We start from the raw sequence: 144,179 nt of genomic DNA on the forward strand, positions 1-144,179 counted from the left end.
TGAGGGAACCGCCAGAAGGCCCTCTGCACTGGACCTCAGTGTCCGGGTAGAACTCCTTTTCCTTTGTTCTGCTTATCTACTGCCATGGGGGAGTAAGCTGATACCCTGAAGCCTGACACTGAGGGTCTCATGCTTCCTCTCCCCATCTTTTCTAGTCATTATGTAATGCCCAGAGCCACTCAGAGAGATTTCGAACATTGAAAGCAATGGAAATGGAAATAGAGAATCATCTCTGTACTAGACTGTACTAGACTGCAGCAAGAGGATAGCAAGGTTTCAGGTGCCTCTTCCAGCCCTACCTGAAGATGCAGGGGAATGAACCTGGGAGCTTCTGCATCCACAGGCAGGTGCTGTAACCACTGAGCTACAGCCCCACACTAATCCAGTGTAGCTATAGCCATTATTGACCACAACCCAAACCTAAGAACCAGATGCTCAACCCCTTCATCCTGCACAGCAAAGCAAACTTCATTAAAAAAAACCACACACCCTGCAAATTACCAAGCCTACTCTGAATGAGTTAAATGTATCTGCTGGATGACATTAAGAGGCACTCTTTATAAAAAAGAATTTGAACCATTTCCCAGGTACTACGGGCAAGACAAAGCATGTGGGACATTGTTTCAGGTAGAATGGGGGGGGGGAGAAGAGAGATCAGTGGCAGGGATTAAGCTATCCATCTGTTGAGTTTGCACTGATGATGGAGCACATGCTCTCCATTGCAATGAGATGCGTTCAGAGAGCATTTTTCATTTCCACTGCCTAGCAACAAAGTCATTCAGCACCTGCAATAGTTTAAGCATTAAGCATAATTGGCTTTGCTTGACATAAATCTGTAGTTTTGTAAATAAGAACAGGGTAGTCTCGTCGTCATACCAATTAGCGGAAAGGAATGCTTTCTTGGTGTCTGCTGTTTTTGGAGAGGGTAGATGGGTCTCTTTATTGAAAGGATTGCTCGCGGACAGCGCCTGGTGTTGCTGAAAGTTTGCCAAGGAAGCTCGGAGAGGTGACCCAAGGCTTCCTGAATGACCTTAGGCCAAAAGGAGAGGATCCTTTGTCCCTCTCCACCAACGCTATGGCTATATTCATGTCAGCAAAGCCTCTCTGCTTCGTGAGCGTCCGTCCCAATTCGTTCGCACAAAATTTCTGCAGAGGTTATGCAATGCCAGTTTCAAATCTTGGTTACTTCACATGTCTCCCACTTGGATATGCCATCACTTTTCTTGCAGCAAAATATCCTCTTCCTTTTTAGAAAGCAGATTTGTTGCACTACAAAGGCTGTAGTGCCTTTGCTATTTCATTATGAAGGCACACGCTGGCACATGAAGGTCAGTCTGAATGGGTGACAGCAGTGGTGTAGCATGGGGGGGCACAGGGGCAGTTGCACAAAATCGTTAGGGGCGGTTTTGCACAAAATTGTTAGGGGTGCAAAATTTCAACACCCTGTGCTGCCTCAATACAGCTGCATGCTTCCGTTGCTGGACGTCGTTGAAAATGGCTTTTCCATGAAAACCAGAAACTGACCTCTGGACAACAGAATGACTTCTCTGATCTCTGTGACTGTGATCTGCTGGGTGACACAGATGCAGTTGAATGTGTCTATTTCCTTCCCTCCCATCCACCACCCTCTGCGTGGCCCAGGGCATTGGCACCCCATGTTTCACCACTGGGTGGCAATTGGAAAATAACTGTCGCAAGATACTACTGAGAAGAATGTTGCTGTGTACTCTTACCTGATGCAGCTTCTATTCTGTACCTAGGGTGCTTTGGAGACTTAAGTATTTTGGCCTTTTCTTAAACCAAAAAGCTTTTCAGAAGAATGTAAGAGCAGCACAATCTCCATAGCTGCGTACGTCTTCAGAGCTCCTCTTCCAACTTCGTAAAATGACAAGGTCTTGATATGAGGGACATTACGGCCCTGCTGGATCAGACCAAAGGCCCATCTAGTCCAGCATCCTGTTCTCACAGTGTCCAATCAAATAATAATAATAATAATAATAATAATAATAATAATAATAATAATAATAATTTATTTATACCCCACCCATCTGACTGGGTTTCTCCAGCCACTCTGGGCGGCTTCCAACAGAATATTAAAATATAATAACCTATTAAACATTAAAAGCTTCCCTAAACTGGGCTGCCTTCAGATGTCTTCTGAAAGTCTGGTAGTTGTTGTTCTCTTTGACATCTGGTGGGAGGGTGTTCCACAGGGCGGGTGCCACTACCAAGAAGGCCCTCTGCCTGGCTCCCTGTAATTTCGCTTCTCGCAGGGAGGGAACCGCCAGAAGGCCCTCGGAGCTGGACCTCAGTGTCCGGGCAGAATGATGGGGTGGAGATGCTCCTTCAGGTATACTGGACCGAGGTCGTTTAGGACTTTAAAGGTCAGCACCAACACTTTGAATTGTGCTAGGAAATGTACTGGGAGCCAGTGTAGGTCTTTCAAGACCGGTGTTATGTCTCCAGGAAGCCCAAAGTCAAGACCTGAGGGCAACAGCCTCCAACAGTGGAGGAAGAACATAGCCGTCAAGGCTGGTAGCCACTGGCAGCCCAATCATTCAGCGCTCAGAGCTCCATAATTCCATAGCTGAGGGCCATAGCTCAGCACTAGAGCATCTGCTTTGCATGCAGAAGGTTCTGGGTTCTATTCCCAACGTATCTAAGTAGAACTGGGAGAAATCTCTTCCTGAAATCCTGGAAAGCCATTGCCGCTGCAGACAATATTGAGACAATATAAGGCAACTTTCTATGTGCCTGTTGTGTAGGCAGTGACGAATCCCCAGCAACTGAGCACATATTCATTATAATTTGGGGTTAGCACCATTTTATGACCCCATTACTGTTCCTTAACCAATCTGCTCATTATCTTTTAATTAATTATTTTTAATCTGGCATTGAATTAATTATCAATCCTTTAATTCCCCAGTTATAATTTTCTTTAATGGAAGAGAGGTTCAGCATTATAACAACATAACGCTACAGCATTATTGCAGGGTGGCGTTGTAGCAATGTGGTGCCATAATACAGGGACATTAAAGCAGCATAGTGCTGTAGCAGTGCATCTCTTTAATTTTTTTAAAAAAAGCAAGCTGGAAAACTGTTTTAGAAATAATTAAAAGGTTCATTTCTTAAATGATATAAAATAAAGGGGTCATAATATTGTCAGCCATCACAAGGGTTATAGTAGGAAGTTATGCCATGCCCACTGGTGTGAACAGAACATTGCAGAAGGTACACAGGGAGGCATGGCGATGCTCCTGATAGCATGGGTGGAAAATTACAAGTCCTTTTGTAGCTAACAATGGAAGTGCAATGACTGGGTAGTTCAGGGCTGTTGCTCATTGGCAGAGCAGTTGCTTTGCATACAGAAGGTTCCTGGTTCAAACCCTGGCATCTCCACATTAGGTCCCTGCCTGGCACCCAGGAGAGCCATTGCTTGACCACGTTGACAACTGAATGGGCCAATAGTCTATCACATGGCAGGACAGAATTCCAAACAAAGATGGGCCCAGGACTGACCTGCTGGGAGCCTGAAGGCTTGAAGCGGGGCCTGACAGGCTCCATAAAGGACTGCTGCTGCTGTTGAGGGGCAGAGAGGGCTCCATTTTTGGTTTTGGCTTTTAAATTGCTTTTATTTTTTACCTATGTCATTTTAAACTGTGATATTAATGCTGTACAGTGGTATCTTGGGTTAAGAACGTAACTCGTTCCGGAGGTCCGTTCTTAACCTGAAACTGTTCTTAACCTGAGGTACCACTTTAGCTAATGGGGCCTGCCGCTGCGCCACCAGCATGCAATTTCTGTTGTCATCCTGAGGTAAAGTTCTTAACCTGAGGTACTATTTCTGGGTTAGCGGAGTCTGTAACCTGTAGCGTCTGTAACCTGAAGCGTCTATAACCTGAGGTACCACTGTATTCTTAGTTTTAGATTTTATGATTTATGTGGAAATGGTTTTCCACTTGGCTGTGCCCTTTTTGACGTGTTTTATTTATTGCTTATGGCTTTTGTTACGTTGGTGATTATGTAAATCTTGTCATGTTGTATGCTGCCTTGAGCATTGTTTTAACTATGGAAAGCCGGCATACAAATAAAGTGATGATGATGACGATGATGTGCTCTCCCAAGCCCATGTTGCCAGCATGTTTGCACTCCTGTCTCTTTTTTGTTTTTGTTTTTCATTAACATATAAAACACATACATATACATTTACACAATACACATACACAACACACTACCTAATTTTCATAACATAAAACATACCTACATTACTCTATATAGTACCTACCTATACTATACATATCAACATGTTTGCACTCCTGTCTCAGTGACATCCATGCTGGTTTGGCCATGTCTGCAGAATGGAATGTGGCAGGACTCCCAAGGATGTGTTCTGTGGGGAGCTAGCTTCAGGCACCAGGCCCATTGACAGGCCAATTCTGCCTTACAAAAATGTCTGCAAACATGACGTGAAGGCTGGCACCATCAACCCCACCACATGAGAACCCCTTGTGGACGACCACCATGCCTGGAGACAGACAGTCAGGTTGTGCTTCCACAGTTTATGATATTTTAAAATCCTCATGAAAATTTGTCAGCAGATTTCTCCTCATATACACGTGCTTGTATGCAATTTTGCCTAATATGTACATTTTGCAAAGCAATTTCCCCCTAGTTTTGTTATTTCCACTAATATTTACATTTTTATACGCTAGTATATGCATTTATGTGCAAACTACTTGACTGGAGAACCGTGCTGCCGATTTTGAAGGGTGGCAGCATAAAAAGAAATCGGCCCATGCGTTATTTTGGAAATTATGTAGGTTCGCCTTTAAATCTTAATGGAATCAAATTTCTCCCCTTTCCCTTCTCTCCCAACTGTGAATTGGGCGTGTGTGCATGTGTGCTTTTAAAGAGACACTTCAAGAGTGAGTCCCAATTTAAATTCTGCGTCGAACTTGAAGACACACAAATTGGGAGCTAAATCTCAAAGCTTCTGGTGAGGGTCTCTGGCAGGTCACCCAAATCCAGTCACTCAAACATTTTGCGATTGCTTCCCCTGCACTTACGTAAGTGATGCTGTTTGACACCTCGGAGACAATTTCTCATGTTAGATGGGTTGTAAACGAGCACATGGTCCAGAATAATTAACGGTAACACTTCAGTCCTTTCCTGACAGAGTTGTGTTTCTCATATGCTTTGCGCTGGTCTGTCTCCTTAACTGCATGCAGCCATGCCTGAAAGACGAGAAAGAACGAGATGGACAAGTGTGTCACTGATCGAACCTCCTTTGCTGTAATTAGAAGTGTACAGGGAATAAATTATCCTCACGTTCAAGCTGTCCAGCCTGCACTAATAATAACACAACCCAAAATGCAATCTGTTTATGCCGAGGCAGGGCTGAATTTGCAACCAAATGTTTTCCACTGCCCGATTGAGTTGATTAGGTAAAAACAGCTCTGTCAATACATTTCAGGTGCAGAGGGCTCCCCTCTTTTTTTCTTTTTCTCCTGCAAAGCAGGCAATCTATTTCCTGTAGATCGCTAATCTAATCTTCCGTAAATTTTTAGCACCAAACTCCCTGTTGACTTAACTTGGTTGAATTTAATAGCCATCAGATGGGTAAATCAAAGCAGCTGATGTGAGACAGCAGAAGGACTTGGGTCCTAATATTCTTCTAGACACCATGCCGTTGAATTCAAAAGCTTGCTGTGGACAAATGCTGGCTCCCTTGGCCTGAAGAGAGATGAGCGTCACACCCCATAGTCGCCTTTGACTGAACTTAACTGTCATGGGGTCCTTTAACTTTACCTTTTACCTAGACATGGGGAAAAGAGTTCAGACGAACAAGATGGAGTTGTTTGTTTCTGAAAAACTATTCAGGTCTCAGCGTGAAACATACATTTTTCTTCTATCATCATCATTTTCATTATTAATACATTTATTTTATTTATTTTATGAATAAAAGCAATGTTTTAGCACTGAATTTTAATTCTTCTCTATTTATAATTTTAACATTTACACACCATGTTTCCATCAGCATCAAACATACAATTGTCTTCTTTATCAGCCTTTAAAAGGTTTTTGGTGTTTTTTTTTGGATGTCTTTAAAAGTTTCTAAATGGTTTTTAAAAATTGCTTTTAGATGCCTGAATATGTTTTCATTTTTTATCATTCTAATTCAGTTTTTAACACTTTAACAATGTTATACATTCTCAATCTAGATAATATAGAAACAAATAAGGAACATTTCTGATTGAGATATTATAATATTGTAGCTATTTAATTATCAACAAGAAAAGAAAACCTAAAGAGAGAGAGAGGAGGAGGAGAAAGAAAAGAATAGAAAACAATTGGGGGAGTTAGAGTGGTCCTGGAGAGAGATAAAGAATATACTGTATTTGTTGAAAACCATACAATATTTCTTAGATATATTAAGATTATTTGAGTAGCAGGTTTCTCACTATAAAAACTTGGAGATTCCAATGAGTCTGGATCCAGAATGATTATTAATAGATTAAATACTTCCTTATAAATATGTATATAAAAGTGGTTATAAATATGGGTTTGAGTACTGTTAGGAATGTGGTGGGAAAGGGAGAACCAAGGGAATGGAGAACCTGAATATTTTAATTTTAATTTTTGCTTTAAATTGTGTTGTTTTCGCATCTTGTTGTTTGCCGACCTGGACTACTTTTGGAGGAAAGGTGGGGTGAGCTGGCAAGGGCTGATGGGCGCTGTGGTCCAAAACATCTGGAATGCATCAGGTGGACAGAGGTTGGCTTGAAAGACAGAGAGGAGTGAGGTGCATATTCTGGGGGAGGCACTTCCTCTACTCCAATACCGCTGCTAAGAAGGTCCTATCAATGTAGCCACTCACCATGTTTGAGGCAGGGAGGTCATATGGAGTTGGACCTCTGAGGAAGGGAAGGAATGGCCATTGCTTCATGGCAAGAGTTGATGCTTTACATGTGGAAGGCCTCCAGTTTCAATTCCTTGCATCTCCACTATTCCTGTAGCTGTGATTTGTATTTCGTTCTGAATTTTAAATTGTTGCAACTTGCCCTAGCGCCTGCCAGTGAAGGGTAAATCATAAACTTAATCATTGTCATAATTAATAATATGAAGAAGTGATTTCCTATGACACCAGTATCGAGTAACGTCAGCTCGCCTTTTTGCTTCCGGCAGCATTGTGTGCTAGCACCCACATAAATTTTTGTTGTTGTTTAGTCGTTTAGTCGAGTCCGACTCTTCGTGACCCCATGGACCAGAGCTCACCAGGCACTCTTATCTTCCACTGTCTCCTGCAGTTTGGTCAAACTCATGTTAGTAGCTTCAAGAACACTGTCCAACCATCTCGTCCTCTGTCGTCCCCTTCTCCTTGTGCCAACATCAGGGTCTTTTCCAGGGGGGTCTTCTATTCTCAGGAGGTGGCCAAAGTCTTGGAGCCTCAGCTTCACGATCTGTCCTTCCAGTGAGCACTCAGGGCTGATTTCCTTCAGAATGGATAGGTTTGATCTTCTTGCAGTCCATGGGACTCTCAAGAGTCTCCTCCAGCACCATAATGCACACAAATACTGGCAACTCATTTTTTACCACCCACCCACCCCAAAAAAACCCCACCACTGGTCATGATCATCATTACTGAGAAGAAGCTCCCACTGTATAATATGAAGGAGACCTCAATTTAATTATAATCCCTGTGCATTAGTCTTTACCTTCAGTCTTTCTTCTAGGGAACCGTGCCTGAGATGCACAGATTGGAGGAGTCCACTGAATGTCTCCTTCATGACAGCTTAATCGATCCCTCCAGCCCAAATGCCAGAGCACTTCTGCTGTGCCAAGCATCCCAATATGGCTGCTTCTTTGTGGGTTTGTGTATATGCCGGGCTTCCTCATTCGTGGCTTCCCCTTGTGCTTCATTGACAGAAAGAGATACCTGCTGTGAGCCATTGGCCTTGACCAAATGAGGAAGCCCATGTGTGCAGGAGCTCCATAGTAAGCAACGGAGGTCACAAGGCGCTCCATATCAGCACCGGCATCTACCGATTACTGAAAATCCAGGGATATTCAGTCATCTGCCTCTCTACAGATTTTGAAAGAACGCGTTCGGTTTCCATCTGCCAAGACTACAAGGAGAGTTAAACTGCATTGGAGGAACTGTGGGGACATCCAGTGGTCACATGGTTTAATTAATTACAGCTGAGTTCCTCGGTGTCACAATACATCGTTTTCCAAGGGGTGTCTCTTTTATCCAGTCACACCGTGCCGTGAAGCATTGCTGGGCTTTCGGTGTGTCTGTCTGCCTAGACATATTTGCAACCACTAAATGAAACCTTGTATTTCCTCTCAATTTGTATTTTCACTGTAAATGCCGGGAACTGGGAGAGAGAGAGAGAGAGAGAGAGAGAGAGAGAGAGAGAGAGAGAGAGAGAGAGACTGTGGAGAAAACAATAGCCTACTACCCCTGCCCCCACCCCTCCGCCGGTGCTTTAAAAAAATTAAATCAAAAAATAGGGACATTTGGTAGGTACAAGTTTCTGCCTGCTGGCTATGTGACAGCTTATTTAGAATGAGTTTGTGGTGCTAAAAATCATCTTCCAAATTGGCACATGCTGTCATCTGTCTGATCAAATGACAAGCTTTGGAAGCTAACCTGTTTGGTTGACTCTGGTGAGGTTCTTTGCCCCCCAAGGTGGGGGGCAAAAGAGACTCAGTGCCATGTAAGTCTCGATGACTGATGCACAAGGCAAGACATATTTGGTAAGAATCTTCTCTGCCTTGCTGGGTCCAGGAACAGCAGAAATAAGCCAACCAGTTTAGATAGGGAACAAGAATTCGGTGCCTAAACAGGGTCCCAGAGATTGATAGTGTTGTGCCATGACCCACAACCATTTATAAGTTGTGAATCTTTGCTTCTCAATTTGATCCTTTTATGTGGTTTTGTCATGCCCTGTGGTGTTTTATGTGTTGTGACTTGCAGTTATTTTTATCGATCATAGTTTAGTAGTTATTTAATCTGTTAAGAGTGAATTTCTGTTTAATTATTATTTGCTGATGCTTTGAGAGTTAATTTTATTGTGTACTGCTATATTATTGAATATTACTTTATTTAAGTCGTTCCATTTTAAAGTTATGTTTTATTATGACTTTATGTATTGGGTCCGATTATTATAAGGTGTGTGTTCTTCGTTGCATATTTTGTTGCGGTAAACTGCCTTGCGCGCGGTAATTTAGAATGGAGGTATGCAAAGTAAAAGTGAAATGAAATGGTGCAAATCTTGTTCCATATAAGACAGCTTCCTGGGTCCCACATCTTATTTGAGAAAGTTCTAGTGATGGACAACTCTATCAATTTTTCTCCTTATTTTTCCAGAGTGTGAATATTCCGAGATCACGCACTGATTTCCTGAACACAGCTATTGGGTTTCCTTGACCTGAGAGTCCACGTTCTTTGTCTGAGGGTGGGAGCCAAGAGACGCAGGAACCCTGTCCACTTCTGTCATCTGGCCTCTCTGCTGCCACATAATACCACCCATCTCTTGAGTCTCAGGCTATAGGATGCTGGAGAGCTGATGAACAAAACCCTGGGGTCCAAGCATCCTTCAATGATACCATCAGTGATATGGCTACTTATTTCTTGCACCTTACTCCTCCTCTCCCCAAAATTGTGTTGTTGTTGTTTAGTTGTTTAGTCGTGTCCGACTCTTTGTGACCCCACAGACCAGAGTACACCAGGAACTTCTGTGTTCCACTGCCTCCCGCAGTTTGGTCAAACTCATGCTGGTAGCTTCGAGAACACTGTCCAACCATCTCGTCCTCTGTCGTCCCCTTCTCCTTGTGCCCTCCATCTTTCCCAACATCAGGGTCTTTTCCAGGGAGTCTTCTCATCTCATGAGGTGGCCAAAGTATTGGAGCCTCAGCTTCACGATCTGTCCTTCCAGTGAGCACTGGATTTCCTTCAGAATGGATAGGTATGATCTTCTTGCAGTCCATGGGACTCTCAAGAGTCTCTTCCAGCACCATAATTCAAAAGCATCAATTCTTCGGTGATCAGCCTTCTTTATGGACCAGCTTTCAGTTCCATACATCACTACTGGGAAAACCATAGCTTTTACTATAAGGACCTGCTCTTATTAGATCTTTCCAAATAACACACAACTCTGTGCTCTGATGTTCTTCTGTTTCCATCCTTCCTTCCTGTTTTCCAAGACAGTAGCAACAATCACCAGTAGCAGATACTCACTAAGGTATCGTTTCCACCCCCACCTCATCATTCCATTTCCTCCCTTTTGCTTCCCTTATTTTCCCCCCTTGAAGTATAACTTGATTATGCATTCATTATAAAGACAAGGGAAGGGAATGATTAAACAAAAACATCTTTAGAATGCAGAGTTCATTTCAACCCATTTGGTTTTGTTACACACAAATTGGATTTGCATTGCAACCTCCACAGCAGGTATTCCACTTGAAATCAAAGACAGATGCTTTTATGGGATTAGAAAGAAATATCTTGGGGAATGGAGAGAGCACCTTGTTTTTGTGTGTAATAATGGCACCCAAATGCATAGTGGTTGTTTCATTATTTTATCCACCTGGAGTATTAAAACTTTTTTATTCTTCCCCCCCCCCCCCCGCAATTAAAAGAAATTGAGGGTCTCTTTGGTTACCTGGCTTGTTGACAAAGCAAAAAAATATTTAATTTAAGATTCTTTTTTCCCCCGTAAGCAGCTAATGATTCCTGAACCTATTTGAATTTTAATTGTAAATGGGTTGGAGGGGAAATATTGGTGGAATCATTTCAAGTGCTGATGTTAAATTGTTTGTTTGAAAGCAGTCATTAGTTCAAACGGTCCCTGCAAAAGCGCTATTCTGTTCCTACAAGCCCTGATTTAGCTTGTGAGGACCCTCGTCATTTTTCAAATTCAGGCCCTCAATTACCTCCTTCTGAGAACGCACAGCAGGCGGGTGTGTGACAATGGAAACAGGATCAAAATTAATGCATGGATTCGAGAGCTACTAAACCCTTTGCATATTACTCAAGGAAAAGTGGGCTAGATTGGAAGCATGTGCAGCCATTCCTGGCTCCTCACCCAATACAGAATACAAGAAGCTGCCTTATCCAGAGCTATTCCACTGGCCCATCTAGCCCAATATGTTCTACACTGGCTGGTAGCAGCTTTCCAGGGTTTCAGACATGGGTTTTTCCCAGCCCTGCGTGGAGATGTTGGGACCTTCTGCAGGCAAAGCTTGTCTGCTTATCACACAGCTATGATACTTATCCATATCATACATGCTGGATAGCCCCATCTGCAATGTTGAAGCTTAAACAAGAAGATCTCATCGCATGCAAAACTTGTGTTAAGAATTTTTTTAATTTGTATTTTCTATCCTCCCTTCCTCCAAAAGGAGTCCAGGACAGCAAACAACAAAATAAATACAGTGGAACCTCGGTTTTCAAACGTAATCCGTTCTGGAAGTCCGTTCGACTTCTGAAACGTTTGGAAACCGAGGATCAAAGGGACGTCAGCAAGAAATGTGCCATAGAAGCCGTTTGATTTCTGAGGCACGTTCGAAAATGGAAGCATTCACTTCCAGGGTTTTGGCATTCGGCTTACGAAATGTTCAGTAGCTGAGAAGTCCGAAAACCGAGGTTTAACTGTACAAATTTCAATAAAATATTAAAGGTAAAGGGCCCCCTGACCATTAGGTCCAGTCATGGCCGACTCTGGGGTTGCGGTGCTCATCTCGCTTTACTGGACGAGGGAGCATGCATACAGCTTCCGGGTTCATGTGGCCAGCATGACTAAGCCGCTTCTGGCGAACCAGAGCAGCACACGGAAACGCTGTTTACCTTCGTGCTGGAGCAGAACCTATTTATCTACTTGCACTTTAATATGCTTTCAAACTGCTAGGTTGGCAGGAGCTGGGACCAAGCAACGGGAGCTCACCCCGTTGCAGGGATTCAAACTGCCGACCTTCTGATCAGCAAGTCCTAGGCTCTGTGGTTTAACCTACAGCGCCACCCGTGTCCCATTAAGCACATATAAATTCTCTCTATCTACTGTATGTATGTATGTACGCATGTATCATCTAGCTAGCTATCATCTATCTATCATCTATCTATCATCTATCAATCATTTCAGGAAACATTAAAGAACAGGCACATATCCTCACAGCTAATAATTTCAAGGATGCCAAACACAGTATATTTCAGCCATCATATGCCGGGGGCAAATAGGAACAATTTTAAATTACTCCTGCTGCCTTGCGGGACATCTTTGGGAGAGGAAAAGTTTAAGAAGTAAACCTGACACAAATCAGGAGTGGAGTCAAGCTGGTGCCAAACGTCATGTTCTGCCTTCCTTTGGACCACATCAGTGAAGCTAAGAGGGAGTTCTTGTCGTCTGGGCAGCCCAGGACTTCCATACACAATGCCCGGGCCTGTGACCCAGGGACGTCACTTTGATGCTGCTGATGCAGCAAAAGCAACACAGGAGGCAACAGGCAGCGGTTTACCAGTTTCTGCAGCCACAGCAAGTGCTGTGATTCTTCAGCAGTTTGATTTCACCCCCGGAGGCACACTCCATTGTAATAATTGTCTTTCAAGATGGACGGATGCCAGCAATATTTATTTCATTTCCATACCACTTAATTTTTTTTTTGGGGGGGGGATTCAAAGCATTTCACAACCTACGTTAAAACTAGAGAGGACATTCCAGAAATGAGGAGCCACCACTGAAAAGGCCCTGTCATGGGCCAGTGGTGCCAAACAACCTACAGCAAATAGCATCTTGAAGGGAGAAATTTAGGGAAGGTTTCTCCGATGCTGTGCTGCTTCCCCAGTCAACTTAGCCCTCACCCCATGCTTCATTTGGGTTTTGGAAAGGGCAAAAAGTCCACTAGCTCTCCTAATATATCATAAAACCATTATGGCCCATGTGGCAAGAGTAAAACCACATTGATCTCCTGGGACTTACAACTCGTGTAACTGATGTCATGAGGAACATGTTGCACAAAGGGGTAGGTGGTGATGTATAAGTTAACTGTATTGTTTTGTAGCACGGTAAATTTTTCATCGCTTCTCATCTATATTTTGGATCAGAAAAGAAGAAGAAGAGACATGGATCAGAAGGGCATAGAAGGTGATAAATATTTCACACATTCTCCTAAAAATAAAAGGAGTCGGGTGGACTGCTTCATGAATTTATGTGTTTATGTGGCTTAGGATGATTAGATGTATTCATGAATGTTGAAATACAAAGGAAAGAACAGCAACAAACAACAACTGTATAAAAGAGCCGGAGATGCCAGCATCGCTTATATTCATTGAAAAATGCACTTGTATTTTTGTGAGGCAAGAAGCATGTTTCTCAAACTGGGGCAGAGAGAGAGTCTCTGGAAGGAGATGAAAGGCAGGCAGTGAACAATTTTGCATATCTTATTGATAAAAGATTGGGAAGGTCCTCACAGCTGATCCCAAGGATGAGAGGGACCATGGCGGGGTGATATTTTCAGGGGGTGCTGGCAACTGCCTGAGGAGGCCTGCATATCAACCATTTCTTCCAGACCCAAAGCCAGGACACTTATCTTCCTGGATGTGCTCCACGGCGAGTCATCTGACCTGCACCTCACTCTTGCCCTGGAAAAGTGCTTTATTGGGGCCATATCGTGCATGGTGCTCAAAAAATCACACATTTTGGGGTGCCATGTGAGATTGCGGCCCAGAAAGAGTGCTTTTTTTCAGGGCGACAGCACACAAGATGGCGGCACCCAAAATAGCTGCTGAGATCTCATGTGAAAAAAATGGGATGTGACTATTTTCCGGGGCATTCAGCAGGTAAGTGCCAGCTGGTGACATAGGGCCTGTCCTTCCTGTGTGTAAGAAACAGACCTGCCAGAATCACTGAGTTGGAGCTATGGGTTTCAATCCCTTACTTTTACAGGCTCGGAGGGTTTACAAGCATCTGAAATCGCCTTTGAGCTTCTCCACTACCATTTATGTAATGGGTAGGTCTGGGGATCAAATGTGTGCCTCCAAACTTCTCTATCTGGCTTTTGGGACTCTTCCCTAGAACATGCATCTTCACCAGGCCTGCCTTACCGTCTCTGTGAATTCTGCAGAAAAAGCCATGACGGCTTAGATTGGCATGATCCTGCTTTAAATGTATACAGGCAGTGGCGAAGCTTCATGCTCCGGCACCGGGGGCGGAGAGCAGGTAGGGGCATGGCTGGCGCGCATCCCGGGGGTGTGGCGTGGCGCTCGCAGGGGCGTGGCACATGTTCTGGGGGTGTGGTGCGCCACCTGCGCACGTCCTGGGGGCATGATGTGCCACCTGCGGGGTGTGGCGCCCAGCACGGGGGGGGCAGCCGTGATGGTACCCCACCGGGATCGTGGTGCCGGGGGCGGTTTGCTCCCCCATTCCTCCACTAGTGTATACAGGTAGCAACCATTTTGGGCATGTCTGCCATGTGCGCGTCTGCACATGCACACCTCGTGCCAAACCCAGAGGTGACCCGAAGATGTCACCAAAAGGGGCAGAATGGGGTGGGGAGGTGGCCTGTGGTGTTTACAGACTTTTTTCAATGGTGTTTCAAATGCACACAATTTCATTTAAATGTGCGGTGCCTCAGAACGTAACCCCCAAGTAAATGGCGGGGGGAGTAGCTTGTAGTACAGCAGGGCCTGCAGGTCATTAAGTGGGGAGGGGGAGATGCTGCCTCAGGTGGCAGAAGCCCCTTTGGCGGTGTCCCCATGGGCTGACTCCCCACCCACCCCACTGTGTCCTTCACTGGCAGAGAAGCAGCACTGACATCTTGCAAGATCGTGCAAGATCATGAGGGCTCTCACCAGAAATCAGTGCCAATTCCAGTGCCACTCCACAGCTGGCAGCAGAGAGGGCACAGGCAGCAGCAGCAGAGCAGGGTGGCACTTTTTGTTTCGTTTCAAGTGGCAAAATGGGACACGCCGCCCCTGTAGTGCAGGCAGGGGCAGAAGTCCCTTGAACCCTGTTTCTGCATGGATCTGTATCCAGCTAAACTTTATCCAGAGTAGACCCATTGAAATTTACAGGCCCAACTTAGTCATATTCCTTCATTTCAGTGGGTCTACTTACTGAAATGAATGGAGTTGGGCCTATAAAATTTCAATGAGTCTACACGGGTGGCGCTGTGAGTTAAACCACAGAGTCTAGGACTTGCTGATCAGAAGGTTGGTGGTTCGAATCCCTGTGACAAGGTGAGCTCCCGTTGCTCGGTCCCTGCTCCTGCCAACCTAGCAGTTCAAAAACACATCAAAGTGCAAGTAGATAAATAGGTACCGCTCCGGCGAGAAGGTAAACGGCGTTTCCATACGCTGCTCTGGTTTGCCAGAAGCAGCTCAGTCATGCTGGCCACATGACCCGGAAACTGTACACCGGCTCCCTCGGCCAATAAAGCGAGATGAGCGCCACAACCCCAGAGTCATCCGTTACTGGACCTAATGGTCAAGGGTCCCTTTACCTTTACCTTTACTCACTGAAATGAATGAAGTTGGGCCTATAAAATTTCAATGGGTCTACTATCAGTCAGATTTAGTTGAATACCACCCCATGTCTCCCACTTACATTTTTTCTAAATAATACAGTGGTACCTCAGGTTAAGAACTTAATTCATTCTGGAGGTCTGTTCTTAACCTGAAACTGTTCTTAACCTGAAGCACCACTTTAGCTAATGGGGCCTCCTGCTGCCGGTGCGCCGCCACCACACAATTTCTGTTCTCATCCTGAAGCAAAATTCTTAACCCGAGGTTATTATTTCTGGGTTAGCGGAGTCTGTAACCTGAAGCGTATGTAACCTGAAGCATATGTAACCTGAGGTACCACTGTAATAATAATAATAAACCACCAAACACTGTAACTTTTCCTCATAGGAGGGTTGCTCCAGCCTTCACAAACATACAAAGATGCACAGACGCAGGCAGAGACACTTCTCTCCCAACCCACAATTCTATGCTTAGAGTTGCTTTGTTATTTTAATTTCCCTTGCTCTACGGACGGCATAATCTTTGAAACAGGCTGTAGGATTATATAAATATATAGCTAACTGTCTCCACAAGCCCATCGGAGAGACGCCGTTTCCACTGTAGCATTTCGTGACGGCGTTACCTGATGAGATGAAGCCATTTTATATTTTTTTGGTCTGAAAAGGGAAAAGGGAAGAGTTGGTGGTGTCAACATAAATCGCGTTACTCAGTTTCATGCTGAGATCAAGATTCCTAAAGGGAAATCCTTTGGGATCCTTCCTTACTCAACAGAAGAAGGGGGTGAGGAAAGCCAAAAGGAAGAGGGAGAAAAAGAGATACTTTTGAAGAAGAAGGTTGATCAATTTTGCAGCATCGCTTTGATTAATGCACACATTTTGGGCACCTATCATATTTTATTTTAAGAATTTTGCCAGTGATCTTTTTTTTAAGGCTTGAGGAAAAATGAAAAGGGGAAGAAGAAGAAGAAGAAGAAGAAGAAGAAGAAGAAGAAGAAGAAGAAGAAGAAGAAGAAGAAGAAGAAGAAGAAATAGTTCCCTTCTCACTAGCAAACAAAGCCAGGACTTTATAAAAGTGTTTTGATGCCCTTGAGCTGAGAGGGAAATTCTTTCCCATTCTTTGACCTTACCAACAAGACTTTTCCATCTGTTGTTATACACATAGAGCAGTCAATGGATGTGGGTCTTCTAGGACGAATGGATCAGTGCCCCCCAACCTCTGTTTGCCCCTCAACTAGCCCCACTTCTTACTTCCACCCAGTCCAAGGAGCAGTCTGTTTCCTCTTCCTTTGTCTCAGTATTACCCCCTGTAGACCTCAGCAAGGAGGAGGAGGAGGAGGATGGGGAGAAAACTGTTTTTCACTGGTTCTGATGCCACCTACCATTGCCTCCCTCCCAGCACCTTCCCAGAGGCATCACATGATCAGTGGTGAGTAGGGTTAGAGGCAACAGTGGACAGGGCCACAAAGGCGTGTGGCCTCAGGAAAGTCCTGCTACAGTGTCCCTGGATCAGGGGCTGTACCTAGCTGTCCGCAACTTTTGAGATTTGCAGAGCCGATCGACAGCTGCGTCAGAGTACTGCATGAAATGTTCCAAACAGGCCCTTTCTAGAACACAGTGCTTGTACTGCTAAGCTATTATTATTATTATTAAATTTTATTTATACCCCACCCTCCCCAGTCAAGACCGGGCTCAATAAACAATTGATTGAAATACAACTTAAAAACAAGATTAAAATACAACATTAAAATGCAGCCTCATTTCAGTAGGAACTCAAATCAAAAACTTTTGGGGGGATGAAAACGTCAAGTCTTCACCAAGGCCAACTATCCAGACTGGTCCTACATGGCCAGAAAAAAGCCAGGGAAGTCCCCAAATAGGAGTTCCATCACAGAAGGAGAAAGGAAAAAGAGGGGGGAGGAGGATCAATTTGATTCCAAGCCAAAGGCCAGGAGGAACAACTCTGTCTTACAGGTGCTGTGAAAAGAAATCAGATCCTGCAGGGCCCTGGTCTCATGAGACAGAATGTTCCACCATGTTGAAAAGGCCCTGGCTCTGGTTGAGGCTAATCTGACTTCCTTAGGGCCCGGGACCTTTAGGGTGTTGCTATTTATGGACCTTAAGGTCCTCCAACTGTGAAGGCAAAACAGAGCCACATTGGCTAGTTGTCAGGGACTGGGCAGAGGAATGGTGGAGACCATCTCCCCAGCCTGACCCTTCCAGAGAAGAAGGAGACAGTTCAGAATTACAACAGGGGTTTGAGGGAGGTCACAGCTCAGAGGCAGATGAAGGGGAAAGCTGGGAAATAATGAGAGGGGAGGAGGAGGAAGAATAAGCACCAATGTCTTTAGAAAGCATTCCAGACCCACCCACCCTCTCGCAGAACACGGCAGGCCTTGAAAGTAGGAGAGCAAAGAGCTCAAAGGCAGAAGGCACCCATATTGATGACTCATGTGGAAGTGGGAGAGACCAAGGGGGTGGAGATTCACTCGGAGCAACACCATTATTCCAAGAGGCCACATTCCCAAGCCTCTCTCTGTGAATATTGAATTAAAGCGGATGGTAAGGACTTTTCCTTGTCTTCCCGGCAAGCTGCCATGGGGTTAGCTCCTCTGCCGCCTGACATGAGTTGCCATTGATAGCCCTTTCCTCCATGAACTTGTTAAACCTCTTTTAATCCCATCCTGTGGGGGTGAGTGCCATAGTTCAACAATTATGCTGCATAAAGAAATACTTTATTTTAACTGTCCTAAGAGAGACTATGAGGCATATGCTTCCCTATGTGCCCAGAGTTCCTTGTGCACAGTCAGGAAGGCTGGGAGGTTTAAAGCATCATAATAACCAGCGACATTGATCCTAGAGTCAGTAGGAGTCAGTTCTTTTTGCCCAGACAGTGATCTGAAGGCAAAAGAGGCTGTTTTCCAGCTGATCTCTGATAACTGCCTAGGTGAGAGACCGCCTAGGCGCCATAAACAAGAGAGAGAAGCAGTATGGTATAGTGGTTAGAGGGCTGGAGCTAAGCCCAGTAACAGCTGGATTCAAATCCATTCAGGTTAGTGAGTGACCTCAGACCACTCACTCTCAGCCTAACCTACCTATCTCACAGGGTTTTTTTTGATGGTTTAATGGGAGTAAAGGACCATGCAGGCTTTCTTAATCTCCTTGGAGAGACGGTGGGATGCAAAGATGATAAATCGTAATGTAAATGAATCTGAACTCCTCCACAGGACAGTGAGCTATAAACTGGGATGAGTCAATAAAGTAATTTGCTCAAGTAGGCTGAAAACCCTCCTGATTCAACCAAAAGACCCACTTTTTCAAATTTCCACGGTGGCCTGAACCACATGCTACTAAATTCCTTCAGAAGCTCCTCATCTCTCTCTTTCTCTCTTTTTTAACCCCCTGGAAGACCCCACCTCAAAAGCAATAAACACTTTACAAAGGATAATCATAAGACTTGCCATTCCCACAATAGCAGATAATCACCTACAATTTCTAGATGCGTTTTCATCTGTTTCTCTCCTTCTCTTTCTTCTTTTCATCTCTCCCTCCCAGCGTCTTTCAGGTTTGTTGTTGTATGCTGTTTTATTTTCGTTTTTATTTGAGAACTCCCACCCCACCCCGCCGAAATGAATGAAAGATGGTGTTTTAAGTGAGCTGATTTCTTTCTTCTGGGTGGTCTCGCTGTCCTTTGATAAGCATCTCTCTCTCTCTCTCTCTCTCTCTCTCTCCTTCCAGTGTAGATAGAAAGATAGATAGATATCTAGATAAATAAATAGGCAGACCGGACAGGCTCCTACTCTGGGTGGAAGGGATCAAACAGCCCTACTCTTTCTCCTGTGTTGCAAAGGAATGTAATATTTATCACAGCTTACTCACAGGGAGGAAGGATCTGAGAATATTCCCTTCTGCTGTGCTTTGGTCTAGGGGCTGCATATACACATCCCGGCCCATTCTAGTGGGTGAACTCTGCGCTCATCTCTCCTGCTTAGCCACTGGCTATTGGGGAGACGGGAGCAACGCACACAGCACAAACCAGCTTGTTAGTGCTCATCTCCTCCACCAAAATGCTAAAGCAAACCTTCCCATCAGATAGCCCACCTCCCCAATTGTTTGCAACATCTTACAAACCAATGATGCTTTTGGCTGAAAAGATCTGAGTCTTGCCAAGCAGTGGGGCAACTTCTGAATGCAGCTGCCCTGCTGCCCCTTCCTCCCCCAGTGAACTGTTTATTGCATTAATAGAATTTGGGGTGGGGGTGGGGCAGCCATACAAAATGGCCTGGCAATGTGCTTCAGCATTTCCTGATCCCACTCACACCCAGTTTTCATTGCTATTGTGTTTACACGGTGCCTTCTCCCCAGTTGTTACAGTAAGTAGCCGAGCGACTCGGAGCAGCCCTGAACAGATGGCAGTTTGGTAACAGCCGTGTTTGTCTGCCCATGGAGGTGCTAAAAACTACAGCGAGCTGCCTTACTGGCTGGTTTGGGGTCGCCCCTGTTAGAATTCCTGCTCCATGATTGCAGTCATGGGATTGCTGTCTATCACATGATGGTATATGTTTTGACTCCACAGAGTGGGAAGTGACGGAGACAGGATGTTTGTGTGACTGTGTTCCGTGAAGTGGGACTATTGTCCTTTGTTCTTTTTCTTTTTTCTCTCTGATGCTTGAGAGAGAGGGAGCCATGTTGCAGTGCTCTGTGTGTGTTTATATGTAAATAAAGTAGATTAGCCAAAATGCTGAGTTGATGAGGTCTGTCACGCAAGCTGCGAAGACTCTGCGGATCCCTAAGTGTGCCGATGTCTGGTGGCATCGGTCGCTGTGATGTTCGGGCTGAAGAAAGCTTTTGAAGCTCCCAAACGATCGGCCAGGAGGGAGAGAACATGCCAGTCGGGCATGTATCTCTGCCAGGGTCCTACTGGAGTGTAGGACGAGCTCCTGGCAGCCCCTGGTTCTGGTGCAAGTCAAATAAATGCACCACCACCTCCCTCATTCTCTTGGATTCGGGTGGATCGCTAAGGCAGCTTGGAAGGGCCCTTGCACAAATGCACACACATGCAACAGTAGAGACCAGGTTGGAAAGCTTAAGGCCCACCGCCACTACTTGAGAAATGGATTGGGGGGAAAGGAAATATGAATTGCTCCTCCCCATAGCTTGACCAATCATGGCTGGGAGCAGCTAGGCGCTAGGTGGAGTCATCGATTTTAAAAGTGTAGACTCGCACACACTGGCCAGCTTCCATTTTGACTTGAAATGTTCGTTTTGGGCTTATCAGAAGTATATAAAGGCAAGAAGGGGGCAGGGGGAGTGCTGGCCAGCAATGGCGGGGGGGGGGGTTCTGGCAGAAACCTGATCATCAGGTTTTCCCCCATCTCTCCCTTGCCTTCTACCTCACATTCATCAAGTGATACAAAGGAAATAGTTACAAGTTCCTTGGTTTCCCGGTCAGGTAATCACACTTCTTTGTCCTGACCCAGAACCTAATCTCTTGCACAAGAGATAATCATTAATACAGAACAACAAATCCCTGTGTTGCAAACTTAGCACAAGAGATAATCACTGGCAGCCTGGCAAAAAATGGGTGCCAAACAGGTAGACAATAGCAGACCATCCAGGAATGAATTAAGTTCTCAGTCAGGACAAAGAAACCATAATCCCTGAAACCTGGGATCACTGTCTTTACCCATTTTCCAGGTCCTCCCTTCGGTAGCCATCTTTTCCCTGAGTAAAATGAAGTTGGAATGGTGTCGATCCAACGTAGGGCTGATTTTATATGAATATTTAAAGGTTTTGCTGCACGAGGGAAGGTGAATACTATGTAACCTTGAACAAGGTGGGTTTTTATGGGGATATTTACAAAACTGAATGGTGCTGTTTTTTGGGGGGGGGGTCTGTGGATGCAGTGTCCCATTTAACTGGAAACACCCTTTATAAAAATTCTGGTAACAGTTGCAATTATTATTAAATCAAAATCAGACAACGGGCCTAACCATGGACCACAGGAAGGGAATAGCATTTTTGAACAGCATTAACCTATCAGAAGGAATGATATTATTCTACCCTGTAGTAGTCCAAAGTAGTGCATTCTGGGCTCTACCACATCTACATCCGCATCATCGCCGCTTAATTCTGCCATTCGTTTTAATGTGAACCCGCATAATCAAGACTTCCCGACAGAATACGTGAAGTGAAACACAGCTGTCCTTTGCAAATTCACACTTCCCTGAATTTTGTGATGCAGTTCTCCAACCAAAAATGTGTACCAATTTATTTATTTTTTTTAAAAAAAAGTCTTAAGAGGAAGTGTGCAAAAAAAGGTGAGATATGAATTAAATGAATGAATGCATTGCTGAAACCAGCATACAAATATGCATTGTGTATGGGGAAATTGTTAGCAAGAAAGCATATACTGGTGAAAGATAAATTAAAATGCTGAGGTGTGTTGCTTTTAATAAGGGGTTCATAAGCTGTTGCAGAACTGTAGTGAACTGAATGTAATATTTGAAATATTAGGGTAGGCTTCCTCAAACTCGGCCCTCCAGATGTTTTGAGACTACAATTCCCATCATCCCTGACCACTGGTCCTGCTAGCTAGGGATCATGGGAGTTGTAGGCCAAAAACATCTGGAGGGCCAAGTTTGAGGAAGCCTGTATTAGAGACTCAAGTCACATTGAGCCACACAATACATCAAAAAGCACTGATATGCTGCTTTAACAGTCAAGGGGAATCCTGGGAACCATAGTTTGCTAATTATACCCCACCGATCTGGCTGGGTTTCCCCAGCCACTCTGGGCGGCTTCCAACAAAACACTAAAATACAATAACCTATTAAACATTAAAAGCTTCCCTAAACAGGGCTGCCTTCAGATGTCTTCTAAAAGTTTGGTAGTTCTTCTCTTTGACATCTGGTGGGAGGGCATTCCACAGGGCGGGCGCCACTACCGAGAAGGCCCTCTGCTGCCTGGTTCCCTGTAACTTGGCTTCTCGCAGTGAGGGAACTGCCAGAAGGCCCTCGGCGCTGGACCTCAGTGTCCGGGCAGAACGATGGAGGTGGAGACGCTCCTTCAGGTATACTGGACCGAGGCTGTTTAGGGCTTTAACTTGGCTTCTCGCAGCGAGGGAACCACCAAAAGGCCCTTGGCGCTGGACATCAGTGTCTGGGCAAAACGATGGAGGTGGAGATGCTCCTTCAGGTATAGCTAAGGGTGCTGGGAGGTGTAGATCTGTGAGGTTAGCACCCTCGGCAAACTACAGTTCCCAGGATTCTCCATCGCTGTTAAAGTGGAACCACAGTGTTGTATATGCATGCTGAAGGTGTGACCTGAGAGAAGCAGAGATTTAAAGAGAAATCCATCCCTACCTGTCTGCAGAGACCTGGGAGGCCCACTTTGACATTGCCACACCCCATCCAGCACCTGCAACCTTAGCTTCTAATGCAAATAAGTGGGAGGCATGTTTTACCTGCGTCCCTATCCCCCAAACTCCAGCGCAACTGGAGTCTGCATGCATCAGGGAAGAAGTGTGATTATCTAACTTGATCGTGGCAAGTTGCTAAATAAATTGGAGAGGCAGGGAAGCGGGGGTGCTATAAATAACAGCAGCATCTGCATCAAGGGTCCTCCAAGACATGGGGTGGGTGGGAATTGTCACAAACACCACCTGTGCTGTGTGCTGATGTGACTCTTCCTTACTCTGTGCAGCAGACGTTTGTAAAACCCAGCTGTGGGTTTAGTGCTAATTTAATAGGTGGTTTTTCTGTTGTGTGTGTGCGCACTCTGATACTCTATCGTACATTGTTATCCTCTCCCTTGCCTTAATTAGGTTTACAGATACAGTTTAGGAGTGGAACCAAAGGAATATGAACCCGTGAGATGTAAGTCTCAAAAATGCAGATGTTAAAGATAAAGAGGTTGGAATTGGGTGGGTTAAAGGTGGTCATGCAAGGTTCTTCAAGAACTCAGCCTAGCTCTGGTGCCAAGAATGGCTTCAGGAATCAACCAGGAGATGGAATATGTAGCAGAGTTTAATGGGCAACACAAACGCTGTAGGGAGTTTTTTAATGTCTGGGTGTGTGTGTTTTTTTGTTTTATTATTTTGTTGGAAGCCACCAACAATGACTGAGGCAGCTGAGTCAGATGGACAGCATATAAACAACAAGAACAACAACAGCAACAGTTTGAAGGGAAGACTTTAAAAAAAAATCCAAAGAACAAATAGCAACATGGTTAATTTTGAAAGTTTTAGGCAATGCAGTGTTGCACAGGAACAAAATGCAAATGACTTGCTAGGCTGGAGGTTTCCTTCCTGGTGGTTTTGCTCCACCACAGGCAGGAGGGGACAGTGGGATTAGCAAGGCAGGGTCTACAATCTCCTTCATGGCTGCAGGTTGATAAATACAGTGGTACCTCAGGTTAAGAACTTAATTCATTCTGGAGGTCTGTTCTTAACCTGAAACTGTTCTTAACCTTAACTGTTCTTAACTGTTCTAAACTTTAGCTAATGAGGCCTCCCGCTGCTGCCACACGATTTCTGTTCCCATCCTGAAGCAAAGTTCTTAATCTGAGGTACTATTCCTGGGTCAGTGGAGTCTGTAACCTGAAGTGTCTGTAACCCGAGGTACCACTGTATCTAGGAGGGTGTTTTCAGTTGCAATCTGGCAATGCCATGACCAAATTATCTCCCACCTGAAATTGCCACAAAGACAAGTCTTTCTAGGGACATCATTTGTCTCTTTACAGGTGTGGGGGGGTTGTCCTGTTGGCCAGTTTGGGCTCCTGATATAGATCTATCTGGCCATATTTTAATCAAGTTGTGGCAAAATATTTCACTCAGAAAGAAAAGATGTAGGAAGTCTTCACGGATATCCTATAATACCCATTTTTCCGATGTCAAAATGGCTCCACCATCACAGAAGAGGAAGATATATGTGGGCTTAAGAGAACCGTGAAGATTCACAGAAGCACAACAAATATATTTTTGGAGGGAAGGGGCTAAATGGACAGATAACATCCCAATGAAAGCTGGGCATGCTCAGTGAGCATGGAATGTTGACTGCTGGGGGATGCAGAAAAGTGTGTGTTGTTAAAGTGTTGGTGCTGACCTTTAAAGCCCTAAACAGCCTTGGTCCAGTATACCTGAAGGAGTGTCTCCACCTCCATCGTTCTGCCCGGACACTGAGGTCCAGTGCTGAGGGCCTTCTGGCGGTTCCCTAGCTGCGAGAAGCCAAGTTACAGGGAACCAGGCAGCAGAGGGCCTTCTCGGTAGTGGCACCCGCCCTGTGGAACGCCCTCCCACCAGATGTCAAAGAGAACAACAACTACCAGACTTTTAGAAGACATCTGAACGCAGCCCTGTTTAGGGAAGCTTTTAATGTTTAATAGATTATTGTATTTTAGTGTTCTGTTGGAAGCCACCCAGAGTGGCTGGGGAAACCCAGCCAGATGGGTGGGGTATAAATAAATTGTTATTGTTATTGTTATTGTTATTGTTATTGTTATTGTTATTGTTATTGTTATTGTTATTGTTATTGTTATTGTTATTGTTATTGTTATTGTTATTGTTATTGTTATTGTTACAGATAGGTAGCCGTGTTGGTCTGCCATAGTCAAAATAAAAAAATTCCTTCCAGTAGCCCTTAAAGACCAACTAAGTTAGTTCTTGGTATGAGCTTTCGTGTGCATGCACACTTCTTCAGATACAGTGTTATTGTTATTGTTATTGGAAAGGGAATGGAACTGAGCGACTGGCATGGAAAGGAGTGATTCAAATCCAGAGCAAAGAGCACTCCACACTGCAACATTAAGTTACAGGTCCCACTTGTATGCATATTCCTCAGGGGATCTTGGCACGAAAAAACTGGATAGAGATTTTTTCCCCCTCCCTCTTTCATAACACTAGACGTTGTAGACATCCAATTAAGCTGAATGTTGGAGGATTTAGGGCAGTTTTTTTAAAAAAGCAGTGCTCCATTCAGCACACTGTTAAACTACGGAACTCACTGTTGCTGGAAGACAGAGAGCAGAGGGAGACAGCTTGATCCCTGCCTGTGGGTTCCCCACAGATCAGCCAATGTGAGACTATGATGCTGGACCTGGTGGGCCATTGACCTGATCCTGCGCGTGTCTCTTAAGTTCTTACATTCAGGTCAGAGAAGCCAGTGTTTCATCTCTTTATTATTCTGGCCACCTGTGTTGGGGGCCCAGGTTGCTCTGCTCCTGCCCGAAACTCGTGTCTTGAATGGCCCCTGAAATCACAGATGTTAGCCATGCTTGCTCTGGGGTTAACACGTTGTTAGGTAAGCCCCTGGGGGAAACACTTTAGCGTTGGCGCGAAGCACAGATTAGATAAAGGAATAGCTTCCGCACTAATTGGTCTCTTAAGTGTTCCTCCTCGCCCCTCTTGTCACCAAAACCACTCGCACCTGTGGGAACAGGGAGAGAGAGGAAAAAGCTGCTTCTGCCAGCAGCCGCAGCCACACACACCCATTTATAGCTTTGTCGGGCCTCTTAGCAGGCTGTCAGAGTCTGGAGTGTTCGGTGACGGTGTTAACCTTTGGAGTACAAACTGTCTTTAATGCAACTACAAGGGAAAGAACAAAGATTTGAGCACACCGTCTATAGAAAGCTTGCGGGTGTTATTCCTGGGGGGACTTGGTAATCATCATTATCAGACAGTAAGCCTTTCCCATTTGCAAAAGGGCACCACTTTGCAAAAACTGGGAAAGGGACCCCCACAGGTAAACTAATTCAAGGGTCTTTGGTATTTCCAAACCCACAAACCATCTTTAACACCAAACTGCGACCCTGGAGACACATTTGGTTTTGCTTTATGCATTATTTTATCTTTACATAATGCTCCCACTTCCTTACTTTCCTGGCTAGATTCGCCAAATTTTCTCTTCTTCTCTTTTGCCCGACCCTTTTCTTCTCATCTTTTCTCTTCAAAAGTTGAGGTGCCATCCAGTTTAGGTACAGCCCAGTGTAACTAATCATCAGGCAGCAACCTTGTATTCAAGCAGTGCATCATTCATATGCCCCAAACGTCTGCTTAACCCTCTGTTTTGGTTTTCCTCAAATGGAAAATCTCCCTGGGAAGATTCCTTCAGAGAGAGAGAGATGAAGTTTTTTCCTAGGACAGGGATGCAGAACCAGTAGTATCTCTGGTTACTTTTGGTTTCCAGTTCCCAAAAGCTCCACAGCTGATGGTCACAGATTATGGGAGTTGTATTCTAACTGTCGGCATGCAGAGGGCAGGGAGGCCAGCTGACTAGCCCCGGCTGGGCCATTCCCTTCCAGCGGCCTGGTGCAAAGACCATCACTTCTGCACCAAAGTAAATCAGCGACCCAGGCTTCAAAGCCAGGGCACACTATCAGCAGATCGAACTGCGCACACAGAATAGGTGTGAGGCTTGTGGAAGCATACTACAACTACAGATTTATTAATCATAAATCAGGACAAAGAAACATGTTGTGTCTCTCTCATGTCGTCTCAGAGAGAACAGCTAAAAGCAAAAGCTATACACAAACGGAAGTTCCCAGCATACTGTGCTGGAATGTAAACAGACATGTGACATGTAACAATCCCATGTCTGTTTCTTAAGGTGGAACGGAATTCTCAACACTAACAACAACTGGAAGACCACAAAGTTCCGCATCCCTGTCTCAGGAAAGCATATATATCATCATGCAACATACAAACTCTCCTGAGTCTTTCTGTCTGTCTGTCTCTCATTCCACACAACATCCTAATCCCTATACAAACAAAGAAAAAGAAACACTGAATGCTTAGAAGGGGAGATCAGCTTTGTGGCTACAAGCCCAAACAGCAAAAGATCTGTACGGATGCTCATTACAAACAATGCAACAGAGTCCCCATTTGCGCGGTGAGAGCTGAATGCATTGCGGCTCTGTTTGGACGTTTCACCAGAAACACCAGAAGCTACCCTAGATCTTGGGAGCAGGTCAGCAATGAAGAAACACCAGGGTCAGGGAAGTTAACCCTTTGTTCAAAGAAACCAAAACAGCTCAGGCCTAGTGATCCCAGCAACACTTCTCAGTAGGACTTGCCCCAATGTGGCAGTTGCAAGGACCGCAGGTTCCTTCCTTCCCACAGCTGCCTAAAACCTCTCCAGGGTCCACACACACAGAGAGAGAGACAATCAGAGACTGTGTCTGCACCCAATCTATTGGAGATCGAAGCTGCTGAGGACGAGCTTGGAAAACAAGGCTGTCACTGGCTGCTAGCCAGGGTGGCTCTGCCCTGCTGTAATGCCTCTGAACCATAGCAGAGAGTGTGGGAAAGTGCTCTTGTTCTCAGTTCCCGTTTGCTGGCTGCCTTCTGCAAGGGCGGGCTTTGGTCTCTCAAATTCCAGCAGCGCCCAGTGCAAGGCCAAAAGTCGGCAACTCCCCACCTTTCACCTTCTGTTCTGTTCAACTCACTATGTCATGGTTGCAACGCCCTGCAGCGCCCCCTAGGCTTGGCACCAGATGCGATAGAGCCCATCACGCCGCTCTCAATCCACCTCTGGGCAAGAAGAGGATACAGGGCTAGAAGGGCCACTGGCCTGATCAAGCAGGCTTTTCTTCCGTTCTCATGAACTATGACAGGTGGAGCAAAGCTGCATCTTTCTGCCACCAATGGGTTAGTGCGTAGGCAGCCTTAATTGCCATGTAAGCTTCCCTGCTTTGCCTCTGTTCCTCTCACCTGCTCAGCAAACAACTGTTACAGCACCACCTAGTGTCCAAGATGATCATTTCATCCACTCATCAATGCAAGCGAGGTAATATTTAGGCAAAACTCATTGTAAATGCTCTGCTACTGAGCTATCACTATGGCCTGCCAGAGATATTCTTAATTTTTTTTTAGTCTACCCTATTGCAGTTTTAACTTTCTGTGTGTTTCAAATCATGGTTATAAGTCTTTCAGTAATAATTTTATTGTTTTACCTGATTTGTTAAACCGCTTTGAGGTTTCTTTTCCACCCTACAACCAAGCAAGTACATAAATCTTATGAAATGAAATTAATAAATAATTGGAATCAATGTACTTTATTTAATGACATGAGGGAAAGGGTTGGGCAGGACTCGGCACCACCCAGACTGCATTTTGGACAGCGGGATGATAACAGAAGGGCAATAGGGGCAGGCAAGTTAGTCTGTTTCTGTTGTGTGTTAAGTTTGCATTCATAGGCCCCCATCTGCACTGTACCTTTAAGGCAGAATCGTACCACTTTAAACAGCATGACTGCTTCCCACAAAGAGTCCTGGGAACTGCAGTTTGTGAAGGGTGTGGAGAGTTGTTGGGAGACCCCCGCACAGAACTGTGATTCCCAGAATGGTGTAACAATCATTTCTTCTTCCCGGGGAACTCTGGGAATTGTACCATCCCCCAACAGCCTGTCAAATAATATATCTCCTCCCACCCCCAATAAAAGATCAGGCTTCTTCATGCCTGCCAAGTTCTTTCACCCCAAAGTTCTCACTGGAGACATTTTGGCTCCACCGTACATACAACGGTCACCATTCATTCCTGTGGGAGAAAATCAATGGCTGCGCATGGCAACTTCTCATGAGCGGAAACAGACCTGCTCTCCCTGGCAGTGGGCAGTGGGCGGGTGTCTTCTACTCCTTTGAGGCCTTCTGCTTCCTTGCCTGCCCTAAATACTGTTTCCCAAGCACAAGGCAATTACAAATTGTCCCTAGAACTGGCTGGCAGCCAGTATAATGGACCACATTTTTCCGCCAGCTGTTCCAAAACAGTGGTGGCTACGGGTTCCTTCAAGAACCAAACCTCTTCAGGACCCACCCTGTCCCTCTCCATTCTAATTCTGCTCTAACTAGCATATCAAGATGGCAGCCTGTAAGGCTCAGATGTAGAACCTCAGGCATCCTTGAGGAGTGGCATTGCTTCTCACATTGCCTGGATAGAGAAGTATCTCTGTGCAGAAACCTCTGGCTGGAACATAGCCTGCTGTACTCAGGTGAGGATCGCTCCCTTTGCTCCTCCCACTTTTCCCTCTGGCCCCGCCCACCACCGGCACTCAGAAGGTTCCTCAGGGAAGAATGCGCCCCTCCGGCTCCAAAATCCCCCCAACCCTGCTGTCCTGTGGAGCGTGAGGTCTCTAGATTCCTTGTTCCCAACTGTGATGTTTCATGCGACGGGAGAAGCATGAATAATTGCGCTCCTTGAAAGAGCATAATGCGCTATGAAAAACTCCTCCTGCTTCAGTCACCAGAAGTACATGTGGCACATTATGCCTCGTGTGATGGATTGAATGAGAAAGCAGCAAGGGAAGGAATCCTTGCTCTACCCAAAGCATTGGGACTCGGAGTGTGTGATTATCCTAGCCCCTGGCAGCTGGCGAATCGGTCTGTGTCAGTTTTTATATATATATGCATCCCATTTGAAGTTTGTCACTTAACAAGTGTGATTTTAAAGCTTTCTGGCGGGGATCTGTACTTGCAGATGCTTTTTTTCTTTTCCCTCCCCTTCGCTTACCATTTGTTTTAATTATTCCTGATGTTTTTGCCTATCAAATTTCACATTGTAGGCTTCTTCAAAAGAGAAGGAGAGACTGTGCAATTGTCATAACAACAAAGCTCTTCATTACCATAAGAACTTTTTGACAGCTTTATTTTTTATTTTTGGGTGGGTTTTTTTATATATATAAAAAATAGGGCTTCGGTTTTTTTAAAAAAACAACAACAACAGCCAATTACTTTTTATCAGTCTGATTCATGTTCTTCTTAAACAGATTACAGTCTTTGCTCCAGAAGTTACAAAGTGATGGGGAGAATGCATTATGCATACTTATGGAAACACACTTCTGGAAAACACAACAACAAGGAATTAGCAAGTCTATTTTCACAACAAGGCGTTGCTGGCAACTTTATCATCATTGTGGCGGTTTGGGGTATTTGCAAAAGTGGGCCAGAACATAGCAGCTCATTTTGCACCCACCGACCGGCAGAGGCTTTCAATTTCTGTATCTGAAACACTGGGCTCTTTCTGCCACTTCCAATGCCACGTGCTAAGCAACCTTTGAAACTGGGGCAGAGAGAGCTTTGGCACAACACTGGGGCAGATGGTACAGTGGTGCCTCTGGTTAGGAACTTAATTCGTTCCGGAGGTCCGTTCTTAACCTGAACCTGTTCTTAACCTGAGGTACCACTTTAACTAATGGGGTCTCTACAGCTGCTGCCACATGATTTCTGTTCCTATCCTGAGGTAAAGTTCTTAACCTGAGGTACTACTTCCGGGTTAGCGGAGTCTATAACCTGAAGTGTTTGTAACCCGAGGTGTTTGTAACCCAAGGTACCACTGTACTGCGGGAAAAGGCAATAGCAGGTGCACAGGAAGTGCTCCAGGGCCCTCTGTTTTAACTGTTGGCAGTGCCATGGAGTTGCTGAGGACAGATGGGGTGGAAATGTTTGGGAAGGCCGTAGCTCATTGGAAGAGCATTGGGTTTGCATGCAGAAGGTCCCAGGGTCGATCCCTGGCATCTCCAGGTACGGCTGAGAACATCCTCTTCCTTATTCACTGGAGCATTGGTGCAGATAATATTGAATGAGATGGACCAAACGGTTTGACTTAGTATAAGGCAACTTCCTGTATCCCTGAATGATGATAGCTGTTGTTGACATTCATGTGTTTTTGGAGTCAAGGGAGGAGTGCAGCTTTGCGTTCAAGCTTTTGGAGAGTTACAGCACCCGCTGTGGCTGTAGAGAACAATACGGGAGAGACATGTTTTGTTGAAGGTATCCGGTTGTGCTAATGCGAGTGCGCAGTGATGTTCCTCCCAGTGTTCATTCCTCCTATGTTCACTGCTGTGGAGACACAACCTAATTTGATTGTCTCCAGGTGCTGTGGTCGTCTGCAAGGGATAATAATAATAATAATAATAATAATAATAATAATAATAATAATAATTTATTTATACCCCACCCATCTGGCTGGGCTTCCCCAGCCACTCTGGGCAGCGGGTTTAACGTCGCCAGCCTTTGTGTCACATTTGCAGATAGCTTTGTAACACAGAGATGGGGGGGCAATGGGCCTGATGCCTGAAGCCAGCTCCCCCTAGAGCACATCCTTGGGGGTCCAGCCATCTTCTATTCCATGGGCATGACCAAGCCAGCGTAGACATCACTGGCTTGGAGTGTGCAGGAGACAGGAGTGTGCAGACATGCTGGGAATATGGGCTTGGGAGAGCACATCTTTCTTTGAAACTCCGTCCTGCCATGTAATGCCTAAAATCTATCTGTGGAAGGCATTGAGCCATCACACACACACACACACATCCTTAGCTTATAAACTTGGTCTAATACCGCAAACTAGTACCTGTGCAGGAGATTGGACACCTGAGCTGCAGGTACTCAAAGGTCAAGAGCCAGATTGGACTGTAAAATGGGGAGGTGGGGAAAACAGAACCAAGGAGAAATAGAATTTCTCCATTCAGCACTCGTGAGACCCGAGCTGACGGAGTACTGTAGTCTGACCGCCACTGCCGAAGCCGAGTGTTGACAAATTGAAAAGGGCTCTCAAGGGGGGGAGAGATTAAGAATGACAAAAGATCCAGATTATTCTAAAGAATATAAGGGGGGAAAGGAAGTTAAATGAGTGTCAGAGTGTGCTCCATTCAAATAAGAGCTTCTCGTATGCCAGCTTGTCTCCTATTGTTTGGTAATTGCCCGATGGGACGAGAGACAATGATCAGTGACAAATGGCCCATGATAGCATTTTTTAAAACATCCTCGAGTTCTCCGCTAATAGCAGCAATTTACCACATGGGAAACAACCTTACTATGGAATGGAGTTGAGGGTTAGCCAACGAACCCAGGCAGAGGCTAGGATTTAGGCCAAACTGGGAAAATACTTGTTAAATAAACATGTGTACGCTGATTTGCCTATAGAGTGGGGTTGTGGGGGGTCACTTTAGAATCCACTACCCTGCTTTAGCTACCTGTGCTCTGGTCTTCCCTTGACTCAGCCTAGATTCAGCACCGACCTACAATAGGGGGGGTCACCTTTGTGTGCTGGTCCTGGGGGCCAACCGAGAGGCGAGGTCCGAGTCCAGTCCAAGGTCGATGGTGCAGTATGGAGGCTGTCCATCAAAGCTGTAGCTGGGTCCAATGCAGGGAGTCGGGTGGGGTCAGGAACTCTGGCAGAAGAGCAGGTCAGGGTGCAGGCAGGAACAGGCTACCAACAATGTTGCTCCCGCAACCTGGGAATGGGGCTGACTGGCTTTTATCTGCCCCGAAGCACAGGGCGGCCCTGGTCCACAGGTGACTCGCCTCTCCTGGCCTGGAGGCGAGCACTCCTCCTGTGGGAACTTAGTTCCCTGCCTCTCTGCCCCGAGCCTCTGTAGCTCAGGAGAGGCTGGAGGGTTACCGGACCCAGAGGCAACCTCCTCTTCCCCTGACGGGGCTGAGAGTGGAGCACCTACAGGCAATGGGTCCTCCATCACCTCAGGGGCCAGAGCAGACTCAGCTGGTGCCTGCACCTGAGGACCCAGCACAGGTGAGGACCCTTCAGGCTCAGGCCCCAGCCCCGGCTCAGCTGGTTCTGGAGGTGGGGGCTCCTGTGCAGGCTGGGATCCCTCAGGTTCAGCCTCTGAGTCGAATCCCACGCCATCACACCTTGGGTCCCAAGCTCTACAGCACAAGGTGTGCACTTCAGGTGTTGTTGGACTACAAATCCCATCAGCCCCTGCCGGTATGGTCAATGGTTGAGAATGATGAGAGTTGAAGTCCAACAACACCTGGAGAGCAGCATGTGTGCTCTACAGGGTTGCTCAAGAAGATAGCGATGGAGGGAATATCACTTCAGATCTGAGTTCAGCCCATGCACTTGTGACTACACCCTACAAAAGTTTGCACTGCCTCATGGATGCTCTTGAAACTCACAGGCATCCAGCTGAACGTTGGAAGATTCAGGGCGTATAACAGAAATGACTTCTTCACACGGCAGTTAAACTAGGGAACTCGCTTCTGCAGGAGGCAGTGAGGGCCACCAACTTGCAGGTCTTGAAAAGAGGATGGACAAATTCATGGAGGAAAAGGCTATCAATAGCTACTAGCCATGCTGACTATGCTGTGCCTCCATGGTCAGAGGAAATAATGCTTCCCAAATACCTGTTGCTGGAATCCACAGGAGGGGGAGAGCACTCTTTCGCTTGGCTCCTGCTTGCAGGTTTCCCCACAGGCATCTGGTTGGCTACTGAAAAGAGGGTGCTGGGCAAATAGGAGACCCACTTATGGAAGGAGGATTGTAGGCCACTATGACCCTCAAAGTGTCTCTATTTTCCAGGGACAGTCCCAGATTTTCAGAGGCTGTCCTGGTTTCTGATTTGATCCTGGAATGTTCCTTTTTCCTATTTTCACCAGAGAAATGTTGGAGGGTATGAGATGGGCCATTGACCTGATCTAGGTAAAGGTAAAGGGACCCCTGACCATTAGGTCCAGTCGTGAACGACTCTGGGGTTGCGGCGCTCATCTCGCTTTATTGGCCAAGGGATCCGGTGTACAGCTTCCGGGTCATGTGGCCAGCATGACTAAACCGCTTCTGGCAAACCAGAGCAGCGCACGGAAACACCGTTTACCTTCCCGCCGGAACGGTACCTATTTATCTACTTGCACTTTGACGTGCTTTCGAACTGCTAGGTTGGCAGGAGCAGGGACCGAGCAACGGGAGCTCACCCTGTTGCGGGGATTCGAACCGCCGACCTTCTGATCGGCAAGCCCTAGGCTCAGTGGTTTAGACCACAGCGCCCCCCGCGTCGCTTGACCTGATCTAGCAGGGTTCTATCTTATGTTCTTGTGCTCTCATAGTCTCACCATGATCTTTAGGTTCAGATTAAACAATAAAACCAACAGGGAGGCAGAAAACATGTTTTATTTATGGGACGATGCTTCCTTTGTGTGCGCAATTCCTGTGGCACATGTAAGAAGCGCCTGGCTCTTTCCCTTTGAGAGATATAGTTCTGGTTCAGTTGTTACATGAGATGGCGTGGGGGACAATTATTTAATTATGTCAACTACACACATACAAGACGTTGCATTAGGAAACACATATGCACCATCTGCTGGGTACCATGATTTAGCTGTAGGCGTACAGGAGTGGAGACTTGCGGGCATTGACTATTCTGGGAGGCTTATAAATGCAAAGTCTCACCTGCTGAGCATTAGCAAGGGGGGCATGGGGAGGCAGAGGCACATTTGGAGGGACAGTTACTATTACAGCTTTGGAAAGATGTTGATTTTGACAATCAATAAGCAGCATCCACTTAGCGCGAGCCGCTCTCAGAAATAAGCAGGTCATTTTTACGAGCTAGCGAGATGCAATTCGAAAAGAGAAGCATCCAAGATGGTATAAATAGCAAGGCAGTTTTCGCAGGCTAAGGTAAGGCTGGCCAACTTATTCAGTTCAGGGAAAGGCTTGGTGGAAAATACTATCAGGAGCTGGGAGGTCTGTTGGACTTGCAAGCCAGGATCTGTATGAATGGGATCCTGGCTCCCTACTGCATGGCCAGATGGACGGCAGGTCAGGACACTCCTATAGCAGCCCAAAGCCCTCCTCCCATAAGTGATATGGGAAGTAATAATAATAATAATAATTTATTATTCATACCCCACCCATCTGGCTGAGTTTCCCCAGCCACTCTGGGCGGCTTCCAATCGAGTGTTAACAACAATACAGCATTAAATATTAAAAACTTCCCTAAACAGGGCTGCCTTCAGATGCCTTTTAAAGATAAGATAGCTGCTTATTTCCTTCACATCTGAAGGGAGGGCATTCCACAGGGTGGGTGCCACTACCAAGAAGGCCCTCTGTCTGGTTCCCTGTAACCTCACTTCTCGCAATGAGGGAACCGCCAGAAGGCCCTCGGCGCTGGATCTCAGTGTCCAGGCTGAACGGTCTGGGTAATTTGTCACTGGAGGAGCATAGACCCTCCAAGCGTCCCTATTTTTCAGGGACAGTCCCAGATTTACAGAAGCAGTCCTGGTTTCTGGTTTGATCCTAGAATGTCCTACTTGTCCTCAGGATGTTCCTATTTTCATCAGAGAAATGTTGGAAGGCATGAATGAGCCAACTTGCAGTGGCAGACCTTGAGGTCTCAAATTTCAGTGGCACCCTGTGTGATGCCAAAATTTGCACGGGGCACCCCGTCCTCTCTCCTTCCTTTCTACATCATAGTTGTGGTGCCCCTTGCAACACTGTTTTGGCTTCACGCACCCCTAAATCAGCCTCTGCAAATTGCCCGCTCTCTGCGTTAGGATGAACCAGTCACCTACTTTTGGAACTGCTGTTGGAAACCTTTGAGTATGTGGGACATTATTGCAGTCAAGCCAACAATTCATGTTTTGCCAGATAGGCACGTGAAAGGGCTGAGACTCACAGAGCTTTCCCGTAAAATTTGCTAGACAGAACTCTGTGAGATCACTTTCTTTGTCTGCCTTTGCAGGAAGCTGTAACAGTACATACTTTCTCCTGCCTGGGCACCTCTCTTTTTCTATCATGCCTCCAAGCTGAGCACATGTGCATGTCTGAGCTCTGCAGCTCAGACACCATTCTGAACTTATATTTTGTAATTCAGCAACTTAGATGGTCGTTATAAACCTGCCTTCATTTTGCTGTTGCAACTGCTGCTTCAAGGCCTGGATTATGTAAGTAAACATTACTTTTACTTCTTGACAAAACAATGTGCTTGTGATGGTGTGTCAGGTGAAGGATAAAGAAGCTAATCAGCTGTGCCATACCCTGGACTGGATGCAGATAATGCCTGTTCCTTGACAGGATGGAGAAAGGTGTGTGAAGAAATCTCTGCTTTTTCAAGACTGCACCATGGTAAGAATCACACCTGTTGCTCCACCCACTTTTCCCTCTGGCCACACCCACCATTGACATGCGGCCCCTGGAAGACTGTCCCTTCACCACCACTGATTTATAGGATTGCAATCATGGTGTATTTAGGATTGCAGCCTGGGGTAGAATAGGATAGGGTGATCTGGCACTAAAACCAAGGATTTGGGGGTCCCCACTGGACCCCCAAATCCCTCACTGCCAGGTTGTGTGTGGGGGTTTTTTTTAAAGAATCACATCATTCAATTTACCCCAATTTATTTAAATCTGTTCTTTTATTTCAAGTGCTAATTGCCTTTCATAACAAACAGCCTCTTCAGCTACAATTACTGGCACTGCACTAGACAGGCATCCAGAAAGTGTGGCTCGAGGCGAAAAAGGTTGCCTTGGTTACCTAGACCCCCCCCCCCGCAAATGCTTAATGCTTGCATCTCGTGCCTGTATTCCCTGATACGTGTGATTCAATATCATAAGCATGTGAGGGGGTCTTCCTTTTCTCCAGTGTCCCTCCATGCCTCTGACACATGTGGACTCACACCTCAATCCATGGACGCCTCCAGACTAAGAAACACACACACCTGGCAGCAGATGCCGTTCCATGGTCCTGCTCCCACAAAACGCTGACCCCATCCTCAATACAATATTCATTTCAAGCACTCTCATGCCACTTCAACTGGCCTGGCCAAAGAATTTTGGGAACTGTAGTTTTGTTAAAGGTCCTGCGACTTATTAGAAGACCGCTCACAGAGCTACAGTTCTCAGCACCCTTCATCAACTACAAGGTAAGTTCGAAACAAACCCAAATGCCCTGAGAATGAGATTGTCAAAATGGAAGATACTTTCTGGGGGGGGGGGCTTTCAAGAGAAAGGGAAGGACAGAGTTCCAAAGAGTACTATTTTTTTTATTTAATGACAATTGTTGATAATTAAAGGATTGAAGAAATAGGACTGTCTTAGCCTTACGATTAGATGATCCAGCGCCAAGGGCCTTCTGGCGGTTCCCTTGCTGCGAGAAGTGAAGTTACAGGGAACCAGGCAGAGGGCCTTCTCAGTGGTGGCGCCTGCCCTGTGGAATGCCCTCCCAGCAGATGTCAACTATTTTATTTTTAAAAAACAACTGAAGGCGGCCCTGTTTAGGGAAGTTTTTAATGTTTGATGCTGCATTGTTTTTAATATTCAGTTGGAAGCCGCCCAGAGTGGCTGGGGAAACCCAGCCAGATGGGCGGGGTATAAATAATAAATTATTATTATTATTATTATTATTATTATTATTATTATTATTATTATTGCAGTAATGGCATCATGCAAACTTCTCTATGGGGGAAGTGTTCCAAAAGGAAGGTGCCACCACAGAAAAGGCCCTCTCTCTTCACTTCTTCACTTTGGGGAGTCTCCACAAGGAGACCATCCCCTTTCTTTTTTGTGTTTGTTTGGTTTCTTGCTCTGTTGCTCTCATGGAAAAGCAAGGTGGGTGTTCTGCCACACTGGGCACCAAGGTTAGGGGGCGCCACAACTATGACGTAGTAAATTGAGCAGGACAGAAGGCGAGAGGTGGGTGACACAGAATTCTGGTCTCGCATAGGGCGCTGTTGAAATTTGAAAGACCAAAGTCCACCCTTTGCTCCTACCACTGAGCCAACTCCTAGGGGCCAAGGTCCCTTTGTGTCAGGGACCATGCTGAGGAGGTCTACACTGAGGAACAATGGTGGGAGCCACACCCTTGATGTGTCAGAACAGAAAGCGCAGAGGGTACAAGCTCAGATTACAAAACATAGGAGTGACATGGATTAATAGGGATGGGGGGAAAACCTTAATTGGGAGCACCACCATTCTGGTTAGAGGCTTTCTTTTATCCTTCGCTGTGTTTATTAAAGAAACTAACTGGTAAGAATTCCGTTTCGTTTGGTCTGCTCATTTACGTCCAGGAGGAAGGAACCCGATTCCCCAAAGCCTGACACTTTGGGGGCCCCCATAAAATATTTGAGGGGGCCAGGGCCCCCCAAAGTTGATGGACATTGCCATTCAAATGGGATGTGTGCACCGTGACTTGTGATGGATTAGGTGGGACAGCACTTACCTGCTCCTCCCAATATTTTATTCAAGTTGGCACCCCGGCCCTTCACTATAGTAGAGAAGAAGAAAAAAAAACAAGGCTCCAGGTTTTGTGCACTGGACCTAGATCTCCTGCCCTACACCCTGTAATATTTTTTTTTAAAGAAAAAGAGAGAAAATAGTAATAATTACAGAGCAGGAGGGTGCGCTGCAAAGTGCAGTGCTAGCAAGACCTAACTAGCCGCCATCTTAACGGCACATTAATGTCACAGGTCTCTGCTCTGAGCCCTTTAAGTATCTAGCAATGCCCCTATGAAGAAGCCAGATGACTGCAGGCCTGAACGGTGGAAGACAGACCTCTTTGATACGCCATCAAGCAGAGCTCTTAAAGAACCAGACGCTCATGGCTGGTTGGGAGCTGACAAGCTTACCTTCCCGTAATTGCTGGAGCAGTAGTTGGAATCTCCTTGAATTACAATATCATTTCAATTAAGAAACATGCGGGGTGGGGAGGGGGGGTAAGAGAGGGAGAGGACCGTGCATCTGAAATAGCAGCTCCTTTGTAGACACAGCTGGCCTGTGTTAAAATTTTAACTGTTGCTTAAGATTCCATTTCTTAATTAGAGATAAAACTTTAAAACAGCCCAGCTGCCATCAAAGCTCAGCATCTGGTATGGAGGCGTGAAGGAGGTGAGAACTGATGGAAAGGGGTCCCTGGGGAGCAGAGAAGCAGGGAAGCGGGGGGGGGGGGGAGAGAGAGATATGGACATTTGAAAGTGGTTCCTGGAGTGGCTAGTTTCCTCAGCCGTTCCTAAGAGACATTGCAGATCTATTTTTGTTCAGGACACTGTGTGTGTGCTGGATCGAAGCCATCAGGAGGGGGCTATCAGTTAGGCATTACGGAGGTGGGGAGCAAGAGAGATTGCTCCATGCCTCAAAAAACAGCACCCACTGATATCTGCTAAGGGTGCAAGAACCAGGCGTTTAGGAATCCAAATCTAGAATGCCTGTGGTTTATCATGCCATACGAAATTTTATAGGTTTTCAGGCAAAGGTATTAGACTGGAAGACACATGAGCAGTGTGGGGTCTTAGCAAACTGGCTTTCTTCTGAGAAACAGATCTGAAGTTAAGCTCACAGTATAAAGACCACTTTGCAAGTTCTTGCCCATTTAGGTAAAATTGCAAACTGCTAATTTTTGAATTACCTTGAGTTATCAGTGACAAGCCACCCAAGCACTTAATGGCTGTCAAGCGTATGACTGACAAATCTGTGTGGCTTTCTCTTGAGAAACCAGCCATTGTTCCATATTAGTGGTAACTGAAAAGCCCTCCTCCTGAGTAGACTGGATTATGCACTTTTGTGTTGGGGATTAGCGATGATTTGATGTACTCTTTCAGTGCTATATATTAAATGGCACTTACGCATTCAGTACAAGTGGTTTCATTAGGATCAATTATTTTATTTGCTTGCCACTTTCCGTTGGGACCGAACTGAAGAATTCACTTTGCATAAGAATTGGCTATCAGTTTTAAATTAGCTTTAACAAAAAAACAGTGCAGCCAGCCTACTCAAAAACGCTTCCGTTCTCAAAGTCTCCGCTGCTTTCTTGAAGGCCCCAAAGGAATTCGCATGGGGAGCCTATCAGATAAAAATTCCTGCCACTCAGTTGTGGTGGTTATGATGTGCCACCTCTACTTAACTGGCAAGTAGCAATGGTGCAGTAGCGACTGACCTTGGGAAAGATTGCAAGTTCCCACTTCTGCTGCTCTTTCAGAGCTGCTGTGCTGTCCAGCATCTCAGAGCAATATAGAGGCAAGAAGAGGAAGGAAATGTCCTTGCTCCCACCTCCACAGATGCCAAGAAGTAAACGGAAGGGCTGGTTGGGTGCTTTGGGGCATGAGGAGGGCTTGCAGAGTCAGAGAGGAAGAAACAGGGAATTCTTCTACGGCTTGGATTTTGATCTGAGCCGGAAAATGATTTGGTGGGGAAAGAAGCTTCAGCTTAAAAGTTTGCTGTTCCTTCCGAAGTGGGCTTTAACACCAAGGTTGCAGGTTCAATAGCCATATGGGACAGCTGCATATTCCTGCATTGAACTAGTTGATCCTCAGGGTCCCTTCAAACTCCACAATTCTATGATTCTATGAAGTTCTGAAGTTTTCAAGCAAAGCTCTGGTGGATTTTCCAGTGTCACTAAAAAGGTGCTGCAGACAACCCAGGAGTCTCATGTCCCCATTTAGTAGAGGCATCCAATTACTGCTGGAAACTGACTGCTAGACTAAACAAACTGCTGGATTAAGGCTCCAATCCTACGCACACTTACCTGAGAGTAATTTCAATTGAACTCTTTGTTTTTCTTTCTTCTGAGGAGAAACATATAAGTTTGCATTGTTAATGAGTTTTTGTTTTGATCCTGCAAAACAATGCTTCTATTCTTACTCACATTTATTCTTGCATTTGAAACCTTCGGGCCTCTGAAGGAGGAAAGCAAAAGCAATACAGGGCAGTTGAGAATTACTGGATAAGAGCAGTTTTTCTGCAAACAGAAGGGAAAGTGTTGACTTGGACACCTGACAGAAAGACAATCTTTTCATTGTCCCGCAGAGCAACCTGGTCCAACCCCTGAGAGCCATCTTAAGCTGCTCTACATTTTATCCGCCAGTTGTTTGAATTTACTCGTCAACACACTGTGTCAACATGAGAAAGTGACCATATTTTTATTTTAACAATTTAGATGACTTTTTGCAGGGTGTCTCCCCCCCCTTTGCTAGGAGGGGAGAAGAAGGTGGGGGGAGCTCTCTAGATCTCTCTTCGCTTTGGAGTGTTGGCCTCATTTTTTCCCTTGTAAAGATGTCTCAATTTATAGATTTTATTTTGTACTCTTGTCTTGAAGACAGAATGTATGTGGTTGCTTTTTTTTGCATTTGCTTTTTTTTTTAGTCCCCCTTTCTCTGTTCTGTCACTTCTAATTCACAGTTGCTAAGCGTTCCAAGAGCTCACCAGAGGGACCCTCTCATAGTGTGATTTGAAAACTTTCAGATAACACCTACCAACAGAAGCACCATATGTTCTGAAGTTTCACGACGCACCAACAGGAGCATTCCATATAGCGTTTGAACAAAATTCCCAAAGATAGCATCCTTTGCTACCAACAAAGGCCTCTTTGCTTAGGGTTATATATCCCATGCTAGCCAAATGTTAGAGCATCTCCTTCTTCTGCTCCCACTCCATTTTATACTGCTCCTGGGCTGCACAATTGCACCACACAGGTGCCATTTAGGAGCGGGAGAAAGGTTTTAGAGGAGGGGGGTAAGATTGTGCAAGATCCAGTGGCCTGCTGTTCAGGTTAAGAGTGCCAAAAAATAATAATTATTTAAGAGCTATAGCTGTGAATATTGTGCATGTACGTGTGCATAAGCATTAGCTGTGAATTTTGTATATAAGTATTCCAGTAATTATAGCGGTGTTATCAGATAGTCACCCTTAAATAAAAAGTGGGGGGGGGAGGATTTATGCCTTTGGCATGCATCCCTAATACATAGGCCTGTTTTCTTATTTAGGATAAAGGATGGGAGCTTCTACAAAAATGTTTCAGGTGTGAAGTGCTCCCTGTTCAAGAACCAGCCTGATGAAGGATTTCAGGCAACTTGAAAGCTTGCAGATTATTCTGTAACAGGTTGCATGGTCTAATAAAAGATATTGCCCTCATATGGAGAGAGATAAATATTGTGGGGCAGCAAGGGCAGCCTTGAACTTTGAGGAATGTGAATGTTTGAAGGAACAACTCCTACGCATCATAGCCAGCGTTGAAAGTGGAAGAGTGATGAATGCAAGTATAGAATTTTGCTCCGGTTCCTTAAGCTTTGTTTTGGGGCTGCAAACCCAGGATCTCAAATGAGAGTAGAAGCCACAGGAAGTTAAAAGTCAACTCAATACTGGCTCTTTTTCTGATGAGTGCTGACTTGTACAGTGCCTGTTTTCTAAACCACTGTTGCTTTCTCATCCGTGCAGTGTATTTTTAGGTGCACACTGACAACAAAATCTCTTTCCAGATGTTCAGCCAACCTATAGAAGGGTAGAATTAGAACTGTGACCATGTCCCTGACCTCCATGTAGTCTCTAATCCCCCAAACACATACGATGAAAATGGGGGTGAGGACATTAACTCTACCCTCCCTCCATGCCTAGTTGCTCTATGTTTATTTATTACTACGTTTATATCTTGCCTTTCATCCAAGGAGCTCCAGGTAGCATACATGATACCCTCCCTCCCCATTTTGTGAGGTAGGTTAGGCTGGAAGATGGTGACTGGCCCAAGGTTACCCAGTGAGCATTTGAACCTGGATCTCCACGGTCCACTCTGACTCGCTAATCCAGAAGTGGGAAAGGTGTGGATGCTGCTGGACTACAGCTCCCATCAGCCACTGCCAGCATGGGCAATGATCAGGGTTGATGGGAATTGTAGTCCAACACCTGGAGGGCGAATGTTCCCACCCTTACTCTAACCACACTGGCTATAGGCCTCTATGAGATGGAGGCAGGGAAATCTAGAACCCTGGAAGATCAGGTTTCTAAATTGCATGGCGAATCCACTTGAGCCCAAAAGGCTCCCTGCTTCAGCAGCTAGTCCTCCTCTTCATGAAGGGTGATGGAAGTAGAAGAAGCTTGCTCATCCTCTCTCCCTCCACACATTTGGAACTTAAACACCTGGACAGGGTTAATGGTTTAGAACAATCAGAAGAACATGGAGTGATCAGGGCAGAAGATTGTCAGGAGAGAGCCGGCAGTAAATCAGACTGTGCAAGTTGGAGTTAACTCTTTATTAGCAAGAACATGGTCAGCACAGACTTGGCAGAGTGTCAGGCCTAATGAACACAGCAGTTCATCCCTGGTACGTCTTTCCCCGTGAATCAGTTGCTGAGAATGAAAGCTCCCACTTCCTCTGTACTGTCTAAGTCCCCTCCTGTCCGGGGGTTTTCTCAAGCAATTGGGGACTGTGCCTGCATGAAGCCAACCTCTCTTCCGCCCTTTTCTTTTTTTAAAATATATTTTTATTGCGGTTTTATAATTGCAAATTCCATATATCACATACCAATATCCAATCCCACCTTACCATTACATTTACAATCTTCTCCCTCCCCACCTGACTTCCCTCAACTTCCTCTTCTGGTTTGTTACATTACTTGTTATATTCTGCATGCATATATACTATTTTGTGTTGTTGCAATGTCGTCCTCCATGTTTAAACTCAATAAAATTGTGAAAGTTTATTCAAATCCTGCCAATGAGTCAATTTATTTTTGTTGTTTCTGCAAATAGGTTGTAAACAGTTTCTATTCCTTTTTGAAGTCACTGTTATCATTTTCATGTAATTTGTCTGTTAACTTTGCTAACTCTGCGTAGTTCATCAATTTTTCTTGCCATTGTTCTTTCTTTGGTATTTCTCCAGACTTCCAATTTTTAAAGTTCTTGCCACAGTTGTGGCATATAAAAATAGCTTGCATTTCCCCTTTGGTAATTCTTGACCTAGAATACCTATCAAAAAGGCGTCTGGCTTTTTTTTTTACAAATGTTATTTTAAACATTTTTTTCAATTCGTTGTATATCATTTCCCATTATTTTTTTTTATATGTCTACCACATATGGTAAAAGGTACCTTCCTTTTCTTTACATCTCCAACAGGTCTTTGATTCTGTTCTATACATTTTGGCCATTTTTACCAGTGTAATATACCATCCATACATCATTTTCATGTAATTCTCTTCCAACAATATGCAGTCCGTGAATTTCAAATTCACTTTCCACAGTTTTCCCCAATCTTCAATTTGTATGTTATGCCCTACACCAGGGATCAGCAACCTTTTTCAGCCATGGGCCGGTCCACCGTCCCTCAGACCTTGAGGGGGCCAGACTATATATTTGGGGGGGGGGGAGAGAAATGAACAAATTCCTATGCCCCACAAATAACCCAGAGATGCATTTTAAATAAAAGGACACATTCTACTCATGTAAAAACATGCTGATTCCTGGACCGTCCGTGGGCCGGACTGAGAAGGCGATTGGGCCGGATCTGGCCTCTGAGCCTTAGTTTGCCTACCCATGAGTTACGAGTGTAGAAGAATATGCAGTTGTAAGTGTGGGCCGGATTGAGAAGGCGATTAGGCTGGATCTGGCCCCCGGGCCTTAGGTTGCCTACCTCTGCCCTACCCCCTTTGCCCATTTAATCATTACTGATTTCACTTCTTCATCTTTAATTTCCCATTCTGCCCTTTTCATGCGTCTTCAGCTTCTGGGAGGCCAAGGTGGAGGGCAGCTTGTAGCAGTAGGAGAGGGAGACACCCGGGGCTCTTCACCAGCCTGAATCATCTCTGCCTCTTGGTTTCCCTCTTCCCACTCTCCTGCTTCAGCTTTTGCCTCTGATTCTGGACTTCCCTCTACCACTGACTCTCCCAGCTCACTAAGTCCTGTTACCTCTTTAGCTTCTGACACCTCCTCTTCCCAGTCTGATCCCTCTTCTACCTCTGGCCACTCATCATCGTCATCGTCCCACCACCATTCCTGGGCTCTGAGCCTTCATCTCTTGGTGGTTCCCCAGCTGGTTCCTCCCACCATTCCTCTGCGTCCAACCAGTCCATGACGCAGTTGCAATCTCACTGATGGCTTGGCTGGTGCCCATTGGGACTCTTAGGGCCGGAAGGTCAATAACAGGTGGAGTCAGAGCCAACTCGTTATAACTTTGTCCCCATCCTCTTCCACGATGAGCTCTGCAAAGGCATCCACAGAGACCAGAGGCAGTAAGAAGGCAGGCAGGCGGGAACTGGTTGAGGCTGGTGGGTCTAATCCCTGTTGGCCCTGCCTCTCCTGCACAATCCTCATTCTCCCCCCTCCACCTGTTCAAGGAACATCTGAGAAGAACTGCAGTGATTTGTGAAGACTTCAGACCCTCAGGATAGCCTGAAAATGGGATGAATGACCTCTTCACCCACCAAACTGACCACCTCCGTCGATGATAGTGGTGGCCACATTAAAATCTAATTGCCTCCACGTTGGAATTGTGACTGAATTCCAAGGTCAGCTGGTGAATTTTCTCGCTCCCACCCCCATCAGCTTCATCTGTTGTGACATGTGGATTTCTTTGCTCTCTCTAACACTGATAATTCCATGTACCCTTTTTTGATAATAAGATGGAGCATTGAGGAATATCTATTTGAATCAATCAAAAGCAAACTCCACATAAAACGCAAGCTGTTCCCTTTGTGGTTAATTTTCATCCAGCTGCACTTAACTACTGATGGAGCCAGCAGAGAAAACTACTTGGCAACATTTCCTAATTAGGGGACGTTAATTACTGCTAAATACTATACAATTTCAATGTTAGAAGAGTTCATCTCCATCAATGTTATTACAGCACTAAAGGAATTAATAATGATTTCAGACTTGGAAACTGTTGCCAAAGTACCCATTAGTTCAGAGTTTTAAAAGTGGTTCAACAATGCAGTTTCAATATATGCACTTCACAAAAGGCTCGGAGCCAGTCATTCTCTGTGCTTCCGTCAGACAGTGACAGAGGCCTGCAACCCTGGATTTGACAAGTTATTTCAAATAAATATGTGAACTTCAGCCTCTCTTGCCTCTGTAACCTCTCATGTACGCTATTGTCTCTTTCTTCCCCAATCAAAATCCTTCCTCCGATCTTTTCCTTACTTTGCTAGATCCAACTCTCCTTTCCCAGGACAAATGCTTTCTTTCAGCCAGTGCATCCCAGAATGCACCTCTCAGGTGGGTGCCATTGAAGGTCGGTGCTCCCAGTGGCGCAAGAAGCCTCTCCGGCACTTGGGGGGTCACTGAGGGGCGGGGCGAACTGCCCAGATTGCACATGCGTGGCACCCATACGGACTGTGCATGTGTAGCAGCCTGTAAGACGCTGTGTGTGCCCTCGGCCGCTCTACAGCTGGGGGGGAGGCAGAGGGCCATCTTGTCACACCCCCAGGGTGGCACCCAGGGTGGACCACCCCCTGCCCCCTTTGTACACCCCCTGGGCGCTCCAAGAAGCCCAAAACAAACATTTCAAGTCAAAATGGAAGCTGGCCAATGTGTGTGAGGCTTCACTTTGTTTTCAGATCTTGGACTCCACCTAGCTCCTAGCCACGATTGACCAAACTATGGGGCAGGACCTATTCATATTTCCATTTCTTCAATCCGTCTCCCATGTAGGAGTTTCGGCACCTATTTTTCTTGGGGGGAAAGCACTGCCTAGGACTTTTCCTCTGAGGCCAACTCCAGATTTAATGTGGCCTTCACAAAGTGCCCTCAGTGGACCATCTCTAGGTTCATGGACGTTCATGAGTTTACCTGGCAGCTGTAACGGGCTGCTACAAACTGCCATTTCAAATTTCCCACAATGCCCCACAGCAGTGCACCATAGGAAATTGTAAAAAGTGGAGTTGCTGATGACAGGGGTTTTGTTTTTTTAAAGCACATAACGCACACAACCTCCTATATAAAGCCTTGGAGAATCAGACAGAAGATCTGTCAAATCTAAGCATCTTGTTGTGAGCAGCAGCCGACCAGATGCCTCCACAAGGGCGGGGGAGATATTGGGGTTGGTTTGCAAATTCAGTTCTCCAAAGGCTGTGATGCAGCTCACCATCCAGACGTTGTGTACAAAAATGCATGTATTGAAGGGAAAGTGTGCATAAAAATGAATGCATCAGTGAAACAAACAGACACAATTGCATTATATTTTGGTAAGTTGCATACAAAAATGCTGAGGAATTTATGCGAGGATGTTCTTGAGGTTAAGACTGATCACAACCTGACGTGGAAATGTGGCAAGCTGAACTTTAGCTTGGGAAAACGCAGGGGTGCCAACTTGAATAAAAAATGGGGGGAGAGTAAGCCCCACCCTGCATAATCGATCACATGACACAGCACGGACACACTATTTAAATGGTGACACCCACCAAGTTTAGGGAGTCCCCCTCCACCCCTTTGGAGTTGGCTCCTATGTGCTGAGAGAAACAAAAAAATGACAGATTTGTCTATCCCTGGGCTCTATGAAGCTCCAAATCAACCCATGTAGGGAAAGGTTCCAACTAGTATACAGGATATGAATATGGAGGTTCAATATAGCTGTTATGGCCAGTTTTTGATAAGACGTCTTCTTGGGAAACAGGGCCCCTCCCGATGTTGCCGAACTACAATGCCCATGCTCCCTGACCATGAGCTATGGGGCAGGGATGGGGGCTGTAGTCTAACTTGTTCACTATGTGTGCAAGATGCCATGGGTTTTCTTATGGGGTGTGTGAAAAAGTTCTCCATTTTGTCGGCCCTGAATCTACTGTCTAATCAGCTTCTTCAGATGACCTCAAAGAGAGAGGAGAAATCTCTACCCATTTTCCCCATGCCATGAGAACTTCTATAAAACTCCATCCTGTGTCTCCCCCCACCCCAACCCCACAAACATCTCTGATGACCCTTTTCCCCACCACCTCTAAAGCCCAAAGTCCCAAATTCTGTGGCTGTCATTCAAAAGCTTTCTCCAAGCTCCCGATCATTTTCCTCGTCCTTTTCAAGCTTGACAACTACCATCTTTGAGGCGGAATGACCAGAACTGTGTATATGACAGTTTTATTTTCAATCCTCTCTCCTAATAATCCCTAGCAATGAATCTGCCTTTCTCCCAGCTAATGTACCAAACAGTAACAGCTAGCCTAAAATCTCATATAGGACACAAACAGAATAATTTTTCTTCTTCTATGCGAGTTTAGAGCAGCCAGGATATTAGCTCAAATAGCCATTAGGCATTTTAAACACGGTGTCCTTTTGTACAGTTAGAATCCTCTTGGTTGTCATCTGCCCTATTAAAGAATGGACCAGATGGAGATTTTCCTCCCCCCCCCCGACAAATCCTCATCTTTTTTTCTGCACAGGTTGTATTTAATTAAAAATGATTCTTCCTTTTAATCCTACCCCTGACATTTTATCTATCATCCAGATGTTACCACTGATCATTTCAGCACAGAATCAGCAGGATAAAACTTACTTCTATTCTCTGAAGGGGGGGGGGGCAGGAGGAAACCAAAGTTACAACTGAGCAAATTAAGTTAGGGAGGTAGCTTCTTCTGTTCCGGTCCTCCTCAAAGTTATGAAGAGCCAGGCTTTATGGATCAACTTGGCTGACATGAGTGGAGAAGCAATACTTGGGGAGAAGCAAAGTTATTACCCCCAAACTGAAATTTATTTACTAAGAACGTCAGAGCCCAACTGAAGCCCATGTGCCTGATATTAGGGGCTGCTGCTTCTCGATTTGTTGTTGTTTAGTCGTGTCCGACTCTTCGTGACCCCATGGACCAGAACACAAAAGGCACTTCTGTCTTCCACTGCCTCCTGCAGTTTAGTCAAACTCATGCTGGTAGCTTCGAGAACACTGTCCAACCATCTCGTCCTCTGTCGTCCCCTTCTCCTTGTGTCCTCCATCTATCCCAACATCAGGGTCTTTTCCAGGGAGTCTTCTCTTCTCATGACGTGGCCAAAGTATTGTAGTCTCAGCTTCAGGATCTGTCCTTCCAGTGAGTACTCAGGGCTAATTTCCTTAAAAATGGATAGGTTTGATCTTCTTGCAGTCCATGGGACTCTCAAGAGTCTCCTCCAGCACCATAATTCAAAAGCATCCATTCTTCGGCAATCAGCCTTCTTTATGGTGCAGCTTCTCGATTAGGATGGCAGATTTCCAGCTTTTCTGATCTACTTTGGTTTTCATTAGAACCCCAAGAACTACCATTCAGGGCCGGATACAAAAGGCAAATAGCTAAAATAATAATAAAACAAAGACCAGGATGCCTCCGAGTGCTTTCTGAGGCCTAGGAATTTGTTTTCCATACCAGCGCAAAACTGAGCTCACAAACCTTTCACACACGTGTGCTCCCAATTAGCTTTCTTTATGCCAGCAGAATTATTTAGAAGTCCTGTTACTGTTCCTGTTAAACTGGGAGTCAGAAATCCTTGTCAAACTACTACAGATCACTCAAGAGATTGACCCAGTCTACCCGTCTTCATCTCTAATTTGGGTCTCCAGCTGGACTACAACTCCCATCATCCTTGACCACTGGGGCTGCTAGCTGTTGGCGCATGAGCATCTACTCTTAGATTTTCTTTATATATATAAATTTTTATTAGTTTTTTTTAACATATCATTTTCAAATAATCAAACATACTTTTACATCTTATACAGTTCTTTTGACTTCCATCAATCACATCTGAAAATTTTCCAATCTAATCACTTAATATACATTTCTTACTTCCACTATTACCTTTAAATCTCATAACTAATTTCTCTTCTTTCTCTGTTTGCAATATTTCATATATTTGTCCTTACAAAACTTCTTGTAGTCCTACTAGCGTAATTTCTTGATTACAATTGCTCTTCAAATAGTTCGTATATTTCTTCCAATCTTCTGCAAATCTCTGGTCCCGCCAGTTTCGAATCCTTCCAGTAATTTTGTCTAATTCTGCGTAGTCCATTAATCTTGTCCTTTCGTCGGAGTTTCCTACTCTTAGATTTTCATTTCTGTCTGCAGCAGTTCTTTTTACAGACGTTTTCCTGCATCTTTTACTTCTTCGCAGCAGTAGCAGCAGCAGCATTCCAGCTATCTCTTAGTGAAATTCCCATTAGAGGAATAAACACCATTTTGTTCGGTTTCTCAGAGTCTTTATTATTTACAGAACTTTACATTGGTCATTAATAAAGGGAGGGCAAAGCAAATAAAGATACACCATCTTTTTCTCTTTTTAGCCATCCAGCCAGAGACTCATTCACATACAGTGGTACCTCGGGTTAAGTACTTAATTCGTTCCGGAGCTCCGTACTTAACCTGAAACTGTTATTAACCTGAAGCACCACTTTAGCTAATGGGGCCTCTTGCTGCTGCCGCACCACCGGAGCCCGATTTCTGTTCTCATCCTGAAGCAAAGTTCTTAACCTGAAGCACTATTTCTGAGTTAGCGGAGTCTGTAACCTGAAGCGTCTATAGCCTGAAGCATATGTAACCCGAGGTACCACTGTACTCATTTACACTGACCCAGACTTGGTTGACTGCATGCCCTGATAAGGACGCCTGTTGCTGGGGAAAATTTCTGTTGCCTAGCATCTTGTCCAAGGCCATTTACAAGTTTCTTCTAGAATATTCCAACACTAGCTAGGCTTGATGGGAGTTGTAGTCCAACAATACCTGGAGACCCAAGTTTTGAGAAACACTGTTCTAGGCAGTACTGAAATCCTGCACCCCTCTTTTTTAAAAAGCAAGCCAAACATTTCTTTTTGAGTTGGCAGTTCCATTCAATGGTGGCAGCGGGAACTGGAAGTCTAAGAGAGAAAATGGAAAAAATCTGAAGTCTGCCCAGTGCCTGAGCCTCACTTCCTTCCCCAGCAGAAGGCAGCAACAAAATAAGGCACAAAGCTCGTGGTGGCCTGATCTTTAGAAAGGTAGTGATTATTTTTAGTTAAATCGCGTGCGCACGGTAATTAATCTCAAGCGAAACGGGAGAACAATCCCTGCACAGAATATTTTTTTTTATTTAAGCATATGTTCTTAAAATGTCAAGCAATTTATTTCTGCAAAGTTAGAAGTTGAGACAAGATTTCATAAAGTATAATCCCATCCTTTTAAAAAAAACCCCCACCAGAGGCTCAGATTTAAGGCATGTGTAACGATTTTTTACAGTATTTGTACACGATTAAAAGGACTTTAAAAGCAAATGGGAAATTTGTGGACGGGTCTGTGTACTGCATTTCTGAGTTCTGTTGAGTTCCTGTATGTGCAATGCTCTCTGCGAAAGCAGGAGAGGTTTCCAGCGCAAGAGCAGGTTGTGTCACTTGAATGCCTGTCAGGATCGCTCATTCAGAAAAATCCCCCAAATATCTCAATGAATGGGGAAGCTGCAGTCCTTTACCTGTGCTCCAGAATCACTGGGCTCAGCTCCAAGGCATGTGCTTGTAGACTCTTGCATAAAGGTGCAGCTGAGGTTTAGTTATGGTTTTAGCAGGCTGCAAATGCCATGCACCCTGCTGGATCTCAAAAAAGTAGTGTATCCTGTACAATGTGCAGTACAGTAGGTTGCAATCCAGACAGACAGACACACACACACACACAGAGAGAGAGAGAGAGAGAGAGAGAGAGAGAGAGAGAGAGAGAGAGAGAGAGAGAGAAGGAAGGAAGGAAGGAAGGAAGGAAGGAAGGAAGGAAGGAAGGAAGGAAGGAAGGAAGGAAGGAAGGAAGGAAGGAAGGACACATTGCAAGATGCATGTCTGTGTCTGTGTAGGGGGGCGAGGCAAATTGTTGAAGCCCTAACAAGCTCAAGATGAGAATAATTCAACCATCCATGGCTCTTGTTTTTGAGCACATCATGGGATACAGCAGGCTTCCCCAACCCAGTGCTCTCCAGATGTTCTAAGACTCCAACTCCCATCATTCCCAGCATGCATGGCCAATGGTGAAGGATGATGGGAGTTGTAGTCCAAGGCACTTGGAGGACCTGAGACTGATTTAGATCCATATAAATGAATCTGCTTTTGTTCTTGTTTAGACTAACAACACCTCCCTGGTTCCCACTGAATACATCAAAAGTTGCTTCTGAGACTCTGGAGACTTTCAGATATCACTTGCAATTCAGTTGAGGTGGCAGGTGGGCGTAAATAAGAGCTTCTTCTTCTTAATGCCCGTTGTTTGCATTATTTTGTGAACAGACCTGAAGCCTGCAGCCCAGCTTTAGAGAAGGGGCAGGCAGTCTGAGACATCTGGCTCTCAAAAGAGCCTGCAACAGTGTCCATCCTGATACTGGAGGCCATGTTATAGTTTATTTCGGTGCCACCTTAAGGCAGCCTATGCCACGGAGAAGGGGGGTTGGGTGGGAAACACCAGTACAAAAAACAAACCCATTAATACAAAATTCGCACTAAATCAATCATTTGATCATCTCTTTGCACCTCTCCCCTCCCGCTGGTATTAATGTTGCAGTGAATGAGGCACAGCAAAATTGACCTGGAAAAACCTTCAAAATCCAGAATTTCTCTTATAATCATAAGCACTTGTCCAGCTTGGTGAATAAGTGAGTCAGAAGCCCCTTGCCCTTTAATCCTTTCCCAAGCACATCTTGGACTTGTTTGCAGGAAAGGATTCGAGGACGTCGCTTGCTTACGCCTCTTCTGTTTATCCCCTTTTCCTTCTTTTTCCTTCTCTCTCTTTTATATCATGAATCAGTCACTGGTCTAAGCCATAGGCAGGTCATAGGAAGCTGCGTATCTGCCGGTCACATGGTGGTAAATCTGCAGAGTGGGAGGAGAGCAGTTGGGGAGGAAACGAATTTACCGGAGCAGCAATGGAAAAGATGAAATTAAACAGGTGTAACAAAGCTGACAAATTAAGGGCAGGTTAACAAGAAAGCGGATACCATTTATAAACTTTTAATTACTCGCGCCGATAAAAATAGCACAAGTTTTCTGAAGACATCTCCTTTGAGCACCAAATACACAAGATGATCTCATTCTGTCCTGTTTTTTGCTCCGTATTTTATTTAGTTGGCAATTTTTGTGTGCCGCTCCTCTCCAAGAAACAGAAGCACACATGGGGTTCATTTAACATTGACCTGCAAGGCAGGCCAAGCCAAGAGTGTGTGGCTTACCTGAAACCACATAGGAGGGCTTTGTGGCCTAGTGGGTCCAGCCACTCCACCTCACTGGCTCTTTCCAGGGAGAAAGATGTGGAAAGTGCCTTTTGTGTTTGGGTCCTGCCAAATTGGGGGGTGAATCACCTTTCATTGGGCCCAATGCATTTTGGAATAAGCACAATTTTCCCAAGCTTCCTCTGAAACCACTGCTCCACCTTGATTTATTCCAAAAGCTGCATTGGGCCTAATACATCTGTGTCCCAAGAAATTCTCTCCTTTCCCCTTTATGTGACTGTTGCCTTCCTGTTTACATTTTTTGCACATCCGAATCCATCTCCCAGAGCACCAGAGCAACTCTCGTGAATGTGCCATCAATATGATAAGCCTCAGCGGTTGCAAAGTTACTTGGGGCTGATGCACTTACTCAAAACCGAAACCACGCAAAGCATGTGGGGTGTGAAGGATCAGCCATTGCAGTCTGTCCTGGGGCTTACCCCCCCTCAAAGTCTTCCGCTTTGCACATTACATGCTTCCAGTGGTGGTTGCAAAAAAAACACCTATTCCTCTCAGAGAGCTACAATCCCCAGAATGGTTTAGCAAATCAATCCTTCTCTTCCCAGGGAACACTGGGAATAGTAGCTTTGGGAGGGGAAATAGGGGTCTCCTAACAACACACTTAAGGGATGCGGGTGGCGCTGTGGGTTAAACCACAGAGCCTAGGGCTTGCTGATCAGAAGGTCGGCGGTTCGAATCCCCGTGACAGGGTGACCTCCCGTTGTTCGGTCCCAGTTCCTGCCAACCTAGCAGTTTGAAAGCCCATCAAAGTGCAAGTAGATAAATAGGTACCACTCCGGCGGGAAGGTAAACGGCGTTTCCGTGCGCTGCTCTGGTTCGCCAGAAGCAGCTTAGACATGCTGGCCACATGACCCGGAAGCTGTACGCCGGTTCCCTCGGCCAATAAAGCGAGATGAGCGCCGCAACCCCAGAGTCGGCCACGACTGGACCTAATGGTCAGGGGTCCCTTTACCTTCTAACAACACACTTAACAAAATAATACTTCCTGGGATTGTTTGGGGGAAATTGTGGCTGTTAAAAGTGGGACGATACTGCTTAAAATGTGTAGTGCAGATGGCGGCCCTAGTTGGGTAGAGTTTGGTGCTGATAGAGCCCAAGGTTGTAGTTTTGATCCCCATATGGATCAGCTGCATATTTCTGCATTCCAGGAAGGTGTCCTTGGGGTCTCTTCCAGCTCTACAATTCTATGATCCACACACACATTTGGCAACAGATTTTTATTTTTTGAAAAGGAAAATAGGAAAGGCTGCTTGTCCATCAAGCCTAGAGCTGTCAACTTTGACTGGCAGTGGCTCTACAGGATGCTGAGCAAGGGCCTTTCCCATTGCTCAGCTGGATAGTGTGTGGGGCTTTGTATGCAGAAAAGTTCAGGTTCCATCCCCCCTATCACCATTTAAAAAGATCAGGTGGTGGTTGGTGGGGAATAGACCTAATAATAATATTATAATAATTTATTATTTATACCCCGCCCATCTGGCTGGGTTTCCCCAGCCACTATGGGCAGCTTCCAACACAATATTAAAATACAGCCAGAGTCGACAATATTGGGTTTGACGGCTTCCGCTATTTCATCATCCGCTACCTGGTGTTTTTTAAATGGAGATGTCAGGGATTAAACCTGGGACCTTCTGCATGCAATCCAAGTGCTCTCCCTTCAAGCTCTCGGCCTTCTCCATTAAAAGCCTTCCAGCACTTGAAATAAATTAATAAAGCTGTGGATAGAGAAAGGGGGGGGGGTGGCAAGAAGAGCCAAGACTGATGCTGCTTGTCTGGGGTCTCTTGAAAAGCAGATGGTGGGAACTGAACCTGTGGCATCACAAATGCACAGCATAAGAGCTACCCATGGGTTATTCCTATACGGTGGGTAACATGGTACAAAATGGACATATTACTACTGTGCAGAACGACCTTGCCTCCCCAAATGAGGTGGATCAGAACTAATTGGTAAACACCGCCAATTAAAAAGCGAGGCTCCGTTATAAGCAGCAGTGTAAGAAAATGAAACCTCTCAAAAGGCAATTTTTAAAGTCTATACAGTCATACCTCTTGTTGCGTTTGCTTCAGGTTAAACCTTTTCAGACTGAATCCAGTGGCGACCCTGACGTACCGGAAAGGGTTACTTCCGGGTTTCGCCACTCGCACATGCGCTCAAAATGACGTCACGCGCATGGCCAGAAGTGGCAAATTGCGACCTGAGCACGCACAGACGCGGGTTGCGTTCTGCTCGTGTTGCGAACGGGGCTCTGGAATGGATCCCGTTCACAACTAGAGGTACCACTGTACTACAAAAGTCAAAACCACATGGTTTTTTATTGGAGGGGGGGGGAATACACCATTAGGAGGAATAACAACCTTAAAAATGTAGTATAAACACCAACAACTGGGAAACACTGGCCTGTGAGCTCTCCAATTGGAGAACAGCCTTTACCAAAGGTGTCATGGGCTTTGAAGAAGCTCAAACTCAGGACGCAAGGGAGAAACATGCTAAGAGGAAGACATGCTGGGCAAGCCCTCATCATGATCAACTCCCGCCCAGAAACCTATGTCCCCACTGTGGAAGGAATCCAGAATTGGCCTCCACAGTCACTTACAGACTTACTGTTAAAACTGTGCTCATGGAAGACAATCTTACTCAGCTACAAGTGATCGCCAAAGAAGAAGAAGTAGGAATACTAACCTGTCTCTCAATATCTCCCAGCAAAGTGCTGGCCCCCAGGCGAAAGAGTTCTGGCTTTAGCCACTCATCTCCTAGTTCTTCCTTCATCAGCGAGAGCCAGATCAGGGCATCTTTGGCTGTGCGAATGCCTCCCGCAGGCTTAAAGCCAACCTTGATTTAAGAAAGAAGAACGGGGAACAGGGAATTTAAAAATACAGAAAGTTGGCCTAGATAGGAATCTGCAAAGCTGTATACTATATCCGTATGATGCTATCCTGCCCCCATTGGAGACTCTGTCTACATGCGCCCCAGTAAGATTTAGAAGGCTGTCAAGCTCAAGAGAAGAGGCCTTATCTGTGGTGGCCTCTCATTTATGGAACTCGCTTCTATATGAATTCCCTACTTAGCCCTTTTGGTTCAGGCATTTATAGCCTATGATTTTTATTCAGCTCTGTAAAAGCGTAACACATACAGTCGTACCTTGGAAGTCGAACGGAAACCGTTCTGGAAGTCCGTTCGACTTCCAAAACGTTCAAGAACCAAGGCACGGCTTCCGATTGGCTGCAGGAAGCTCCAGCAGCCAATCGGAAGACGCAGCAGACGTTTGGGTTCCAAAGAACGTTTGCAAACCAGAACAATCACTTCCGGGTTTGCAGAGTTCGGGAGCCAAAACTTTTGTCATGCAAGGTGTTCGGGATCCAAGGTCCGACTGTATTTAAAAAGAAACAGAAAATGGATAGTACTGCGTTCATAATTTGGTATTTCAGCATCTGGGGGATCACACTCCCTGTCTCTGCTGTACACAGGGCCGCAACAGCTCTCTAGCTTGTCCGCCTTACTTTTCCCCAAACACAGCTCCTCTCTGTGACCTTTCCTCAAGGGGAGGGCCATAGGCTCAGTGGGCAAACATCTGTTTTACATGCACAAGGTTCCAGGTTCAATCCCCTACATGAAACCCCAGCGTTGCTGCAAATCAGTGTATGCACTGAGCTAGATGGACCAGTGGTCTGACTCTGTGTCAGGCAGTTTCATATAATGCACAGGAGGCTCCTCCTCATGTTCCCACAACTTTCAGTAATGCACCGAGAAGTGGGCCTCAGAAGCACCGATATACAAAGAGTAGCTCTGTCTGCCACCCTCTGGATTCTGGCTGCCATCTTGGGTTTGGTTTCTTTTAGTTAAAACATTCATGTTCCCCCCAAATAATTACATTTATTTTCACCCAAAGCTACCTATTACTATCCTGTCTCTCATTCTGTTTGCCGACTTTCTACAGAATCCATCTGACTGCCAGAATGCACCACACACACACACACATACATATCTATATATAATAAATGTTTCATTCAAGAGCTGAAAAAGTCGGGCTACTTTCCCCCTGCTGTTTCACAGCATTTCATTATTTTGTTTAATAAGTTCATCTCCTTGAGAATTTTTTCTCGTCACCTTATATTATTAAAAGTAATAAGTTTCTCTGGACTGGGGGATTTCCCAACAGAAAAACCAATTTGTGTGTGTCCTTCAATAATGACAGGAAAAGATTATTTCCCATTATGCTGCACACTTTTCATATCACCGCCGCAGCTTATCATTCAATAAATGTTACCCTGCAACCCGCTTCTGTCCTCGGAAGAAGTTTAATTTCTACATTAACCTGTTTTTATTGGCCAACGCCTTGTTGGAAAAGCATCTGTACGGCAGCCAAATTTGTTTGTTAAGGAAACCATTTAGAAATCTCTCGTCAGTGATAAAATTGTCTTCGTTTAATAAAAAGGATATAAACTCAGTTTACATCTAATTTTTTTATTATTATTTCCTGAGCAGGTGCACGCACCACACACTTTTGGTTAATAGAACTTTAAGCACACACACACATCATAAAGTCTGCTTAAATGAACGATAAATTAAACAGTTATTTTAATGACATGCAAAACCTCCACGGAGGCAAGGCGAAGGACCAAATTACATGTGCTACCACCACCAAGTTATCACAGAGCCTTGAGACAATACACAATAGTTGCCACAGCAGCACCAAAAAAGAGATGGCGCCTTCTATGAGGTGCCCAAGTATCTGTCAAAGGAGCCAGGTGCGTGTTTATATGCCAATGCTGGCAGCAGCAGGAGTTGGCATTATTGGCACGTGATGAGGTCCATCCCCAAGCGGAAGGGCTGGGTCATGACCCTGGGGTCACATTTCCCATCTTCAGGGGAGGAGACCAAGGATTTGACTGAGGCAGAGCTGCTCCTCTTATTTGAGGTTCGGTCGGACAGTGACTGCTGCTGAAACAACATTCCTGCTCTGCTCACTACTGAGCCCTGCATGGAGCTGTCCAGGGTACCAACGAAGCCTCACTTCTGCACTGCTGAGCTCATTGCTCAAGGAGGAAGGACAGCCCCAAAGCAGACATCTGGAGCCCCCTGCCCCTTCTGCTCCACCTCTTGGCTGCCCCAGCCTGTTCACCTGCTATTTCTCCAAGTAAGAGCACAGCAACAGGAGCAAAGAGGAGCCTGCCACACCCTCTCCCTCAGCAGCACTGAGGAGGACGCAGGCCTGTTCCAAGAGCAGGGCATACCGAGGACATCTTGCACAGAGATTCCCTCAAACCCAGTGCCAACATTGCCAGATATCAAGGCGGTGGTGCTCTCATCATGCTGACTGAAGAACTGAGCAGACATTTCTCCACCACCACCCCAAGACATGTTTCAAGTGAAATTCAGAGCAGTGACCATTGAATAAAAGGCTGAAGGAATGATGTGTGATGTCCCTAGTGAAGAGGTGGTTCTCTTGCCGGAATCAGAGAGGAAGTACAAGATGACACAGCCAGGTTATACCCACTGCCAAACTCTATGCCTTCCACATAAACATGACCAGAAAACAAGCCGCACCAGCAACAAAATGTTGCTGCATAGAATGCTTTTCTACAAACTCTGCAATCATGCTATTTCCCATTCTATCCCTGTTCCTGCCCCACTTTTCCACCCCATCAGTCAGTCAGCGTTCAGTGGCCACCAAGCACACGCAGTCCTCACTGCCGTGTTTTCAGGGTTCGCAACCTTCGTTGCTGTAGTATTTTTCCTCCAAATGTATTTGTACTTCTGCAAGCCTCTGGGTTCTCCCAAAGCTATTAATACCACCCCCTTGTGGCCAAATGGTGCTGCTTTGGCTACGTAAGTCAAGAGAATGAGTTTTCTATTAGAATACCAGATTGGAGATATTTGCTTCTCATTCTTCTGAGATAAAAAGTCTTCAAACAAACTAAGTTTCCTATTCCTTATGAACCCTCTGTCTGTCTCTGGGCTTCTGTTCAAAGACAAAGTACTACAGCTCTGTGTCACAGCCGGTCAGTGTGGTGTGGTGTATAACTTAGAGGAGCGTAGCTCAAACTTGGGTCCTGAGCTGTTGTTGGACTACAACTCTCATCATCCCTAGCTAGCACAACCAGTGGTCTGGGATGATGGGAGTTGTAGTACAACAACAGCTGGGGACCCAAGTTTGAGAAACACTGGGTTAGAGTATCAGGCTAGGAAGAGGAGGAGGAGGAGGAAGAAGAAGAAGAAGAAGAAGAAGAAGAAGAAGAAGAAGAAGAAGAAGAAGAGGAGTAGTAGTAGTAGTTTGGATTTGATATCCCACTTTATCACTACCTGAAGGAGTCTCAAAGCGACTAACAATCTCCTTTCCCTTCCTCCCCCACAACAAACACCCTGTGAGGTGAGTGAGGCTGAGAGACTTCAGAGAAGTGTGACTAGCCCAAGGTCACCCAGCAGCTGCACATGGAGGAGCGGGGAAGCGAACCTGGTTCACCAGATTACGAGTCCACCGCTCTTAACCACTACACCACACTGGCTCTGAGGAGACACCACTTCAAATCCCCCCCTCTTCCAGGAAGCTCACTTGGGTGACCTGGGTCTAGTCACCATCTTTCAGTCTAACCTTGCTTACAGGGTTGTCATGAGGAAAACAATGGGGGGAGAAATGGTTTATGCCGCCCATGGCAGCTTGGTGGAGCGGCAGGATAAAAATGTAGTTAATAAATAGGTCTGGCGGTTCAGCAACCCTAAAGCACGGATAGAGGAAACTGTAGCCTTCTAAATGTCGCTAGATCACAACTCTCATAATTCCCGACCGCTAGCCATGCTGGTTTGGGCTCATGGGACTTGGAGTCCAACAAAGTCTGGAGGGCCACAGGGAAGCTTTTAATGTTTGATGTTTTGCTGTGCTTATTGTTGGAAGCCACCCAGAGTGGCTGGGGCAACCCAGTCAGATGGGTGGCAACAATAATAATTATAATAATTAATTATAATAATTACAATAATTCCCCACCCATGGTCCAAAGCCTGTGCATCACACCAACATTGCTTTGGAGAACGCAGTATACAATGAAAAGATGGAGATGGTATGAAGTTACCTTATAGCCAGTTTTCCAGAAGAAGTCTCTAATAGCTCTCACCATGACGAGCCCAACGGGAAAGGTAGCATTAACGGTTTCTTTTCCTGTGGAAGTCTTGATAAAATCAGAACCTGCAAGGGTGAGAATAAAAAAAGAAGAAGTAATAAACAGATGTGTCAACAAAATTATCATTCTGGTTCTTAGTATGTGCAGATCCCGCTATTAGAATGTTCGTTAGCTGAAAATTCAGTTATCCAAACATAAAGAATTACGCCCAAACCTCGCTGCGCACACAGATGATTCGGGTATCTGAACAGCTGGAGTTTGCCCAGTTCCTTACTTGTTAGCTGGTTGAAAGCAGACATTTTCAGGCAGGAACCACGGAGAGAGGGAACAGGGAGATCAGACAAATCAGAGAGCAGGAGAGATTGGACAAATCCATTTTCTCTCTTTTGCTGGTTGGCTGCAGCCATTTTTCAGATGAAACCATGGAGGGAGACCACAGATTAGAAATGTCCCCATAGGAAATGGTGGAAATCGAGGGCTCTTTGTGCAAACGCTGACCTAACAAACGATTTTCTCGGGATGCACTGTGTTCAGAAAGCGAGAACTCTGTGTATAATAAGCTTTACATTTGTCATATGAATGTAACACCTTAACAAACTAGGAAAAGAAAGAAGTAGGAATTGGGAGGGGAGTATGTTCCTGTTTGTGGATTTCCCACAGGCGTCTAGTTGGCCAATGTGAGAACAGAATGCTGGACTAGATAGGCCATTGGTCTCATCCAGCAGACTTGTCTTATATCCTTAAATGTACACTGTGGAGTGCTCCTGTTCAGGCTCCCTGCCAGCCAGCCACACCTTTCCAGGATACTCCATGCCACCCAGGCACCTGACAAGCCAGGCACCCAGGACTGTTTTTGGGTTCCCAATCCCAATTTCAGTATATTTTCCTAAACACTTTTTTATTTTTAATTCTGAAAACCTTTGGGTTCCTTCAAATTTTTCCAGTATTTCCTTCTTGGGTAGCATAATGACACAGTGTCAGAAATGAGTTTCAAAAGAACATAGGAGGCTGCCTTATTACTAGGTCAACCTATTCCAAAGGTCCGGATGAGACTCTGGCTCAGTGGCAAAGGACACCTTCTGCATGCAGAAGGCCTGAGATTCAATATTTGGCGTCTCCACTTAAAACAAGCATTCCCCAAGCGGGGGCCCTCCAGATGTTTTGGGCTACCATCATCCCTGGCCACTGGCCATGCTGGCTGGAACTGAATGAAGGGAAGGTCAAACTAACAGCCTTCAGTTGGGCGCCGTCTACCACCAAACTACTGCCTCTCACTAAGCTCTCTCTTTAGTTGATGACCTCTTCTTCAGACAAGCAAGCCAAACTTCCTCACACCAACTCCTACTTTTCCCTGTATTTCATTTAATTGTGGCATTTAAGCCCTTTAGCACAATACTTCCACCACCACCACCACCCCTCCTCCTCTTTGCAGGGTAAGGTAAGTCAAAGCTTTTATAAGTCTGGTAATTAGAAACCTCTATGGTACAGTTTCATTAAAAACTTTCATTAAACAACATCTGCCCTTGTATAGGGTCCCCTAATCAATTTGGTCAAACAGAAGGCCTTCTAATCGGCTGTTGATAAAAATAGAAGATGAAATTTTAATTCTAATAGATTAACCACAAACTCAAAGATAGTCTTCAAAATCCATCTCGCTCCATTCTCCAGTGGATTTAACGACTATTCAGCAACTCATTACTAAATAGAACAAGATGAACATTTTCCAGTTCATTAAAGAAATGTACTATGTATTTTTGCATTGTCCTCATGATTCGTTACAGGGAGTCTTAATTACAAGATAATGGATAATGGTTATTAAACGGAGGCTCCAGTAATGAAGCTCTATTCATTTGCGAGCCTTGGAGACTGCAAAGAAGGGAAAATAAAATTACTAGCTTCAAAAGATTAACGGATCAAATTATTATTCAATTCTGAAAATCTCATTCAGACTTTGCAGAAACAAGAAGGGATTTTTTTTCAAAAAAAATAATAATACTAGTATTAGGACTATAGTGGTGCACTTATTTTTTATTTTTTTAAAAAAAATAATATCTTAAGGCTATTAGCAGAATAATCAGCTTGAGATGTGATTATCAAACATACAGCCAATTTAGCAGCATCTTCTAACAAAGAAAACAATACATTTTTTTATTTCGTGGAACAAATTCTATTTATGATACGAGTGAGAGCTTGCTAGCAGGATTCCATAAAGAACATGGAAGATAAATGTTGCTCCTGAGCACTACAGTATAAAGGTATTATTAACATTTTATATTCCACTAATGAAAACAGAGACTTTGGAAAAAGGCGGAGGGGGGAAGGAGGGAGAGAAGCAAATGGCTTGCTTTAAAATGGAGGCCATTAAACATAATTCACACTAGCTTTATAAATAACGTATTTCTGGTCATACTGTTCAGCTGTCAGTGCCTTTTCTTTTTTTTAAGAGTGGTAATATAAAGGGCAAAGTTTAGGAAAAGAGAAAAGGTTGAGAATCTGATTCCACGGCAGTATGGAAGGACCGTTCTTCTGTGATACAGCACCTTCTCCCTTGCATGCAGAAGGTCCCAAGTTGAATGCCTGGCATCTCCAAGTAGGGCTAGTGGAGAACCTTGCGTGAAATCCCAGACAGCCTCTGCTGGCCACTGTCATCTTCTTCTTCTTTGGCAATCACTCATAGCCAAGTAAGACTATCTTCCATAAACATGGCTTTAAAAGTGAGTCCATAAGTGACTGTGGAGGGAGGCCAATTCCGGATCCACACGTCCTTCCACAGTTGGGACATAAATTTCTGGGTAGGAGTTGATCCCGGTGAGGGTTTGCCAAATGTGCCTTCCTCTTAACGCATTTCTTCCTCTTGTCCTGAGTTTGAATGTCTTCAAAGCCCATGGCACCTTAGGGAAAGGCTGTTCTCCAACTGGAGCGCTTGCAGGCCAGTGTTTCCCAGTTGTCCATGTTTCAGAAGCATACAGCAAGGTTGGTAGTACAACAGCTTTGTAAACAAGCGTTTTGGTTTCCCCATGAATGTCCCGGTCCTGAAACACACTGCACTTCAATCAGGAGAGCCACTGTAGAGGTGGATGAACCAATGGATTTGACTCAGCATCAGGCAATTTCCAGTGTTCCACTCGATTCCCATCAAATGGTATTCAGAGGCATGTTGCATCCAACAGCTGGTTGAGAACATAGTCATCAGGGTTAGCAGCCATTACTAATCCTCTTCTGAAGACATCCAAGTTGGTGACCATCACTACCTCCTAGAGAAGATCCCATAGTTGAGTCACTCTGTCCTTCTGAACATTTTGGCTGCACATTTCTGAACCTTTCCCAACTCCACGATATCATTTCCGAGGTGAGGCATCCGGAACTGCACACAGTATTCCAAACATAGCCGCCCCATAGATTTGTATAATGCCATTACGGTTATCAGCAGTTTTCCTTTCGTAGTGATCCCAAGCATAGACTTTTATCTTTTTTGCAGCTGCCACACACACTGGGTCAACATGTGGGTGCACAAATTGGAGCAAGAAATGAAGGAGAAGCAGGCCAGGCCAAAGAATGTCAGGACCGCAGTTTAAGGATGACGTTTTGGAAGACTTTAAGTATTTAAGTTCCAGCTGGTGAATCCTACCACCTTGGGTGAGAAAATATAAATTCCCCCAGGGTGGGTTTGATATAAGAGAAATTGGGGAGCAAGCAGAAGGAAAATGCACACAACCTTTCGGAAAAGTCATTTTGGTCCACGTGTTTTTGTGGTTTCTTTTAAATCCTTCCTGGCCTACGTCTAGAAAGAGAAGGAAGACTACAATGTGAACTCACCACTATGCCACTCAGTTCAAACAATGGCCCCTTTTGCATTTGTAAAAACGGTAACCATTTACATGATTAAAACTGGGAGAGTGGTTTTCAGCTAGCTATATCCAAAAACAATATTATGGTCCCATTATTAAGCAGTAAAGAATAATAAGCAGCATAGCAATCACAGAGTAATCACAATCTTTACGTTTCAAAGTGCCATAAAGACCCTGGGGACGTGATTATCTCCTGATAACCTCAGACTGCTTAAAGTTACTTTACTCTTAATAAAGAATAAGGACACAGTCTGCAATTTAAAATAATGCAGAGCAATCTGGCTGATGCATAATCTTTTGTATCACAGTTTTCACTGCAATCCTTTCAACCGCACTAATGAAAGTCCAAATTGGATGGCCCCGCGACAGAGTGTTAACCAAAAGCAACACGCTCCTCCCTCCCCCCGTGAGTGTAAGGGGTGGGGATCCTGCTGGGGATCTTATATCCCCCAACCTATGTGAATCAAGTCTCGCAAGAAAGCCTGCAGAGGGACAAGGGCTGCTGCGCTTACATCCTGCTTGCAGACTTTCCGCAGGCATCTGGTTGGGGATGGTGGACTAAATGAATCCATCAGGGTCCTTCTTAGGTTCTTATGGCTGCTTGTGGTTTCAAAGCCCCTTGCACAGCACTTCGCACGGGGCTTTGCAGGCTCCGCTGACCAGCAGGGCCTGCAAACCTCCACCCTTTCAGCCCAACTGCATTTTAAACTGCCCCACACCTGAGATCATAGACGATGCCAAGTGTAGGGGCAGGCTGACCTGGCTTGGCTGAAATAGCCTCTTGGGTCCAGTGGGGTAGTCTGGCATGGCCCTGAGGTACGCAAGTTGGAGATTACTCAATGCTGTTTCAACCCAACCAAGGCCGGCCTGATACGTTTTGTTGGCTGACCTGGAACAGCAAACACCCCCCCCCCAATGCATAGACACACCCTCATGAGTCAATGTACACGGTACTCCTGAGCTTGCGCAGAACTAGCATTGACTATTTAAATTCGGATCATTTTTTTAAAAAAAAAAAATTAGTCACATTGCTGTCTGCCTTGTATTCCCAAAAGGCCAAAGATATGAGGCCTTTAAACCCAAGGAGCCAGTGGTAAGCATTTGCTATAAGGTGTTGATCCTACTGAGTTAATGCATTTTCCTCTCTCCCTTTCATTAAATTGATCCGGCGGGGAGGATGCATAAACATGTATATCACACACAGAAACACACACACACACACACACACACACACACACACACACACATTCTCCTAAAGGGAGCTCAGGGCAGCTAACTAAAATATAGTATATGCAACAACAGAGCAAGAAATTTGACTTAAAATATTAATAAAACGACACAAAACACCCATAACGAAACAGAATAACACAACAGCAGTATCAGCAGGGAGTGGCGGGCGGGAATCTTACACTGGGGGAAGAGACATTTTCATTTGTTGGCATCCGTCTGTCTCAAGAGACAATGGAAGAGTGTGGCATCAGGGGTGAAGTCATACAGTTGGAGAGTTTCAACGCCTGCTGTGGCTGTAGAGACAGATACGGGAGAGACATGTGTTGTTGCAGCTGGGGCAGATGAAGGCGTCTGGTTGCGCTGCTGCGGTTGCACCAGGGTATTTCTTCTCTCCGTGCTCCTCCCAGCCGTCATTCCTCCTCTGGTCACTGCTGTGGATACACAACCTTGACCGTCTGTCTCCAGGCAGTCTGAGGTCATCTGCAAGGGATTCCCACATGGCAGAGTTACTGTCGCCAGTCTTCATGTCACTTCTGAAGACATCTTTATTACGCAATTGGTCTGCCAATGGGCCTGGTGCCTGCTCCCCATAGAGCACATTCTTGCCCTCATCCATTCTGTGGACATGACAAAGCCAGCGTGGACGTCACTGAGACAGCATTGCGATCATGCTGGGAACATTCACTTTGGGAGAGCACATCTTTGTTTGAGACTCTGTCCTGCCATGTGGTGCCCAAAATCTTCCTGACATATAGCCAGGGTCAGATTACTTGTACAGTCTTACCCTAAGATGGACACCTTGCTTAACCTCATGAGAGGGCCAACACTGACTACCCACCATGGCAGGGGCAGTCGTGGAAAGGGCTGTAGCTCATTGACAGTGCATCTGCTTTGAACCCAAAAGGTTCTAGGTTCAATCCCTGGCATTTCCAGGTGGGACCAGGAATGTCCTGGCTGAAAATCCTAATTAGGAGCCACTCCTAATCCGCATAGGTGCCAACAATGCTAAACTAGATGGATCAGTGATCTGACAAGGTAGCTTGTTATGTTTCTGAGATTTGATGTATATGATACACTGCATTGCACAACTTTTTATTTTTAAGCCCATCTTCCAAATGTATTCATTTGCTTGTAACCTAGCCTTCCTTGAATAGCTCTGAGATATGGGGCTCTCTTGAAGTCTCTCCCAATCGAGTCCATACCAGCTCAGCCTCACCAAAGCAACAATGCCGGATGTTCCCAGACGATTCCCTTCAGCTTATTTTGCACGGAGCCACGGAACATTTCCAGCAACTCGATTTAACTTTGATGCTTTCCAGTGTCAGCAGTAAGTTGTTAACTAATTTTATTAATAAAAGCCTATTGTCTACCAAACTTGGAGGAAAGTTGCTGAAATGGAAAAATGAGCTGCTTGAAATGGATTTAGAAAAAATATATTACACTGAACAAAGCAAGCTGGGAAATTAGGCTCCTTTATCAGGCTCTGAAAGTGCTATGAATTTTAAACATAACTTTTTTTTTTAAAGGCAGATATATATTTTTTTAAAAAAACACACACACGCAACCAAGATCACCACACTTCAATGTCAACTTGAGTGTATTTTTCAATGGTTTCTGATAAAAGCACTCGACTTGCAATAAAAGTTCATGCCTAGAAGGAAGGCAGAAGTTATCTCTGCTTTGAAACCTTTAGGCTTTAAGTATAAATGCCTCGACTGTGTCAACCCTTCCTCCCACACACACACAAAGTCTGCACCAAAGACATTAAAAAAATTATCTGCAAGGGAGATAAGTGATGAAACTTACAAAAGCAAATGTTTGTCCTTGTTAGCTATCCATTTCCACAGCGCCACGAGCATACATGGCATTCTACAGAATCAGATATCGTAGGACAAGTGCCTGCTCCAAGGAGCTTACAGGCTGTCTTTCCATAATGAGGGAGGGGGAGCATGGAAAGGTGGGTGGGAGAGGCTGTGTCCATGCCACAGTTGTCAACTTTTCCCTTTTCTTGTGAGGAATCCTATTCGGAATAAGGGAATTTACCTGAAAAAAGGGAAACATTGACAGCTATGGTCCATGCACATTTCAGTATCTACCCCCAATATCTATAAGGAATAGATTTCAGTGGTTCTTAAGGAGATCTAATGCAATTAGCTCTTTATCAACAGAAAATAACAACACTCTGGTTCGCCATACTCCAGCTAAGATGCCGCTGAAAAGGTAAAAGGTAATGGACCTCTGGATGGTTAAGTTCAGTCAAAGGTGGCTATGGGGTTGTGGCGCTCATCTCGCGGGAGGAAGCCGGTGTTTGTCCACAGACAGCTTTCCGGGTCCTGTGGCCAGCAGGACTATACCACTTCTGGTGCAACGGAACACTGTGACGGAAACCAGAGTGCAAGGAAACGCCGTTTACCTTCCCGCCACAGTGGTACCTATTTATTTACTTGCACTGGTGTGCTTTCAAACTGCTAGGTTGGCAGGAGCTGGGACAGAGCAATGGGAGCTCACCCTGTTGCGGGGATTCGGACCTCCAACCTTCCGATCGGCAAGTCTCAGTGGTTTAGACCACAGCACCACCCGCATCCCTTTACCTTTTTTATGCTGCTGAAACTGACTACTAGCTCGACCCTCCTCTTCTAGCTTATCACTCTGGATTCCTCCCAAGCAGACGAAGGCTGAATCGAGCGGGCGAGCTCCTCCTCTGGGCCTGTCTGGCCTATTGCTCCACAATGTGCAGGACTCTCCTCGATTGAGGCGTCAGAGGGAGAGGTGAGCCAGCAGGACTGGGACTGCTTTGCTGCTGCTGCTGTGTAGCTGGGCCAATCTGACTTCTCTCTATATAAGTCTGCGCTCGCACTGCGACTCTCAGCCTTTGACCCTGTCCTGTAAGGTCCTCCTTCTCCTGACCCCCCTTGATCACTCAAACCCCCTGCTTCCAGCACCTCCCAGCTCCTTCCATCTACAGACTGCCCTTTGGTGTCCCACCACCAGGACCCAGAACCTAAGTCTCCTTCTTCTTCTGTGCCCTCCTTGGGGGGCTTTTGGGCAGGCGGCTCCCACCACTCTTCCTCATCCAGTCAGTCCCGGACACTCTGCACTAGAACTTCTACCGATTCCTCCTTCTGTGTCTGTGTTGCATATACAGGATACTACCATATGCAGTTCTGCTGAAGCACAATCGCCACACACAAAATCAGAGCACTGCTGAGTGATCGCTGTAAACACAGGAGGGAAGCTGCATTTGGCATTCCTGGCTGCAAGTTTATTTAAAATAATTTTATGCCAGCCCTTCGCTAAAACAACAGACAACTCCCAGGGTGGTTTACTACAAGGCAATAAAAACAAAGAAACATAAAAACCCAACAAATATGGACAAACAAACAATAAATCAAAATCGGGAAAACGGCAGCAGAGAAGACACAACCCAACAATTCAGTGTGAAAAACAGAACTTCACAGCCAGCTTGTATGAGATCAGGGATAGGGAGCCAGGAGCACTCCAGACATGGTTGGACTACAATTCCCATCATCCCAGACTCTTGGCCATGCTGGCTGGGGCTGGAGCCCCAGCAGTGTCAGGAAGGTCACAAGTCTCTCACTCCTGGATGACACAGTATTGAGACTAAGAGGTGAATGGTAAGTATAATTCTATGCTAGAAGACAGAGGGCCTGGAAAGGGGGGAAGCCAAAATGACTTCAGAGGGCAGTTTGCAGGCAGGGGGCCATGACCAAGAAGGCTCTGTCTTTGGGGAAAAGGGATGCAGCTCAGTGGAAGAGCATCTGGTTTGGTTCCAAATTCAACCCCACAGCATCTCCAGGGAGGGCTGAGGAGAGACTCCTTCCTGAAACCCTGGACAGCTGTTTTCGGCCAACTGTATACACTATTCAACTACATGGACCAATGGCCTAACAAGGCAAGTTCCTATGTTCTCTTCAATCACCACTTGCTTGCCTAACTTATCAATCTTATCATCAAAGTCATAGATGTTTCTAATGTGGCTTCTTTATGTCTTTTTTATTTTTTAAACAGCACCGTTTGGCTGCTTTGCTGTTTGCGAGCCTGGGCTCCTTTGGGAGGGAAGGCGTGGGGGAAATTCCCCTTGGGTTTTCGAGAACGGAGACTCACGCCAACTTCCCAGAAGGCCAGGCTTTATTCAGCAATGCGTTGCAGGACAGAGTCCAAGGAGCCTGAGAGAACCTTCCATCGTGACACAGGAAAAATAAACGTCATGTCGGCTGTTCGTCCTCACTATTGTCTTCATCCAACCGCAGTCCTTAAAAACATACACTCAGCCCATTTTCTTTCACTGAACATGCAGACACCTCCTCGTGCCTTATCTGGAGTTGTTCTTCACTCTAACAGTCAGCGTTCGATTCCTCCTAAACTGGTTCTTACTGGTTTTATATGGTCAGGCTGCCCTCTTGCGTACGTGACGGCGATAATGGGTTTTCCATTCCACGTCAGTGGCCAGCAAAGAAATCCAGCAAGCAAGATGGCGGCAAGGGCGTTCAGGTCACCAAAGATGATCCTAGCGTTCTGCCAGGTAGCTGACGTTTCAGGAGGAAACTTGGGTCCCAAGTTCTCAAAGTGTTTAAAAAGCAACTCTCTTCAAACCTGCCCACCCCCGCCAGCAGCTTTGTGGCATGAGGGAACTGAAGAAACAGCATTCGCTTGAGAACTTCAGAGAATCCACACCCTGCCTTTCTCAAGGCATTTGAAGTGCCCTGGGAGATCCTTGGCTCTTGCGCCTCACCTGCTTCCGCTTCTTCTTGCCCTTGTTCTTTGAAAGGCAGGAGCCGTTTGATCAACGAGTGGCCCAGATCAAGCCTTTTGCGACTTCAAAACACGGCTCTCATTTGTACCTTTTCCCGCCTCCTAACATCCAGCTGACTTCGTCCGGGAGAGTTTGGGCTCCGGAGGACAAATGAAACTTATTTAAATAGCTTTATATTAAAATAGTCCATCATAAGCATTAACATGCAACCCCTGTCCCTCAAAAGAAAGGAAAATAAAAAAGCCCACTCAAAAAAAAGAAAAAAGAAATTAGCACAAGGGAATTAAATATTTATATCAAACACAACTCTTATATATCTCTCTGGAGATAGGGGGCGGGCGGGAATCTTGTCGGAAAATAAAATTTAAAAGAATGGGTGGGAGTGATATTTTTTTTTCAAAAGGGGGGGGGAGGCTTGTTCTTCTCTCCTGCAACTGATTGCGGACTAAAATATCCATTTGGAAACGCCAAGCATCTGTTCGGTGGCAGCTGTAAGTAACATTACCCACACTCAAGACAATTTATATCTTTCCCTTTTATTAAAAAAAATAAGCAGGCCCCTTTAAATTATTCACCAGCAAATTAAAACAGACACAAGTGGAGCCGCAGCAGCAGCGAGGGGGGTGGCTCAGGAACCCAAGAAAGGAAGAGAACCCAAAACTACCTCTGGAGGGGAGACAAGCCAAGACCTCTTCCATTAGACTGAGCAGCCCGCAATTCATGCACTGACCCAACCAATTTTCAATACAAGAGAAGCTCTGAAAGCTCAGACACTAAATCAAAAGCTGCATCTATAAATAATTAAAAAAACACACACAGAGAGAGGTGCCAACTCTGCAAGTCTTTTCCTCCCTTCACAAAGCAGGCTGCGTGATCTCTGACTTTGGTTTTCATTGCACCTTTTCAAGGGTTTTGGACCTTCTTCTCCCCCTGCCCGTCTTGCTGGTTTCCCTATTCACCACAAGCATTGTCCGCTTGTTTTCTGAATGGGTTTCAAGTGTTTTATATAACTGAGCTTTAAATTCAGCTCCAGTGTCTAAATACAGAGATGTGTGAGTTTTCCTTCTAAAGAGAGTTGGACCTCAGTAGCAGCTGCTGCCAAAGCACTGTCCTTTTAATGCCCCTTTAAAATGTGGGGATTTTGGGGTGGGGAGGAGTTATTGGGTTGTTTTTATTTTGGTTATGTATTTTGTATATTTATATTCTGTTATTTCATCTTGTGAACTGCCCTGAAACCTGAAGGTATAGGGTGGCATACAAATACTAACAACAACAGACCTCCTTCCTGGAAATTGCACAGCAATCCAGGGCGAAACAGCCTTCCCAGCCCAACCTCAGTTACTTGGGAAGCCTGGCATGGGACTGTAGGCCTTATTCAAGGCTGAATAAAAATGAGGCATGGAATTGATTAAAGTGGATTGGGAGAGGTTTTCATCCTCTCTTGTGCTACTAGAACCTGGGGACTTCCAATGAAGCTGAATAGAGTGGTTCAGGACAGAGTTAAAATCTGTACCACACATCTAAAGCACTATTATACCACTTTAAACAGTTATGGCTTCCCCCCAAAGCATCCTGGGAACTGAAGTTTGTCAATGGAGCTGAGAGTTGTTACCTATTCCACACACAGAGCTACAACTCTCAGAGTTCCTGGGGCAACTCAGTCAGCAGAGCATGAGACTATTAACCTAAGGATCTTGGGTTCGAGCCCCATGTAAAAGATTCCTGCACTGCCGAGGGTTGGGCTAGATGACTCTTGTGGTCCCTTCCAACTCTACGATTCCCGGGAAGAGGGCTTGATAGTTAAACCACTCTGGGAATGCTACCCCTGTGAGAGAAATAAAGGTCTCCTGGCAACTCTCTCAGGGCCCTTAAAAAAAAAAACACAGTTCCCAGGATGCTTTGAGAGAAGCCATGAGGTGGTTTAACAGGGCTTTAAATTTATGGTGCAGATGTAGCCAGAAAAGAAAGAAGTAGTTATTCTTCTCACAGCACATGATTTATTGCATGGGTAGGCAAACTAAGGCCCGGGGACCGGATCCGGCCCAATCGCCTTCTAAATCCAGCCCGCGGACGGTCCAGGAATCAGCATGTTTTTACATGAGTAGAATGTGCCCTTTTATTTAAAATTGAATCTCTGGGTTATTTGTGGGGCCTGCTTGGTGTTTTTACATGAGTAGAATGTGTGCTTTTATTTAAAATGTATCTCTGGGTTATTTGTGAGGCCTAGGAATTTGTTCACTCCCCCCCCCAAAAAAATATAGTCCGGACCCCCACAAGGTCTGAGGGACAGTGGACTGGCCCCCAGCTGAAAAGGTTTGCTGACCCCTGATAGACTTCACCTCCACAAGAGGCTTTCCTTGTCCAGGGTGCTGGTTTAGCAGCCAGCCTCTTTTTAATGTCCTTCCATTAGTGCTGGCTTATTATTATTATTTATTGCATTTATACACTACTTTTATCTTCCAAGAACCTTGTGGTTGTGGTTCTCTTCCTCCCCATTCCATTCCAATCCTCGCAACAAGCCCATGTGGTAGGTTAAGGCTAAGACACGACGACAGGCCCAAGGTCACCCAGCGAGCTTCATGGCTGAGTGGGGATTCGAACCCTGGTCTCCCGGGTCCTATTCCAACACTCTAACCATTACGCCATACTGGCTTCCAATGGAGGGCTCGTTTCTCAGAATTTCTGAGGAGAAGGAAACACTCCGCTTTCACAGTGTGGTCTGATGCGTTTGGCCGCTGCACTCGATTCAAACGGAAACAAAAACACGCTTAGCCGCTAACAAAGCCACAGATCGATGAAAGGTATTGTGTATATTTAAAAATGGGAAGCTGCCACGATGCTGTTATAACAATAAGGGCCGAGGAGGGAGGGGGGATAGTGTTAACAGCAGAGCCATCTGCTGTACTGCAGTGAAACTGCATTTCAAAAAACACAGGGTGGAAAGGAGAGGTGAACTTCGGAACTTATTTTTATTTAAGGAAAAATCAAAACAAAGATTTTGAGAACCCCGCAGTGTTAAATTAACCAGCAGCCCCACTCAGTAGTTCTGTAGGAATGGGTGCTAATTCTGCAGGGCTAACTGCCCACTTAACGGTTATTTTCTGAATTTGTTCCCTACCCTTCACCGTAAGGTCCGAGTGTGGGTTACAACAATATAAAAATACATTAAAACTAGTTTCAAAAATTAGGAACCAGAATAATAGGGTTGGTCCTGAATATCTATGGGTAGTGTTTAACCAAGAGTTATTCAAAGTAAACCCACTGAAATTAATGAACATGATGAAGTTGGGCTCATAAATTGTAATACGTCTACTCTGAGTAAAGCTAAGCTGAATACCACCCTTTATTTTAGGAGTCAAAGGGGAGGGTGGAGAGGTACATCATTGGGTCTGCGTGGGAACTGGGCCATGGTACCGGGTATCATGGATGTTCAAGCTTTTTGGTTCAAGTATTCCTGCAGTCCCCTAGTCCTGCTATAGTAGATCTGACTGCTCTTCATGTGGCTTCTCTTTCACCTTGCCTTGGTGCACTCTGCTCCACACAAGGCCTCCCACAATCTGGGCTGCAGTGGGCCTTGTTGCCAAAAAACAGCCGGTCATAACAGCCATTTATTATATCATTCCCTCCAACATGGGACACGGGTGGCGCTGTGGGTTAAACCACAGAGCCTAGGACTTGCTGATCAGAAGGTTGGCGGTTCAAATCCCCGCAACGGGGTGAGCTCCTGTTGCCCGGTCCCAGCTCCTGCCAACCTAGCAGTTCGAAAGCATGTCAAAGTGCAAGTAGATAAATAGGTACTGCTCTGGTGGGAAGGTAAACAGTGCTTCCACGTGCTGCGCTGGTTCACCAGAAGCGGCTTAGTCATGCTGGCTACATGACCCGGAAGCTGCACGCCGGCTCCATTGGTCAATAAAGCAAGATGAGCACCGCAACCCCAGAGTCGGCCACGACTGGACCTAATGGTCAGAGGTCTATTTACCTTTACCCTCCAACATGTCCAGGCCAAAAACTGTGTGAGTCAAGTGACCTGCACGAGATCACAGTCCTGAGGAAAGTGCAGGTGATGCAGGGTGGGGGATAACAAGCAACTAGCAATTGTATTTATTAAATAATATAAATAAATAAATAAAGGAAGTTACCTGCCATCATGGCTACAAGACTTGCTTTGTAGACATTAGTAAGCGATCCCAGCTCTCCTGTCCCCAAAATAGTTTTCATATGAGCTTCTCCACAGGCCTGACGACACTGACGTATTTCTTCGTAGAGACCTAGCAGAAAGGAATTTTTTTTTGGGTTAATAATAATAACAATAATAATAATAATAATTTTAAACTTATATCCTGACCATCTTGCTGGGTTTCCCCAGTCACGCTGGGTGGCTTACAACATATATAAAAACACAACAAAGCATTGAATATTAAAAACCAAAATATCCTATACGAGCAACAAACCAACCAATAAATCAATAGAGACCAATAACAACAATAATAACAGGCTCTTCTTGTGTTCTTAACACAGAAGGACAGCAAGTAGCTGGATTCCCTCTTCTGCCAACCCCTAGCAAGACTAGCCCGTTTTTTTATTTATTTATTGGCTGGCTAGCAATTGGGGGGGGGGGGCTGGGTATTTACAATGCTGTGAGTGTGTTAATTGCCTCTTGCTCCTGCTATTAGACGGCACACTTGCTTTGAAATTCTATGACGCACTCTGTATTCGTAAAATTCGTAATGTGGTGAAAAACGTCCTTGATTCTCCCCAGCAGCAGCACCCTCAGTCTCTCCTTTCTTTCCTTTTCCCCTTTTTAGAGCTTTTTAAAAGCCCATGGCAAAGTTGAGGATCGTGCTTGATGGATGGCTGGTGGCCGTTCGGAACAAGTCTCCACGTTCTTAATACATTTCAAAAATTGCTGAAAATGTTAAGTACTTTAGTGTACGTCCAATTACGCCAAGCCTTAAGTTAAATCTGCTGTTACCTATTGTTGAGTATCTTCACGCCACTTGAACTATAATTTGTCTAAGCCTGGTCTTTTAACAATTATTTTAAGTGCTCTCTAATGGATTGGAATATAAAAGCAACTGCTTTGTGTCGGCTCCCTCTTTGAGTTTGGGAGCTGAGTCCTTGCACTGGAGTTACTGAACTCCTTTCTGATAGATGACTTTCCCTAACAATTTTCCATTAGTGCAAAGAAAATGTTAAAAACACACACGATTTTTCTCTCTTGCATTTACTTCCCCGCATCCCCACTACCACGACCAAGGGACAAAGAACGTGATGTAGCTCTGAACATGGGCTTCAGTCCTAAAATGTTAGCTTAAGGAGCAGCCACCATCGCTTCTGTAGAGTGGCTTGAATGATGTGGGATGTGTTATCAGGGGAGCAGGGGACGGGAAGTTTTCCTCTTCTGAATTTCCTGTTTACTTATTTATTGTGTCTGCACCCTACGTCAGGCACAGACAAACTCGGCCCTCCAGATGCTTTGGGACTACAACTCCCATCATCCCTAGCTAACAGGACCAGTGGTCAGGGATGATGGGAATTGTAGTCTCAAAACATCTGGAGGGCCGAGTTTGCCTGCCCTGTGTTTTCCTCAAGGAGCTCAAGGTCGTGTTTGCGATTCTTCCCCTCCTCATTTAATCTCCACAGTAGGTTAGGTGAGAGGCAGGAAGTGGCTCAAGGTCACTTGTAAATCTATCTCACCTGTTCTCCAAGGAGCTCAAGATGGCATGCATGGTTTGACCACCCCCCTCCTTTTTACCCTACTCCTGTGGAGTAGGTCTGCTGAGAGATGGTGACCGCCCCAAGGTCATCCCGTAAACATCGTGGCTGAGTGGGGATTTGAACTCTGACATCCAAGGTCCTAGCCCGACACTTTCACCACCACATCTTAGGATCCAAGCTTTGAACATCTAGCCTCTAGATATGGAAGAGTGCAGCCTCTCCCAAAATAACCTAACAGATTGGAGAACTGGGCCACAACCAACAAAAATAATTTCAACAGAGAGACATGTAAGGTTCTGCACTTAGGCAGGAAGAACTGGATGCACAAATACAAGTTGGGGGGCACCTGGCTTGCCAGTAGTTCATATGAAAAAGATCTAGGGGTCTACGTAGACCACAAGCTTCACATGAGTCAACAGTGAGTTGAATTCTGGGCAGCACATTTAAGAAGGATATTGACATCTTAAAAAGCAGAGACATCACCTTGCCAACAAAGGTCCGTATAGTGAAAGCTATGGTTTTCCCAGTAGTGATGTATGGAAGTGAGAGCTGGACCATAAAGAAGGCTGATCGCCGAAGAATGGATGCTTTTGAATTATGGTGCTGGAGGAGACTCTTGAGAGTCCCATGGACTGCAAGAAGATTAAGCCTCTCCATTCTGAAGGAAATCAGCCCTGAGTGCTCACAGGAAGGACAGATCGTGAAGCTGAGGCTCCAATACTTTGGCCACCTGATGAGAAGAGAAGACTCCCTGGAAAAGACCCTGATGTTGGGAAAGATGGAGGGCACAAGGAGAAGGGGACGACAGAGGACGAGATGGTTGGACAGTGTTCTCGAAGCTACCAACATGAGTCTGACCAAATTGTGGGAGGCAGTGGAAGACAGGAGTGCCTGGCGTGCTCTGGTCCATGGGGTCACGATGAGTCGGACACAACTAAACGACCAAACAACAACAACAAGACGCTCTGGGAGCCCTGAAGAACAGGATACAAATGCTCGAAATGAAATAAGTTTTAAAAAACTGTTCCGGCTTCACTCCTCAGCTGGGCGTAAGTGGGGCAAACAATCTATGAAACCACAAGTTAAGCTTGGTGTTCCATTACGTCAGCGGCCCAGGATCCTGGTAACAAGCCAGGATCATTTGCCAGCTTTAAAGCACAGCTTAGCGTCAGCCTCTGAAGATGAGCTTGTCAGGGAGAAACAGGCCACGATCCCGGGTTTGGGCACTATATGAAGCCAAGCTTAACAGCATCAGGGCTTTCTCACTTGTGCCAGAGAAGCAGCACACAGTGAGAGCAATGGGGGAGCTTGCACCATCACACCACTTGTGCAACGACACCAGAAGAGAAATCCTAGCTTATCATGATGTGCAACACACGGCCAATGTCAAATCTGCATGGTATAGTAGTTAGAGAATTGGACTAGGAGTTGCCAGGCCTTGAAGCTGACCGGGTGACTTCAGGTGAGCTGCTACCTCTCAGTCTAACCTACCCCACAGGGTTCTTGCAACAATAAAATAGTGTGGGTCAGGGAGATAACTCTGTGCGCTCGTCCCTTGAGCTCCCCAGAGGAAGGGAAGGTGGAAATAAATAAATAGCCTGTGTGAGTTCAGCAGAACATCGTCTACGACGAAGCTACTTGGTAAAAGAGGCCTTTAGCACCACATCCTCCAGCTAAAGAAATGTTGCATTGTAATGGAAGGATGCTAATTGTACAAGCACAGAGCTTAGTTACTGGAGCACTGTCAGCATTTAAAGGCAAACCATTCAAGGTACATTAAGAGAAAACCAATTACAGAGAAAAGCCTTCTCCTACTGTATTAAAAAGCTTGCTAATTAATAGCATTCCAGGGAGACAACTCGCAACAGCAATCTAAACGGTACTGAGGATGCACTGAGATTCTGCGAACACCAATTAGAAAACACAGAGATTTTGTTGTCAGGAACCAAACACACTTTCCTTCTTTCTTTTCTTTTTTTTTAAAGTAACGCTAGGCCAGCAACCCCTCGAGTTCTTTTTAACAATTCTGTTTGGAAATAATTAGAGCGCTGGCACCCATGTTAGTTTCCTTTCCCCTCCCCATTTCACATGAAGTTAAGACAAAAGCGGGAGAAAATTTATTTTTCACAATACTCCTTTGCGGAAGGAAAGCTTTGTGAAAAAGAAAAGGAAATCTTGCCGATACACGGGCCTGATCGTTGTAAGCGACAAATGCTTTGGGCAAAATAAAAAAATTCCTTCCAGTAGCACCTTAAAGACCAACTAAGTTAGTTCTTGGTATGAGCTTTCGTGTGCATGCACACTTCTTCAGATACACATGCTTTGGGGTAACGGGCTTTCCCCGCCATCACCAGGCAGGCGGCAGCAAACTGTGCAAAAAGAGAACAAAGACTTCCAGGTTCAAACCCCACATAGCCAGGGAAAAGAATCAGGAAAAAGACCTGTGCTGATTAGCTTCTGGGCTCAAATTGAAGTGCTGGCATGGTACAAATAATAAAATTATTATGATTGTTTTTATTTAATTATTTAATTTTATTATTGTTGTTGTTGTTGTTATCAATTGTGCTCAACTATAAAAGAGCTGAAATACAAATAGTTAAACAACATTGGGTAATTTTTGGCTCATAATATCCAGAGCCCGAGGTAACCCAAGGAAGCTGGAAGCAGTTTTTCATTTGGTGCATTGTTAAATTGTGGCATTTGCTACCTTAAGATGTAGTGATGGCTGCCATTTTGGATGGCTTTCAAAGGAGATCAGACAGATTCATGGAGGATATCCACGGGTCATGATGGCTATATTATCTCCAGTATCAGAGGCCTGCATATGCCTCTAAATAAATACCAGTTGCTGGGGGTCACCATGGGCACGTGCTGTTGTGTACATTTCCTGGGCAACCAGTTGGCCAACGTGAGATCAGGATCTTGGACCAGACAGGCCTTTTGGTCTCACCCAGCAGGGCTCTCCTGATGTTCCTGCGACCATTTTTCTGTCAGGACTCCCTTAATGCTCACCTTCCCACTGGCCTGTCAGGACTAAGGTTCTGTTAATGACGATGTCTATCTCTCTGGCGCCATCTTCCACGGCGAGGCGGATCTCCTCCAAGCGGGTTTTCAGAGGTGTCTGTCCTGCTGGAAATCCGGTTGCCACTAAGAGAAAAAATATACACAGTGCAAGTTATTACTCTTGGTGCGAGCAGAGAGATAGCAGGGGGGGCAACAGACATGAGCTTGCCAAATCTATAGAACTGGTTCACCACAGTCAGGTACTTCCCACAATCCAACCATCCACAATCCCTCCCAAATTTCCAGTCTCTCTTTTTCCTCAACAAAAGGGGGAAGTGTGAAAGTAAGCGGTTAAACTAGCACCACACACGAGACTCTAAAACAGAAGAGGCCAGCATCGTGCCCTTCAGGTCTGTTGGACTACAACTCCCATAATTCCTTGCTGTTGGGTTGCGCAGGCTGGGTTTGATGGGAGCTGGCAATCCCTGATTCACATATCGATGATTTTCAAGTGTTCTGCCCTCATGTAATTGCAATATAAACAGGAAAGGGAGAAAGCAGAGCTGCAACAAGCAAATTAACTTGCATCAGCAGTGTCATAGCTGTCAACATTTCCCTCTTTTAAAGGAAAATTACCTTATTCTGAATAGGATTCCTCGCAAGAAAAGGGAAAAGTTGACAGCACTGCGTCACATGCATACATAATCTTATTTGTATGCCACTTTTCCACAGCTCAAACCATGCTCAAGGTGGCTTACTAGATAAAAAAAACCCACATAACTACAACATAACAAAAGTAGTCATAAACAATAAACAAACTATTAAAAAATACAAACCCAAACTGAGCAATTTCCATGTAAACAACAAAACCCCCAAACAGTGGTACACATTGTTGCCGCAGCCCCTATACCAGGGGTGACTAATCTTTGGCTCGGGGGCCACATTTATCCCTCGTAATCCTCCAAGGGCCGCATAATGGGAATGCATGCGGTCAAGTCAGGCTCCACATGAAGAGACAGGGCCTATACAAGGGCATTCAGACTCCCCTCTCAAAACGCAGCAGGAAAGCTTACCTGAAGCTACTGGGATGTCACAGCCAGCAGCCTTCAGTGCTTTCACTGCATCAGCGACTCTTGCTGGGTAGACGCAAACGGCAGCAGTAGTAATGCCTGCAAACAGATCAAGAATATGGTCCACTTTCATTTCCGACTCACTTTCAAGGCCAGCCTTGCCACAAGGCAGGGCAAGGCCCTTCTCCACCATCAAAGGGCAGCAAATTGCCAAATGTGTAGATTATATATATATAATTTCCATGGTGGGGCATCATTTCGCTTTCCTGTTTCACAAACAGTGACCCCAAGGGCCCATCTCTCCCATTCCCCAAAGCAAGAATTCACTGCTGAGAACTTAAATATTGGCTCTATTAAGAACGCAAGAACTGTGTTCTGCTGGATCAGGCCAAAGGCCCGTCTAGTCCAGAATCCTATTCCCACAGTGGCCACCAGCCCTCTATCCACTTGTGAGTCCCAGAAACGGGCATCTGGGGGCACGAGGCCTCTGATAATGGATGCAGAACAAAGCCACATCTTATTATGTACTTCCCGCTTCTCTTGAGCATTGAGAAGTTCCAGAGTTTCATATCCCCGCAACACACCTGACAGCTACTGCGTTTTTGTGATACTAGCTTTATTTGCCAGTATGAAGTCAGGTCACAACTGGAGACGAAGATCCCCCTTTAGAACTTACAGAAGTTCTCTTTTGTGGGTTTTTGCTTTTTACTCTGATGCCGTATTTTCAAAAAAAGAGTGTCCCGAGCCAGATTTCGTGTGCCTTTGCTGCGAATCTGTAGACCTCCCAGAAAACCTTTTGCTTATGGGAAGGTATGAAAATGTTGTAAATAAAATAGAATTCTTCATTTTGTAGAAGAACCTTTATTTAACAAAAACAATAACTATACAGTGTGTGAATAGCCTTATTTGTAGCATGGCAGATACACACTGAAAAAGCGAGGCGACAGCGCTGAAGAACCAGCGTTATACTGCCACCTAGCTATTTTATTGTCTCTGACGGAGATTGTTTAGCAGGAGACTGAACGTGGGACCTTTTGCAGAAAAAGCAGGTGCCTCGAAAAGGCAGGCAGACACACGCCCCACCACTCACCGAAACCTTATAAATGGGTGATGATGGGAGGCAGGGAGGGTGTTTGAAGATTATTGGGCTTACTCATTCCATGATCTGGGCAACAGGAGATCTATGGGTCATACTTATGCCACTTTCCCATGAAAACAGTCACTCACAAAGCGGTTTACAACAAATAAAAAGCAGAATGCGTCTCAAAACCAACCACCACGAGGAAAATTTCATAACAAAATGTTAGCAAATATAACAATGCACCAAAAAGGGGGCAACGTTTCGGATGTTGACTGAATGTTGATTGCACAAAATTGGAAGACTGGAGAAATACCAGCTAAAGAACAATGGCAAGAGAAGTTGATGAACTATGCAGAACGGGCAAAAATGACAGACAGACTAAGAGAAAAAGAGAACAGAGACTCTGAAAAAGATTGGGAACCATTCATATTATATTTGCAGAAACAAAGAAAGTCAATAGACTTGATGGCAGGATTTAAATAAACATTCACATTATCAGCATCAGAAAATGTTTAGAAGATAGTGAAATATGATGGTGCATTTACTTTTACTTTTACTTTTAGGTTTGATGTTATGTTATTAATAACTTTTTTTGTTAAGAGATAGCAAAATGGGTGAAACTAGAAACAAACCAGAAGCAGAAGTTGGGGGAAGTCTTGGAGGGGAGGGAGGAATATATAGTAAATGTTAAGAATTTGAGGTGTATGTAATGAATGAAAAAGAAAAATGAATAAAAAAAGGACAGTCCAGGCCCTTACCTCCCAGCTTGATCAGAGAGATCATACCCGCCCCCCAGAATGGCTGGTGCAACCCAGTCAGATAGATAGGGAATAAGTAATAAATCATTATTATTACCAAACAAGAAAACCCTGCTAGTTCCCCCCCCCCCCCATGTCTCAGAAACATGACGGTCTTCAACCTGAAGTTGGGCCTTTAGTATAGCTCTTCCAGCAGAGATTTGCCAGGCGTCCTCACTGATAACTTTCAGGCGCCTCTCAAATATTTTTTTTATGCCAAAAAGCCTATTCCGTTCTTTAATTAACCCCCACCGCTAATCATTTTTATGACAGTTTGTTTCCATGCTTCATTGGATTTGTACGTACCGCCTTCATGATTTATACAAGTGGGCCATATATAAATATTTGTACAAATATAAATAAGAATGGTTAAGGCTATTGGGGCGGTGGGAGGGAAATGGAAAACCAGAAAGGGAGAGGATATGCAATGGAGTATTCTAAAAGAGGTTAGCACCCTCAACAGGAGTGCTCCACACTGCAACATTTCATTGCACTTCTCACTTCTTCAGCTGAAGCCCTGGAATCCAGAGTGTCCTTCTGAGCGGGACTAACCGTTCAGCAGAAACCATCATGCACCAGAGGATCGATCCGAGGGAGTTGGCACACAAACAGCCCATGTGTCTTTTTCCACATACACACGCCCTTAACAGAACCAAGGTTCCATTCCTGATTTGCACAGAAAGACCTACCTTTGCCGTCCACGCTCATAGCTTGCAACAGATCCCCTCGGATGGGATGCTTGGCTTTGTAGCACAACCTGCAGACGTTGGAAGGGGTGTCATCGCCCGAAAGGGTGGTGAGGTCAATGCAGGTGACGGCCCTCAGGTGCCAAGCTGCCTTTTATCATATAGAAATATACATATATATTAGGAAAAGGCCTTATCCTATAGCTGCATGCCTAGAGAACATCTGGGACTTCGGAGGCCAGGACAGACAAGAGCGCTGGTACATAAACAAGCTACAATGAACCACAGACTCTCACTTTCCCTCCTCTCATCTATTTTCTGTGCCAGGAGAAGATCAGAAGCTTCTGGCAATTTTTAAACAAACCAGTTTGCTGAAAATGCTCCCAAACCCTGCTTTCAACAAGGATCCTTCTCACCGGTCCAGATCCTATTCCCCCTGCTTCCTGTAGATTGTGGTTTAAGGGTGATTAAGTGGACAATATTTTGCCCACTGTATCTTTCAACTGGCTGGTGCTGTGGGTTAAACCACAGAGCCTAGGACTTGCCGATCAGAAGGTCGGCGGTTTGAATCCCCACGACGGGGTGAGCTCCTGTTGCTCGGTCCCTGCTCCTGCTCACCTAGCAGTTGGAAAGCACGTCAAAGTGCAAGTAGATAAATAGGTACCGCACTGGCGGGAAGGTAAACGGTGTTTCCGTGCGCTGCTCTGATTCGCCAGAAGCGGCTTAGTCATGCTGGCCACATGACCCGGAAGCTGTACGCAGGCTCCCTTGGCCAATAAAGCGAGATGAGCGCTGCAACCCCAGAGTCGGCCACAACTGGACCTAATGGTCGGGGGTCCCTTTACCTTTTTTATCTTTCAACTGGCACATTTCATGCATACTGCAGAGAGGAGGAAATAAATTTATTTCAAAGGAAACAAAAAACCAGGTACGATCCATCTAAAGTTAGGCAATTTAAAATCTCCCTGATTACAACGGAAAGGTCACTCACACACCCCTAATGCTGTTCCCTCTGATATGTATGGGAATTAGAAGGGCATAAATTTGTCCAGATTGCACTGGACCCATTGCCTTGCATTTGAAGTATTTAAAGTATTATAACCTAGAGAAAGGAATACTGAGAGGTAAAGTGATAGCCATCTTCAAAAATATGTTTATAAATGCTTCAGTTTCCGAACGTGCCTCGGAAGTCAAACATGCCACGCGGCTTCTGTATTGAGTTTTCTGTACGGAGGCTTCCGTACTTGAGTTTTCGGTTTTCGAACGTTTCAAAACTCGAACAGTCTTTTGGAACGGATTACGTTTAAAAACCGAGGTACCACTGTAATGCTAGAAGAAGAATTTGTTTCCATCCAAAATTCATCGGCCATCAAAATCAAATCTTGCTTTTGTTTGTTTGTTTTAAAAAATACTAGGAAATCAAGAAATCAGCTCACTTCAGGCAGACTTTACTAAGCTTCCCAAACTTCACGGAGGAATGCAGCCTGCCAAGCCTTACCCTGGGAACCCCAGTTCAGAGCCTTGGGGCTGTTGCTTCTGAAAAGCGCAATACCGAAACATTAGCTGCTTACTTAACAAAGTAATGGTTGTTGTTTTTTCCTATTTGGCTAGTGGAACCTCTGCTCCCCACAAACCCCTCTTGGCCTCCCCAGATCTGCTCCAGAGGTTTGTGGGGAAATCCAGAACAGATTTATGAGGCTCATAAAGAAGAAGAAGAAGAAGAAGAGGAGGAGGAAGAGTTTGGATTTGATATCACTACCCGAAGGAGTCTCAAAGCGGCTAACATTCTCCTTTCCCTTCCTCCCCCACAACAAACACTCTGTGAGGTGAGTGAGGCTGAGAGACTTCAAAGAAGCGTGACTAGCCCAAAGTCAGCCAGCAGCTGCATGTGGAGGAGCAGAGACGCGAACCCGGTTCCCCAGATTACGAGTCTACCGCTCTTAACCACTACACCACACTGGCTCCAGTGTAGAGGAGAAAGTTCCACTGCACAGCCATAAGTCCTCACGCTAATGGAACTGCATGGCTGACTATTGCTCTGGGTCTGAACCCAACTGTTTTGAAATGTGGCACTTAGCTGTTTTAGCATCCTTTGCTTCTCTTTCTAGACCCTCCTAAAACATCCCCAGACCTTTTCACACCCCAGTGTAAAGTACTGAAAAACAGACTGTGCTGTATTGAGAATGGATGTCATGAATCAAGCTCTCTTTGAGAATCATTTAGATTCCCTATCTCATGGAGAAAGCAGGGGTAGATACAAAGGATCTCTTCCCTTTTTGCTCTGAAGCACTTTGCTTTGCTTTTCGTAAGTGTAGAAATGAGACCAAGCGCACTTTTATTGTTGTTGGAATTCCTATTCCAGCTAAAATAAATGGAATTAAAATTGAATGTATAATCAGCTCCTAGGAAAGACATTCTGGCCTCCACAGTTGAAAAAAGAGTTGTGAAGACAGATGTAGCAAAAACGGTTCCAAGAATTGGTGTGAACTTGTAGGGGGGCTTTTTTTGTTGTTGTTGTTTAACCGAGAAGCTATTTTTACAGAAGAGGCTGAGCTATGATTTTCTTGAGTCAAAATGAGAGTACCCCGAAACATTTCTTAAATAAAAAAATACACTGATAATAATAAAAGAATTGTCCAAGAGGTGGCTTAGAAAATGCACACGCCTACCCACTCATGAATCAACATATTTAAAGCTTATTTGTGGTTTTGCCCCTCTCTGAGGTGCCTCAACACCCACCACACATGTACGCAAAAATGCACTGTTAGAAAAGAATATTTTTACCAGCCTCATTACCATGGTCCTCAAAAATGAATTATTACAAAAGGCAAGCACCATATTTTATGTCTATAGGCAACTTGAACAAAATTCAGTACCTTAGATCGCGAACGCCTTGGTACTCGGACGTTTTGGCTCCCGAACGACGCAAACCCGGAAGTGAGTGTTCCGGTTTGTGAACGTTCTTTGGAACCCGAACGTCCGACAGGGCTTCCATGGCTTCCGATTGGCTGCAGGAGCTTCCAATCAGAAGCCGCGCTTTGGTTTCCGAACGTTTTGAAAGTCGAACGGACTTCCGGAACGGATTCCGTTCGACTTCCAAGGTATTAAAGCCCATGGAGGTATAACAGGTGTCTGTGGAACACGAGAGCAGAATACTCAAGGAGCAAAAGGACGTTGCCTGATACAGAGTCAGATCACTGGCCCACTGCCTACACTGAACGGCAGCCAGAGTTTCAAGCAGGGGATTCTCCCAGCAGCTACCTGGAGATGCCAGGGTTCACCCTCGAGACCTATGACACACAAAGCATGTTCCCTACCCCCTCAGACACGACCCCCTCCTGGGAGCCACTTACCTGCCAATTCTTTTTCAAAGCCCGCTGTGTCTGAATTTGAGCTGCCCGCCTCAGGACCGCCGGCTGGTTCACCCGGACTCTCGCAAGCCAGCTGAGGTCTGTGAGGAAAAGTGCCTAGTTCTGTTTAGTACATTTATTATTATTATTATTTTGAATGTATTCTTATTGCATTGCATCTATGTAACCCAAATAATAAAGCAGAACAAAGTTGTAAAAACTAAACCAAACCAAATCAATAAGCAACATGGCACCCCCAGATATGCTGCTTGGTGCCTATTAAGGCCCTCTGCCCCACTCTTCCCCCCCCCCTTTATTCAATTACATTTAGGATTGCTTGGGGTCCTGTCCCCCCCGTTTTACCCTGGGCTGCAGCTGGCAGGGTGGGCAGATCCATGCAAGGGAACATTCCCCAAACTGTCAAGGATGAAAGGCTACACTTTGCGATGAAGATGATGATGATCATCATCATCATCATTTGTATGCTGCCCATCTAACTGAGTTGTCCCAGCCACTCTGGTCACTTTTGCACGCATCACCCAAATTCAGTAGCCTTTCTTATCCACACTCAAGTTTAATCAGAATTAAATTCCGCAAGGAAGAAAACCACGATTTCAATCCCTGAGCCGTTTTGCAGTGTGATGTCCATGCCAGTTTCTCAGATTTCAAAATGTGTCACCCGGGGACTGGAAAAGTTGGGGACCCAAGCCCTCTTTTGAGAACTGCTTCACAAATAAAGCCCCCCCCCCATAGTAAAAATGGTAAAGAGACCCCTGACCACTAGGTCCAGTCGTGACCAATTCTGGGGTTGCGGCACTCATCTCGCTTTCTTGGCCGAGGGAGCCGGCGTACAGCTTCTGGGTCATGTGGCCAGCATGACTAAGCTGCTTCTGGCGAACCAGAGCAGCGCACGGAAACACCATTTACCTTCCCGCCGGAGCGGTACCTGTTTATCTACTTGCACTTTGATGGGCTTTCGAACTGCTAGGTTGGCAGGAGCAGGGACTGAGCAACGGGAGCTCACCCCGTCGCGGGGATTCGAACCGCCGACCTTCTGATCAGCAAGTCCTAGGCTCTGTGGTTTAACTGACAGCGCCACCCGCATCCCCCCGTATACTATACACAGATTATTCCTACGTAAGCTGGAGAAGCACATATTATTATTAATTGGATTTTTTACTTGCCGTTCACCGTAAGGTCCCAGGGCAGCTAACAGCAATTTAAAAATAGAGTATTAAAACCTTTTTTAAAAAATCAAACAAAAAAACAGTCAAGAGAAAAGGGTGGCTCCTAAAAAAAATATGCATTTCAGGTATACAAGGCCTGGGAAAGATGTGCAACCCGCTGTTGGGAACTGCTGTTTCAGAGTTCAGCTTTCCAGGCAAATGCAGGTCAGAAATTGGGGAGGGGGGAATTATGTGTGAATCATCTCAAGTACCTGCCAAAGGAGGAGCAGGGAAGCAGCTTAGATATTCATTAAACATGGAGCGTGAATAGTCCCATTTTTTATATGTCATCTGCTCCATCTAAATATTCATGGGGCTTCAGGGATAAAAGTAATTAAAGCAGTTAAACTACAGCTAATTAGCCAACTTTCTTTTAATCCTCCTCTGGAAAAAAAAAGAGAATGTTTTACTCCCTCTGAAGACGTGTCCAAAAAAGAAGAGAGAGCGGGGGAAAAACAATCTTCAAAACTGTATTTAGAAGTTTCATGGGAAAGTCAATCTTCCTTTTTTCTTTTCTTTTTTTAACTTGAGGGCCTGTGACTGTAGGCAGCTTGGCCCATTATGCCTCAGGGTACCACAGCATAGCTGGTGTTGCGCCAAAGAGAAAAGGACGTTAATAAGATAGCTTTGAACTGGATGGCTACAGAGTACAGGCGAATTCTCTTTAATTGGTATAAAACGGTGCCAACCCACGAAGTGGCGGGTAGTGGAATATCTGCCCAAATGGCAGGCAGTGAAGTGCTATACTTCATGAGAGGAGAGATGATAGCCGTCTTCACAGATCTCAAGGACTGGCACATAGAAGATGGAGCCAGCTTGTTTTCTCTTGCTCCGGAGGGTAGGACTTGAACAGATGATTTCAAGTTACACTACTGAGCAAGGGGGACCCAAGGCCTGTCTTGGTAGAAGCGAGATTTCTACAAGCATCCAGAGATACCCATTTTAGACATCTAGGGCACACTGACAGCCTAAAAAAGACGTTGGACTACAACTCCCATTAGTGCCAGCCATCATGGCCCAGTAGACAGGGATCGTGGGAGTTGTAGTTCAACACCACCTGGAGGTCAGAGGTCCCCATCCCTGGCCTAGCACCTCCACTTAGAAAGATCAGGTAGCAGATAATGGGAAATGGGCTCACCACTAATCCCAAAACACTGGCTGCTTGCAGTCAGAGTAGACAATAATGGGCTGAAGGGTCAACTCCTCTGATCTGGTGTTCCCTACAATACTCAGGATTTATTCACAGGGCCTCCTCAGTTGTGGCCCCAACATACTTTGTCTTTTGAGGACCCCCAAAATCTAGGGCTGGATTTCCATTCTCAGACAGTTCTTCAGTGATATTTTGCAATTGTAGATGAAAGGTGACTTTCTGTTCCATTCGCAATCGTGAGCGTTCTTAGAATTTGATCTTTGATTTTTTTTTTATATGCACTGAGTTTTTGTTTGCTTTTTTGGTTACCTTTTTAAAAAGCTCTTAGGGCTCATTAGCTTGCCTGAGTGAGCCTAGACTGCTAACCTATAGATGTGATGGTTTTGCCTTGCAATCTCTACATTTTTGGGACGTTGTTTTTCAAATACATATATCCTGATTAGAGTTATAATTCCTTTGTAGTGCGTAAAGGTAACGGGACCCCTGACCATTAGGTCCAGTCGTGGCCGACTCTGGGGTTGCGGCGCTCATTTCGCTGTATTGGCCGAGGGAGCCAGCATACAGCTTCCAGGTCATGTGGCCAGCATGACTAAGCTGCTTCTGGCGAACCAGAGCAGCGCACGGAAACGCCGTTTACCTTCCCGCCGGAGCGGTACCTATTTATCTACTTGCACTTTGACATGCTTAGCAAGGCATAGGCAAACTCCAGCCCTCCAGATGTTTGGGACTACAACTCCCATCATCCATAGCTAACAGGACCAATGGCCAGGGATGATGGGAGTTGTAGTCCCAAAACATCTGGAGGGCCGCAGTTTGGCTATGGCTGCACTAAACCTATTACTGCCTTTTCCATTACTTGATCTTTGAACTTGCAAGTTCCTTCTACTATCCCTATATACCCAAAGTGTACACAGACGTTCCAAATTTGGTGCGCTCAAGATGCTTCTGGACTAAAACTCCCGTGACCACTGCTCATGCTGTCTAGGGCTGATAAGAGATTATTATAATAATTATTTACTAAATTTGTATAAACCCTTGGAGTGTCTGGGGTGGTAGGGGAGCGGTAGTAGCTCTGGCAGGGTGTTCCTTCTAGTGTAATATGTTCACATTTTGTAGACTGAGCTCTCACCTGTGGCTCCTAGAAAATGTCAGCATGTGACAGTGGCCATACCCTGGGAATGGCTTCGACTGGCTAGTTAAACCAGGTGAGGGTAGCCGATGGGTCTAAAAGCCTCAGTGAGTGAGGGACTTCCCCTCCAGCAGATTGAGAGGATGAGACCAATAGCGGGTCAAACGGTCAAGAAGGCATTTTCTGCACAGGCTGTAGACGCAGCGGCTCTCAACCTGTGGGTCCCCAGATGTTGCTGGACTACAACTCCCATCATCCCTGAGCTCTGGCCTTGCTGGCCAGGGGTGATGGGAGTTGTAGTTCAACAACATCTGGGGATCCACAGGTTGAGAAAGGCTGCGTAGAGGGAAGTGAGGGGCAGATGGGGCTCACCAACTCAGGAAGGTAGCCCATCTAGGAGAAGGAAAACTCTGATCCTAAACCTCTGCTGCCCTGTGGGGTATCTTCAGGAGATGAAAAGGCTCAGGAGTGAAACCCCACAGAAATCTGGAATGGAGTCCCTAAGACAGTTTGGATGGCATCTTGTACGCCTCCTTCTGGCATCTCCTGCAGCCAAGCTGATGTGGTCCAAAGGAAAGTAGAGCAATACATTTGGCATTAGCCTCCCTAATGATTGGATGGTGCCTTGCATGCTGGTCTACTTTCTTGTGGACCACATCAGCAAGGCCAGGGTGGGGTGCGTGTTCTTGATGTCATGGCAGCTGAGGACCTCCAGACACACTGCTCAGACTCACACCCCAAGAAGGTCACTTTGGAGCTGGTAACGCAGCAATTTGATTTCACCCTCAGAGGCACTGTCTCTCAAAACAGGCAGGGTGTATATGTATATGTTGTAATAATAATAATAATAATAATAATAATAATAATAATAATAATAATAGTGGTAACTTGCAGTTTTTACAAGAGGATCCATGCACCAAATTTCCACCAATGTACTAAACCCACGTGCGATTCAGATAGATCTGCTCCCCTGGTGTGGACTTTAAACCCTTTCATAACAAGAGGAATTTTGCCAAGGTTGACCAAAGGTAAGGGGAGAGGGGAGGCAGGGAGGAAAGGGAAGGCAGCTACCTCCACAATACCTGCGTGGCAGAAGGAGTTTAGATAAGTGGATTCCCACAACCGCCCTTCACAAGCTGCAGCTACAAAAGTTTCTCTTCTCTCCCCAACTATTATAAAATGCAGAATTCTTTTCTTCCTGGGGTCACCAGAAAGCTTGGGCAGTAAATAAAGCACACTGACTAAGGTGGAAGTTCCACTGACCTCAGCAGCGTTGTCTCTCCATAAATACATCTCATCTGCAGTTAGCATGCTGCCCTTAAGGCTTGGGAGACCAGGGTTCAAATCCCCATCCAAACAAAGCTCACTGGGCCATTTGCCAGCTCTCAACCTGACCTACCTTGTCTGGCTGTTGTGAGGATAAGACAAAGAGTGCTGTTTTGAGCTGCCCCTCTGAGGAAGGACAGAATACTAATACTAATACTAATAATAATAATAACAACAACAATAATAATAATACTTAATATACTAGTGCTTAGGACTGCACTGCATGCTCTCACTGGATAGCAAATCTTATTAGCAGAATTTAAGGACATATACAGAAAATTGCACTGTTGGATACCGTACGTAGACAGTGGAATACTTATATTTTTGCATTCTGGAATGCATGGTCTTGCCGAGCCAGTCGAAAAGTGCGACACCCCCCCCCCAAAAAAAGCCAGTCCCGTTGCGTCGGGGGGGGGGTGTCACCCTTAATCAGGCACAGAATGTCCCAAACCCAACGGGGCTTCTCCAGCAATCCCAGCCCCCCACTGACCTGGAGGTAAGCCACGCTGAATTGAGCAGGGCTTGCGTCTAAACGGGCACAGCTGGGATTGCTTGTGAGTAAGCATTCGCGGGGCTTGCAACGACCCTGGCGCCTGCCCCGCTCCCGCTCTGCAGCACCCGAGCCAGCCTTACCTAGTGCCGTGCCCTGATTCCTAGCAGCCATGATCGGGGCAAGCCCTCCTCTCCGTCCAAGCTTCCCGCACTTCCTGCTCTGCGTTTCCTCCTCCTCTTCCTGCTGCCTCAACCCGCCTCCCACAACCCCGTGCAAAAGAGTCTTTCCAAAGTCCGCGCCGGGTGGTGCAGGGGGCGATGCAAAGTATGCTTGTCGTTTTGCTACGCTTGCAAGCCGGCCTCAATCTTTCGCTGTTTTGCTTTCAAGTGCAACGTTTCCTACTGCTTGTTCGTTTGAATCTGATGTTTGCAGCAGGATCTGTTCGCCCTGCAGCCGGACCCCAGGCAGACTTGACTTGGGAACACGTGCTCCTCATTTGCCATGGGAACCTAGGAAGCTGCCTTTGTGTAAGAGTCAAAACCATCGGTTCTCCATCTTGCTCACTCTTGTCTGCACTGACTGACAGCAGCCACACACACACACACACACACACACACACACACACACACACACACACACACGGTTTCCAGGCAAGGGTCTTCCCCTTAGTCCTATCTGGAGATGCCGGCCTGGGCTTGAACTTGGGACCTTCTGTATGCAAGGCAATGTGCAAATGTGGCTGTCCCTAAATTGTGGGGATTCTCTCTGCACTTGCAGAAGTGCGTTTAGCACCACGTACAGCTTTCCTCCTATGCTGAAGTTGCCTTTGGCACTCGACATGTGTGTGTTTAGGATCCACTTTAGTGCAATTAGTTTCAAACTGAAGTCTAAGCCCTGTCTTTGGCAAGAAGATTCCTGCATTGCATTCCTCCAAGGAGCTCAAGGCGGTGTATATAGCAGATGGAACGGGGTTCTGAGTTTCCATCTGACCCCCACCTTGAGCCAGTTTCAGGGGGAACACAGGTAGGTGGGGGGGGGGAAACCACCCAGCCTCTTGGGCTTGCCAATCAGAAGGTCGACGGTTCAAAACCCTGCAATGGGGTGTACTCCCATTGCTCTGTCCCAGCTTCTGCCAACCTAGCAGTTCAAAAGCATACCAGCACAAGTAAATAGGTACTGCTGCGACGGGAAGGTAAAAGGCATTTCCGTGCGCTCTGGCACTTGTCAAGAGTCCTGTGTGCCAGAAGTGTTTTGGTCATGCTGGCCACATGACCTGGAAAAGCTGTCTGCAGACAAACACCCATTCCCTTAGCCTGAAAGGGGAGATGAGTGCTGCACCCCATAGCCAAATTTGACTGGGCTTAACTGTCCAGGGGTCCTTTACCTTTACAAGAACCCTTGTGCAGGGCTTCCAGACAGAGTTCACTAGCTGAATCCAGTTGGGAGACCTCAAACACACAGATGATAGGCAAGGTAACATCACACAGCGCTAAGCTTGCAGTTTTGTCCCCATTGCGTACAACGAGTTTCAGCCAAAAGTATAGGCACCATCCTATTGCTGACACATTTGGTGTAGCAGACCAATGATGGATCGGGTGAGCCAGAAAATCTATTTTAAAAATGTGAGATACATGAGAACACTGCTGTATATATTTCCTTCGAACCATACTCTACAATAAAGCTGATGAACAGCTTTTCCATGGATGTTTCAACTATTAGAAAGCAAGTATAGCTCAACAATATTTTATTGAGAACCCTTTCCTTAGTGGAGTATTGGGGAACTGGTGACCTTTCAGCTGTTTTTGTTTGCTTGTTTGGTTTATTTTTTCCTACCCGACCAAGTTAGCTGGGAATAATGGGAGTTGGGAATCCCAACATCATCCAAAATGCAATTCCACCTCTGCCCCGGTGGGACACAGATACCACCACTCATGCAGAACTCATACTGAGATATAAAAACTGGAAGGGAGAATGAGGCAGGAGCAATGTGCAGCGGCTGCGCTACACAACAGCTGAGGAAGGTTAGTACTGAAAAACAGCTGGTCTAGACCTAAGTGGCATAATCACAAAGTCACAGCTCATGTTTGGTTATTTTGATTTGGGACTGCAGAATTTCAGTACTACCCTTGATTGGTGTTTTCTACTGTTCGTCATCCATTGGCACAGTGGTACAAGTTGAAGAACAGCTACACCCTCTGAATTACCCGATGAGATAATTCTACATCTAGATGCTCTTGAACAGGCCCCCAAACCCAGAGTTCCATTAATTCTATGTTCTCAAACTGTGTTTTCGTCCTTTTCCATCTTTTTCACACCTTCCCCCTAAAGTGATAAGTATTTAAATACTCCTACCCAATACTATCCTTTGACTTTTTGGCTTCCCACCACCCATTTATTCCTTTAAAAACACTTTTCAGAAACCTTATCAGAATAGAACTGTCGTTATCTAGAAGATCAGGGTCTTCTTGGAATGTACAGCCACAAATACATGAAGCATTCCAAACAAATTAGGATATTTGCAAGTTGCCTGTATAATGGCACTTATGCACATTTAACTTGTACACTCTCAGTTTTATGCACTTGGCAATAAAAAACAAAAATAAAAAGAAGCAGAAAAGGGGTGGGCATAGAGGAAAAGAAGACTTGAGCAATCCACACACACACCCCATTGAACACAGTGTGACTATACACAATTTTGGCTTCACACACAAACCCCGGAACATAACCCCATATAAGTTGAGTCTCACCTGTATATATATATGAAAGGCTCATTTATATTTATTCTCCAGTTAATACAGATGGCCCCCTCAAAACCACAACTTTATTCCTATACACCATATGTATAATCTGATGACACACAAAAGACCAAATTTAAATCGGGGGGAAACAAAACTTACTTCTGGTGCAGAAAGCGGATGCTACTGGGAGAAATTAAGATGGAAGATTGGCCCAATATTGTTATTTTAGAGAGAAGGTTGATTAAATAAATTCGCCAAGGTGGAGTGGGGAAAATAAAAGCCTGAAGCAGAAGCGAATTCAGCCACCTACATGCAAAAACTACCACCAGTCTTAGCAGACTTATCTCATTAAAACCTCAAAAATGCTCAGTGCTGTTAGTGAACAGATGAGTTAGCTTGTACAATTTATAAGCTCTCTAAAGAGGGTTGTTGTAGAGGCATTTTATTTATTTAGATGGTTGAAAACAGATTATTTAGATGTGGTGTACAACAAAAGGGGAAAAAACCAAATCCGCTGTTTTTCCACATAACCCTATCTTTTTGCCAATTCTTTCCACTTTCAGAGAACACTCTACTAGAAGCCATTACATTTCTCCTCAATTATTAACACTATACTGAGTTAACCACAGTTGGAGAAACTGGGTCTCGGCTGCCATGTTACATTCAGACATACAACAGGCAGTGGCGCTAGAAGATAGCGAAAAACCGTTACATCTCATTCAATACTCTCAGCTCTCTTGAAAGACAGCCAGTTCCAATACATTCTCATCAATTACTGCCCATCTTTGCCTTGGGGTACAGTGTGCACCCTGGGACGCTGCTGCATTCCACTGCTTCCTTGATTTAGTCTCAAAATGTCCATATGTTGCCATTGACAGCTGTGAACTTAAGCCTTAACTTCAGGAGTTGTGCTGTAGATGGAATCTGAGTTTTCAGAGCCAAGGTCTTCTGCAGAGTCAAGAAAGGAAACACCGACATAATTATTTTTCAGCAGGCACATAAATTCATCTACTTTATTCAAGCATTCTGTCACGCAATTATTTCAGGTACTCTTATCTATACTTAACAAACAGCATTGCACTCATTAAGTGTGCGGCCCAATCATGGCTTTAGCAATGCTGTTTTGGCCACAATAGCAGCATCTGGTACATACTTGTCCCTGTTCACTGTTAAAATGGAGGGAGACTTCCTTGCTATGACTTCTAGGCGGCCCTTGGAGCCATCTCAGATCACAAGGAGCTAGCTGCTTCTCGGCCGCCACTTGATTGTCCAAAAGGGTCTTCCTTGCACTCTTTCACTTGGTTTTTGAAGTTCCTGAACCTACATGGCTAAGCATGGGGTAGGGGGTATGGATCACTACTTTCTAGTGTTTGAACATTTCACACTGGTTCCTATTCCACACCCACAACCCGCTTCCCCCCAACTCACTTAACACACTACACGGTAAAAACGTATGTTGAGGCCATTATCTAAATTACTCGGCGGACCCCAGCACAGCTGTCAGCTCATTACCTAGGTCTTCCTCCGCAGTTCCTGGAAGGTTGGCCTTTGATTTCGCCAGCTCTACACCTTCTTCTTCTACAGGGAAAGAAAACAGAGTCCTCTTTTCGTATGCTCAAACATGCCAAACTTTGTTGCAAAAAGTGTAAATGTCTGCTGCAGAACTGCAGGAATTCTGCAATTCACCAAGCAAATGGCATCACTGCTCTTCTGTATTTATTGAATTCACCAGTGTGCTTTTCCACTATACGAATACTATGCTTTATGAGCCAATTTCAAGTAACTCATTGACGTGATCAAAAGGTGGCCTGGTGTCCTCTTCCAATTTTGGAAGGCCAACAGCAGCAAAAATAAATTTTTGAAAAATCAGGAACTAAAATGAAGTATGTATACTTCTAAGGTAGCAAAGCTTTGTCCAGGCTGCACCCTCTTCCTCAAGATGGCTTCTGTGGGCTCACGCAGCAATCAATGCTGATCCATAACACACACAAAAACCAACCACAGAGAAAACTAAATGTTAAGCAGGAAGATTAAGCTCCATCTAGACTTCTCACCCACAAGTCTGTTGTGTGGGCAGATTTGTTTCATTCTTTGGTGTAGAGAAGCACCCACCATGTGAGCTCACACCTGCTCTATAAACAGGGACAGTCCAGAGGTTTACTACCTAGGCCTTAACTGATAAGTTAAAAGATGTTCTGCTGGTATGCAATTCAGTAAAATGCCACCAAGCTATTCAAGTAACGGAGTAAGATTATTACTATAAAAATGCACTGAAAAATATTAGCGTCTTGGATTTTACGGTGCACTTTTTTTCCATCAGTTCTTACCAGGGATCACACATTTCCAGAGACCATATGTTTTCCCGACTGTTGTCTGCCACAGTCTTAGCGTTCCATCCTCAGAGCCACTAGAATACAACTCTCCGTCTGGGCTAAATCTGACACAGTGAATAGGTCCAAAGTGCCCTTTGTAAGATTCTGCAGGGAAATGACAAATCAATGAATTTCCAGGCAACAAGGAATGAATGTGCTTTAACATGTAGGCTTAGGAATTCAGGAAGAAAAATAATGTCTTGGTTCCTTAGCGGTTGGGTTTTGTAAATGAATTTACCGGTCCAAGTCATAGGAGGACAGTAATGAGGGCCCAACTGTTTATAACATGAAGAAGCCCCCACCTACTTTGTGTGATATGGAGAGGTCATCCACCACTAAGGGTATGGCTTGCCACCCAAACGTGAATGTGATACTGCAGCAACCACAAAGTTTCCTTAAACATTTTACTCTCAGCATGGCAACATCAAAAAGAACTGCCTGCAGCTATCGGAGGGTCACTAGAATCAGAAACTCAAGCTTCAATCTGGGCACTTGCTTAGCTTGAGATATTCCTTACCCAACAGCTATGCACAGAAGACAACCTGCAAGGCCAAACATTAGAAGGCTAAAAAGTTCCCAGAACATGAATAATTCTTAGTCAACACTTGAGCCACTTTGCAAGCTCTTAGATTTCATTTCCCCTTGGCCTGGCTACATGCCTCCTACTGGTCAGAAGTTGTTACCAGGGAATGTACCGTATTTTTTGCTCTATAGGACGCACCTTTCCCCTCCAAAAATTGAGGGGAAATGTGTGCATCCTATGGAGCGAATGCAGGCTCCTTGGATTCAGCGATAGAAACACTAAGCCTCCGAAGCGCAGAGGGAGCGCTCCCTCCGTGCTCTGGAGGCTTCGTGTTGCTTTCGCTGAAGGCTGGAGAGCGAGAGGCGTCGGTGCGCACCGACCCCTCTCGCTCTCCAGGCTTCAGGGATAGCCGCGCACAGCCCCTCCGGCAGGGAGAGGCTGCACGGGGCTATGGCTTCTTTAGGTGCGCCCTATGGAGCGAAAAATACAGTACTTCTTTTGGGTTTCCCTTACCTCCCCACTAAATAGTATGCATAGGGTTCCCCCCATTCTTCTTGCACCTCATTTCTTCCAGCAGCCAGCACTGAATAAAAGACGTGAGTGTAGGGAAAGACCACCTCAGTAGGGAACGATTGGAAAGTAACAAGAGATGGTTGCGCATCACATTTGTCTCTTTAGGATCTTAGCCATACAAAGACTGATCAACTTTGGTTATCTGGACAGCAATTACAGTCAAGGTCAAATTTAACTAATCCTATTAAAGCCTGCTGTTCTGACTGAAGTGCAACGACAATCTGAGGAAGTTTGTGAAAGTGAGCCTACACACATACACACAGACCAAGAGAAGTAAAATGAAATGTGGCTTTATAACAATGGCTTAGGAAGTTACCGTCTCTTCATTATACTGATCACGAGAAAACCTGAAGGCTCCAACCTTTGGAATGACCAGTTAAGCAGGTTTTATATTTTAACAAGAATGCAAATGATAAAAACATGCTCTGGAGGTATTTCGAAACCTGTTGGAACATACCTAGTTCTTCACCAGTATTATAATCATACTTATAAAGTTTAAAGTCCTCGCCACCCGCAACTAGACATTCTTTCTCAGGGTGAAGGGATGCAGAATTAATTGTTGCAGGAGCCTCAAAGGATTTAATCTGTTCCAGACTAAAGAAGGGAAGGAAAAGGCATTAAAAGCTAGAACTGGACTCTCCACAGAACCATATACCAATGCATTAAAAAAACCAAACCCACAAAAGGTGGAATTCCATAGAGGACTTTCACCCACTTACTAAGCCAGGGTCTTCTCGGATTTTTCTGCCTGTTCTAGCAATAGTAATATTTTGTGCTAGTTGTTGTATGATTAACTGGATTTTTATGGCTGCATTTCATTGTATATTACCAGGCTTTTAATTGGCTGATTTTAGTGCCACTCTCATTTTGGGTGTTTTTAGTGCTTTGTGTTTATACTGATGTGTTTTTGCTATGTTTATGTTTTGGCAGCAGGTTCAGAAATTATGATTTAAAAGCAAGGTAAGCTTTAAAAATAAGTAAGATTAAACAATTTCACTCACAGGAGAAAAACCAAGGTTGTGAAAGTTTTCCAATCTGAATGATGAACTGCGCGTCCTTAATCAAGACTACAGAGACTTTCTTCAGAATTCAAAGAACTAAGGATTATATCCAATGCTAGTTCTCAGAACAGACCCATTGAAATTAATGGTCATGACTAACCTGGGTTGATCAATTTCAATGGGTCTCCTCCGAAAAGAACTTAGTTGGATAAAACAAAGTATTTCTGAAGGGATATATATTAGATCTAGTATGGCAATATACACACACTTCTCATCTGTTTACGCTACTCCAAAAAGTTGCCAATTAAGTTTGTTTCTTTCAGAACTAACCACATCAAAAACTCAACTTACGTTTCTGCACTGTGGAAGGCGATTGTTTTTCCATAGGTGATTACTATTATCTCCCCTTCTGGAATATATTCCATACTGCTGACAGACATAGCAACATTTATTGCCTTTATTTCTGTAAATGTATTTCTGTCCCAGAGTCTGCATCAGAGATACAAAGGTAAAAATCTGTTTAGCTTATCACAAGACCAGCGCCATAGGTTAGATCTCCAAAGCCCTTTGGGTCGCATGCTTCCCTACACTGTCATCACCTCCCCAAGACATTTACAGTATGGCTTAAGAGCATTTCACGGTTTCCCTCCCAAGAAGCTCTGTGATTCTTCTTGCTTCTCAGCCTGGCAAACAAACGGCAGCTTTTTATGAACTTAAGCATTGTATACCTTATGTAAATACAGCAATATTTAAGTCTGTCCTTTCCTGGTGCAGGGTACTGTATTGTGAGACATATACTCTGCTGAATAGATCAGTCAATAGAGCCTGAGACTCTTAATCTCAGGGTTGTGAGTTTGAGCCCCACACTGGTGGGGGGGGGGGAATCCTGCACTGCAGGGGGTTGGACTAGATGACTCTTACGACTCTTTCAACTCTACAATTCTATGGTTCTAGGACAGAGCACACTTTTGAATTTGAATTCAAAAGAGGGCCCTATAATGAACACCAAATCCAGAAACACAAAAGGCAGCTCTGGTGAAAGGGGGATATTTGTTCCTTCCTACCTGACAGTTTTGTCATCTGCTGAAAGGATCTGTTTGTCATCACTGCTCCACAGAGCCTTTTTAATCCCAGACGTGTGGCCGCTGACGATTTGAGGGTCTAAACAGTAGGGGAAATACTGTGTTATTTCAAAAGATCTCTTCTAGCCATGCACATCATCAAGGTAGTTTTCGCTACATGACTTACAATCAATACCAAGCAGATTTACTGAGAGAATAGTGGCAATACAGGTAAGCACTACACATGAGATATTTTATTTCTTTGCATATAACTACATCGTGTAATTGCAAAGGGCTGCGAGAAACGATCTTCAGTGCAAATTCCCAAACTTATTGTGAATGAACTGCAGTAGCTGCAGCATAACCACAAGTAGATCAGAAGCATACAGGGCAACCAAAGCAGTTTGTACCAAAACCAGGCATATACCCTAATTGAAATGGATCTAGAAAATCAAGTTTCCTCCTAGGGCGGCTGGATCTGGTCCACAACCATTCGCTCAAGAACCTGGCCCAAGAAGGGGAGATTAACGACTGGCTGGTAGTTACTTAAGATTTTCTGAATTCAGGGTTTCTTGAGGAGTGATTTTCTGAGCACCTTGTCCACATCCTCAAGACTTACTAGCTGAAACTCACCCAACACAACAGGGCCAGACACCCCTTGAGATTCATCTGCTACAACAGCATAGTCAAGATTCCGGCTGATGCAATAAGTTTGTTCTCAAAATGCTTTGCAAACAAGTCACAGTGAGCTACAGTCCGTTCCACCACCTCCTTCGGACCATACAGTGAGAGGATCAACGCTACCCGGAAAAGCTCTGTTGGACATCATAATGAGGCAGAAACGGAAGAAGCACAGTATACTTTCTTTGCTGCCTTCACTGCTACATACAGCAGGGTGTGAGGACTAATAAGTAAGGATGTGCCCTTACCCTACTCCAATCTCCAATGCAGCCTGGAAATCCAAAACACACTTTCTTTTTGGGGGGTGAGAAGAAGGGAGTGCTTTCAAGGAAAGGCAACAGCTTGCAAAAGGCAGGAAAGGAAAAGTGTTTCCTCCATTACCTTTACTGGCAAAAATGACTTGTCTCTTCTCCCATCCCCATCACTTCTGCACACCCCACACAAGTATTTTGACAAATGGGTGGGACACCCACCTGTCAATCATGTGACATCAGAACAATGGGATTGACAGCTGGGTTGTTCTGCCCACCTGTCAAAGCTGGTCTGCGAAGAGGCTCCCCAACCCTGAAATAGTGTAACCGGATGCAAAAGAATTTCAAAAAGAAATTATAATAATTAGTTTCACCTACTAACAGTAAAAACCCACCTGCCTCTGGCTTGCTTAAGTCATAGATACGCAACAGTTTATCTTGCCCACCTGTCAGCAGGTAATTGCTGTCCTAGAACAGAAAACGAAAGTCATTGTTTTCATTGGTGCAACAGTAATTAAACTTCACTACTTTTAGAAACTGGTTTTTAAAATCAGTACTATTTCATTTATCATTATTTTATTTAATACTAATAAAATCAGTACTAGTTAGGAATATGAAGCTGTTCGTATGATGCCCTTGAGAAAAACACAGGCAAACAAAGGCAGGCATTTAGCCCTGAAACAAAGATATTTAGTGTCTGTTTTACCTGAGTAAAGTCCACAGATTTGACAATGTGTTTGTGGGCTAAGGTAATTATTTCATCTCCCGAAACACCATCCCACACTTTGCTGAAAAGAAAAAAACATAGCTATTGATATGATATATTCCAGACTTAAAATAATGCTTTTACACAGCTTTTAAAAAATTGAGACACCAGGGGCAGGCAGGGGGGGGGGGAGAGATTCAAGTGCATTAAGTGAGCTGCAAATGTAGTAGTAAAGAACAGGGTAGGTTTTGGTGTTAGATACAAGACTTTCACTTACGCAGTGAAATCTGCAGCTGCTGTAGCTGCTTTAGTGGCATCTTTATTCAAAGTGGCACCCCAGACAGCTCCTTTGTGACCCAGAAATGTTCCAATCCAATCTCCTGTGTCACCCTGGCGAAGCATAGGTTTCCCATCTAGACAAAAAGAAAAAAGAAGTAAAACATAGGAGTTTAGTTTATCAACCAACAATCTATATCAAATAATCATACAAAGAGTATCTGTGAAATTAGGATTCAGGAGAGATTATCCAGCAAGAGGTTTGGGCAAAACCCACTGTAGGCTTCCGTGGTCATCTATATATATATATATATGTCACTATTCTTCTATATGAACTTCATCCACCAAAGAACACTTGCTTTTACACAACCACTTATTTACAGAAGGAAAAATCAAGGCAAGATCATGTGGGGGACTGACAATTCATATTCAAGCTCTGATTTAAATAAATGTTCAGGTGGTAAATCAGAGGTTGAAGGTAGGTTATTCCAGGATGATGGATCATACCTACTACCCCTCAGTTGCCAGGATGGAGTGGGGAATCACCTATGATCTTTTAAGGCAGCACTGCAAATAAGTTTATGGAAATGTTTAGAAACTTGTCTCTTTTCTCAGGTTGACAGATTCAACATAGTTTTATATGTGCAGAGGGGCGGCACCAGGAATTTTTGCTCCATTCGCCACAACAAATCCTGATGGCTCTGCCTGTCTGCTTGCAAGAGCACCAAGCAAAAAAGTTAATTGAAAGGCCACAATCCATTACAGGATTTAGGGGTGTTTCAAGCTCAATTAAGCATGTTTAATCCAGCACTGAATGGTGGCTCAAGTGCCCAGTGTATAATGGATATGCATGCACTTTTTATATAAAAAAATTATACCATAATGGAACTAATACATCAACAATATTTGGAAGGCTCTGGTGGCCCTTGCATCATTTAACAGTGTAACAATAAACTTTAAAGACTCAAAGCATTAGACACAGCTTTCCCAGACAATACCCTATCCAGGCACTGGCCAGCTTGACTTCAGCAATGTTTCTGAATGATTTAGTCGAGATTCCTGCATCACAGAGGGTCGGACTAGATGACACTAGAATTCCTTCAACTCTACAATTCTATTATTCTATAACCAGAACCATGGTATGCATATAGTTAAATATTAGGCACAGACACATTATGTGCCAAGAGATAAATAAAGTGACTAACAAAATGGCTTATTGTTGTCTCCATAATACCATCTACGTCCATTACAAACATCAGCTTCAACAGGTCTCTACCCCCAAGGGCCTTACAATCTGGAAACAGAAACAACAGAGTAAGGGGAATAAAGGGAAAGCAGGTACAAAGAGGGTGTAGAAGCATTATTATTTACACACACTCCAGCTTAACAGCTTTCCCTGTGAAGGATGTACCTTAAGCACAAACATGACTTGGAGGACCCGCTTCTTAAATATTAACACAACATGGCATTTGGGCAAGGAGGCTGTTCCAAAAGCTTTCCCAGAAAAGCAAGGATCTGAAAGTAGCAAGTAGTATGGCCACAGACAAGGCAGGGAAAGGAGAACAGGGGAGAGGAATTGCTTTCATTAAAAGTAAACGTTTTCTTGCAGCGATTTCGGTTCAATGTACCTTATACCCAAGATAAAGTATAAACCGCTGCGGTATTGTTCCAGCAATGTTTGATTCAACACTTATAGACTCGCAGAACTGTAGTCAGAAGGGACTCTCGAGGGTCACCTAATCCAACCCACTGCAACGCAGGAATGTTTTTGCCCAGTGTGAGGCTCGAACCCACAATCCTGTGATTAACAGCCTCATGTAAGTGTATACAGATGTTTTGGGGGAGGTTGGCAAGTCAAGCAGCATAAAAGAAAGATAGGACTGTGGACACACCCAGGCATGAAGGAGGTTTGTTAAGAAAGATTCTGTTCCCAGATCTGAAGGCTCCCTTAAAGCAGAAGATTGAAATGAAATGAAATACTTTATTGTCACTTGTACAACTTGTATACAGTGAGATTACACGAGCACCCCCGCCCCCAGTCAGCTCTCTTAGTCTTAATTCCCCTCGTTTACTGACGCACACCCACCAAACCCAAAAGTCAGTTGCTTATTATTCTTATTCTTAAGAATATTTGTACACCACTCTTCATCCATAGATCTCAGGGCGGTTCGCAGCCTAATTTTCCGAATACCTGTACATAAAAACATAGATTTTTCTGAATACCTGTACATAAAAACTTGAATTATCATTATTATTATTGAAACAGGAGAATTCGCAGTATTACATCCATGCCTGCCACCCACCGACCCCTCGCAAAGAAGCCCCCGCCGGCCCCTCGCCTCACCCTTGCAGGCGCTGATGAGGAAGTACCCGTAGGGGGTGATGCCGCTGAAGGCCAAATCCACCACAGGCCGCGTGTGGCCGGAGCACGTCAGCGGGGTCTGTCTCATCGCCATGGCGGCGGCGGGAGGGAAGGAGCAGCGGGGGGAGAGGAGGACGAGGAGGGCGACGCGAGGAAGGGCGAGGGGAGAAAAGAGGCCGCGGGAGGGGCGGAGAAGGCGGCCACGCCGGGGAAACGCCGCTCGCCCACAGCCACGCGCAACACTCTGGCCGCCAAGGGAAGGAGGGAGGGATAAGGCGACGCCGGCGCCGGAAGCGACGTCGTCAGAAATGGCCGCTGACGGAAGTCCGCGCCCAGGTCGAAGGGAACCATAGCGACGCTTCCGGTTTCGCCCTAGAGAACCATAGAGTTTCGGGGATGGAGCGGCGCTCCTGCTCTCCAGATCTATATCTATATATTTTAGATGACCAAGTGATATATGTGAATCATAGAACTATGAATCATAGACATGTAGCGTTGGAATGGACCCCGAGGGTCCTATGTTCCAACCAGGGATAGGTATGGGATTCGAACCCGTACAATTGGCTTTGTCAGCCCCATATCATATACATAGCTCGCAATCATTTTAAACCCGGAGCTAAGAAAGTGGGAGAAATAGGAAAGCGACTGTTGGGATTAAACTCCGCCCCCCCCCCACTCAATCCCTTTTGTGAGGCTGTTTCTTTAAGAGGGGGAGGAACCCTCCTCAGGCCCCTGCGGGCCCATTGGGCGCACACCGCCGTACGTACTCTGACGCAACAGGGTGAAGCAAAGCGAAGGATGCGATAGGGTCCTCATGTGGTTGGGAGGACTGTACCACTTCAGCCTACAGCTGCGGGGGAAATACTGTATGTGAACAATTCCTTGTTTTAACCCATTTATTCATTCATCTTTCAAAATGCAATCTTTCCTGGCTGGAACCTTGTTGTTGTTATTAAAAAAACTAAATACATGAATAATCCTCAAGGGCAGCTTAACATGAAAAGAAAGTGCAAAAGCAATTAAAGTACCAGTTAAAGGTGGTTAGGGGGCGGCAGAATCCGAGACCAGTGAGAAGAGTCGGTGGAAGAAGATTGGAAGAAATTTAAAGATTATTTACAGAAAGAATGATGTTGGATTGAAGTTAAGTGGTTTTTAGCAGCAATATTATAAAGGAATATGTAAAAATGGATTGTTAACAGGTGATAACCTAAAGTTATAATATATTAAGATAAAAGATAAAGATAAAATCAAAGAGGGAAAGGATTTGCTGAATTAACTAATTGAACTGGAATACAAAAAAAGGAGGTGTGAGGAGGTCAGGGAAACAAGCAAATGAAAGATAAGATATGGAAAGACTGATTTGTTTTTAACTTTTTTAACTTTTTTTACTTTTTATTTTTTATTTTTTTTTACTCTTTTTTCTTATTTTTGTAATATGCTGAAATTTTAATAAATATCTTTAAAATAAATAAATAAAGGTGGTTAGGGGGTCAAGGTAAGACTGGAGAGAACCCAGGGTCAAATCCCTGCTCAGCTCTGAACCTCACAGAGCAGCCTTGAGCCGCTTGCTTTATCTCAGCCTAACCTACATCATAGGGTTGTTGTGAGGATAACAAGTACATAGACTAAAATACTAAAGCAGCTGGGCCTGAGGGTTTTTTGTTTTTGTTTTACTTTCCCCAAGTCACAAAGTACTGTATTCACATTCTCACAACACCTTTGTATGTTGATTAGGTCAGGTTGATCATTGGGGGTTTGGGGGGGATTGTTGTTTTAAATGAGAAATGTAACTAAATGATTGTGGCTGCACTGTTATGCCCAGCTTCCTGGGAGTAAGTACTTCTGAGCATAGCAGGTGTCTTCACCCTTTAAAGACCTAGGACCCACAGCTCTGAGAGCCTTGAATAAATAAATAATCCAAACCTGCATTTTGGGAGCCCATTTCTTAATCTTTCACCATTTATTTGCATAGGTTGTGGCCTACCTTGGATCAGGCCACAACCCACTGGTTGGGTCCCCAGACCCGCCAGTTGAAGTCTAGTGATGTATAGCATTGCATGGTGAATAAGTAAACAGATTCATTTAAACCTTTCACTACCCATTTATCTATTATTTCACCCAAGGGGAGGACATTTCAATTCCCTTCAAGTGCCCCCCCACACACACACCCGCTTCAGCCTCTTGAGAAATGCAATCTATTTTTGTTGATTTCAAGTGCCATCTGAGAATTGTGTCTGACTTAATTAGTGGAGCTGTCTTCTTAAATTTTTAAAAGGCCCTTGGGTTGACTATTATGGAGAACTGCGTGGTGCAGCCTCCGAGAGAGAAAAGAATAAAATCCAAGGTCGGCAAAGCTGACTTTGTAGGAAAACTTGAAGTAAGCAATGCAAACTATGCAGCCTGAACAGCAGTGGTAACGCAGAGCAAGCTGTGTGCTCCTCAAGAAAGTTTGATTTGATTATTCCCACCAGTTGGCTTGTAATTTAATTTTCTGTGCAATTGGCCTACAATTTGCCCTGTAGGCAAAGCCGCCATATGATATCCAGTTGGGGAGATATAAACCTCCTAATAGTCAAAGGAAAGTCATAAATAATATCAGAAGCACAAATGGAAAGGCAGAGCCCTGGAGATAACAGGCTCATTAACATTGGGCTATAGTAAAAACCATGCCTATCTGGCTGCTTTAAACCTATTAAAAATCATTTATTCATTCACTGCATTTATACCCCATCTTTCCTCCCAAGCAGCTCAAGGCAGTGTACATAGTTCTCCCTATTTTCCCCCTCACAACAACCCGGTGAGGTATGTTAAGCTGAGAGACTGTGACTCACCCAAGGTCACCCAGTGAGCACCATGACCTGGTGGGGCTTCGAACTCCCCTCTCCCAGGTTTTAGTCCAACAATCTACCTACTACACCACACTGGCTCTAGTGATACTACAGTGGTACCTCGGGTTACATACGCTTCAGGTTACAGACTCCGCTAACCCAGAAATAGTACCTTGGGTTAAGAACTTTGCTTCAGGATGAGAACAGAAATCGTGCTCCAGCGGTGCCGCAGCAGTGGGAGGCCCCATTAGCTAAAGTGGTGCTTCAGGTTAAGAACAGTTTGAGGTTAAGAACGTACCTCCGGAACGAATTAAGTTCTTAACCCGAGGTACCACTGTACTGTAGTGTTTATCCTTGAACACAATGTACCCATCGCCGCTAGATGGAGCTCTACCTATGTTGGACACCAATTCGTTTTCTGCTTGGAATCACACAGTTGGATGTTTCTTTTACTCATATGTGATTTATATATTGCATGGTGTAATCTGCTTTGGTTGACCTACTGACCTCTAGACAGGTGCAAGCAGCATAGGAACAAAATGAGGAAATGCTGGGTCTTCCATCTCTCTGCTTCACCCGTTTGCTTTCTTCTCCTTATTAAAGCAGGTGATCTTTGTCAACAAGAGTGGCGCTGACAACAACTCATAAGAAGTAACCATTGCAGTGTAGGAACTGCCAGCCTTACGCCTGACCTCAAGTCAGCTACAGTGGTGCCTCGCAAGACGAAATTAATTCGTTCCGCGAGTTTTGTCGTCTTGCGATTTTTTTCGTCTTGCGAAGCACGGTCTCGGGAAAGTTTTGGAAAAGCTTCAAAAATCACCAAAGTCTTTAAAAACCTCAAAAAAGGCTACCACACCGCGTTCTATGAGTTGCTCCTCGAAGTCAAGTCGCAACTGTATTAACAGTGTTAAGAAAAAGGAAACAAACTTGCAAAACGTTTCCATCTTGCGAAGCAAGCCCATAGGGAAAATTGTCTTGCGAAGCAGCTCAAAAAACAAAAACCCCTTTCGTCTAGCGAGTTTTTTGTCTTGCGAGGCATTCGTCTTGCGAGGTACCACTGTACTTAGTGATAACACACTGGAGCAGCAGAGCTACAGTCACATTAATTCACCTAACAGCCAATGCCAAAGGCACTTCCCACAGGAAACACGAACAGGCCTTATGCCTCAAATGTCTCACACCTGGTTTTCATTAAGATGATAAACTTGGTCCTGGGCTGTACCACTTCACAGTGGTAGGGATGTTCATGTGATTGAAAGCTCCATCATTGCCCAAACTGGGGCTTGCAACTGCTGTCAACCGGCTAATTGGCAGTGCTTGTTAAAGTATTGTTTAACTGCAAATCACAAAGGGAAACAGACCACTGGGCTGCATTGCAACATCAGGTGATTGACAGGTGGGAAACCCCACCCAACTGTCAAAGTTGGCCCCCTGGGCAGTGCTGGAGGGGTGTGTGTGTGAAGGTAAGTTCTCTAAGCAGAACACAAAACTGACTCTCTCTGCAATACCATCATTGCATACTCTCCAACATTTCTCTGGTGAAAATAGGGAGGTCCTACTCCATAATAATAATAATTTTGTTATTTATATCCCACCCATCTGATCATAATAAAACATTAAACATTAAGAAAAACTTCCTTATACAGGGCTGCCTTCAGATGTCTTCTATAAGTTGTATAGTTACTTATCTCCTTGGCTTGGTGGTCACATAACTCCTTACCCACCAACATTTCTCTGTTGAAAATAGAGACATCCTAAGGAAAAGTGGGAAATTCTGGGATAATGATTAATAATAATTTATTATTTGTACCCCACCCATCTGGCTGAGTTTCCCCAGCCACTCTGGGCGGCTTCCAACAAAGATTAAAAATACATTAAAATGTCACTCATTAAAAACTTCCCTGAACAGGGCTGCCTTCAGATGTATTCTAAATGTCAGATAGTTGTTTATCACTTTGACATCTGATGGGAGGGCATTCCACAGGGCGGGCACCACTACCAAGAAGGCCCTCTGCCTGGTTCCCTGGATGGCTTCTGTAAATCCGGGACTGCCCCTGGAAATTAGGGACAATTTGAGGAGCTGACATTAAGCTGTGGCCCATTGCAGTGATTTTCTTCATGAGACAGAATGACAGCTATGTATCTAGGAGGGAGAAACTAAAGGAGTGCATAGGGGGAACACAGCTCAGGTAGGAGCCAAAGTGGTTTTCTCTGCTACTAATCCCAGCCATTGAGAAGCAAGGTGGCTCTTCGGCCATAAGTCTGGACAGATGTGTGTGTGCATGTGTTTTCAGAGTCCACGCCATTCCCCCCCTTCTCTTTCTGATTTGCGGCCTTCAACTGCTGACCCCGTTCCACTTTGTGAGTTCATTTCGAGGGAGGAACATACGGTGCATTCAAGGCAGTTGACGAGAAGCAGGGACAGTCCAAGGATTCAGCACTGTTGCGCGAGCCTGGCGTGGCGAGAGAAAAGGTCAAGGGAGCCTCATTTGTATTCTGTTCTTGGAGCACAGCTAGAAGAGAGGCACATCAAAGAAAAAGCCAGGTCAGCTTGTGGTTTTCTGCTGAAGTCACAGCAAAGGTTAAAGGTATTGCACGATTTCAGCCTCAGTTGGAAAGAGACGAACCCCAAATTTATGCCTTGCATCAGATTGAGCTGCAGCTTTGTGGTATTGCATCTGCATGAATGTGGAACGGCAAAAGGTGTATAGCCCCTTATGGAACACAGGTTCCATTTTATGGCCCATTGGTCCATGTAGCTTGTCTACACTGACTGGCAGAATCTCTCCAGGGTTTCAGACAGGGAATCTCTCCCAGGCCTGCCTGCAAATGCCAGAGAATGAACCTGGTGTTTAGTTGTGGGTGAACATATCAGACGACACAGCGATTCTTCAAACAGCTCTTGTTTATTCACAGGCCAGAACAGAACTGAACTGAAGGGTTCTGCCAGCCTGCTTACATAGAGCTCCACTAGAACGCAACAGTAACCATTTTCTGTAACTATCCAATCACTGAACGTCACTTTCGATCCCTTATTTGCATATGTGGACCTGAACTATCTACAGTATCCCCCTGCTGGCCCAGGGTGAGAACTTCAGTACATAACACCTGGGACCTTCTGCATGCAAGATCAATGCTCTGCCACTGAGCTACAGCCTTGGCCCCTAATGTCCCTTGAAAATGCATACAAAAAGCAGCATACTGCACTACTCATGGTGCTACCATCGGCCAAGATCAACGCACACACATAACAACCGCTTTGTTGACCGTGTAGATGTCCCAGAGAACTCAAAAGCTTGTGATATTTTGACTGCCTTAATAAATGCATTGCCGTGGTATGGTTTTTAAATCAATATGATTCCTCTTTTTAAAGAGCCACGGAGAAAGACAGCAAGTTCTCAGGTTGATAAATTGCTTCGATCTGTTCTGCTGATTACAATCCCCCGGCTCCATCTTCTGTAACTTTGCTCCCACACAGCTCCTTCTAACTTGCAGTAATTACTATTCCATGCAGAAGTTGCACTCCAGATTGTTGTGTTCCTTCTCCAGCTTTCCTCAAATAACTAAAACTGACCGCTTCACATTTTAATGCTGGGAAGTGGATGGAAACTTAGCATGCCTGTTTCTGTTCTCCTCACGTACCAAGACGTTATCACAAGAAACCAAACTATAGCAAGAGAGATGCTTTCTTTAAGAAATGTTTTGTCTCCCCCAAAGCAATTTTTCTTGCATTCCTTGAAATTTCTCAGACATGTGAGATTTTGTTCCAAGGTATGTTGCTTTGTGCAATCTTTGGTGGACATTATGGGTTGGATCCATACTTCATTTTGTTGCTGTCAGGTCCCATTGAAATCAGTGGGGAAAATCAGTCCTGAATTAAGTCCAGTTGTTTTCAGTGGGAATTATGTGTGCAAACAGCAGGCTACACGCCTCACCCTACTTCCGTGGGAGTAAGCCTCCTTGAATTAAGTGGTGCTTACTTTGGAGTAGACATGGTTAGGACTGCACTGGCTGCAACCCACTATGAGCCAAACTAGATGTCGGATGGTAGAACTGGGTCGTAATTCATTTCTGCCTTGCACTCGGCTTCTTTTACAGATAATTTTCTTCCAGCTTCAGCAAACGTGGCTGAGAAACTTACCAGTGAAGGAATGGGTTTCCAAAACCCAAAACTGACTGTGCAGGCAGTTTTTAAACTGCACCAAAATCCCCATTTCTCCTTAGCTAAAATGCATAAACTTTAGCCGTTGAGCAAATGCAAAACAAGAACACAGCTCTCTCCCTTATCAGTTTGACGGCAAGACTGGCCTTGACTTTACCAGTAGAACAGACACAGACATATCTTATGTCCTGACCACAAATGACGCAGAGACCCAAGTCTGGGACTAACGCCAGAGCATGTTCTTAGAAGTAGTGACCTCTTGCTCCAAGATAGGAGTAGGAACAGGAATATCCTTTTATGGTCAGGAGTGCAGGAAGGAAATCCCTTTTATGGTTGAGAGTACCAGAGCAGGAACATATGTGATGTCAACCTACGTATACAAGTTGACGTGGTTGGAAGGAGGGAGAGGGTGCCTGGAGGATATATATACTGCATGAAACTTGTCATTTCTTTGGACTTGCTGTGGACTCACCACGCAAGTGCCTTCTGCTATCCGGAGAGCAGAATAAACTCTTTCTTTGAACCAACTCGGTGTCATTTTGACTTCCTTCCTCCTGTCACGGAGCAACGCAGACCCAATTGGTGAACTCCAATAAGGCTACACCAGAAGAAAATACATAGCTGGGGAGGCAAAATTCAGGGAAGAAGAAGGCCACACACCCTCCTCAATCACACCCTTTTGTCACAGACCAAACCTCTCACAGGCCCTGCTGTGTACTGTCTTTGAGTGCTCTTGCCAAGCTAGATGATCATACCCCACAAGTGTCCCAGAAGAACTGAGACATTCCTTCTGTCATGAGAGCACAGTGGCCATTTTGGTTGACATGATCTTGTGCAATTTTGAGACATGATTTCCTCCAGAAAAAAATCCCTTTTGGGGGGCCCGTGATCTTTTGTGCTGCCCCAAAATGCATTTTTTGGCGCCATGCCCAGAAAAGCACTTTTTTGTGGGGGGGGGGACTATGTAATCAAATCACGTAAGCACGTGGTAGCCAAAATGGCCACTGTGCTCTCACGATAAAACAACAGGAGGATGGAGTCCGGGAAGATGGCATCCAGGATTTTGGCTTCGAAGTGTTGGTGGGTAACATTTGTGTCTTTAGACAACAATGATGTTTCTTGCTTGCCTGGAGGGAAATAATAATTTATTACTTATGCCCCACCCATCTGACTGGTTGCCCCAGTCATTCTGGGCAGTTCTCTGTCCGAAATGCAGCCCTCAGCCTGAAAAGAGGTTCTGCCACCCCGGCATATGAGATATTACCACACGCTGTGAAATATACTCAGAGTCCAGTGTGAATTTCATGCTCTTTATTCACAGTAGCAATGAATGAATCTTTCCCCAAAACGTCTAGCTATATATACATTATTTACACAATGGGCCCCGCGTGATTGGCTAATTCCGGGCTGCTCCTGTAGGCCAGTCAGGTTGCAGATTCACCTCCTCCAGAAGCCTGATTGGCTGCTCCTGCAGGCCAATCAGGTCGCTGATTCACTTCATCCAGGGGGTTGATTGGCTGCTCCTGCAGGCCAATCAGACAGCTGCATTCTGGATCTTATTGGTCTAGGATTCAGCTCAGTACATAACACGCTGCCTGACTGTTATCCCTCCCAAATTCCCCCTCTAGTTTTAGATCTTCCTAGAAATCCAGGTTTCTACCACCATCCCTTTACAGATGTTCACTTGAACATGTGAGGATGAAAGATTTTTAGGGTGCCAGGTGCCATATGCTAGTTTTTAGTGCTATTTTTTCTAGAAAAGGAGGTGCCGGAACTCTCTATGAACGCCTCCCTTGTTTTCTCATAATGGCAACAGCGCCCACCTGAGAGGTGCCGGAATTGAGTTCTGTTGAGTTCCAGCTAGTTCTGCCCTGCTAGTTCTGCCTTTAATGTCCCCACATGGTATTTTATCATAGAACTGTAGAGTTGGAAGGGACCCTGAGGATCATTTAGTTCAGGCTTCCTCAACCTCGGCCCTCCATATGTTTTTTGAGACTACAATTCCCATCATCCCTGACAACTGGTCCTACTAACTAGGGATCATGGGAGTTGCAGGCCAAAAACATCTGGAGGGCTGAGGTTGAGGAAGCCTGATCTAGTCCAACACCAGGAATATTCAGCTGTCCCATATGGGGATCAAACCTGCAACCTTGGCATTATCAGCACCATGCTGTAACCAACTGAGTTATCTTGGCTTGCTCCCTGCTCCCCTGGGGTTCCTGCATTGAGCAGAAAGGTCTGCCAGGAGCTAAGCATGTCATAATAATAATAATAATTTATTATTTATACCCTGCCCATCTGGCTGGGTTTCCCCAGCCACTCTGGGCGGCTTCCAACAAAATATTAAAATACCGTAATGAATCATACATTAAAAGCTTCCCTAAACAGGGCTGCCTTCAGATGTCTTCTAAAAGTCTGGTAGTTGTTTTTCTCTTTGACATCTGGTGGAGGGTGTTCCACAGGGCAGGTGCCACTACCAAGAAGCCCCTCTGCCTGGTTCCCTGTAACTTGGCTTCTCGCAGCGAGGGAACCGCCAGAAGGCCCTCAGCACTGGACCTCAGTGTCCGGGCAGAACGATGGGGGTGGAGACACTCCTTCAGGTATACTGGACCGAGGCCTGTAGGTGTTTCTAGCTCAATACTGAGGCTCTAAATGAGCCTCTTCATGACCAGAAACTCTGAGAATGCTGGGGAAGCCAAAAACATGCTTCTAAACTCCCCTCAGACTTCCACGCTAAACGTGTCAAGAAGGGGTGTGCGGTCAACATCTGCAAGGACATTGGAGCCTCCATATGCAACCTTGGCTCCTAAATGACCTCTGGCAATTGGAAGGTGATTCATCTACCTTGCATTGAACGTTTTGGCCATATTTTACCTGACCTGTATGTGCAGGAGGTGATAGTTTTCCAAGGATGCATCTGTTAGCAACACTAAATACCACTGGGAATGATGCAATACATCTTTACGAGGTCATCCCGTTCAAAACTTATTTTAACAAAAGAGGTTTTCTGTTCCTTTCTTTGTGGGGGGGGGGAGAATCCCTCCCTGTTTATTGGCATCTGCCCAAATGTCTTTGCAGCTGTTCTTGAATTGGGGATATGTTTGTTGACCTCACGGGCCGCATATTTATGATTATCTAATATACTAGAGAACGGATGACACACTGGATTTTTAAAGAACTACCTAATGTGTGAAGAAAAGAAAGATTCCCATGAGCGTGGATTTCTTGTATGCAAAAACGGGCATGTTTTGGAACTTAAGCCCCTTGTCGAATAAACTTGCTTGCTTACAGCGGCCGCAGATGGGAGGCCATGTCTGCTTCTAATCAAAATCAGCTGGCATGTGGCCATTGATTTCAGTCATGTCTGCAGGTCTCGTAAATACAGATGCAACGGCACTCTTAAAGCTGCTTGCCTTCTCCAGCTGAGTGGAGTTCAGGGCCAAAGTACACTGATGCCAGACCTGTTTTAAAAACGTGTCCTTAGCCTAGACCTAGAGCAAGGGGCGAAGCAATGGGGGGGAGCAATGAGGGGTGACCCATTGTTATGTACTGAGTTGCATAGGATCCAACTTGCAGTAGTCTGATTGGTCCTAGAACAATAGGATTCAGAATTGGTCCGCAGGAGCTGGGAAGTGAATCCACAGCCTGATTGGCCTACGGGAGAATCCCGGAACCAACCAATCACGTGGGGCTCATTGTGTAAATAATGTATATAAAGCAGACATTTCAGGGGAACTTCCTTTCCTCACTGCTATGAGCTGAATAAAGAGCATGAAATCCACACTCGACTCCGAGTATATTTCACCCATAATGCTCCAAGTAGTGCAGAATTTTGGGACATCGGCATTTGAACTTGTCCAGCCAGGTTTTCTTATGCGACTCCAATTTTAAAAAATCTGTGCGGCTTACCTATTTGTTTCAGGGCTCAGTTCAAGGTGCTTTAACAAATTTGTGGTCTGTAGGGCAGCAGTGGAAATGCTCCTTCAGGTACGCAGGGCCAAGGCTGTTTAGGGCTTTAAAGGTAACACTTTGAGCTGTGCTCGGAGCCAACGTAGACTGGTGTAATATGGTCCTGGTGGCCGCTCCCAGTCACCAGTCTGGCAGCTGCATTCTGGATTGTAGTTTCAGAGTCGCCTTCAAAGTTAGCCCCACGTAGAGCACATTGGAGTACATATATTGGTGTTTGTTTATTTTTTCTTGAAAATTACTTAATTTGATGCAATTGTTTAAACTGTTCTTATGTGCGTAACTGTTTTATAGATGTTTTTTATTATATAGTAAATCACTTCGGGATGCCTCATGGGAAGTGATTCATAACGAAAATAAATCACCATCTCCTTTCTTTTCTTGGCAAAACTACCAATGATCATCTCCCCTCCCCCTCCCCCACGTTTATTTTTCCAGCTGTTTTAACACAGCTTTAGATTGTTGTCCCTTTACTAGTTTTTTTTAAAAAGGCTGTATCTCATGCATTTTTCAAAAAGGTGCACCTGATGTCTATTTTCACAGTCTTTAGATGCCAGGTGAAAACATACACAGCACACCGCAGTGTGTTTTGTGGTGTTAACTGCTGGCAGTTATTATGTTTGCTGCTATTATTTTATTGTACTATAATTTCTGATTTATCATGTTGCACGCCACCCTGAAATCTGATCCAATGAAGGGCAGTTGTAGAAATGTTTCAAATAAATAAATACTGGCTAGGGGGCTACATCCACTGGTTTGCTTTTTTAATCACCCCCTGCCAGGTTACAATATATTCCTGGAAGGTGCTTCACGCAGGAAAACAACTTTCAGCTGAGTTCACTATTACAGGGAGTGATTATATCTGCGGGATATATATAACACCTTTAAAAATGTTCCTTCCATTGGCCCTTTTCTCTGAGTTGGTAAATCGCTTCTCCTCCCCCCTCCCCCAGTCACAATCAATGGGAGCTATTTTGGGTAATGGAAAGAATGTACGGTTGTTATCCCAAAGTTTGGCAAAGCTGATTTGCTTCATAGCCCAAATGGTCATAAACCAGATAAGCTGAGGCTAAAGAGTTCGAATGGATCTCCAGGGAGATTCCATTTTCAGTACTTGACAATGCTATTTGCTGGGGCCAATGTTTTGGGATGACTCTTCAGGAAAATAAACAGTTTCACCCGTTCCCATGATCTTGGTGTCATGAGAATTTGAAAACCATAGACATAATTGACGCAGAAACAAATCATTTCTGGCCTAGTCCAAAGTAACTGAGTTGTTGTCATTGGGGTGGGCAGTGGCGTAGCGTGGGAGGTGCAGGGGGGCCGGGTGCAACATCTGGGGGTTAGGGTTAGGGGGCGCAAATCCATGGGTTAGGGGGCGCAAATCCATGGGTTAGGGGGCGCAAATTACTTGCCTTGCCCCGGGTGCTGACAACCCACGCTACGCCACTGGGGGTGGGGGGAGACCTCTGTGGTGAGTGGTGAGATCAAGTGTCCCTCAGTACCAGGAAATGCCTCCCCCCCCCAATTGTACAATTTCTGGGTAGCACTCCACCCTTAAGAGTTTCTTTTGAGAAGATGCTATCGTGTCTAGGGCTGTGCCAAACATTTCTTCTGGATTTTTTCCATATCACTCATCATCATTCTGCCATTCCATTTGAAAACTATGAAAGGGGGGGGGGAGAGAGAAATTCACTGAAATTTTCATGAGTGGGGTTTTGTCACACTTATTTTTGAGGTGGCTGACTGGGTGTTTGTGAGGGTCTTTTAATTCTACAAATCATCTCCCTGGTGGTCTACACCAGGGGTCAGCAAACTTTTTAACAGGGGGCCAGTCCACTGTCCCTCAGACCTTGTGGGGGGCCAGACTATATTTTCTTTTTTGGGGGGGGGAATGAACAAATTTCTATGCCCCACAAATAACCCAGAGATGCATTTTAAATAAAAGGACACATTCTACTCATGTAAAAACACACTGATTCCCGGACCATCTGTGGGTCAGATTTAGAAGGTGATTGGGCTGAATCCGGCCCCTGGGCCTTAGTTTGCCTACCCATGGTTTACACTCTGCAGACTCCTGGGGTGCTTTTTTCAATCAGCACCTGGGGAGGCTGCAGCGTGCTGGAGAAATGTTTAATGGGGACCAAATGCAGCCCTCCAGTTCTTTCTTTCTGGTCCCTGGGATCCTCCTCGTACCATATCTCCTATCCAGTCACAGCCCTTCTCCCCAGGCCATACCCTGCACTGATAGTGCTTCTCACTTGCTTGGATGGAGGATAAAGAGGCTGATGTGAGTGTGTGAAAAACTAGTCTACTGCACCGAGGTGAAATTTGCATGCATTGCTCCACCCACTTTTGCCTCTGGCCCCACCCACCACTGTCGTGTGGCTCCTGGCAGTTTGCCTAGAATGGAAGGTGGACCTCAGGTTTAAAAGGTTCCCTCAGTCACCTCATAATAATATACGTGAAGGAGCGTCTCCACTCCCATTGTTCAGCCTGGACATGGAGGTCCAGCTCCAAGGGCCTTCTGGCAGTTCCCTCACTGTGAGAAGTGAAGTTACAGGGAACCAGGCAGAGGGCCTTCTTGGTAGTGGCTCCCACTCCCATCAGACATCAAGGAAATAAACAACTATCTGACTTTTAGAAGACATCTGAAGGCAGCCCTGTTTAGGGAAGTTTTTAATGTTTGATGTTTTATCGTGTTTTTCATATTCTGCTGAGAGCCGCCCAGAGTAGCTGGGGAAACTCAGCCAGATGGGTAGCCCAGTCAGATGGGCAGGGTATGTATGTATGTATGTATGTATGTATGAATAAATAAATAAATAAAATAAGGTAAGCACAAAACCCTGCAACCACCAACGTTTGAAATAAATTCTCAAGTACCCTGTGTATGAGGCACAAAAGGGGATGCCTCTTTCACTGAGGAATAACACTTTTTGATAAAGTTGAAGATAGATTTCAGCATGGCACTAATTACGATCCTCAATTGCAAGCAGTGTCTTGGATTCTGACACAGAGCGGAGGGTGGGGATGGACGGATCAACTGGATCAGGAAGATCAGGGCAGCTGCTTAACACAGACTGAGGCCCTGACACCAAGCTTGAGCCGGGAACCTGAGGCGCTTGAACTTGAAATTGCACTTTTGGACCCAAGTTTCCCTGAGGAGCTTGATCACTTTACATCGGAGAAATACATGACAGTGGGAGGGGGTATTCAGGCAGTGCACAAGGTGGGACCCGAGTACTAGGCTCCACTCCCAGGGGCCTGCCCCTTTAAGGCTTTCTGATGGTCTGGAAGGGGGGCGGGACCTGGGAAGGGTAGCCCGCCTCTCCCCTTACCCCATGCAAGGTCTCCAAACTGAGCTCCAAACTTCCTTGCAGCAAGCTCTTTGCTTGGAGCTATCCAAGGTCCTGCAACGCCAGCCTCATTCCCTGTTTCCTGACTAAGGCAGGTGTCCAGCGTCCTCTATAGGCTCCCCTTTCATGGTCAGGATGGGTGCACTTATAAAAGGGGTGAGCTTCTTCAGCTTTCGGTCTCCTCCTTTGGGTCCCTAGGGCAATCCTTAGAACCATACTAGCACCAGCCAGTAGGCCGGATCCTGACCTGCTCCACCCACCCCAAGCTAATGTTGACAGGTGGGCAGGCTATGTGCCTGCTGAAATCTCAATGATATCGCGTGACCTGGTTCCCACTGTCTGTGCAGTTCGAAAATTTTAATGAACTACATAGGGAAGTAGAGTGTTACTGAGCTTTAAGGGGAGTGGGAAGCCGCCCAGAGTGGCTGGGGAAGCCCAGTCAGATGGGCGGGGTATAAATAATAAATTTATTATTATTATTATTATTATTATTATTATTATTATTATTATTATTATTATTATTATTATAAATGATGTTGGCAAGCAACTCAAGCAGGAGTAGCAATCATTCCCATAATTACAATAATTATAATTATTATTTATTAAATTTGTATACCGCCCTTTACCGCCAGTCTCAGTGCGGTTCACAAGATAAAATCATGATATAAAAACATAAAATGCATAATCAAAACTAAAACAAAAGCTACCCAATAACCCCCCCCATGACACATTTTAAAAGGTGCCAGAACTGAGTTCTGGTGAGTTCTCCCTGAAAAAAAAAGCCCTGGTTGTTCCTATGCTTTCCAAATATTTTTTCTGTTATTTAATTTGATTTTACATACAGACAGCCCTTCCATATATGGAAACAAACAGTTAGTATTTCTATTATTATTTAACACTTCTTAATACCTTAAACCATTTGCCCTTGAAACTTTATGCTATTTTGTAGGGTATTACATTCCACCTTGCCGTATTTTCTCCCGAGCGATTTTCTTCTATATAGGATTTTTACACAAGGGAAAGTTGTTTATTTTGTCCCACTGTATTCCCATATCTTGAACGAGATGAGCTTTTTGAGAACTTTGCCTTGCTTTATCATAAATGATTTATCAACTTGGAGAATGCTGTATATAATCTGACATTTATTTATTTTTGTTTTTGTTTTTAAAAATATTAATTATGCATAATTACGTCCTTGATGCTTTGTTTTGTTTCTTTTCTGTTTCCAGGCAGTGTGCTTTGGGAGCATTGAAGTTCGTTGGCAGGCAGCAAATAGCTTCCTCCTGGTAATTAGGACGCGGGTGGCACTGTGGTCTAAACCACAGAACCAGGGACTTGCTGATCAGAAGGTCGGCGGTTTGAATCCCCGCGATGGGGTGAGCTCATGTTGCTCAGTCCCTGCTCCTGCCAACCTAGCAGTTCGAAAGCACATCAAAGTGCAAGTAGATAAATAGGTACCACTCTGGCGGGTAGGTAAACTGTGTTTCCATGAGCTGTTTCGGTTCTCCAGAAGTGACTTAATCATGCTGGCCACATGACCCGGAAGCTGTACGCCGGCTCCCTCGGCCAGTAAAGCGAGATGAACATCGCAACGCCAGAGTCTTCCATAACTGGACCTAATGGTCAGGGGTCCCTTTACCTTTACTATATAAAGAATAATGGCAGCGGTGAGCTCAGTGAACTCCATAGGCCTAAATCACCCCGATCTTGTGCCCGTTCAGACTTGAACTCTATTCAGACAACGACCTCAGTTGAAGGAATGGGTGGAGGTATGTATATATGCCAGCATCACAACTGCTGTCCTCCAACCATGTTGGTAGTGCACTCTCAGATCTATCCCTATGAGCCTCCCCTGAGGAAGAACCCCATAGGCTCTTCACTAGTAGAGGCTGATGCCAGCAGCACATCCACTGACTAGAAAGCAGCACTCAGGTTATCCAGTGACATTGAGGAGGGCCGTTCCACTTCCCTACGTCTCCCAGTACATTTCCAAGCACAATTCAAACTGTTGGTGCTGACCTTTAAAGCCCTAAACGGCCTCGGCCCAGTATACCTGAAGGAGCGTCTCCACCCCCATCAGTCTGCCCGGACGCTGAGGTCCAGCGCCGAGGGCCTTCTGGCGGTTCCCTCACTGTGAAAAGCGAAGTTACAGGGAACCAGGCAGAGGGCCTTCTTGGTAGTGGCTCCCGCCCTGTGGAACGCCCTCCCATCAGATGTCAAAGGAATAAACAACTATCTGACATTTAGAAGACATCTGAAGGCAGCCCTGTTTAGGGAAGTTTTTTAATGACTGATGTTTTAATGTATTTTTAATCTCCTGTTGGAAGCCGCCCAGAGTGGCTGGGGAAACCCAGCCAGATGGGCTTGGTATTAATCATCATCATCATCATCATCATCATCATCATCATCATCATCCCTTGAATCTGAGTCCCAACTCCCAACCACCTGGGACCCTCTGTAGGGTTTGAGTGTCCTCCTTTGGTTTTTGCCCACTGCCTCTCAGCCCACTGGGGTCCTCCCTTGTGCCATAGCCTTCTGGCTCCCCAATCTCTTCCCATTCTTCCTCCTCTGATCAATTCTGCATAGATGTCTCCATGAGGCTTGCAGTAAGTTTAACATGGACAGTCTCCCAGAACAGGGGTCTGTGCCTGATTAGATCACTCTCCTCCCTACAATCTCTCCCCCTTCCTCTGAAATTAAATCAGATTAGTAAGAAATGAGGGGATGCTTTTCAAAAAATCCCAAACAAATCGTCATCCAACCGGGAAAAGAAGGGGGAGAACACCCAGTCTTCTCTAATGCAAACATTGCTTTTCCTTTTTAATCTTGCAGAATGTCCTCAAGAGTTTAAGGGTTGCTGAGCAATCTGACCTTGGCAGCACAGAACATTTTATGATTTCACATGACTTGTGTTGCGCTCCATCAGTTTCTCTGGTGTGTTAAAAACAAACTGGCTTTTCCATGTCCTTTACTGCCCTGCCCCCCACTGCTCTCTCTCTCTTTTTAAAACTCTTTAGGCTACCGTGGTACCTCAGGTGAAGAACTTAATTCATTCTGGAGGTCCATTCTTAACCTGAAACTGTTCTTAACCTGAGGTACCACTTTAGCTAAAGGGGCCTCCCACTGCCGCCACGCGATTTCTGTTCTCATCCTGAAGCAAAGTTCTTAACCCGAGGTACTATTTCTGGGTTAGCGGAGTTTGTAACCTGAAGCGTCTGTAACCCGAGGTACCGCTGTATTTCTGAGCAGGATTCAATAACAAACCGAAAATTCTGCTTGAGCAAAGAAAGTTGATTTGGCGCTCTTATGCAACGAACCTCATCCCCTCCCTCACCCTCCCACTGGGATTTTAGAAATAAGGAAAACGATGTGAAATTACACTGGAAAGTGGGGGATAACAATTGTCTACCCTCCCCGCAAGCATATTCCCCTTTCTAAGTTAGCAGTATTAGACCCTGCCGGGTACCAGGACACTGTAAGCTGCCTGGGCCTGATATGGGAGGCCTTCATGACTCAAGTCTCCCTCTCACTGAAATGTTGCTTCCAATCCCAATATATCTTTTTTTTTTTGGGGGGGAGATATACCTCTTGGTTCAATAGGTGACACTTTCAACACCTGATTTGATTATTTAATTTCAATAACTCCTTATATATTAAATATATATCTATTTGTTGTTGTTTAGTCGTTTAGTCGTGTCCGACTCTTCGTGACCCCATGGACCAGAGCACGCCAGGCACTTCTGTCCTCCACTGACTCCCGCAGTTTGATCAAACTCATGCTGGTAGCTTCAAGAACACCATCCAACCATCTCATTCTCTGTCGTCCCCTTCTCCTTGTGCCCTCCATCTTTCCCAACATCAGGGTCTTTTCCAGGGAGTGTTCTCTTCTCTTGAGGTGGCCAAAGTATTGGAGCCTCAGCTTCACGACCTGTCCTTCCAGTGAGCACTCAGGGCTGATTTCCTTCAGAATGGAGAGGTTTGATCTTCTTGCAGTCCATGGGACTCTCAAGCGTCTCCTCCAGCACCATAATTCAAAAGCATCCATTCTTCGGCGATCAGCCTTCTTTATGGTCCAGCTCTCACTTCCATACATCATATATATATCTAAGCAGTATACAAAAAACAAAAAAAAACCCCAAAGCAACAACAGACAACTTAAACAAAAAATGTTACAAAAATACAAAGTTACACATAAAAATGTTATATTGATTGGTATGTACTGAGCTGAACCCTAGATCAGTAGGATCCAGAATGCAGCAGTCTGATTGGTCCTCAGGAGCCACCCAATGCAGCTCCAGGTGGAAGTGAATCAGCGACCTGATTGGCCTGCAGGAGCAGCCAATTGGGCTTCTGGAGGAGGTGAATCCGCAACCTGATTGGCCTGCAAGAGCAGCCCGGAATTAGCCAATCACGTGGGGCCCATTGTGTAAATAATGTATATGTAGCTAGACGTTTTGGGGAAAGTTTCATTCATTGCTACTGTGACTGAATAAAGAGCATGAAATTCACACTTGACTCAGAGTATATTTCATTAATACAAAGTAACTATGTGGGCTGTCGAGAGGGAACAAGCTTGTTTTCTCCTGTTCTGGAGGCTAGGACATGACACAAAGCAATGGCTTCAAGTTTCAAGAAAGGAGATTCCAACCAAACAGGACGTTTCTGGCAGTAAAAGCTGTTCCATGGCTCTCTCGGGAGGTGGTGGACTCTCCTTCCTGGGAGGTTTCTAAGCAGAGGTTGGGTGGCCATCTGTCATGGATGTTTAGCTGAGTTTCCTACACTGACCCTTCCAAGTCTACAATTCTATAATTCTTAGCTGGTGTTAAAGGCATAGCTACAGGAGCAGGATCAAAAGTTGACAACCCTAGAAAGGAACAGGGTGGGGATGGCTAACACACTATTCCTCCAAAATAGCCTGCCAGCCTGCCATGTTGCCAAAGCCAGTGCTCCATCCATAGCTCTCCTTTGCTCCTGGCTTGCCACCTGGGAGTCTGGGTATTGCCCCACAGGGGGCCGGATTTTGCATCAAGGCTGCCAGCTGCTGACTCTTCCTACTCCATCTCAAGCCTGTCTAGCTTTCTCAAATCCATACCCAGCATTTTGCATCCCACCTCACCGCACACTGGCTCTCTAGAGCATCACCTTAATTTAAAAAAGAGGTGTCCCTACATCACCTACAACAATTCACAGTGCGTTCAAAAACCTTTCCACAAAAAGATGGCTCTAATTAAGAGCTGGTCTTTAAATCCACATTTTAATCTGCGATTTGTGAATTAATCAACATCGCACCAATTAATTAATTCAGTGTTAATTTAATGTACAACAGGGCGTTGGAAAGAGACAAATATACTAAATTATGGAAAGAGACGCAGACCTGCATTACACGCTGAAGGAGAGCGGCTGATGAATAGAGCTGGAATAAGGTCAATACAATATAGTTAAACTCCCAGGCATGTACGAATGAGAATATAAGAGGCAGCAAATCGCTCTCCTGGAACATCAAGATGAGTAAATGTGAAGGTTTTATTTCCTGACTAATGTTATTGCCACTGCTGTGCAGTGAATCAATCATACCTTTTGCAGAATCCCTAATATATTTTGAAATGTTCCTCTTCAGGGATGGAAATCCTCAGCCTGATGGCAAATGTCGTAAAAGTAGCTTTGGCAGGATAAACCACCTAGCTGAGGAAGCTATGGACCAGAACCTCACTCCAGTTGTGTGCCTTGCTATGTTGCAGTTATCTGAAAGGCTCCCCATTGTGGAATCTGCACTGTGGCCGATGTCAATATGGAGCACCCTCAGGGGGTACCAGGGCCCACTGATGAAAACAGCCCTTGCCCATTTTAACGAGGAACACAGTACAACATATGAAAGAAGATCTGGGGGTCTTAGTGGACCGCAAGCTTAGCATGAGCCAACAGTGTGATGCTGAAGCAAAAAAAAGCTAATGCTATTCCAGGTTACATCAGTGTCCAGATCAAGGAAAGCAATAGTCCTGCTGTATTCTGCCTGGCCTTTAATTTGAATTCAGCCTGATCTTTTATTTCCCTTCCCTTCTCTCCCCCCCTCCCCTTTTATGAAGACCACCCGCTCTGAGACCCCACAGCTAATTCTCCCCTAGCCTCCTCGCTGGCCCAAGTAGGACCAACTCAGCCAGCTAGCCCTGGGGATTATCTAATTGATTCTTTATTTTATTGTCATTCATATTTTTATACTGTATTTTATGCTGTTTTTATAATTAAGTGTTTTAAAGTGCTTTAAATTTGTTGTTAGCCGCCCTGAGCCTGGTTTTTGAACCGGGAAGGGCGAGGTATAAATAATAAAATTATTATTATTATTATTATTATTATTATTATTATTATTATTATTATTATTATTCTGCCTTGATCAGAATACTCACCTGGAGTACAGCTTCCTATTTAGCTATAGTTCCTATGAAGGGGAGAATACTTCCAAGGCTAAGCCATATATGAGCAGCGTATCCACACAGTGAAGAAAGAAGCTGCCAAACTTATCTACCTTCACCACTGGCTGACCTTCTGTCTTCAAGAGAGTCAAATTAGTTGAAAGAGGGGGGAACCACCCCATTTATTTGGAAGTGTTTTGAATTCCTCTATGAAGAGCCGTACCAGCTCCATAGTTCTAACTAGAGGGGTTAATTGAAAACTGCTCTCATCGTGTACAAGAGCCCAGCCAGAGCCTTCTTTCGATTGGGTGACTGTCACATTTAATGCATGTTATGCTCTTCCCATTCACCTCCCTCCCCGTCTTGCAGACAGGAGAAAGCAATCTATTGTTCCTGGCTTGGTTTTAATCATTACAACTGTCACACCAATATGATAACTTTACCGCTATGTATATCTAGATTCATTAAAAAACAACAACACAGCAGCGGCAGAAAACTGAAAGGCAAATATAAATATTGGGAGAGGAAAAAATATGGACGCTTTACAGCAGGGGCGAGGAGTCTCAAGCCCGTGGCAGCCTTCTAGGCCTTTCGGAGTGACCCTCAAACTGTACCGCAGATCACACAGTCCCTTGGCCAGATACCTCTTACTGGCTCTGCACACACTTTGGAACTCCCTGCCGATTGACCACAGCCAGGCACCTTCACTCTACTCTTCTTGGCAACTGCTGGAATCATGTTTGTTTAATTAGAAGAGTTTGGATTTGATATCCTGCTTTATCACTACCCGAAGGAGTCTCAAAGTGGCTAACAATCTCCTTTCCCTTCCTCCCCCACAACAAACACTCTGTGAAGTGAGTGAGGCTGAGAGACTTCAAAGAAGTGTGACTGGCCCAAGGTCACCCAGCAGCTGCATGTGGAGGAGCGGGGAAGCGAACCCGGTTCACCAGATTACGAGACTAACGCTCTTAACCACTACACCACACTGGCCAATTCAGACAGGAAGAAACTGTTGCATCTTTTACCTTTTTTTTTTTTTTTGCTTACTGTTAATTTTAATTATTTTTGTATGTTTTAAATACTTCCCGGTGGTCCATCCTCCCCCCCCCCCCGTTGATAATATTATTGTTTTTGTAAACCACTTTGAGGTTTTGTTACAATCAAGCAGTCGATGAATGTTGTGAAATAAACGAATGAATAAATAAATATATGTTTTCGCCTGGCTGGAAGGTGGCCTAGAACTCTGATAACACCTCTTGTTTGCCTGGGTGGAGAAGAGAGGGATTTCTGAGTGCCTGCAGAAGCTAGCCTGCTATGTAAAGGTAAATTTTATAGTCATTGCTCCACCCACTTTTACCTCTGGCCCCGCCCACCACCAGCATGTGGCCCCTGGGGGATGCTCAGAATGTGGCCCTCAAGCTGAATGAGGTTCCTCCTGTCTGCTTTATGGTATGATCCTGGGCATTTAGAGGTCAATCCCTCTGATCTCAGAGGAAATTAGGCTGCATTCCTATGGCATGCCTACTTGGAAGCAAGCGCCATTGAATCCAACAGGACTTGCATCTAAGGAGACATGCATAGGGTTGTGCTGCAAAGCTTTGAGTCTGCCTCCCATCAGCTCTGCTAGCTAATATGACCAACAGTGAGGAATGATGGGAATTGTAGTCCAGTAACAACATCTGGAGGGATGCAGGTGGCGCTATGGGTTAAACCACAGAGCCTAGGACTTGCCGATCAGAAGGTCGGCAGTTCGAATCCCCACAACGGGGTGAGCTCCCGTTGCCCGGTCTCTGCTCCAGCCAACCTAGCAGTTCGAAAGCACATCAAAGTGCAAGCAGATAAATAGGTACCGCTCCGTCGGGAAGGTAAAGGGCATTTCCATGCGCTGCTCTGTTTTGCCAGAAGGCTTAGTCATGCTGGCCACATGACCCGGAAGCTGTACACCAGCTCCCTCGGCCAATAAAGCGAGATGAACGCCACAACCCCAGATTTGGCCACGACTGGACCTAATGGTCAGGGGTCCCTTTACCTTTACCAACATCTGGAAGGGCTGGACATCACCACTTTGGATATATGCAACAGTTTATGAATCAACAGCAAAAGAACGTGTGGCAACATCTCAAGTAACAATGACCAGGTAGATCCAATGATTTATAGCAGGGGTGGGGAACCTGGCCCCCTCCAGATCCTGCTGAACTACAACTCCCATCGGTTCTAGAAAGCATGACCAATGGCTGAGAGGCGGTGGCCTCGCTTTCACTGGAGGTTTTAAAGCAGAGGTTGGGTGGCGGTCTGCCATGTATTGTCTAGTTGAGATTCCTGGGTTGGACTAGATGACCCTTGGGGTCCCTTCCAACTCTGCAATTCTATGATGGGAGTTGTAGTCCAGCAACATCTGGAGGGCATCAGGTTCCCCACACCTGATTTGCAGGAAGTCGTACATTCCAACCATCACTTTGGAGCCCAATAAAATACGGTAGCTTTAAGTATATAAAGCAGCCCCTAAGGACTTTGGATTTTATGACTGTTTGTCAAAAGTCCCTATTCCACTCCCTCAGCAAATCACATGCTCTGAATGAATTGCTTTCAATGCAAGCTCTTCTGTTTTTTTCCATCCCAAGAGCATAATATCAGCCAGGCTGGATCAGGCCAAAGCCCAGTCAAGCCTAGTGTTCTAGCATGGAAATCCTGTGTCTGTATACTTAGAAGTAAATGTTCCGTGGGATTCATTCCCATGCAAGCATTCACTGGATTGTAGCAGCAATCTTAAGGTGAGATCAAAAGTCAGTCACACTCAGAGTAGACCCACTGCACCACGCAAGGCAGAAAGGGGCAAGAAATGCCCTTTCCCTGCGCTACCTCCCAGGCTGGTGCAGTGAAGAGGCCTGGATCAGGGCCATTGCCATACATGACTGCAAAGGGGGCAGTTGAGGACCGATCAACATCCCTCGTGTGAGGACCACCAGGCTAGATGGGGGAGGGGGACCATGGATACAGCCCCCCAAGCAGAATGCTGAGGTAGCCTCATGGTGCGTGCTCTAGTTATCTCCCGCTGCAATGCGCTCTATGTGGGGCTACCTATGAAGGTGACCTGGAAACTACAACTAATCCAGAATGTGGCAGCTAGACTGGGGGCGGCCGCCCAGACCACATAACACCAGTCTTGAAAGACCTACATTGGCTCCCAGTACGTTTCCGAGCACAATTCAAAGTGTTGGTGTTGACCTTTAAAGCCCTAAACAGCCTCGGCCCAGTATACCTGAAGGAGCGTCTCCACACCCATCGTTCTGCCCGGACACTGAGATCCAGCGCCGAGGGCCTTCTGGCGGTTCCCTCACTGCGAGAAGCAAAGCTACAGGGAACCAGGCAGAGGGACTTCTTGGTAGTGGCACCCGCCCTGTGGAACGCCCTCCCATCAGATGTCAGATAAACAACTACCTGACATTTAGAAGACATCTGAAGGCAGCCTTGTTCAGGGAAGTTTTTAATGTGTGACATTTTAATGCATTTTTAATCTTTGTTGGAAGCCAGATGGGCAGGGTACAAATAAATTATTATTATTATTATTATTATTATTATTATTATTATTATTATTAAACCCAGCACCTTTCAGTGGATTCACCTGTCACAGGATTCACACAAGAAGGGCCCATCTAGTCTAGCATCCTGTTCTCACAACAGCCAACCAGATGCCTGCAGAAAACCTGCAAGCAGGATCCGACCATCAGAGCAGTCTCCCCTCTTGTGGTATGGGACAGTTGGCCTTGAGAAGCCCTTAGCAGCCCTCTCTTCCATATGCCACACATTCAGTTTCAGCTGGTATTAATCGGGGGCGGGGGGAGGCGGAGTTGGCTCACCTTTTATAATATGGCACCAATGATAACAACAACAACAATAATAGTAGTAGTGGCAAGAGTATTGTTAGCCCAGAAATGGAAGCAAGAAGAAATTCCGACGAAAGAAGAATGCCAGACGAAATTAATGGACTATGCAGAATTGGACAAAATGGCAGGAAGGATTCAAAACCTGTGGGACCAGAGACTTACCGAAGATTGGAAGAAGTATATGAATTATTTGAAGAGCAACTGTAATCAACAAATTACGCTAGTAGGACTACAAGAAGTTTTGTAAGGAGAAATAGACGAAGTGTTACAAAGTAGAAAAAGATAGAGATATTGGCTATGAGTTTGATAGGGAAAATAAGAAATGCATACTAAGAGATTAGATTGGGAGATTTTCAGACAGGACTGATTGAAGTCCAAAAAATTGAATAAGATGTAAAAGTATGTTTAATTACTGTTGAAAATAATATGTTAAAAAACTAATAAATTTTTCTCTATATAAAAGAATAGTAGTAGTAGTAGTAGTTGTTTCTTATGTATACCCCGCCCATCTGGCTGGGTTTCCCCAGCCACTCAGGGCGGCTCCCAACAGAATATTAAAAACACGAAACATTAATAACTTCCTTAAACAGGGTTGCCTTCATGTTGTGTGGGGGGAAGGATTTATATTGGGGCGGGGGCAGAACCGAGCTATCTGCAACGCGATTGGTCAGTTAGTTAAATATTTTTATTTATTTACTTGATTTAGTGGGGGCAGCTGCCCCCCTTTGGCTACGCCCATGCTCCCCCCCCCCCCCCATGGATCTTCTCAATTTTAAATCCAGCACTCTGCTAATTATCATTAAGGGTAACTTTCTCTCCCTGGCGGCCGCCCTAATCCTCTTACTTAGTTCCACACACATGGATCCTCCACATTTCTCAGCGCGGCGGCGAGACCACGCGACGCGCATCCTGCACGTGTGAACCGCCTCGCCGCTTCTCCCCCCCCCCCGCGGGGCTTCTTCCACCAGCGAGCGAAGCCCGGGCCGTCCAGGAGAGGGCGCTGCGGCCCGCGGGAAGCCCGGAGCGCACGAAGCTGCCGAGGCAGAGGCGGGCACTTTGGAAGCGGCAGCGGGCCGTGCGGAGGGCGCTTCAGTCGGCGGCTCGTCTCTCGGCAGCCTCGCCGCTCTCCCCGCCCGTCGGCTCGGACGCCCTGCGCGGACCAGGCGCTTCTCGTCCTCCCTGGGAAGGAAGGGAGAGGAGAGACGGGAGGCGAGGAACCAGCAGTGCGGTAAGAGGCGCACAAAAGGCGTCGGGGGAAGCGTGGAAGGGTCGCTCTCCCCCACCCTCCCCCCACAATCGGGGGGGGGGAGAGGCGGGAGGGGGGTCGCCCCTAACCCCGCTGGGGCCCAGACCCACATTCCTCTGCTTTCATGCTCCCCGCTGGGCTTCGAGGGGGTGCGAAGTACAGCGTCTGCGGGGGGGGGGCGCCGTCTGCTCTCCTGGAAGATTTTGGAGGGGGGTCTCTCTTGGTGGGTTTCCCCCTTTTTCCAAAGAGGTCGGGGGGGAGCCGGTGCCACACCCACGCCCCCCCCGTCTGTTTTGCGCCCTGGAGCTCCTGAGGCCCAAGCCTTTGCTCTCTTTCTCCACTGCTCGTGAAAAGCGTAACGTGTGAAATGGCCGCGCGTGTTTGTGAAAGATGGAAGGGGGCGCGGGTTCAGTAACAGGCGCTCCCGCCCGCCGCCGCCCTGTCCAGCTGAGACGTGCGCTGCTCCGCTTCCCTTCCCCTGTAACCTGAGCGCTCGCTCACTTACCACACCTGTGATCTATCTTGTCAGCTGGTTTTGTTTTATATATATATATATATATATAAACAACTAGGGAAGGATTGTAGTTGCTGGCTTTTTATTGCTTCCTGGAGTAGATAAATGTGCTCCTTGGAGGAAATCCCAGCTTCCTCCCCCGCCCCCAAGCTTTTATAGCTTTCCACGATTAGGCTGTGCAGTCCTGACCCCACTTACCTGAGAGCAAGCCCCGTTGAATGCAACAGGACCTCCTTCTGAGTAGACATAGGACTGCAGCTTATAAACTCTGGGGATTGCATTGCCTTTTAACAGCAACTAGTGCTCCAGATTCTTCTCAGAACCAGGGAAGGGGCATTAAAAACTGCCCCAAAGATGTATACCTCCGTGTGTTCTTTCTCAGCTGAGGCAGTGTGGTGTAGTGGTTGGAGCAACAGACAGGGAGGTTAAACTTTAAATCCCCACTTGGCCAGTGTGACCTTGAGCCAGCTGCTATCTCTTGGCCTATCCTACCTTGCAGGGTTGTTGTTGTTGTGGTGGTGGTGGTGGTGTGTGTTTGTGTGAGTGAGTGGAGATACTGCCTGGAATTTCTTAGAGAATATTTATTTACATTTATATATAAATGTAATAGTAACTAACTAGCTATATTGCTACTTTTTCTGCCCCGCTCCTAATCCCAGGGAATGTCTTAGTGTGCTGTGTACACACCATTTATTTTGAGCACTCGCTTCCTAAGAATCACCAGAACTGTGTTTTGTTAAGGGTGCTGGGAATCATAGCTCTGTTGGGGGGTAAACTACAGTTCCCAGAATTTTTGAGGGGGTGCACTTTAAATGCATGGTCACTCTTAACCACAATTAGCCACCGCCCATTTTGACTAAGGTGCATGACCTCCTGCATGACCCATTTTCAGCCCATGGTGAGCTCTCCATCTCTCTGTCTGTTTATTAATCTGCATTAGTGTTTGTGAGTACAAAGCTGAGAGCAGTTGCTTATTCTGTCAAGGAAAAGCGCCAGGGAAACGTCTCCATAGCAGGCTGGATAAGTGATGGTTAGTTATAATAATAATAATAATAATAATAATAATAATAATAATAATAATAATAATTTATTATTTATACCCCGCCCATCTGGCTGGGCCTCCCCAGCCACTCTGGGCGGCTTCCATAAAAACCAAAAATACAGTAAAATGTCACACGTTAAAAACTTCCCTGAACAGGGCTGCCTTAAGATGTCTCCTGAATGTCAGGTAGTTGTTTATCGCTTTGACATCTGCTGGAAGGGCGTTCCACAGGGCGGGTGCCACTACTGAGAAGGCCCTCTGCCTGGTTCCCTGTAGCTTTGCTTCTCGCAGTGAGGGAACCGCCAGAAGGCCCTTGGCGCTGGACCTCAGCGTCCGGGCAGAATGATGGGGGTGGAGATGCTCCTTCAGGTATACTGGACCGAGTTAGGACTTATCTAGTGGATTATTGTGTTCCAGTTTATGATGTGGTACCTGTTGGTTATCGGCCTGCTTAGCAACACTTAGTCACTGCCTCTTGAGCTGGAAGTAATAATACCCATGGGTAATTATTGTTAAATATACTGTGTAGGGCGTCTTTTTACAATTGTGGTTTCTATCTACTCGGTAGATATGTAATAACAGGCAGCCCTACCAACTTCAACCTTGAACTTTATCACAGAACGTCAGATGCTAACATGTGGCAATGTTAGAAGCAGGAGCCTGATATTTTGCCATGGGTGGAACTGATGGATTTGTAGCAGGGAGTCTAATTCAAGAAGGTAGTGCCCTCCCCAAAAAAAGATGATGGAGGGAGTCAAGGCAATAAAAAAAAATTATTATTATATGCCAAATTGTTGTTCCTTGCAGACTGCAGTTCAGTGTTTAGCACTCAGGCCAAAAGGTGAGTCACGCAAACATGTGACAAGATTTCTGTCACATTCTTGAGCCTGCTATAGTATGCGTGAATTTTCTGATTTAAAAATAAATGGAAAGTTAACTTTCTAAGTATTTCTGTTCTTTGCCGTTGAACTAACACAAGCAAAAAGTTAAATCCTGGGACCACAAGTTGACAATAATTAGGTAGGCAAGGGCATCCCTTCAATTCCTCAGTTTGTGCCTAAGAGTTTGCAAAATGTTTTGCAGTGATAGCCAACTAATACATGCTTGGAGTAGACCTGTTGGAAACCACTGTGCTTACTCTAACGTTGGATATCACTCTTCGTGCACCAGCAAGCACTTTTTAATCGGGGCAGAACAAATGCAAAATAAAGGGACCGGTTTTGCTATGGACAGTTCACACAATTGTTGGCTTTTGTTGCCGTTGTTGAATTGGCTGGATGATATTATCCATCTTTTTTGAGAGGGGTCAGATGAATGCATCTTACCGATGCTTCCACCTGTGACCTCCCATCTCAGCTTCTGTCTCTAGCACTTAAGGTGAAATGTTCCTGCTCTACTTAACAACTATGGTTGCTGCTACTTTGGCAGTTCAGCCTGAGTATCTCTGAAGCTTGCCTCCAAGGCTTAACTCTAGGTCAGGGGTGTCAAACTCAAATTCATCGGGGGCCACATCAGCAGTTTGGTCACCCTCAAAGGGCCGGTTGTATCTGTAGCACTATGTAAAGGACATGTAAAGTGGAGGTTTCCTGTGTAGAACGGCCGGCGCCGCTTAGAGGGCAGACGTTCTCTGGCTTGTAGGCTGCCGTGCATGCGCTGAAGAGGCGGCTTTCTTGTGTCCCCCCCAAAAAAGTGAGAATAAAAGGTGAAGGCTGGCGGCCGCCGGCGGCTACACGGGCCACATGACGAGGTCTGGCGGGCCGGATTCGGCCCGCGGGCCTTGTGTTTGACACCCGTGCTCTAGGTCATGGGTAGGCAAACTAAGGCCCAGGGGCTGGATCCGGCCCAATCACCTTCTAAATCCAGCCCGTGGACGTTCCAGGAATCAGCGTGTTTTTGCCTGAGTAGAATGTGTCCTTCTATTTAAAATGCATCTCTGGGTTATATCTGGGGCATAGGAATTCGTTCATTATTTTTTTCAAAAAATAGTTCGGCCCCCACAAGGTCTGAGGGACAGTGGACCAGCCCCCTGCTGAAAAAGTTTGCTGACCCTTGCTCTAGGTGGTTCTGTAAAAGGCAGTTTCTGTTTCTTTCCAGTAGAAATGTTAGGGTGCTTCTTCCGGACTGTCACGGGGGGGGGGGGGGCTGAGCATGCTTGTTATTGCCAAACTACGTTTGTGCAAACTCAGAAAGGTGCAAATCAGTGCATTGCAGGTGGAGCAGAGGCAGTCTGCACCGTGCTGGATTTGAGCACAGACCGCTTTTGCTTGGGCTGCACAAGTTGTCCTGATGTCTTGTCCACACCTAAACCCCAAAGCAGAATCTGTCAGTTGCTTCAGCTGTCTTGCAAAGGTATCTCTTTTCCCTTGACCCACAAGATCGGGATATTGCCAGTACTGACTTCCTGTTTTTGGCATATGTTTATACATCTTTAAAGTTTTGCTTTACCAGGTTTAGTGTTGTATCTCTGTTTTTGTGGCATCATTTTGTTGTGTTTGCGTTTCTTTCTTTTTGTACGTTGCATAGAGATTTTTAAACAGGAATACGAGCACATGCCACGGCTAGATACTTTGTAGCTTTTTTATTCCCGATTACTTAAAATAGATGCTCGATTCCGTATTAAATGTTGCCTTGGTTGAGTTAGCAATTGTACAGTGAACCCAGGGTCAGCCTTTGCTTTGGTATCGGGCTTGAGAATCAAAATTCCCACATTTTCCTTGCCTGTTGCTGCTGGCAAAAGATCCCAGAGAAGTTACTTGATCTCCCTTTAAGAGGTGGAATGACTTTCTGGTTTCTCCAAGCTGAATGGAGACTTTTTGTATTGCTGGTTTCTAAAGCTCTTTCTCCAACTGTAGCAGAATCTCTCTTCTCAACCTGCCTGTGGCTGCCAGCCAGGAGGAAAATCATCCTGACACTTTTTGAACTGCAGCCCATTACAGGGAAGGGTCACACGCTTGACTCCATCTGAATCCTTCTGATCGGTCAGGGAATGAATGGTGTTAGCTCTCATCTCCTGGGTTTTGATTCCCTTAATATGGAGATCCTGAATAGAACGTCTGTCTGGGCCAATTTCTTTATAGAGCTCAAACCTGGACATGAAAACAATTTGCCTCTGGATTCCCCCATCCCCCAAACCCCCTTCATTTCCTGAGAGCCTGTTTAGCATTCAGCAAAACGGAGCAATAAAGCTTTTTCTGGGCTGTACACCAGACCCTCAAAATGTCCCTATTTTCATGGGACAGCCCCAGATTTACAGAAGCAGTCCCAGTTTCTGATTTGACCCTGGAATGTCCCACTTTTCCTTAGAATGCACTTGTTTTCATCAGAGAAATATGGTAGGACGTCCCTATTTTCATCAGATAAATGTTGGACAGTATGGAGTTATGCGACCCCTGAGCCAAGGAAATAAATAACTGTACAATCTTTGGAAGACATCTGACAGCAGCCCTATACAGTCATACCTCATGTTACATTTGCTTCAGGTTGAGCATTTTCAGGTTGCGTCCTGCGGCGACCCGGAAGTACCAGAAAGGGTTACTTCCGGGTTTTGCCGCTCGCGCATGCGCAGACATGCAAAATGATGTCATGCGCACAAGCAGCGAATCGCGACCTGCAGGTGCGGGTTGCATTCCTTTCAGCTTTCGAACGGGCCTCTGCAACGGATCCCATTCGCAACCAGAGGTACCACTATACAGTGGTACCTTGGGTCTCAAACAACTTAGTTGTTGAACAAATCTGCTCTCGAACGCCGCAAACCCGGAAGTGTTCCGGTTTGTGAACATTTTTTGGAAGCCAAACATCCAACACGGCTTCCAATTGAGTGCAGGAAGCTCCTGCAGCCAATCAGAAGCTGCGCCTTGGTTTTTGAACAGTTTTGGGAGTCGAACGGACTCCCGGAACAGATTAAGTACAATAATCAAAGTACCACTGTGTAGGGAGTTGGTTTTTTTAATATTCAATGTTTTATTATGTTTTGATATATGTTGGAAGCCACCCAGTGTAGCTGGGGCAACCCAGTCAGATGGGTGGGATATGAATAAAATAATAAACAAACAAATAAATAAATTGAATAGGATAGGATATCCCTATTTTCACTGGAGAAATGTTGGAAGGTATCTGTACACTACAAGGTAGGCAAAGAGGTTTCAATGTTCCTTCCAAGAGTGTCTTATGAAATATGGGTGAACCAGGTATTCTACATTGAGCTCCTGGAAGAAAAGGGTGGGATATCAATGAAATAAAAGAAAATAAACAAAAGTAAATAAATATCTGTTGGATTGTTGCTGATGACAAATTGCATCCCTTCTCCTGCCCAAATTCGCTTCTAAAACTGACACCCACGTCAACCTTGTTGGTACCAACTGCACAGCAGCCAAAGAGATAGAAAAGTACGATACTAGCTGGTATCTCTCCAGCCACCGGACATCTACGTCAGCACTAGAAAAATGAGCTGCTTCTTCTTAAGTTGCATCTACTATGGCTTCAGGAAAAGCTAAGATCGGGAAATGTCACAAGTCCAAACAAAATGCACCCATTCTCTAGCGCTGTGTTGGATACTGTGAGATAACAGTGCCTGCCTTATCGAGACTTACACCTGGTCTGCTTGAAAAGTGCAGCATTTCTGGCACGGGTGCGATTGGAGCACCTATCGCTTTCACTTTGAGGAGAGGAAGTAGAGTTTTATCCCATCGTTTCTCAATAGCAGGCCAGAACAATGAGCGTTCCTGCTCTTGCAATGTCCGTAACAACTCTATCCCTCTTTAGCTAATCGGATCGGAGGATGCAGGGGGCAGTGTTTGTGTGCAGAATTGTACCTGTTCTCAACCTACCTGTTGCTCAGCTCTCTCTGCTGATGCTCTCCTTACAAGGCACAGGAGAGTGTCTACATAGACATAGCTTGTCTGCACACAGGCCTGGTTCATCTATGACAGTGGTTTTCAAGCAGTGTGCCGCGGCACCCTGGGGTGCCTTGAATGATGGCCAGGGGTACCGTAGGCAACACTGGCTTCTGTCCCTCTTTCCTTCCTTCCCTCCCTCCTCTGATGCCCTCTCACATCTCTGCCTCCCCAAGGCTTGCAGAGCTGTTTGTTGCAGCTGCCCTGGCCACAAGCTCCGCAGGCGAATGATGCCTCTGGGACTGGTCAGCGGGTGCTGGTTGCCAGGAGCCAAGGTGAGTGGGTGAGGGAGCCCAGCCAGTCCACCAACCCATGCAGTTGGGAGTGGACAGACAAGTCCCAGGCCCATGTGGGGCTGTGTGGAGAGACAGATCAGAGACTAGAGGCAGCGGCAGCAGCTGCCCAGAGGAGAGGAGGCATAGGTTAATTTGCTGGGCTGGGTACACTTCACACTAGCCTGTGGTTCAGTATTATGTGTTAATCTAGAGTCCGTATGGAAGAGCCAGTTACTGCAGGATTGCAGTCCCACTCCCCCCATTGAAAATTCCGGATTTGGTTGAAGGTGCAAGATGATTCTTTTGTCTTACTTGGTGTGATGTGGTCGCTGGGATACATATGTTGATGGCTGGGTGGAGAGACCTCTGTGTGCAGAAACAGATCTGGCGGCTGAGTATATATGGTGCTGCCTGGTTTTTTTGCATCTGGATCTTGAAGCCTGTGTGGAGTAGGTCCATTCTTCTCCTGCTCACTGCTCATTTTGCGATGTGTAGATCGCTGCTACAAGCCTGTGTGGCCTGCTCACCCACACATTCAGAATGGTTTCCTCGCCAGTGGATCCTGCAGAGAGAACAATATACCTTTCAAACAATGTGGCAAATTCTCTTCCACAGGGGCCTCTGCAGGCAAGCAATATACATTCCTATGCAGCCATCCCACTGGGTCCTAGGATTTCATTCTGCATTGCTCTCTCGTTGTATTTTGGCAGCTGTAAGAGCTGTCAAATTTTGCTTCTTTGTAATGGGAACCTAACAATTTGCACTGAGCTGAATTCTGCATTCCTATAGACCTGGGGATGCCTGCTCATTATGCTCCTTGCTGAGGGACTTTTGGAGGATGTGCAAAATAGATCAATGCGCCTTGGGAGCAAGTTGTGCTCCCGCTTCATTGGAAACATTTATGCGCTGGCCATTGGGAGGTGATGGTTTTCTGTGATGTGCTGAAAAGCGGGGATCAACTGTACATGTCTGAGCAACATGTGGATGGATAGCGGCAGAAGAAGCAGAGTTTTCTTACCTATATAGTACACAAACAACCTCTCCAGTTACCAGAATGTAATGCAAAAGGGATCTTTTATGCATTCATGTTCCCCTATCAGTCCAGTACAGCATCAAGTGACATGTGATTTGTACCAATCGGCATGCAAATTTGTTTTATGGTCACTGGCTATAAACGGCACTTTTGTTCATGATATTTTCTAAGAGACATCTCTTTTCTTTCTCCCTTTTGGAAATGGGTGTGTGCTTTCTGTGTGTAGAGTGTGGGGGAAATACATAGTATGGATTGCAATTAGTTTTATGTGTTTTTAGAGACCTGTTCCATTAAAAAAACCCCACCCCTTTGACTTAGAAAGTGTGTTTTCTATTAAAATTCAGGCATCTTATCGCATCTAAACAGCTTGCTTGAAAGGGAATACAGACACTGCTATCAGGAGGAGGAGAAGGAAAGATGTTAGGGAGAAGGGGAGGGTTTTGATTTGACCAGGCTATGCAGGTAGAACAACTCACCCTTTCCCCATCAGTGAAAAGCATTAAAAATGGTTTCAAAGAGGAGCTATTCATTTGTGAGCGAAGTCTTTTTGACCTAAGCCATTTCTGAACTGTTACCAGTGCAGCTGGGAATGCAAAGGGATGTTAATTTTACAGGACATTCAAATTGGCTAATTATATTAGCCCAAGCCATCAGAAACACTCTGTAGGGTGGGTGGGGAAGATTGTAGTACAAAAGGGAGAATTCAAGTACCCGTTTTTAGGATTTTTAGAAATATGCCTAGCACCAGAGGGCAGCTGTTACGCACTCTACCGGAAATAAACAGTAAACTGTTTCGTTTCTGCCCGAAGGGAATTGGTTAGGATTCGCTTCGGATGGGTACAGATGTCTTGCCTCAACCTCTTAACCGGGGTTAAAAGGTTTTGAGACTGTGTGATAGTGTGTTCCCTCCTCCAAGTGACTCCCCTCTTAAACAAAATGCTCCCTCCCTCTTTGACCCCCATCTTGGCTATGGTTAAGACTATCCAGGATTCTCACCTCAGCCAGATTGTGCAAACCATGGTTAGCAGGGAGTCACTGGGGAATGGAAGTAGGGAATTCTGGGACAGGTGTGATGGCCGTTCCCTGTTCTTGCCACTATTTTGTGACATTTCGGGTTGGTTCATTGGATTTCGAGGTATTTTTTCCCCTCCCCACAGGCTCCTGCTTCCTTTGCCTTGAAGGAACTGAATGCTATTGCACTTCTTCCATCATCATCATCATCATTTATTGCATTTATACCCCACTTTTTCCTCCAAGGTGCATTGTTTGCCTCTCTCCATTTAACCCCCACCATAACTCTGTGAGGTAGGGGAGGGTCCAGATTGTTGTTCTCTTGGGGGGTGGGTTGAGTAAAGCCCCCTAACAAGAGTTTCCTGGTGCTCTCTGGAGCATGGGTAGGCAAACTAAGGCCCGGGGGCTGGATCCGACCCAATCGCCTTCTAAATCCGGCCCGCGGACGGTTCGGGAATCAGCATGTTTTTACATGAGTAGAATGTGTGCTTTTACAGTGTTACCTCGGGTTAAGAACTTAATTCATTCTGGAGGTCTGTTCTTAACCTGAAACTCTTCTTAACCTGAGGTACCACTTTAGCTAATGGGGCCTCCCGCTGCCGTCGTGCCACCCCCGTGCAATTTCTGTTCTCATCCTGAAGTAAAGTTCTTAACCCGAGGTACTATTTCTGGGTTAACGGAGTCTGTAACCTGAAGGGTCTGTAACCCGAGGTACCACTGTATTTAAAATGCATCTCTGGGTTATTTGTGGGACATAGGAATTTGTTCATATTCTTTTTCAAAATATAGTCCAGCCCCCCAGAAGTTCTGAGTGACAGTGGACCGGCCCCCTACTGAAAAAGTTTGCTGACCCCTGCTCTGGAGTATAGCATTCACTATAATGAAAAGGCTAGAGCTAAAGCGATGATGGTTTTATCGTCAACTTATTGACTACCTGCCAAATCTGCCCTGAAGTGAGCGAGGCATGAGAGAGTAGCGTGCTCCTCGTGGCTGCAGCAGCACATCAGAGCATTTTGTTGACAGATGACCTTCCAGGTTCTTGATTTCAATTCTTGATTTCTGTTGCCAAACAGAAGCCAGCTCTGTAAGGATACGCCTGCCAAAGTGAGGAATCCATAATCATTAGGAGAATCTCCTGCTGCTTTGATGAGATGGCTGTTTTGCTCTAACATTGGTCTTCTGTGCTTCACTTTTGATCAGCAGTGCCTTCTGTTAGTAACGTCCTTGAGATGTTGGACTACAGCGCCCATCATCCGGTGTTAGAAACACAGATGTATAAGCTAGGCGCCAAATGGCTCTTCAAACCAAGGTTACAGTTGGCAAAATAAAGTGTCCAGTTGCCATTTTTTGGGCAAGACTGCTCCAAAGTCTTATTTTGACTGACCGTGATTCTCAGTTAAACCTCTGGCTAGTTCAGATGACAACCTTGAGCTCGTTTAAGAACTTTGAGAACTTAAAGAAGAAACGTCATTTGATCCAGGGACAGTCCAAATATTTATATACAGTCGTACCTTGGAAGTCGAACGGAATCCGTTCCGGAAGTCCGTTCGACTTCCAAAACATTCAGAAACCAAAGCACCGCTTCTGATTGGCTGCAGGAAGGTCCTGCAGCCAATCGAAAACCACAGAAGCCCCATCAGATGTTTGGGTTCCAAAAAACTTTCGCAAATCGGAACACTCACTTGCAGGTTTGCAGCGTTTGGGAGCCAAACGCCCAAGTATCAAGGCTTTTGGGATCCAAGGTACAACTGTATTGGCCCATTCCATGGGTAGGCAAACTAAGGCCCGGGGGATCAGTGTGTTTTTATATGAGTAGAATGTGTCCTTTTATTTAAAATGCATCTCTGGGTTATTTGTGGGGCATATAGTCCAGCCCCCCACAGGGTCTGAGGGACAGTGGGCCGGCCCCCTGCTGAAAAAGTTTGCTCACCCCTGGCCTATTCCTACCCCTTTTTCTTAATGGTAACATGGACCATTCACAACTTGGGAATATTCTTGACAACTGTGAGCAGGGCAGTGTGATGAGGACAAGCTGCAACAATTAACTATAACGTCGTTCACTGCTCTTGCTTAGGCTGCACAGCAAAAGCATTTCACCCCCCCACTCCCACCCCAAAATTCACTCTGATTGTGTGGATAAAATATACCGTAACTGATAGACTTCTACAGGACGTGGTATTAGTGTGTGAAAACTGTCAAGATCCAATGATCCCCAGCCATGCATCCTGGGCATCTTCACTTGATCACAAGTGGCCAATAGGTGCAAAAGGCGCCTGGCACCTGGCTAATTTCGAACTCTGCTCACCATTGGTCATGCTGGTTGGAGCTGATGGGATGGCAGCCTGGCATCCAGAGATCTCCACGTGGTCGCAGTTGGACCTGTTCCAGTTTCTGTGACTGACCCAAGGTCACCCAGTGAGCTTCATGGCTGGGTGGGGATTTGAACCCTGATCTCTTAGGTCCTCTAGTCCAACACTCTAACCGCTACACAACATTGGTTTGCTAGAGTCCTTCTGCTATGGGGCAGCTGTATAAATTAGGTAGGTAAATGAATATGGAGAAAGCAAAATATCACTTAGAGAAGGATCTGAAATATCTTTCTTGAAGCTTGAAATTGTTTTCTTCTGGATTGTTTTGTTTGACGTTTCAATGTGTTGTAAACTACTTTGAGATTTTTTTATTTAAAATTTAAAGTGGTATAGAAATGAAATGAACAACAGCAATAGCAGCAGCAACAACAACAGGGGGCAGGGAAAAATGGTGCCTAGACATTCTGTTGTGGCAGGTGTGGAGGACTCCCTGGTCCTACATGGGGTAAATGTGCCCCTGAAGGACCAGGTGTGCAGCCTGGGAGTCATTTTGGCTCACAGCTGTCCATGGAGGTACAGGTCAATTCTGTGTCCAGGGCAGCTGTTTACCAGCTCCATCTGGTACGCAGGCTGAGACCCTACCTGCCCGCGGACTGTCTCGTCAGAGTGGTGCATGCTCTTGTTATCTCTCGCTTGGATTACTGCAATGTCTCCACGTGGGGCTACCTTTGAAGGTGACCCAGAAACTACAACTAATCCAGAATGGGGCAGCCAGACTGGTGACGGGGAGCGGCCTCCGAGACCACATAACACCGGCCCTGAAAGACCTACATTGGCTCCTAGTACGTTTCCGAGCACAATTCAAAGTGTTGGTGCTGACCTTTAAAGCCCTAAACGGCCTCGGTCCAGTATACCTGAAGGAGCGTCTCCAACCCCATCGTTCTACCCGGACACTGAGGTCCAGCACTGAGGGCCTTCTGGCGGTTCCCTCGCTACGAGAAGCCAAGTTACAGGGAACCAGGCAGAGGGCCTTCTCGGTAGTGGCGCCTGCCCTGTGGAACGCCCTCCCACCAGATGTCAAAGAGAATTACAACTACCAGACTTTTAGAAGACATCTGAAGGCAGCCCTGTTTAGGGAAGCTTTTAATGTTTAACAGACCACTGTATTTTAATACTTTGATGGAAGCCGCCCAGAGTGGCTGGGGAAACCCAGCTAGATGGGCGGGGTATAAATAATAAATTATAATTATTACTATTATTATTATTATGGCGACTGTAAATTGGGTTTAAGGTGCCATTTGGTGATTAGATTATATATCTGAATTTCTAATGCTGCTTGAATGGTAGGTGGATGGTGCTGTTTTGGCTGCCTGTGGATCCTGCCTTGGAGAATGATCTAGCTATTACTATCTAGAATGACTCATTATATACTTGGCGTGTATCATATGCAGTGAGAGGACTTTGTTTCCTCTTTGGGACCGAATACATTGCATATGTTCTTTCTTGGAAAAGGCTGCACCTCCACGTCTACTAATTATGATTCAGTCTCCTTAATGAACTATATGTCATGATTAGAAGAAGAGAGATGATTTACTGTATTTCCCCCCTTTTTTTCAGTGGGATGGAAGTGACATTTCACATTTTGAGAATTAAGTTGCTGAGATCTCTTTTTTTAGGATTGAAAAGATATTATTCTGCCCAGAGCAATCATTTGCATAAGAAAATGTATGCCCCGTGAGCTCTTGCACTCAAATTAATTGTCATTTGAGTCATGTGTGTGTATTTAGCAATCACTGAGTAATGGCTTTAAGAAAAATATCAGAACATGCTGTGCGTATGTAAGGAGGGAGGCTGCTTTTGCAATGAATTTGTAGGTGTTGTGGCACGTTTGAGAAAGTAGAAGTTGGTGCCCACACTGAGAAATGAGCAATTAAAAACAAAACAAAAAACTAAGGCAGCACACATTCTGTACCTTTAAATCATATTTGAAGCACATTCCCTCTCAAAGAATTCTGGGCAGTGTAGTTTGTTGAGGTTTGCTGGGAACAGTAACGACAACAAGGAATAAACTACATTTTATTGCAGGCCCTACTGTGTGTGTAATTGTCCCAAAAGTTGCTTATTGCTAGGTCCAGTTTGGTTACTGTTGGATTATGGCAGGGAGATTGTGGCTTAAGAATGACTTCCAGAGCTCTTAATGTCTCTGTTTAAGAATCTTACATTTTAAAAGTAAAAGGTATGGCTTTTGATCCAGAAGTTCAGAGGTGCTCTTAATTGGCAAAGGGGTTTCTAAGAAGACCTTGCATTTTAAATATTTGCTGCTTGTAGTATAGCATATGTTTGGGAACATATAGTTTCACAGTTGTATATATCCGTCTCTTTAACTAATTCTTTGTGTTTGTAGTCTTCCATTTGTTGCTGTTGAGATTTCTAACTTGGGAGCGGGTAGAATATAGACTCGGTTCTGCCGATTTGCTGCTGGCCAATTTCCGATGGACCAACTTCCTTAACTTCCTGGGTGGCAGAGCAGGCATTTTTGCATGCAAAAGCTCCCAGATAGGATCCCCAGCATCCCCAAGGAGAACGGGGAGAGACTCCTATCTGAAATCCTGGAAAACTCATTCAGCTGATGTAAAACGCTGTATTGTCTAACTCTGTAGATGGCATCATTCGTATGGGCTTGCAGTGCTAGATTTGGTCCGAACCAGCAACAAACTTGGCGTAAGCAAGAATGCAAACTGAGGATTGCTACTAATTCATTCAGCCTTCGCCAACTTGGTGGGATGGGAGTTGTAATCCAAAACATCAGGTTGGTGAATCAGTTGGTTGCACCTTAGCTATTAAGGAATCCTTGCTATAGGTTCTTGCTATATTTTGTTGGAAGCCACCCAGAGTAGCTGGGGAAACCCAGCCAGATGGGCGGGGTATAAATAAATAATAATAATTTATTCTTGCTTTGTAGGGGGGCAAAGGAGAAAGGGAGACCACACAAGATTGAAATCTGCCACTCCTGCTTTAACTTAACATTGTTAATAGTTTAACTTTGCGGCAGGCAACAGCGTCCAATTGGATTAGATCCCTTTTTTCCGGGGACTACACTATGGAAAGAGGGTAACAATATCTATTCCAGTGATTGAGCATATGTTTTGTTCATCAGTTTTTCCCAGCTGTATTGAGTTAATTTTGCAGAAGACTCTTGTTGTACATTGTCTATGGCCTAGCTGCTAGAATCTCTCTCTGTGTGTATGAATGAAAACAATGACAAATATACAACACTCACACGGGCATTCTTGTTTGTGTGGCCACTTTTTGTTGTTTCTGGCAGAACTTCTGCATATCTAAAAACTCAATTTCCCCCCTCTCCTTTGGAATAGGCATACAGCGGCAAGGAGTATTGAATTTCTAAATGATGTGCCCCTGTTGAAAAGTCAGGAGCGACTCTTCATTAAAAGAAGATGCATTTGAGCCCTCTGTATAAACCACCTTGTCAAACCTCTCCTTGCTCATTTTGGCAAGATGTATCTTGCAGATGTGCTGTGGAAAATAGCTGAA

The 144,179-nt window shown here is 45.3% G+C and overlaps 3 protein-coding genes and 1 long non-coding RNA gene across 4 annotated transcripts in view; 2 read left to right on the forward strand and 2 right to left on the reverse strand.

The window, feature by feature from the left end:
- Nucleotides 1–52,264: 52,264 nt before the first annotated feature.
- Nucleotides 52,265–91,415, reverse strand: DERA (deoxyribose-phosphate aldolase). The gene is made up of 9 exons (XM_081210544.1): nucleotides 91,299–91,415; nucleotides 85,838–85,935; nucleotides 82,488–82,635; nucleotides 79,924–80,019; nucleotides 78,860–78,994; nucleotides 74,269–74,397; nucleotides 60,230–60,342; nucleotides 55,845–55,994; nucleotides 52,265–52,751 (listed from the first exon to the last, which is right to left on the reverse strand). Exons 1-9 carry the CDS (start codon nucleotides 91,327–91,329, stop codon nucleotides 52,695–52,697), a joined length of 957 nt encoding a protein of 318 aa, XP_081066670.1. The 5' UTR covers nucleotides 91,330–91,415; the 3' UTR covers nucleotides 52,265–52,694.
- Nucleotides 91,416–94,322: 2,907 nt separating this feature from the next.
- STRAP (serine/threonine kinase receptor associated protein) lies at nucleotides 94,323–103,990 on the reverse strand. The gene is made up of 10 exons (XM_081210428.1): nucleotides 103,685–103,990; nucleotides 101,342–101,477; nucleotides 101,065–101,146; nucleotides 100,754–100,826; nucleotides 99,430–99,526; nucleotides 98,717–98,854; nucleotides 97,822–97,958; nucleotides 96,224–96,373; nucleotides 95,409–95,474; nucleotides 94,323–94,844 (listed from the first exon to the last, which is right to left on the reverse strand). Exons 1-10 carry the CDS (start codon nucleotides 103,794–103,796, stop codon nucleotides 94,783–94,785), a joined length of 1,053 nt encoding a protein of 350 aa, XP_081066554.1. The 5' UTR covers nucleotides 103,797–103,990; the 3' UTR covers nucleotides 94,323–94,782.
- Nucleotides 103,991–107,001: 3,011 nt separating this feature from the next.
- LOC308595903 lies at nucleotides 107,002–107,701 on the forward strand. Its single transcript, XR_014012200.1, has 2 exons — nucleotides 107,002–107,240; nucleotides 107,598–107,701. It is a non-coding gene; the product is annotated as an uncharacterized lncRNA (long non-coding RNA).
- A 21,661-nt stretch (nucleotides 107,702–129,362) lies between these two features.
- Nucleotides 129,363–144,179, forward strand: part of EPS8 (EGFR pathway substrate 8, signaling adaptor) — a 143,456-nt gene continuing 128,639 nt past the window's right edge. The window contains exon 1 of the mRNA XM_081212198.1: nucleotides 129,363–129,533. The gene's annotated coding sequence lies outside the window, so the exon portion shown is untranslated. The remainder of the gene's footprint in view (nucleotides 129,534–144,179) is intronic.

The sequence above is a fragment of the Podarcis bocagei genome (genome assembly GCF_964188305.1).
Source record: "Podarcis bocagei genome assembly, chromosome: 10".
NCBI lineage: Eukaryota > Metazoa > Chordata > Lepidosauria > Squamata > Lacertidae > Podarcis > Podarcis bocagei.

Excerpts from the sequence above, each read along its gene's own strand:
- DERA (XM_081210544.1), bottom strand. The coding sequence starts at position 91,329 with ATGGCTGCTAGGAATCAGGGCACGGCACTAG. Across the intron at positions 85,936-91,298 it reads GAATCAGGGCACGGCACTAG|ACCTCAGCTGGCTTGCGAGA; the intron begins GTAAGGCTGGCT and ends TTTTCCTCACAG. Across the intron at positions 74,398-78,859 it reads CCTGACAGGCCAGTGGGAAG|GTCTCTACGAAGAAATACGT; the intron begins GTGAGCATTAAG and ends CCTTTCTGCTAG.
- STRAP (XM_081210428.1), bottom strand. The coding sequence starts at position 103,796 with ATGGCGATGAGACAGACCCCGCTGACGTGCTCCGGCCACACGCGGCCT. Across the intron at positions 100,827-101,064 it reads AATCTGTGGACTTTACTCAG|GACAGCAATTACCTGCTGAC; the intron begins GTAAAACAGACA and ends TTTCTGTTCTAG. Across the intron at positions 97,959-98,716 it reads GCCTTCCACAGTGCAGAAAC|TCTGGAACAGATTAAATCCT; the intron begins GTAAGTTGAGTT and ends TCCCTTCTTTAG.